Genomic DNA, 130753 nt, shown 5'->3' on the forward strand with positions numbered 1-130753 from the left:
TCCAGACTCTCACACCCCAATGCACCTGTTGAGGGGGTAAGGGAGGCAGTGAAGGTTTCATAGTTGGCCTGGAAGTAAAGTTCAACCTTTAAAAAATTGCTCTCCTGCTGGGCAGAAGAGCTGCCTTTCCTGTTTCCTGTGTCATGTGATCCAACATGCTACACCTGCTCTCCACAGCTTCATCCCCACTCAGTACAATGAGAAGTCTAGGATTTTGCTATTTAAAAATGTCTTGCCTGGAGGGGCGGGGGAAGGGGGGCTGGGAAAGAAAAAAAGAAAAAGAAAAAAAAATGTCTTGCCCAGTATGTGTGGTCTGTTTAGGCAATTTTTATAGATCGAACCATATGAAATTGGCAATATTTGACCTACAAAAATGGCAAATCCATATGATTCCAAACTAAAACCTCTATTCAAATACCACCTTCAAGTACAGTGAAATATACTGCTGGTTTAAAAAAAAAAAGTTCCTTTTCAGGTTATCAAATATTGTATTACCATTACATCTCCACAGTTCAATAATTAACCACATGTCATTCTTTTATTTTATACCTACATCATGACATGAAGACATTTAATTGGTATTTCAGACTATAATTTGAGGAGAGAATTTTCTAGCCAACTGTGGCTAATTTGCTTCTCTTTGTTATTATTCCTACCCATCTTGCATATTGCATTAGCATTAACTGTCTCAGGAAATAGACAAATAAATGGCAAGTATAAATCAAACTAATTTTCCTGGTAGTTTATAGGTTCAGGTAACTTTTTATTACAGACAAGGCTGAAATGAGGCTTAGAAATTAATCCACTGCCTATGTCCCCTTTCCTTGGAGAAAATTGAATGCCAATTGCAGATATAATGGTGAAATAGATATCTACATTAGCATCCATAAAATTTCCCAAACCTTCCAAAGTAATTTTCATCCAGTCGAATATAGGATATGTGATTATGTGAGGCCAGTAACACAAAACCAAGCAAAGTAATCCTCTAAAATACTTTTCAGAGGAAACTAGATATGCTGTGAATTCTCAAGAGCATTATGTTGCAGAATTAATACTATATACAAAAAGCACATTAGAGGCTGAAGGCATCTTGGGAAACAGGAAAAGTAGGCCATTACACTAAAAGGAAACTTATATTTGGATAATATTTCTTTCTTTATTGGGGCCTAGTAATTTGATGCATTCAGTAAATTACAGTATGGTTCTATTAAACACTTAAAAGATCTTAACCCTCTTAGAGATTATTTGTCTTACCTTTATTTGTCTTACCTAGACTACTAAGAAGTCTACACCTTTGAAAGGAATTCTTCTCTAAATACCTCCAATACTTGATGGGATGAGCACTGGGTGTTATACTAGAAGTTGGTAAATCGAACTCCAATAAAAAAAAAAAAAAACATACAAAAATAAAAATAAAAAATAAATACTTCCAGTGCTTTAATTTAATATATCTCTTGTTGATTGAACAAAAATAACAGAAACAGAATAAAACAGATTCTTTACATCTCTAATTTTAGAAGAATCTCTAACATCTCTGTGATATTCCTTGTAAATTGAGTATCTTCATTTGGCTTCCAAATATTTTTTTATTTTCCTTCCTAGTGACGTTACAGGAGGATGAAAAAATCTTATATAGTTTTTAAAGTTCTTTATGAGTACAGGAAACCATGAATTGACCAATATTCCACCAAATTTTTTCATCATAACCTTTGTGTTTTGAACCTTAAAATGTAACCTTAAAACCGTACATTTGTAGCACCCCTATAATTTCACCATTGTCAAAACGAACTTGCAGATATCAAATTTCATATGCTAGTTGTTAGCCGTTCGTATTTCTTTCTGTTTTAAGTGTCTGCTTTGCTTTGACCTGTTTTTAAAAATTCTTGTCTTCTTAAAAATTCCTGTGAATGAAATGATGAAGGATTTCAAAATCAAAATTAAAAGACAAGTTACACCTGGAAGAAAATACTTGCAACACAAGTAACAGGAAAAGTATTCATATCTGCGTATTAGAAGAAATTTAAAAGTCAGTGAGAAATACTTTCACATCTGGAAAGGTAAAATAAATGTGCTTTTCCCTATCCCTCTCACCAGAAACAACTGAAAACTAAAAAAGAGGGACGCCTGGGTAGCTCAGCTGTTGAGCATCTGCCTTTGGCTCAGGGCGTGATCCAGGTCCTGGGATCGAGTCCTGTATCGGGTTCCCTGCAAGGAGCCTACTTCTCCCTCTGTCTCTCTGCCTCTCTCTCCGTGTCTCTCATGAATAAATAAAAAAAATTAAATCTTCAAAAATAAATACATACATACATACATACATACATACTATAAAGGAAGGCAGATTGGCTAAGGACCATGGGACCCAAGGAACAACACACTGATACAAGCTTCCTGGGCTTTCTTTTTGCCTCAGATAGCTCAGACTTCCAGCTGAAGTAGCTGCCAACCCAGCAATACCAATAAGCACAAACCAAAGAAGTCTCAACAAAAATCTGTTTCTGGTCAAAGGAGAGGGGAAGCCCAGGAAAATGGAAACATTTTAGACAGTAATCACTCTCCTCCATCAAACACCCTAGAAAACACTGTGATTCCATTCCTATCCATGCCTGCAAAGAGCCAGAGAAAGGTGGTAACGAGGTATCCAGAAACTTTTCCACTGCGGTGGTATCACAGGAGGTCTAGGGGAGACTCAGAACTTTCCCTCCCACCCAGTAGTAATAAAACGACCCTGCTGTGGTGTCTGTGGGAACCATCTGGGGAGCAGGAATTTTCACCCTCACTCAGCAATAACAAAGAGGATTTGCTCTTACCTGTCAATGAAGGTCAGGCATGGAAATTGGACTTCTACCTCCACCTGGCAATAATAAGGCAGGGCTCCCTGTCCAGATCAGAATGGTGTCAGGAAAACCCAGGTAAAACAGAAGATTTAAATAAGATTCAAATCTTTTAACATAATATTATCTGTTTCTAGTGAAAATCACTTGTCATATTATGAATGAGGAAAACTGAATGAGAAAAAAAAGACCAATGGATGTCTACACCAAGATGACAAAGATGGTAAACGTGTCTGACAAAGACTTTAAAGTAGCCATGATAATAATGTTCCGATGAAAATTTTGGAATATGCTTGAAACAAATGAAAAAAAGAAGGCTCTGCAAATAATAGTTTTATCAAAGGAAGATAAAGATGATACAGCAAGATTCAAGTGGAAATTTTAGAACTGAAAAATACTAAAACCAATATAAAAAGCTCAGTGAATGAGATCAACAGCAGAATGGAGATGACAGAAAACAGACAGTGAATTGGAAGATAGAAAAATATAAATTATTCAATCTGGACAACAAAGAGAAAATAGACCAAAAAAAATGAATAGTGCTCCAGGCACCTGTGAGATTCTAAGAAAATATCTAATATTCATGTCATTGTAGTCCTGGAAGGACAAGAAAAAGAGGCTGAGGCTAAAAAGTCCTCAAAGAAACAATGAGTGAAAACATCTCCTTTAGTAAGAGACATAAACCTACAGAATCAAAACTCTGAACAAATCCCAAGATAAACCCCTCAAAAACCCAATCCAAAACACATCATAATTAAAATTCTGAAGACAAAAGACAAAGAGAAGATCTTGAAAGCAGCCAAAGGAAACAATACCTACCTACAGGAAAAAAAGAATTAGCTGATTTCTTATCTGAAATTGTGGAGATAATAAGGAAGGGGTGCCATGTTTTTCAGGTGCTGAAAAAAAAAAAAAAAAACCCTGTCAGTCCAGAATCCTATGCCCAGTGAAAATATTCTTCAAGGATGAAGGGGAAATCCTATGCCCAGTGAAAATATTCTTTAAGGATGAAGGGGAAACCATTCTCAGACAAAGGGGACACTAAGAGAATTTGTCAACAGCAGACCTACCCTAAAAAATGGCTAAATGAAGTCCTCTAAACAGAAAGTAAACAATAAAAGAAGGAACCTTAGTATATCACAAAGGAAGAAAGAGCATAGTAAGCAAACATACAAGTAAAAAGCAAACAGTCTAATTAAAGGATGGGTGAAAGATGGGAGGTGACACTTCACCAAAGGAGAGGTACAGATAGCAAACGCATACATGAAAAGATGTTCAACATCATTAGCCACTAGGGAAATGCAAATTAAAACCACAATGAGGGGCACCTGGGTGGCTCAGTTGGTTAACGATCTGCCTTCAGCTCAGGTCATGATCCCAGGGTCCTGGGATAGAGCCTCACATTGGGCTCCTTGCTCAGTGGGGACCCTGCTTCTCCCTCTCCCTCTGCTTGTGTGCGCTCTCCCTCTCTCTTTCTCTCAAATAAATAAAAAGTCTTAAAAAAAAAACCCCACAGTGAGATATCAATACACACTCATCAGATTAGTTAAATAATAGTGGAAATGCCAGTATTTGGAAAAAATGCAGGGAATCTGTTGGAGATGTAAAATATCACACCTCTTTGGAAAATAGTATGGCAGTTTCTTAAAAAGTGAAACATGCAACTACCTATGACTCAGCAATTGCACTCTTGGGCATTTACCCCAGAGAAGTAAAAATTTATGTTCACACAGAAACATGTCCACCAATGCTTATGTGGAAATATTATATTTTTTCATATAATTTGAATAGCTTTATTCATAGCCAAAAACTAAAAACAACCCAGATGTCCTTCAAGGAGGAAAAAGTTAAACAGATTGTGGCACATCCATACCCTGGAATACTACTCAGCAATAAAAAAGGAATAAACTGTTAATGCACACAACAACCCAGATGAACCCCCAGAGAGTTACATGGAGTTAAAAAAAATTACATTCTATATGATTCTATTTGCATAACATCCTCAAGATGAAAAATTATAGAAATGGAGAACAAATTAGTGGTTGCAAACTGTTAAGTAGAAGGTGGGGCTCAAAGGAAACTGAGTACGGTCCTAAAAGGTAAGTTAGAGGCTCTTTGTGATGGTGGAAATATTACATATCTTTTTTTTTTAAGATTTTATTTATTTATTCATGAGAGACATAGAGAAAGAGAGAGGCAGAGACATAGGCAGAGGGAGAAGCAGGCTCCATGCAGGGGACCTGACGTGGGACTCAATCCCTGGTCTCCAGGATCAGACCCTGGGCTGAAGGCAGGTGCTAAACCGCTGAGCTACCTGGGCTGCCCAGAAATATTACATATCTTGACTGCATGGATGTAAATATCCTGGCTGTGATATTGTACCACACTTTTACCTTTGGGGAAAATGGGGTGAAGCATACAGGGGCTCCCTTTGCATCATGTGTTGCAATTGCAAGTGAATCTACAATTATCTCAAAATGAAAAGTTTAATGAAAAAGAAAAAAATTAATGAGAAACTAATTTTTAGAGTCAGCTCTGCTAATTTTTTTCCTTATAACTCTGATGTTGTGTCTGCTTGGAAGACTTCTCCCCTCTTCCAGATTACAAAAGTATCCTTCTGCATCTAATACTTCAAGAGTTTTATTTTTAAAATGTAGACCGTTTCTCTGGATGTTTTAAAAATCTGGCAAGCCACCACACCCTTCACTTTGAATCATACCACAGGTTTCTTGATAAAATATTAGGTGTTCATATGCTCTGTTCACCACATCACCACCTTATCTACATTCTCTAAGAGACAAGGGGGCGACATTAGCATATCCGTATTGTCCCTTAAATTTGGTAAACCATGTTTTTGACAGCTAAGATGGATTTTACGAGTTCCCAAAAGAAACTGCTGTTAAAATACTTAATTTTTCCAGTGTGCTAGAGATGTGTTCACAAGCAAAACCTAAGCCCTTAATGAGGTAGTTGCCAACAACTAAAAGTAGGTCAGTAAATTTCAAGGTCAATTTCTGCTGCAGGGTTGCATTCTGGGTTAGGGTCACCCCATGCAGTGGTGCAGGTATGCACAACTCCAGATAGTGTGGTGAACGTGGACTCCAACCCAGCAGTCAGGTCATCCTCGGGCCCATCCACCCCCTACCCCCACCAATTTGCAACAGCCAAGTGCTCCAGACCATGACTTCCCAACAGAAGAAAAGCATTGGGTGAAGGGAGGGAGATTTAGTGGAAAGATAACAAGAAAGGCTCATCAGGAGAGAAAAGCAACTAAGCCTCCTACTCAACAGTCTGACCAGGCGCTTCACTGTACTGAGAGGTAGAAGGAAAGTCTCCTTTTCTCTACCACATCCCCCCATCTCCCAAGGTCTGGTCTCTGAATCCTGAGTGGGACCCCAAATGCAGAAAGAGAGGAAGGGACACACCCAGGAAATGGACCCAGGACAAAGAGGCAACCCAAGGGCTTGCCCTGCCTGAGGTCATGGGGCTTCCTCACATTTGGAACACAGTTTTTCTGACATCCTACAGCCTGCAGTTCAGAAGTGAAGCCTGGGGAGATCAAAGAAATTACAATAACCCCAGGCTTCTGGTAAGCACAGAAACACGTGATTGTCATGAGCAGACTAGTGACCACAGACTTGGAGTCCTGCTAAATGTATTACTTGGGTTTCCATAAGCACTGACCAAAAAAATCTGAACTCTCACTTTTCGCTTTCTTGTGAAAACAAGAAAATGACATCATACCAAGTATACACGGTCAAAGAGAATAAATGCCTTAATGTCCTCAAAATGTTGAGTCATGAAGCCTGATCATGATGGGGAGCTGCTGAGTGCTAGCTCCATCTCTGAAGAGAGACATAATCTTGTAGGTAGAATGTCCTTTATCAACTGCATTTGCTTCCTGCTAAAAATGAACAGGCATGTAATTTTAACAAAAATATAAATGTAAACGAAATACTAAATAGAAATCTAGCTTTATCACTCAGGTTATCAGAGAACTAACAAGAACTCTACATTTCTTTCTTTTTTTTTTTTTGTATATTTTTTTATTGGAGTTCAATTTGCCAACATATAGTATAACATCCAGTGCTCATCCCGTCAAGTGACCCCCCTTAGTGCCCATCACCCAGGCACCCCAAGAACTCTACATTTCTAAAGTAATCCAAACACATTTTTTCCCAGTAAATCAGACATTAAGAATCTTATGTGAATGTTTTGCAGATTTAAAACTACAAGATTGGGGCAGCCCCGGGGGTTGGGGTGGGGGGTGCTCAGGGGTTTAGCGCCATCTTCAGTCCAGGGCCTGATCCTGGAGACCCAGGATCGAGTCCCATGTCAGGGTCCCTGTATGGAGCCTGCTTCTCCTTCTGCCTCTCTCTCCCTCTCTCTCGCTCTCTCTCTCTCTGGGTCTCATGAATAAATAAATAAAATCTTAAAAAAAAAAAAAACTAGAAGATTGATTTAGGTAAGGAGAGAGCAACCCAGAAGCTGAATTTGTTTGAAATAACACCTGCATCTTCGATTTAAATGATTCGTTCAGAGTTCAAAGTGTCATTCTCGGGGAGATGTTTCACATGCCTGTAAATCCAGAGATTATCAAGATTCAAATGACTCCTCATGCTTGCAATCTGATTTATGTTATATGCTAGAAATTACTTGCAGCAAATGTTACTTGAAATAAGCAGAGAGTAGAAAAACCTTTTATTAATTTGTAGTGAGATTTTTGGGGGGCTTGGTTTTCTCATAATGGGATTATATCCAACAGCTATACGCTAGTCACAACATTAATTGCAAAGAACAAAAAAAAAAAAAAAAAGAACATAAAGAATTGCAAAGAACACACTCTTTATGTGCAATTTCTAAAAGTTTACCTCTAAAGTACAGAATCCTTGTCCAGTGCTCTTCTATGGCTTTAGTTACTGTTACTCGTAACAATACTAACAATGGCTACCTTTTTTGAGCATTTATGATATAAATAATCAGGTAATCTTCACTACCTGTGAAGCAGGTGCTATTATAATGCTATTATTAAATTATTAAATAATCAGGTAATCTTCACTACCTGTGAAGCAGGTGCTATTATAATGCTATTATTATCATATTGTTAGATATTATTGTTTCTTTTAAATATAAAGAAACTGAGCCTTGGAGAAATTGAACAACCTCCTAAAATCAGAGTTTATAAGTGAAAGAGACAAGATTAGATTCTCACCTCTTTGTCTCTAAAGTTAGCATGAATTGCTAAACTAGATGGTTATTCTCAATTCTGCCCCCAGATCTGTGTAATGCAGGAACTAGCTCCAGGCCATTAGGGATGCTTTCACATTCCCTGAAACATATTCCATTGCTGAGTTTTCTCTGGATTATAGTGGAAATATAACTCTTAACTGAATGTTCCCAAGAAACACTTCACCTACTACTTAGACAATGCTTTATCCATATGCAATTAATAACATGACAAGCATTTCTAAAGTACATGCTCTATGCCAGGCGCTCTAAACACTGTATTTATATTAATTCATATATCACCTAATAGTTGGTACTATTGTTGTCCCAACCTTACAGCTGAGGAAAAGAACTTTCCTAAGAGTGCATGGCTGGTAAGCAGCAGAGCCAACATCCACACTAGGTAGTTTGGCACTAAGTAGCACTATAGGATCCCCTAACATTTCTGAGCAGAAGCTGTACGCTCAATTCTGTCCTGAGCTCCAACAAGGCTGCTATGAACCAAGCAGACTGACCTCCTGGGGCTAACAATCTGACATGGGAGACAGAAATTAATCACATCAATACATATGCAATTACAAATTGTAATAAATACATGAAGGAAATAAAGAGGAAGTTGAGAGAGTATAATAGAAGGCTGCTTTAGGCTGAGCAGGCCTCTGTGGGAAGATATATCTAAGATAAACCCTGAAACGGAGGAGGAGTCAGGCACAGGAAAGCTTCAGGACCAGAAGAAGGCAGCATATGAGAGCAAGGCTGAAGCAGGGGACATCCTGACAACACCAATTCATTTCTTTATTATTTTAAAGTTATAAGAATATGCTAAACTGTGGCTTATTCTGTTTGTTCTCCCATAGGCTGACAACAAAATAGTAGATCCCACAGCACCCATAAGACTTTGCAAAGAGGATACGCAGACATCCACTTGTTAATTCCTAATCTATCACCAATCTTGAAGATAAAACAGGGTTCGAGTTGGAAAGGCTGAGAATAAGAATTGCTCTGGAAAATCTGTCATTTTGCTCTGCATCCACTCCCTTGCTCTGTCTCTCCCACAAGAGGGAAGAAAAAAAAACGTGTTTTATCTCACACTTTGAGACCTAGTAAGGGAGTTCCTAGTGAGGGAACCACTCAATGGACCAGTGCTGACTCAGCTGAAATATCTGAAGCCATGCTAAAGAGCAGCATTCAGAGGAAATGGTAGCACTGGACATGAACTGCACTTTTACACAGGCAAGGATATTGGAAAGGTTCATGTGAACCATATATGGGTCTTATGGGAACCAGGCTGGAGCCATCTTCAAAGAGATCTTGCTCAAGAGGTTTACCAGAGAGTCTTGTGAAGTGGAAGACCCAATGCCCAAGGGCTGAGTGTTTGTGCTGTTAAGTGGCCAGCCATACCCCATGTCACAGAAGTGGTCATTGGAGGGTCCCAGTGAGAGAGTTTCCTAGAAACCCGCAAAATGTATCCCAAAGATATATTTGCCAAGCCTCATGAACACTAGGGACAGATGGTGAAAATACCAATCTCTGAATACTTTGCCTTTCATTAATCCCTTTTCATTTTAGGAGGGAGCAGGCTGGACTAGCAAACAGGGGTTGGAAAAGCAAAACAAAACAAGATGGGGATGTGGAACAGAAGCATCCATGATGTCTTTTCCCATTACAGGATCCAGGAACTGGCAAGAAGGAAACAGGGTTTTGTTTGTTTGTTTGTTTGTTTGTTTTTAAGATTATTTATGTATTTATTTATTTATTTGGGAGAGAGAGCCAGTGAGGAGGAGGAGTAAAGGAGGAGGGAGAAAGACAAGCAGACTCCATGATGAGCCGAAGATCATGACCTGAGCTGAAATCAAGGTTGGATGCTTAACCAATTGAACTCCCAGGTGCCCTGACAAGAAGGAAACACTTTAAATTTGGCTGAAAGTCCAAATTACATGTATCACAAGGAACTAGCTCATTTACAGCATGGAAATAAGACTGTCCCCATGATAGAAAGTGTCCCACAGCCTTTCCATTATCTAACTAGAAAAGCTGTAAGACTGGATAATGAATTTATCTAGGAGCTGGGGGGACAAGTAGGTCTCGCTAAATAGGGTTGAAGACTCCTGGGTGGATTACAAAGAAAATTGTCTTTAATCATTCAGCAAGTATTTATTGAGTACCTACAATGTACCATGTATAGTTTCAATACTTGGGATGTATGAGTGAACAAACCGAATATTTGCCTTCATGTAGCTTACATTCCATTGGGGCGGGGGGGGGGCACTTTGGATGAGAAACACACAAAGAACATGATGAACGAGGAAATTACATATTATGATAAAAATGATTAGTGTTATGAGAAATTGATTGAGCTGAGGTCATTGAGAATGCCAAGGGGGGTAGCTTGTGATTCTATACTGCATCTCAATAAAAATGACATATAGCACTGTACTGTATGTTTAAGGTGTACAAAATAATAATATATTGTGTAATGATGACCACAGTAAATTTAGTTAACATTCATCATCTCATATAGATACAAAAAAAAAAAAAAAAGAAAGAAAGAAAGAAAAAAGAAGAAAAAAATGTTTCAGTTCTAAAAAGAGAGAGAAAAAGAGAAACAAATGTTTTTTCCTTGTAATGAGAACTCTCGGGATCTACTCTCTTAACAACTTTAAAATATATGGTACAGGGGATCCCTGGGTGGCTCAGTGGTTTAGCACCTGCCTTCGGCTCAGGGCGTGATCCTGGGATCCCGGGATTGAGTCTCACATTGGGCTCCCTGCATGGAGCCTGCTTCTCCCTCTCCCTGTGTCTCTGTGTGTGTGTGTCTCTCTCTATGTCTCTCATGAATAAATAAATAAAATTTAAAATAAAATAAAATATATCATACAGCAGTGTTAACTATAGTCATCATGCTGTACATTGCGTCCCTAGTATTTATTCATCCTATAACCAGGAGTTTGTACCTCTTGGTACAAACCTCATTCAATTTCCTTTCCCTTCCCCCTTCTTTCATAACCATAAAAATGTTCTCTTTTTCTGGGTTTCTTTTTAGTTTTAGCTTTTACACATAAGAGAGATCACACAGTATTCATCTTTGTCCAACTTACTGCACTTAGCACAATACCTTCAAGATCTACCCAAGCTGTTGCAAACGGCAGAATTTCTTCCTTTTTTTTTTATGACTGCATGATACGCTCTTGCATATACAGACCACATTTTCCTTATCCATTCATTTGTCAATGGACGCTTAGGTTGGCTCCACGTCTTGGTTAATGTAAATAATGCTGGTAGCTTGTCATTTAAATCGGGTGTTGACTGTAGGCCTTATTGAGTGAGTGACACTTAAGGAAGGAGATTGTTTAAAAACAGAAGTCAGATCTTGTCACTCTTCTGCTCAGAATTCTGCAATGGGGCCTACACTCAGGCTGCTAGTCAGGAAACTATAAATAGAAAGACTGGAAGCTGAGAAACTGCTCAGAGGCTACTGCAATCATCAAAGGGGGAGATCGTGGTGGCTGATGGCAAAAGTGGGGATGGTGGGATTCTGGAAATATTTTAAGAGAATCTCTTGATGGGGTAGATTCGGGGTGTGGAACAAAGAAGGTAAGGTTGACCTCAAAGATTTTGACCTAAGCAAATGGAAATTTGAAATTACCAGATACTGACAGGGGGAAGACTATCAGTGGAATAGATCTGGGGTTCAAAGGAAAGTTTTGGACACCACATCTGATACATCCATGAGACGGTCAATTTGGGAAGCTGCCCAGATGATTGGGTATGTGGGTCTGGAGTCCAAGAAAAAGATCCGGCCTGGAGTTACAAATTTGGGAGTAGAGACTGAAAATTGTCTATAACTTACAATAAGAACTTTGATACATAAGAAAAAGCAGCCCATTATAATCAGGCATGAGTGAATCATGAGGTGTCCAGAAACTAGGTGGAAAAGAAAAGAAATAATTAATTTGAATAAGACCAGTACAGCGATGTCTGCCAAACCTCATTATTCAAAGAAATCCTGTGTGTTTAGAAAAATAGCTAGTATTGAGGGAAAAAGTTCCAAATTACCAAAGAATATATTCTTTCTTTTTCTCAGTACTAGCTATTTTTCTAAAGATGTTCTGAGTTCTTTTGTCCAGATTTTTGTTTGTTGAATTTCTTTCTTTTTTTTCTTTTCTTTTAGAGCGAGGGAGAAGGAGGAGGGATAGAGTGAGAGGGAGAAAGGGAATCTTAAGCAGGCTCCACGCTTAGCACAGAGCCTGATGTGAGGCTCAACCTCATGACCCTGAGATCATGCTCTGAGCTGAAATCAAGTGTCGGACACAACCTACTGAACCACCCAGGTGCCCCTGTTTGTTGAATTTCTTAAAATAAGAAATGCCATGTATCTTCCATCCCCAGGAGAAGGACAGAAACCTGAATTGAAAATGTGGTAAGTAGAATCTCTCTACTCTCAACACAGAAAATTCTCAATTAAATTTCTCTCTTATTTTATCTACTCATCTCTGCTCTCAGCTGACATAATAATCTCTCAATCACGTATTCAGATGACTGGCCTCATTAAGGTTAGTCCTTCCCTGGCAATTTATTTCAAATACAGAGCGCCACATATCTCTTAAATACAGACCAAGTGATTTTTTTATAGAAGGGTGTTAATTTCTTAAAAAAAAAAAAAAAGAAGAAAAGAGTGTTAATTTCTTTAAGCCAACTAGTCAGCTAAGAATTTTTTGGAGTCTTCTCTGTCTGTAGAGTAATATTTAGTTATCCATAATTTAAGAATTCAGAGCCACATTCCAGCCATTGTTCCTTGGTGAACCCCTAACCACAATAAAAAGGGAAATTTAGCCTCTCTCTCCCTGTAGGCCAGACAAAGAAAATTGTAGCTGAGAGTTCAGAGGGGCAAATTTAATGTCACTCTGACCCAAAGGTTTGGAAAGAATGTAAAAATTCCATTATGAAAAATGAGGGGGCACAAGAAATCATGGTGGTAATGTCGAACTGCTGAGCATACTCGTGGGCTGATTACATTCACATGAAGGTTGGGACCTAGAACACACAAGATACAGACAGTCTGTTCCTTTGACTTCTGGACTGGAAGCAGAGACAAATTAGACAAACAGTCTTATGGCTCTGAGACGGTGAGTAATTAGGGTACAGAAAACAATGGAACAAACACTGACAAAGCATGGAAGTGAGCATATGCATAGCCAAACAAAGACAAATATTTGTAATATATTTAAACTCAGAGGATTTAGCTCTGATTTAGAAGGCATGGGAGAACTGGTTCCAAATCAGGCTGGGAGGGTTGTTTATTTTGTTTTGCTCAAGTCAGATCTAATGATCCTAATGACTTTAAATGTTTCTAAATTATTCCCCAGACTTGGTTAAATTTTGTATTTGGGCCATAGTTTAGACAGCAAATGCTGATTTATTTAACATTCAATCAACCCAACTCTCAATTTGCCGGCATTCTGGCCCTCTGTACAGTGAGTGTTGAAATTCATACTCCCACCTCTAAAATACTTCAAGATTAACAGCATCCCTTTTAGAACTAGCAGTCATGATCCCGGGGTCCTGGGATTGAGTCCAGCATCAGGCTCCCTGCAGGGAGCCTCCTTCTTCTGCCTATGTTTCTGCCTCTCTCTGTGTGTCTCTCATGAATAAATAAATAAAATCGTAAAAAAAAAAAAAAAAAAAAAAAAAAAAAAAAAAAAGAACCATCAGAGTACAGTTTCAGGATTCAGTTAACTGTATTGGCTTCTTTCTTCTTTTTTCTTTCTTTCTTTCCTTTTTTATTTTTATTTTTTAGGCATATGGTATCTGTTAACCAGAACATTCAACTGAGCAGTGCTGTTCAATAGACCCTCTGTAATGATGAACATGTTCTGCACCGTATTCTGCGCATATAGCTACTAGCTACATGACTACTGAGCACTTGATATATGGTTCCTGTGTCTAAGGAACTAAATTTTTAATTTAATTAATTTAATTAAAATTTGAGTTTATTTTTTTAAATTAAATTCAATTAATATATCATGCATTAATAGTTTCAGAGGCAGAATTAAGTGATTCATCAGCCTTATATAACACCCAGTGCTCATTACATCACATGCCCTCCTTAATGTCCATCATCCAGTTACCCCATCCCCCTACTCCCCTCAGTTGGTTTCCTATGATTAAGAGTCCCTTATGATTTGTCTCCCTTTCTGATTTCCTCTTATATTATTTTTCCCTCCCTTCCCCCATGCCCCCTCTGCTTTGTTCCTTAAACTCCACATATGAGTGAGATCATATGATAATTGTCCTTCTCTGATTGACTTATTTTGCTTAGCATAATACCCTCTCTGTAGTTCCATCCATGTTGTTGCAAATGGCAAGATTTCATGGTTTTTGATGGCTGGATAGTATTCCATAGTATATATACACCCATCTTCTTTATCCATTCATCTGTTGTTGGACATCTGGGCTCTTTCCATAGTTTGGCTATTGTAGACATTGCTGCTATAAACATTGGGGTGCAGGTGCCACCTTCGGATCACTACATTTCTATTTTTGGGATAAATACTTAGTAGTGCAATTGCTGGGGTGTAGAGTAGCTCTATTTTTAACTTTTTGAGGAGCTATTTCACAGAGTGCTGCACCAGCTTACATTCCCACCAACAGTGTAAGAGATTTCCCCTTTCTCTGCATCCTCGTCAACATCTGTCATTTCCTGACTTATTAATTTCAGCCACTCTTGACTGGTGTGAGGTGGTATCTCATCGTGGTTTTAATTTGTATTTCCCCGATGCCAAGTGATATTGAGCATTTTCCCATATGTCTGTTGGCCGTTTGTATGTCTTCTTTAGAAAAATGTCTGTTCGTGCCTTCTGCCCATTTCTTGATTGGATTATTTGTTCTTCGGATGTTGAGTTTGATAAGTTCTTTATAGATTTTGGATACTAGCCCTTTATCTAATAAGACACTTGCAAATATCTTCTCCCATTATGTAGACTAGTGGCTACTACATTATTGGACAGTGCTTTTCTAGAACAAAGAAGGTACTATATATTATTAGCTTATAGATAAACATTGCCTTTGCATGCAAATGTATCTGAAAAACATAGACATATTTTTTTCCATGATCTAAGCAGAAGAAAGTTGTCATTTTTTTTTTTTATGGCCTGTGGTAAGCCTTAGGCCAGTCTGCTGTGGCATTGCTGACAAACTAAGAAGAAGTATTCATTTTCTAGGCCTGTCATACCAAAAACTGGGTACTCTGAAACAGTAGAAATGCATTTCTTCACATTTTGGAGGCCACAAGTCCATAGCCAAGGTGTTAGCAGGACCATGCTCTCTCTGACGGCTTCTTTTAGCTCCAGGCATTTGCCAACAGTCCTTGGTGTTCCTTAGCATATAGATGCATTGCTTGAATCCTATGGCTGTCTTCTCCCTGTGTGTCTACATATTGCCTTCTCTCTGTGCACCTATCTCTATGTCCAAATTTCCCCTTTTTATGAGGACATTAGTCATATTGGATTAGGCCAATCCTAGTGACTTCATTTTAACTTGATTACCTCTGTAAAGATTCTAAATTAGTCACATTCTGAGAAACTGGGGGTTAGGGCTTCAACATATCTTTTTGGGGGTGGTGGAGACACAATTCAACACATAATATTCGATATAGCAATAATGTTCTTGTATGGAAGTAAGGCAGATCCCTGGAAGTTGACAGGAACCCTCTCCCACATGAATCCTTGAAAAGCAGCAGGGCCAGGTCAGTTGTCTTGGCAGGCTCCCATGTCCACATACACAGCCTTGACCATACAACTCTGAGCAGAAGATACTAAAAAGTCTCATCCACTCGTGTTTAATCTTCCCCAGTGTCTTCTCTGCTCAGCTGGGTGCAGGTTTGGTGGCAAACTGAGGAAACAGCAACTTTGAATGGGACCCAAGGCATCCAACCAGACCAGTCTCCATGGTCTGGCTTACACAGTGCTGATCTCAAAACTTACCACTCTTCACAGCCTCTTGGAAGTTTAGATGAGAGAGGTCTTTCCTTTAAAATAAAAGGGGGAGAGGGGTATCTGGATGGCTCAGTGGTTGAGCATCTGTCTTTGGCTGAGATTGTGACCCCAGGGTCCTAGGATCGAGTCCCACATCAGGTTCCCCATAGGGAACCTCCTTCTCCCTCTGCCTATGTCTCTGCCTCTCTATGTCTCTCATGAATAAATAAATAAAATATTTTTTAAAAAATAAAAATAAATAAATTTCTAAAGTGCACTAAAATAAATTTTTTTAAAGTGTACTTGTCTTTCTTTCCTTCCCATCTGCTCCCCAGTTCCATCTGCTAATTCAGTCGAATGTGTCTACTGCTCCTTTTTGTCAAGCAGCCTCCTTGTACCATACAAGTGATATTTTGCATTGCATCAAACTTCTAGGAAACTTGGTAACATTATGTAACACCATGGGCAAAGGGCACAGATATCCCCTAGATGAAGTATGATCTCAGCAGCAGCTCAAAGAAAGCCACACACCTTGATGAACTAGGGCTGCTGAAAGTCTTCCTGGTACCACTGGAGACCTGAGATGGTCATGAGGGCTCAGTAGGGTGGAGAGTCTAAAAAGCCACAAAAGGAAGGGAGAAGAGTGTGAAGAGAAGACACACCAGCGGAGATGTTGAGGAAACCACTAGGGTAGCATGAGGAGTAGGGGGTGAGAAAACAAAAAAGAGAGGAGGCCATTTAATCAGCATCGCTAAGGACTAAGATGATGTCAACCAGAATCTCAATAATACTTTGTCAGTGGGTTTAGACTGTAAGCTCCCCTTAAGGGTAATAAGAAAAGACTCTTATAAGCCTTTTATATCAGCACCTAGTATAGTGCCTGGTGCATGGGAGGTATCCAATAAATGTTCAATAGATAAGCAAAAAGCTAATGGATTTGGGGATTACCATAGGCTGTTTAAGTATAGAAAAAGAATAGGCTCAGGTACTATTCTGGGAGCTTAGTTGGGAGATGGAGATGGAGAGCCTAAGAAAGGTATCAGGAAAGAAGTGACAAAATTTGAAGAGCAAAAGAAATCTTCAGTAATGTTTAATAAATACATGAAGGAAAGGAGAAATGAATGAATGAAGAGGTCAAAAACAACTGAGTTTCTCACCTAAGACATTGATATTATAATGTGTCAGTTATTCAGATAAAAACCTGAATACAACATCCCCCATGAAGACAAATGCCCACGATCACCCTGTGCGTGTGTTTGGTTTCAGCCACACAGTGTTAAAGCATAGTTTCCAAAAAAGGAGATTCTGGGGCACCTGAGTGGCTGAGTGGTTCAGCATTTGCCTTTGGCTGAGGTCGTGACCCTGAGGTCCTGGGACCAAGTCTCGCATCAGGCTCCCCACAAGGAATCTGTTTCTCCCTCTGTCTACGACTCTGCCTCTCTCTGTGTCTCTCATGAATAAATAAATAAAATCTTTAACATAGTTTTGTTATAGCCCCAGTCTTACCAGCATCTATGCTCCACCTCTCAGTTTAATTCCCTTCCAATTCTCTGCACAACTGCTAGTCAATTTACATGATGTCTTCCCAGAAACCCCTCTCTGCATCCTTCTATAGGCCTCCACCCACACTGTGGTGACTGTTTATTACTGAATTTGAATACTAAAATTTCGGGTACTCTTTATTTAACTAAAATTTAGGCAACATAAAGCAAGAGGAGGAAAGTTCTATTACAGAAAAAGTTACATAGATTAAAAAGTTATTGTCACTCTACCTAATGAAACTTCAATAAAGCAGCAGATAAGACAGAAAATCAAGAACGTAATTTTTCTGTCCCAGTTCCTAAGTGCTTCTTAGATGTAAGCCAAGAAAATATCTAAAGTATTAAGAGCTCCATCTTAACACTGGACTCCTGTGGTGGCCAGAATCTGGCTGCATTTCAGAATAATAAGCATTTGGTTCAGAAGGCTGTTTAAAGGAAATAAAAAGGCATAAAATCTCAATCATCCAATATGGTTTGTGTTAGAATAAATTGATTACCCAAAGCCTAACGTGATCAGAGTGCTGCCAAGAGGCTGGCAAGCAATAACTGTTGACATAGTCCAAATCCTAATCAGTTATTTGTAACAAGTGATTATTTAATAACCATCCACATTCATCTTTGCTCCTTTGGCCAAATGGAGGAGAAAAAGAAAGAGAAGAAAGCTCAGAGGGAACAAAAAAGAGTTCCAGCCTTTTTTCTTTTGCTCATTGTGAATACAAGAAAATATATCCATATGCAAAGGAATATCCAACGTTTTCAGTCACACTCAGCTGAGTGAAATTTAAGTCCCTCTTTCCATTTCCGAAGCTCTTTTTTTTTTCATTGTTCTTTCTTGCCCTTTTTTTTTAATTAAGCTATTTTTTTAATTCTAGTGTAGTTAACCTACAGTGTTATGCTAGTTTCAGGTGTACAATATATAGTGATCCAACAATTCTGTACATTGCTCAATGCTTGTCATAAGTGTACTCTTAATCCCCTTCATCTGTTTCACCCATCCCCCCAACTACCTTCCCTCTGATATGCTTTATGTTAAACAAGTACCCTCAGTTAATTTTTTTCAACAAGAACATTTTTTACTTGAAGCATACTTCAGAATACATGGCTCTAAAAGATATATATAACACATGCCATCCAAGAAAAATAGAATACACATGTTCTTCAAGTACACACAGAAGAATCCCCTGGTGAAATCACATAAAAGAAGACATAACAGGGGATCCCTGGGTGGCTCAGCAGTTTAGCGCCTGCCTTCGGCCCAGGGCGTGATCCTGGAGTCACGGGATCGAGTCCCACGTCAGGCTCCCTGAATGGAGCCTGCTTCTCCCTCTCTCTCTCTCTCTCTCTTTCTCTGGGTCTCTCATGAATAAATAAATAAAATCTTTTAAAAAAGAAAAAAAAGAAGACATAACAAATCTTACAGATTTAAGAAGACTAAAGTTATACGAAGTGTATTTTCCAATCACCATGGTGCAAAACTAAAGATCAACAATAAAACAAAGCTGGAAAATCTACAATGTGTATATTAAATACCTAATCTGTAATTATTAAACAACACAATACTGCACAAGCAATGGGCCAATAAGAAATCAAATGACAAATCAAAATGTGTCTCAAAACAAGAGAGAAAGAAAATGCAAAGTCCAAAACCTATGGGCTTTGCAGCGAAATCAGATGTTCAGGTGAAATTTGTGCTATAAATGTGTATATTAAGAAAAAAACTTCAAATAACATAACGCCACAAGGAACTAGAAAAAGAAGAAACTTAGCTGAAGTTTAGTAGAGGAAGGAAATAACAAAGAAAAAAAGGAAAGAAATAAAATGGAGATCAGAATAAACAATTACATACCACTGTAAGTCATGACACTCTTAACGAGCAGTTGATTTTTTTGAAGGGATCCTAAAAGATTTGGTGTCTCCTAAGGAGATTTTTTTCTCTTGTAACATGTATAAAAGTCTAAAATTACAAAGCAAAGCATTAATTGTAAAAATATTCAATTCATTTTTTAAATTTAAATTCAATTAGCCAATATATAGTATATCATTAGTTTCAGATGTAGTTTTTAATAATTCATCAGTTGCATATAAGACCCAGTGCTCATCACATCAAATGCTTTCCTTAATGCCCATCACCCAGTTACCCCATTTCCCCACCTACCTCTGCTTCAACGATCCTCAGTTTGTTTCCCAGAGTTAAGAGTCTTTCATGTTTTGTCTCCTTCTCTGATTTTTTCTCGTTCAGTTTTCCCCTCTTCCTTATGGTCCTCTACACTATTTCTTATATTCCACATATGAGGTAAACTATATGATAATTGTTTTTCTTCTATTGACTTATTCCACTTAGCATAATACCCTCTAGTTCTATCCATGTCGATGTAAATGGTATGTATTCATCCTTTCTGATGGCTGAGTAATAGTCCAGTGTGTGTGTGTGTGTGTGTGTGTATATATATATATATATATCATATCTTCCTTATCCATTCACCTGTTGAAGGACATCTCAGCTCCTTCCACGGTTTGGTTATTTGCAAATGACATATCAGATAAAGAGCTAGTATCCAAGATCTACAAAAATGTTTTATTGTTTCTTAGTTGTATTTTATTGAATCATGCATCCAGTTCATCCACAAGTTTCTGAAACCCGAAAATCAAATTTTCAATCAAGTACACTGAATAGTGATAAGCATAGGAAATTTACAGAGAAAACTCAGAACATGTTTAAGACATATTGATGGTATACGGATAGACAATAAACAAAAAAAAAAAATGTTTTTACAGGAGTCTTGAACAACAACAACAACCACCACAACAAAGCAGCGTTTCTTACTCTGTAGGGGATCACAATAAAGAATGTCTCTCATTTCTTCCTAGACCAGTCTTGGTAAGAAGATTTGAAGTTCGTTGTCTGACTTTCTAACCTTTTACATTCCTCACATGACAGCCCTCAACTTTCCAAGTTCTATCCTGACATCCCGTGAGAAAAAAAATATCTTATGCAACTGTCTAAAAATGTGATAGAATTGTCAAAGCATATGGAATCAGTTATATAAGTCTTGAAATACAAATCGGTATTATTTGTTCTCTAATGGTAGAAGTTATCAGCAAAACAGTTCACACAAATAAGAAAAAGCTATAAATCCTATCTGATGGAGAGACTGGACATGCCCACCCCCCTTTATCTATATAAGCACCAACAAGGGCATCAGTGACATTATCCTAGCAGTTCAACAGCAACTTGCTCTTGAACCCAGGGTGAAGTATTGATGCAGATGGTTCCCATCCCCAGTACACACATCCCTATAATGGAGAGCAAGGAGTGCAGAGTCAGCTACATCTCATCCTTTTCTACTTTGTTCTGGAATGTTGCAATAGGGATCTCTGGCTGGAGTCCAGGAGACACCCTTGAGAAGGACTCTGAGAAGGATAGATTTCTTGAAGTAATCTCTTGTGCTCCCTGAGAGGAGCCCATGTCTGAGAAAATTGCTTCCTCATCTTGGGTACCTCAGGTGTTTCTAATCCTCCAGCATTTTCCTTTTGATGCAAATGTGAAAGAGGACCTTGCTGGGATGGGAAGTCCATTCAGCCCCTACCTACCGTGGCCTGTGCTAGCTAGTAAGCAAAGGTCACTTTAGCCACTTGTCAAGGCTGCTGTCAGGACCCTCTGGTGCATACTCCCGCATTAGAAGACATCTCAACCAAGATATGGGATTTGGAAGGGAGAACTCTTTTCTCCTCCTTTTAATTGAGGCTCCCTTCCTTCAAAATCCTACTAAGAAATATTCTAACACATGAAGCCTCTTCCTGGCTTCTAATCAATCCCCTTGACCCAATCAGTTCATCCTGCTTTAGAGATTATGGATTTACAATGGTGAAATGAAAATATATATAACCCTGTAGTCAAAATGCCACCTGTGGCTCTCCTGGGGTACATGATCTTAAGAAAGCATTTCAACTTTTGTACCTCAGTGTTCTCAACTACAGAGTAGCTATTCGAGTATATTGGTTTTTACATATTTATTAAGCATGTATTTCATGCCCAGGAATGAATCAATGGGAATTAGCAATGACTTCATAAACCTCTTTCCTTGAGAAGTTAATAGTTTACCTGGATTACCCCCAACGTGTCCCCATTTCTTTTCTATGGTTTCATTCCTTCAATCCATAAATATTTGACAAATTCATACCATATTCCAAGTATCATTCTGGGGATGATGGGGACGGGGGAAGAAGACAAGGAGGAAAGGAGAGGAGAGATAACATTCCCTAATCTCATGGAATTTACTTGGGAGAGACAGTTTAAAAAAAAAAAAAGTAGGAGGAGTTGGGGGAAGAGGAAGAAGAAGACGAAGGAAACAAAGATGACAAAGAAGAAGCAAACTACAAGCAGGCAATGAGCCCTGATCCTATAGATTGTATCAAGCTCTGAAGGAATTGGGAAGAGAAAGGAATGCAGCTATCTGACAAGATTATTTCGAGCAGGGAGCAAAGCTGATGCAAAGCCCTGAGAGTGCTTGGCACCTCAGGAATAGCAAGGAGGTCAGAGAGGCCAGAACAGAATGATGAGGTGAGAATAGGAGATGAGGGCAGAAGCCCTCGGAATCCAGTTCATGAAGGTGATGTGAAGACTTTGACTTTCACTCTAAGGTAGAAGGGAGATTTTGAGCAGAAGAATGACAGAATTTTCCTATGTTATAAAGGAAAGGCAAGGGGCACCTGGATGGCTCAGCTGGGTAAGCATCTGAATCCTGGTTTCAGCTCAGGTAGTGATCACAGGGTCATGAGATTGAGCCCCATGTAGAGCTCCACACAGCGCAGAGTCTGCCTGAGTTTCTCCCTCCCTCTCCCTCTGTCCCCCCACCCTATTGTACATGTGCACTCTCTCTCTCTATCAAATAAATAAATCTTTAAAAATAAATAAATAAAAAGGAAAGACAAGCACAGAATCAGACAACTTAGTTAGGAGAGGACTTTAAAAATCCAGGTAAAAGATGACAGTCTCTTGAACCCGAGAACCCGACTGGAAACTGTCATAATAGAGGTAGAAAAGACACTTGGATGCTTTATGGGCTTGTGTGCTGTGATCTCTTAGTACTCCAGGCATACATCCATTGTGTCATTTACCACACTCTATGCAAACAACTGTGTTGCTTATCAGGACTGAGAGCTACCTAAGAGCAGTGGCTTTTCTCTTTGTGCCTAAGCAGAATGCCCTCTCTAGAAGGTGTTTAATAAACAGTATCTGAAAAATGAATAAACCTGGATCAGAATAAAGAGCTCAGAAATAAGCCCACACAAATACAGTCAGCTAATATTTGAAAAAGGAGCAAAGGTAACTTAATAAAGAAGGGATAGTCTTTTCAACAAATGGTGCTGGAATAATTGCATGTTCATATGCAAAAAATCTCCAAATCTAGACACCTTACATCTTTCTCAAAAATTAACTCAAAATGGCTTATAGACCTAAGGATAAAACACAATACTATAAAACTTCTAGAAGAAAGCATAGAGAAAAATTCTATGTCTTTGGGTTTGGCAATGAGTTTTTAGATGCAACACCAAAAGCATGATCCATGAAATAAAAAAAATGTTAAACTCAACTTCAGTAAAATTAAAAACTTCTGCTCTGTTCTGTAATGACCCAAAAAATCTGATAGAAAAGCAGAAGTTAACTATTCAATGAATAATGGTAACAAGCACCACCTCTGAGCACAGTTCTCAAGGGAGAAATTTTCCTCTGACCTCAGAATAGCCAACTTCAAGCCAAAGCATCTGTCCCAAAACCCATTAGCACTCATGCTGAGCAATGTTGAAAAGGATATTTAAATCAATTCTGTTTTTCCCACTGGGGCTTCTCCTCCCCCCTACTAGGAGCAAGAAAGGTCCAGGATCTTCAGCATCCTGGGGCTGCTGATTCTTCTAGTGTCTTGTGTTGCCCCTTCCTGGGATTTGGAACGTGTCATAAGAGTGGGGCTGACTTGGATATTCCAGTTCCAAGTCATCCCCTCATTCTGAGGTGTAGGAGGACAGGGCAACACAGAACAGTATTAACTCACACTTTGAAAAATGAGGATTCATGAAAAAAAAAAAGGTTTTAAGTCTTGAAGACTTATGAAGACTATTTATCAAGACTGATAAATATATTATTATAGAAGGGGAAATATGGTTTCCAGAGCATGTCAGTAATTCAGACACCTTTGGTGGAAACTTTAAAAGGTGAAAAAATATGGATGAAAGAATTTACTTAAAATATTATTATTGCCTCCAAACACAGAAGACAATCTACATGATTTGTGTCAGCCAGGGTCCAAACAGGAGACAGAAATGACAGCAGTTGCTTAGAGGGAATTTAATAAAGAATTGTTAACTTGGTGTTGCAGAATTGAAAGAGGAAAAGAAAAAAAAAATACAAAGGACCACAGAGGTAATAGGCAATTACCATTCCTTCGGCCAGAGGGAAAAAGGGAAGAAGTGAAAATTATTAAAATGGAAAAACCTGAGAAGGGCCTCACTGGTGCTGGTTGTGAGGGAGTACAGTGAGGCTGATGAGTGCTGGGGAACTGTAAAATGAATCCAGATGCTGCTACTGAAGTGAACTGGCACTGCCAAACTCAAGAAGTAAGGCTAAGGGAGGTGCTGAGAGGGAGCGAGCAAGAAGAAGCGAGTTCCCTTCCTCCTCTAACTCTCCAGCACCCCCTACACCCATTCCCAGGAAGGCCTATCCGGGAGCCAGATGGCAAAGCAGAAATACAGTCCCCAGAGTGCCAGCTGCAGCATCACAAAGCAAATTTAGAAGGTGGGTTTGGAGCAGAGAGAAAATCGCTCTATAAATGGTACTTCTACAAAGTACCATTGATGAAAGGGAGGACATTTTTTGTAAGCAAAAAAAAAAAAAAAAGAATGTTAAAAAATAAACTTTAACATTTAAATAGATTATCCTTCTGAGAGCTTATATAGCTTTTAAAGTTCATTCGGGAAACCTGTTCTTTGATGATGCAAGCAGATGGCCATCTAAAGTATATAAGACACTTTCACAAATTTCAAATTTATGAGGAATGGAAACATTCAGTTCTACTGTACTTTGCAGAGTCATATAAGGTACTCTTATTAAAAGAGAAAAGACGAGCCTACCAATCTCCTGGGCCTCAGTTTCTTAACCTTTTTGTGATTAGATCCTTGAGCTAGATGCTTTGATTTCTCTCAAAGAAAGATTGACAATCAGCTGCACTGGACATAAATGGTTAGCAAACTAATGAGAGCAAAGTGCCTGTCTATGCACCATTCTCTTGAGGAATGGGGACAGCTCTGGGAATTCTGGGACAGAGAGTAATCATATGGGAATTTTGCATAAGATGTTCACCCCCCCCAGTCCATCAATTGAAATGACTACAGGCGATGATCTGCTTGCTTATTAAGAAGACTTTGGTCTAGCTTTATCAAAAATAAAACGGAGAAGATGACTTTTAATGCCACCAGGACTAAGGCTGAGAAGTCAGCACGTCACTGTCAATTTCTCATCCTTCTGTGCCCTGATTTAAAAAAAAGAGAGACAAAAAAAAGAGACAAAAAAATAAAAATAAAAAATAAAAAAAATAAATAAATAAAAGAGAGACAGAGAAGGTGATGGTCACTTAGGCAATAATTATCAATAAGTATTTATAGTCTGGGCCTTGTGTTTGAACCGGGAGTACAAAATTGTATAGGATACTCTACTGTCCCCACATAGTCATAGAATCCAGATGAGGAAATAGGACTGTACATAAAAGTATAGTATATGTTACATTGTTGTGATTGAAGCGCTTACCGAATGAGAGGCCACTGTCACTCCCAGGAGGAGATGATACCCAAGGTGAAGCTTGCATGGGAAAGATGAAGCTTACCTTGGCTTTGGAGAATTATATAGAACTAGGGATCAGGACTCCAAGGGATGATAAAAAAAAAAATAATAATTTGGAAGCAGGAATAGTAACGGATGAATTAGGACATCATTAACCATCTAATTTGGGTTGGAGTGAATGTTTGTTCTGAGGCATAGTGAAACAAAATGTTGAGAGGTGATAATGGCTATGACAGCCTTTTTTTTTTTTTTCCTGACAGCCTTCAAAATAAAATTCATTTAATTTAGACGTCTTTTACTGAAAACCCAAAAGACCACCATTCTTGAATCTCTGATTGGAAAAAAAAAAAATCTATAGTCAGACTCTGAGCAATTGTAGATCTGGCATCTTGTTTAGTTTTGTTCAAATTAATCATTCAGCCTTAAGTTGGTCAACCACTACTTATTGAAGCTTTTTCCATCTAGGACACTTGGCTAGATTCACCAAGTTTACAAAGAATTTTCTGGTACGTTCTATTTGGAGAGAGTAAACATGAAAAAGAGAAGCAGTAAAAAACAAAAAAAAAAAAAAAAAAAAAACATAAAGCGATGTACGAGAAACAGAAAGTGAGTGATTGAATTAATGATGCCTGCAGTGTTTTGGAGACTGAAACGCAGGTAAAACATTTTAAATAATGACAGCCAGAAACTGGAGTTCTGTAATAAAAAAGAGGAAAGGAATGAAGAAGAATGAATATAGGGGACAAAGGTCACTGACAGAAGCTGTTACACAAATTATCTCTTTAAACAGGTAAACAAGGAATCCTATGAAGAAGGAAAGGAGGGTGAAAGAGTGGAATCGAAGGTGATTCTGAGGAACTCTGCCCAGAAAGGCAGTGGAGGGGCGATGCAATGAACAGAAGTAGGAAGATGAGAGAGGAAACCATTGGAGGTAAAAGAGGGAAATAATACATTTTAGCTTAAGGTGACAAAGGTTACCTATCTCTGTCATTTGGGAATTATCTATGTCTCGTGACTTTCCTCTGAATTGTCTCCTAGCCTGGGAGAGATTGGACAGGGTAAAGATAACTGAAGGGGAACTTGAGGAACTTCTTTTAAAAGATTAAGTAGGATTAGAGGGGGAGGAGGTGAACCAGTCCCAGTCAATCCTGGAGGCATTGCTGGTCCAAAATGTGGTGGCAAAGCTAAAACTATTGATGAAGTCAGAGTTGGAGTTGGAATCCACTTTTAGTTCTCTACTGGCTTCTTCAAACAGGTGGAGGCTTTCTGACTGGGCCTGGACACTAGGTAGGCTTTGGTGAAAGAGCAGGGGAGACTTGGCAGGGCCTCGGGGACTTTGCAGTCCTGACATGAGGACCTTTGCTGGGAGAGTTGCCTGGCCAGAGCCAGGTCTTCTGGGGCCTGGGATTAGCAGTCCTCCCCAAATACCACTTCCAGTCTTCCAGCTAAAACTGCTTCCCTTTCTGTGGGATGTGACCCCGACCTTGCAATCCTTTCCCCCACCCCATCCAGGCCTCTCCCCACCTTCTGGCGGTTCCTTCTTCCCTCATTGTCCATCCCTCAGTGTTTCTTGACCCATCACCATCCATAGCATCAGTATGGTGAGATGAGGATGGTATCTAGGCCATAATCAATCTTAAAAAGCCCCAGCGTTCATGTACTTCAACAATTAAAAAAAATTATTTTGGAGTCTAGAACCCAGTTAGAGTGGGAATTTCATCTGTGATACCAGGAAACAAAAGTCTTTTAAAAATGTTTATCTTATTCTTTAACTGTAAAAAAAAAATAAAGTCCAAAGGAAATTCTAATAGATAACTGTCTAAATAGGCTGCCTATGCAGTTGATAACTCTCCTTTCCTGATGTCATGAAAAGTTACATAAGAAAAAAAAAATATTTTCTCCGACTCTCTCCTACAGATAAAAAGAATAATTTCTGAGTTAGGGTGGGTGTCTGAACAATATTTCTTTCTATTTTCCAAATCCTCCATCCTTATTACATTGACTAAAAGATATTTTGCATTTCCAGTGGGCACTGCAGATATTCTTCTGTCTTTCTACTTGATCTTCAGTGGGCGTGACCCTCTTAACCTTATGATTAAATTTGTCTCCAAAACTCAGTTTCTGTCAAGTGGCTCGTTTCTCTAATGTAATATGGCAGGGCTCCCATCCACTGTCATTTTAAGGAAATAGCTGGAAGTGATTTGAAAAAGTTGATATTCACCTTCTGATTTTGTTCTGGTTTCCGTAAGTGGATTCGAATTCAAGTAGGAGTCTGGGAGAAGAAAGGAGGAGATCTTCAAATACAACATGGTTGTACCTGACACGTTGTACCTGAATTTTTTTTTTTTCATGTGGAGACCAAATTGTGTCAAAGGCATACATGCACAGCTATGTTCAAGAACTACTTAAAGAGAAGCCCTAGGGTACATAAAGAGGCAGAGTTTTGAGTGGGCTTTGGCTTGCGGGAAGAGCCTGGTGAGGGAAGTGTTAAGGTTCTGTGGTTCTGCCACCAGAAACATTGGGCGTTCATGCCCTCTGTGTCTGTCCCAATGGCTATTCCATTAACATGCGCACACATACCTCGTTGTGCAGCTGGCAATCTAATCATAGTTTCCCTACTGGGTTCCCTTGTATCATGGCCTGGTCTTTAAGGCCACAGCAGAATGGAGGGAATATTCCATCTGCAGAGAATGCAAGATCTAATTTTCTTAATGTGATTCAAACTTGCTATTCCTTTCAGTGCCATGAATGAGCACTTTTAGAAAAAAAAAAAGAAACAAAAAACTGTAAATATCTATTCACATTGACTGGCCGCATGCTCAATTTTTGAAAAGCACCATCTGAGTAGTTAGAATCTAGGTTTTAGGACATAGTGTGGGTTGCAGAGAAAGAAAGAAAAAAACCTGTTTCTTCTTTGGGACCTCAATGTCTTCATCTTCAAAGAGATAAAGAAAATCCAGACAACAAAACCATGTTGTTATAATAGAAGTTATGGATACTCCACGATTCCTTTGATTTTGGGCTTCTAGCTATTATAGATCACCTGATGTTTAGGAAAACCACCTTAAGTAGAATAGTGAATAAAGATTTGCATCAAGAGGCATTAGAAAGTTATGCGGTTTCTTCACATCGTTTCATATATGACATAGGTTTCAAACGAGTGCCCTGGGCCAATTTAGCAGAATTGCTTTTCATGACAGGCCTGGTGAAAGGAAGACCATTAAGCGAATGGGCTTCAAAGGGCTGTCTCCTGCTCAGATAGAAGCAGGCCAAACTCAAAGAAAGTATGAGTGTAGAGGTTGACTAACCAAAAAATTAGAAAACAGGCTTTGCAATGATATCAGGTTGCTTGTGGGTGAAGTAAAAGAATTTCCTACTGGAAGTTGCTTTAAAGAGAAATGGTGGTTGTTTTTTTTTGTTTGTTTGTTTGTATGTTTGTTTTTCTGACACGACAAGAAGTCCAAGGTTTGTTGAGAGGCTTAACACAGTTATCAAGGACCCATCTTTCTGATCTGACATCTTGTGTTGTGGAAATGCTTTATTTCTGGCCTCAGGATTGGTTACTGCTGAGTGGTTATCATAACAGTCACTGGCAAAAGACTGTGGCAGGACCATAATTGACTTATGCTAATTACATTCCTTTCCTGGGAGCGGGGCCTCAGGTGAGCAAAGGCTGCCAAAACCTGAACAAGAGTGGGGTTCTCCAGGCAAGAAAGTAGAACTAACAGTTGGGTAAGCAAGCAACTGTCTCTGCCACAGCAACAAAAAATTTCTGTCTTGGGATTAAAAAAAAACTTGGCCGATGGTGGTCTAAAAAATAACTCTTCATTGACTACAACCTAAGCCACATTTGGGAAATCAGTGTGAGACTCTTCCAAACCAACATATTCTCTTCTTAAACGAGTTTATGACAACCTCAAGGGGGGAAAAATCTAATTTTGTTATACATGTTGGAACAAGATTTAGGTTGCTAATTTGGGCTTCTGGCTCTCATAACAACAGATTGGTAAGTGGAATCTGCAGTAAATCTCAATAAGAATACTTGTTTTAAATTCTAGGAATGAGGGATATCCTCCATTTATTAGTTCTGCCATTAAATATGATACTTGCAAGTCCGTGAACATGTGGTGTTTCCACATGGAGGGAGACCCTGATTGTCTCATAAATTGAATAATCAACTTCTGAAAAAACTAGTTGGGCAGAACCAAGATGGAACTCACCTCTTCGCTTTGAGCTGTGGCTGTTTCAGAAGGAAAATGGTCTGCACACTTAAGACACCTGTTTACAAACCAGAGCAGGGGCACTTGGTTCCTTCCCCACACGTCTATGATTCCAAGTGACCACCAGCCTGCTGTGCAGCCATAAGATGAAGGCTGCCCATAAATAGCACAAAAGGGACAAAGCGTTGTGGGGTAGCACAGGGCACCCTCGTGACCCTCTGCTGGCCTAGGTCCAAGAATATGGCCATTAAACTGACAAGCAGCTGGCATTCAGGACAAATAACACCCTCATGTGGACTGCCCAAGGTCTAGCGGGAAGGAGAGGGCATGAGCCCAGCAAATGCTCTGTGAGATAACGCAGCTGTGATTTCAACACCAAGAGAATCTGTTCACATTTAAAATTCAGGAATATCCTAGTGTTGCACTAAAAAGTCTGTAACTGTGGAAAGCTGCCATTTCCTACCTCCTTGCAAAAGCACCACTGGGGGAAAAGGAAAAGTGGAAGAAGAGAAATCCCCTATTATGACAACAGTGTAATTTTTGCTGGAAACCCCAATGCCAAGTCCCTGACTACCTCAAAGGGTTAAATGAAGTTAAAGAAAGCACACTCCTTAGGTGCTGAGTTGTCTGGAGCTGTAAAAGAAGGAAACCTCCCCCTATTGGGTTTCTGAATTGGATTCGAAAAAGAACTTGTCAGGCCAGCATCTGGCTTCTGGGCCTCCTGAAATCTACTTACTCTCCTTACTCTCTATCACACGCCTTGGACTGGGAATCAAGACCAGAGCCTCAGTTTTGTTTTGCCATAAACTTAATAACCTCTTTAGGTCTCTTCTTCAGTGGGTAAAATAGGACCTACTTCACTAGATTATTGACTATCAAAGGATATGAAGCATTTGAAACTGCAAGGATTCCATTTGGCAAATATGGTATTTTTATGCAGATAAACATTACCCTCTGAGCAACAAACATTACCCTCTAAGCAACGTCAAGGTGCCCTAGAGGAGAGGGGAATAAGAAAGTACAGTAATCTTATTCATTAGCCACGTTCTTTGCTTTGAGGGGATGGGGGCTGTGAGAATTTTGTGGGCTGGAATTCCCATCTGCAAGTGAACAAAAATGTATGAAGTCTGAGGATATGTCTCCTTGTGATTTTCCGAAACATCAATAGAACAAATCACTTATATTTACTCACATAAATACATCAGCATTACACAGGACGGACCTTGCCTGCAGCATCAGAGCCAACATAAAAGCCATCACTTTTCCTTTCATACCAGGAGCAGCTGCTGTTAGAAATGTGGTGGACAGGAATCTATGCACCCATTACTCTCTGCTGGGATCACTAGACAATTCCTGTCCAGCACCACAAATTTTGGGGGAAGAGAATGGGTCACACTGGACAATGGCTAATAGGTAGAAAAATGAGTTTTCTGGCCACCCAATGCTGAAAATATAAAAAAAACAAAAACAAAACCAAAAAAACAATGTTGAGAGTTGTAGGTTCTGCATAACTGAAACAAATCTAATTGCCATTTAACATACCATGAGCTCAGTGGACTACCTGAGCTTATATTTAGGCACAATCTGTAATGTTGTTCCGAGTTCCAGACAACTAATTTATATATAACCGTCAGCAATACAACTCTTTAATTGCAGTAATTGTTTTCTTTGGGTATTTTTAATGAGCCGAAGAAAAAACAAAACCAGTGGATGATTAATTTGCAAGACCAGTAATTGAATGATATGTACAAACCAATAGCGATTACATTCATTTGCAATATAAGCATTGGTGATATTGAAAATAGTGAGAATTTTGTAGGGCAGAACTTAATCTGAAATTAATGTGTAGATAAATCTAACAGATTTATCTAACAATTTTAAGCTGTATTATTTTTAAAAATCATCCGTGAAATTATCTGTATATAGAATAACCATTTTGTTATTTGCAAATCATATGTATAGTTAAATATCAACTAATTTAATCATCATGACAATTTCAAAAGGTATTATTATTCCAATTTTACCAGAGGAAACTGAGGCATAATATTATTTGCCAAAGGCCATATGCAGAGCCCAAGCATTCTGACACTTCTCACTAGTATAATGATTTATTTATTTATTTGAAGGAAAGAGAGAATGCAAGCAAGGGGAGGGGGAGGGACAAGCCAGCTCCACACTGAGCATAGAGCCCCATGTGGGGCTCGATCTCACAACCCTGAGATCATAACCTGATGCCATCATCTTAAGACTTAAGGACATCTTCATTGCCCAGAAAAGGTGGAAAGCTCCTTCTATCTCTTGAATATCTGTGCTGTCAGAATTACCCTGGCACAGCCTGCCTCTACACAAGCACAGTACACACAAGAGATTGGGCTCTACAGTTACGTAACTGAAGTTGAAATACCTCAACTCCCTGAGACTATTTCATCTTTTATCCAATGAGGATAATCCCCACTTTGCAAGGTTGTTGTGAGACTCATTGTCATTATTATAAACAAGATCTCCTCCAATGAAGGAGTCAGTAGTTCTACCCAGGTCTCTTAATCTCAGCCTATGGAGATCCTAATGTCTACCTCGCAAAGGTGTTAAGGTTTGAGCACACGTGTAAAAACACTGTAAAATGCATGTAATTTCCACATGATGTTCCAGTAGTTGAGCCATAGCTCATGTATCTAATCATAACATTAGATACATGGCGCCACCTGAAGGTGGGATTCTAGTTTTTGGTCCTTGGGCTTTTCCAAGTAGAATGGTCTGGTTCTTCTGAAGCACTCCAATTCTCTTCTGAGTATTCTCTCTTGTCAGTGAACCAAGATAAAGCCCCTTCCTCTAAAGGAAGTTCTGCTTATAGGACAGGAATGAGAGGGAGAGCACAGCTCGACTACACCAGTTGGTAACTACCAATTCCAGGCACTTAGTGTCCTCCTGAAGAAACAATTCTACACCCTCTGTCAACCACAAATGAATGAGAAATATAAAATATATGCCAATGATTAGTTCAACTTCTGACTGTGGTGTATTAAACCAATGAATCAAAAGAATTGGTCAGTTTATCTCCCATTTATGCTACTTTCAGAACATCCTGTCATAGCCCGAATGACTTTGGAAGAACTAACTTGTAAATCCTAAGACTGATGTGCTCAGTCACCCTAAGAGTAGATAGAAGTTTTTGCCCTGACTCAAACCAGTTGGGAAGTGGAACAGGGCTCCCACCTCTCCTAAAGTTAGGGGCCCCTGGGAAGAAGTGTTTCGACTTCTTTCCAGGTAAAGTTCATAGTTCCAACAAAATAAATAGAGTGAGGACAAATGAGAAAAACCACAAATAAATCTCAAAGGTTAATAAAGGGGTGGAGGGGTGATTCTTAGGAAATCAGGCTACAATTAAATGTTGGCTTTTATTCCCTTTTAATTAAAGATGAGGTCCCTTTGGAACTGTTGATAATTCCCAAAGGACTGAGTTTATACAGAATATTCAAGATTCAAAAATCCTCTCCGGAAAGCCCCTCACCATACAGACTGAGAAATGACTCCTGGATCTCTGAAATTGATCTATTTCTCCATATGATTTGTCATCTGGGATCTTATCTGTGACTTAACTGGCTTATCAAGTACCTCAGAGTTAGGACTGTGGAGTATTAACTTTCCATCCTATATGCAGCTTGGCTCATGGTATAAGGGGTATTGTTAGCTTGAGGAAAAGAATACTTAAGTGTCCTGGCTGCCCATTTATAACGACTGTGAACAATTACAAAAATGGAAGGCATGCCAAGTATTCTCTGTAACAAGGAGCAGCAGCTACGGTCCACCTAGGAAAAGATGAAGGACCCCATGGAACTACTCAGCGAGTCCTACTGAGTGGAATCTTCCAATAACTGGAGACAGCCAACAAAGCTGATGGCCTGACCCCAGCGATGTCTACTCCGGGCCGTGCCCTTGAGCACATGGCAGCCTTGGGATGATTTATGATAAGGATATTGCACCAGACCACAACCCGGAGCAACTGAAGAAAGAGGAAAGTCAGGATATCACTTTCAACAGATGAATACTAAGTAGCTTAATATTATTGAAGCATTATTCAACAATAGAGGCCACCTTACAAAGGCCAATTTTAAAATATAAATGACAGTATTTGTCAAGGTTTATACATCAGTCTGAACTGAAAGCCAAGAGCAAATTATCTTACTAGCTCATGGCCTGGAAAAGTTTTTTTACCCTGATTCAAGGACAAAAGGCCTTGTTCCAAAGTTTTGGGATTTGATATGGCTCATAATGCCTGCATATTTTCAAACCCTGTCATCAATAAACGAGCTGGAAAATACCACATATTTGTATCCTTGCTGATGCAATTTAATGGGTACACACAATGTGCCAGGCACTGGCTGGACATATTATTCCTGTCTAATTCCTATGTAGTCTTCATGACCCACATTCCAAATCACGTCTTCTAATATAACTTAATGTATTCACAAATATACTAGTATCATTTGTTAAAAAGTCTTTTACAAGAGCCTGTTGACGTTAGCAAGAAATCGTATCAATGCCCATAATGCATTTATATTTAGAAATCATTTTTACAGAACACAAAAGTGATTTATTTTATTAGGAAAAAAAATGCCCTATTTTAACACAAGTTCACTGTTTATGAGAACACATACTAAAAGAACAGTAACAAACTGGTCTTAGGAGGAAACAGTAAGAGGACAGAAAACTTGATATACTACATCTTCGAGGTGCCTGCAAGCAGGCCCACTGGAAATAAACACACAACTCCCATCACCCACACACACAAATCTGCACAGGTTCAATCGGCAAACATTTAGAAAACACACTGGAAGATAAGGATGAACTCAACCCCATATGTACATCCACATGTGTATATGTGTGCATGATTTTCCTTCATTTTACTCTCAGCTCAAAGAAATTCTTGATCTAAAATTATTTCATGCCTAGCTCTACACATAGGATACATCATAAAGCAGAAGTTTGTATCTTCCTGGGAGCTGCTCACTGGAAGTAGAGGATGTATTTTGGGTTGTCTCAGGGCAAAATCCACATACAAACACAAGTCGTTACACAGTGCCTGCCACGTAAGTGCAACATTACCAAAAAGCTTTATACAGCGCCATTTACACTAAGTGACGAGTTGTCGATCAGTGCTTCCAAACTTTTCCAATACTTAGACATGGGGGAGCTAAAGGGTACAATATATTTAGATTTATAAGGAAATGTTTTCTTCCCACTGATAACGTGCTCCCTGAGGAAACAACTGCCCCTGCAGGCACATGCTCTTCTGGTTAAATACTGCCACCTTCCAGGGTCCTGACACACAGGGTCGCTTCTATTGGACCCTACAATTCTCGCTGCTCTTGGACTCGGGGACAGCTTCTGGGCTGGGGGCGAGCCGGCTTCGCTTGGCCCTGAGGCCCTCCCTGGGGCTGTCGGCCGAACTCCTCTCAGGAAGGTTACTGACCCGCGTGGTGGGTTCTCGGAATGCAGCGCTTGAATCCGCTGGGCTTTGTTGAGCAACCTTGACCTGTAACAAAGCATCTTTGTTAGAGGTTTGAATCACACATCTCTACAATGTGAAAATAAAGTCCTTATATGGCCAAATTTTAGGTTAAGTCCTTCTTCTGCAGATGTTGTACAGTTTTACCATTTCCTCTTCACTCCTAACAGAAGCTAGGAGGGTGTCAGACCTGAACTCTGATGTGTCAAGCTTTCCTCAACACCTCTGATGGCCAAAAAAAGGCGAGTATGACATTCTCAGATCAGAAGATAGGCTTTTTTGAGGGCAAAGATGATGTCCTCTTTATCATTACATTCCTAGTGCCCAAAATATGCTTGACTACCCGGTAAATGTTCAAGATATGCCTGAGTGAGAACCCAAGCCAGCCTTCATTTGGCCTAAGTGGGTCCTTGCTGTCACCCAAATGAATGTAATTCAGATGCCTAAGACTTCCTTTTTAGGGTGGAAACATTACTCACAACGTTTAAAAGACCTAGAACCTATTCCTCCTACAGTGTCATGTTAAACATCCCAGTTACATTTTTGTTTCCATACTGAACTTAGATTATAGCAGGATAAACAATAAAAGTCCAAAAAAGAGTAAATCCCCTTTCTGATGCCCTGCCTTTCAAGAGAAAGAGGGATTTCAGAAAATGTGAGACATTAAGAAGCAGGCATGAGGGCAGGGTAGCTGGTAGAGAGTCAAGATTTCTTGAGGTTTCCACAGTCGTGACAAAGAATACGGGATCAGGAAAGAAAAAGAGGAGCAAGATGGATGAAGGCTACAAAAGCTTCATTTAATCCAAGTTAAAGGCCGGAGTGGAGGATTCCAGCAGGAAGATCTTTAAAAGGTAAAGAGGAAGGACATTCCTCACAAGGGCGACTCGTAGTCTGTCCCAACAGTGGGGAGGGGCTATGTGACAGTGGAGGACTCTGGTGACCTCCTGGAGCAGCAGGAGAAGGGAATGGAAATGACTTCCCCATTTATATTCTCTCCATAGGAAGTATGCGGTTGTAAAAGGCAGCTAAATACTTTTCGTTACAGAAAACATGGTCAATCTGGCCAACAGATCAAATCCCTGGAAAGCCTGCCTCTAACTCAGATTATGTGCAGGACGCTTAAAAAGAGCAGCCTCTAAGGATCGGGACTTAGTGGAAAATTACCATCCATGGAAAGTTGAAGGAAAAAAAAACAGAGTTTTACTGGCATTCTTTTTTTTTTTTTTTTTTTTTTTAAGTAGAAAGTGAGACAAAAGACAGGCATTTCCCGTGAACCCATCGGATGCAGGAATGTCAGATCTCTGGGTTCACTATTTTAAAAAAGACATGGAGATAGAGATCATTCACGTTGGGAAAAGAATATTTGAGCCAGTAAAACTCTTTCTTAATTCCAATTAAATAGCCAAAGCCCACCGGTTGGCTTCTGCCTCTAGACCCTAATTTCTCTGATACTGAACTGAGGAAATTATAGTTTGTGATCAGTTTAAACTGAATTTGACCATCATGTGGGTTAGTAGGCCTCAGACTTGTCTATATAAGTAGATGAGGTCACCAAGTATTTAAACTATTAAGTGTACCCTACCCTGACTGTCTCACAAACTCTGTCTGCAGCCACAGCGGCCAGGGCACGAGCACATGGATGGCTCAGTGAAAATGAACCCCATTCATAGTAAGAAACACAAGGCCCCCCAGACTGCTGACCGATGCTGTGGTGACGGCATCACCATCATCCTCCACAATTTAGTGGCAGGTCCTCTGGCACTGACCACCAACCCAAGGTTCAGATCAAGTCTACAATCATGACTTGCTTGTCCCCACCAAACCATGAGCTCCTGGGCTTATTCATTCTGGAGACATAACAGAGAATGATCCTCACCTACTTTGCATCTCCCCCCCTTGAATCTGACAGATGTCACTAAAGGTCCTGCTAAATGACGGAGGGAAATGTCTCTCTCAGACCTCAGCCAGTCACTTCAGGCGAGGGCTCATAATCCTGAGTTTCTAAGCAACTGCTTTAGGAAAGAAACAATACCTTGGCTCTGTATTTTTCAAACTGAATGAGGAAATTTGCTTAACCAATGAGGCAAGCATTTTATAAGGCGACTCAGAAAATGCTGAATTAAATTAAAAATCAATAGGCTGGGTTTTGAAGAGTTTGCATCTAACCATGAAGTCTCCCGTGACCCCCTCTCAAGAGGAACCACCCCCATTCATTTGCACAAGTGCACAAAAACTGCTTAGCAATTCATAACTGCGGGTGCCGGCTGCAGTCTGTAGCCGAAGCACGGAACACAAATCTGCAGGAAACCATGGTTACGACTCTGTACTCGACAGACTCCACAGCAGCGTGGAAAGCAGGCCACCTAGTGTGCAAAGCTCTTGTTCCTAGCTACTAAGTCTGAGCACCACATGGAGACTGCTATTCCATTGAGTCCTCATAAAAGAAGAAAAAGAAATGACCCATGTGGCGATTTCATGAGATGACTGCCTAAGATGCCTTTAAACACCTATTATTGTAATCACTTTAAGGACAACATTAGCAGCTTCGGTTATTCGACAAACAATCGGTTGAATTATCTGACATTGTATGAGACATGAAGCATAATCAGAACCTTAGAGTACTCACACTGCAACTCAGGAGGCAGGTATCTAAGCAAGGAATTACAATAAGTGAGCCACCTGAACAGGACGGAGGCACAGAGTACTATGTATGCGTCAGGATTTTGTTTGAAGAGAGCTAAACAAGGCGCCTGGGTGGCTCAGTTAGGCTTCTGCCTTCGGCTCAGGTCATGAGCTCAGGGTCCTGGGATTGAGCCCCACACTGGGTTCCGTGCTCAGCAGGGAGTCGGCCTCTCCCTCTGCTCCTCCCCCTGCTTGTGCTCCCTCTCTCTCCCCCAAATAAATAAAAACAACTTTAAAAAAAAGAGAGAGAACCAAACAAATACTTCGTTTGATCCCCCAAAGTGTGAGACAAGCGGGAACAGGTATTAGCATGTATCAAGGAGTGAGGAGTGGGTCCAAGTCAGTTACCCATCCAAGGGCACGGCGGCCTCCACCAGAACCTGAACCTGTACTACAGGTCAGGACTTATCTGGTGGTTGATAGCTCTGGTCAAGCTTGGAAGCTTCCCTCTTTAGGAACACTGGTTGCTTTATGGAAAAGCAGCTGTTCTTATGGCCATTGGAAAGTCAAGGACTCGTCCAAGACACTCTTCAGTGTTTTGTTGTTACCAGCATTCAAAAGGTAGATCCAAATGTGAATGACTGAGAAAAAGAAAGGGAGAAAGGGGAGGTGACAGGGAGGATTTGCACAAAATGGTCAATATTTCTAATACGAGTAATGGATGGGCCCATTTTAAGGAGTGAAAGAAAACCTCAGACCCTTCTTTACCCCTGAATTAATAAAAATTTTCATTCCTTAATGCTTACAGCTCTCTCAGACAACAATATTACAAACATTTATAGATATATTCTTGTTTTGATGCAGCTACTCACGAATGTCTTTGTATTTCGGCATCTAAACTCCTAATGAGGACCACACCCACTCACTCAAAGAATTATTCCGTTACACAAATAGTGGTTACTACACTTTCAAAGCTTTGTCTGCTGGGTCAAGCCACTCACATTGCATTGTTACGCAAACTCTAACAAGTAAGCAATCAAAATAAAAATCACAAGACTTTTAGAATTCTTAAACTTATTCCAGCAACTTCCAACAATGTTCCTGTGACCCTTTGAGAAACACTGGACAGAAGAGTGGAGGTGAGAGACAGTAAGTGTTAACTCTGGGCAGGTTAGAGCTCTATAAACCTTACTTTCTTCTCTAATACTACCTACCACGAGGGTAGGCATAAACTTCGCATACATAACGCTCATATGCCTCATAGTATAACGGAACAAAGATCTGTAAAGCAAACATTCTGTATGATTTTTTTTTTAATTTTTATTTATTTATGGTAGTCACACAGAGAGAGAGAGAGAGAGAGAGAGAGAGAGAGAGAGGCAGAGACACAGGCAGAGGGAGAAGCAGGCTCCATGCACCGGGAGCCTGACGCGGGACTCGATCCCAGGCCTCCAGGATCGCACCCTGGGCCAAAGGCAGGTGCTAAACTGCTGCGCCACCCAGGGATCCCTCTGTATGCTTTAAATAACATTTGCTGAGCCATTTGCATGGTGCATAGAGGTCACTGAGATCATAGCCCTGCCATCAACAATCAAGACAGAGAAATGTGTCAACAGAGCTCCTTTCTTTGGATCTGTACAGAAATATTTGCTTTCTGTAAAGTAAAGGAGTAAAAAAGAAAGAAAGAAGAAAAAAAGAATTAGCAGCTGTTGGGGGGCAGTGGGGAGAGGGCAACAGGATAGAGGGAAAAGCATGGAACAAGCAATGCAGTGAGCAAGGCCCGTGGTCAGAAGAAAGACGACCTCTTCAGCTCCTTCAACATACTGCTTAAAACGTGCTTACAAACCCTTTGAGTTCTGATCTACAATTTCTCCTCTTTTAACATTTTCCATCAAACCCTACGTGGCCTGTTGGATCAAGGAGGAGATTGTTGCTGCAGGGTAAAGTTTATCCTCAGGTCTGCTCACTACTGTCCTCGGGACTGGCTCACTTATGCTGCATGGAGAAGGGCGCAGTGTCAAACCCTTGCCCAGGTAGCACTGTCATTTCCTGGACTTGGAACGGCAGGTACAGGTTCATAGGAGTTACCTTCTGTGATCTGCTGCCACCAGCTGTTGGTTGGGAGGTCTCAGCATGATTTTCTTTGTTGAGACTTAGGGGGGACTGTGCTAACTTCTGTGCAGCCAGGCGGGGGCTGGTCCGAGTCGGCATGGTTGTTCTCCGCAGGACATACGGGCTTGTCTTTCCTGTTGGGATATCAGCAAACCCTCGGGGCAAAAAAACACTCACTGTCAACATTGCTAGGTCCGATTTTATCCACAGTGGAAACAAGATGTAGCAGGTAAAGTTTCCGAAAATATGAGAGTAACCCCAGGAACATTTTCTGCTAGCCACAGCAGACGAGGGATTAACTTCACAGTTGACAAATCAAACAACTAACCAGTGGGTTTTCTCTTACCAGACACACAAGAAAACACAATGGCAAAAGACGGGAAAATAACATTAAACAGAAATTTTTTTCCCTGCTTCTTCTTCTACATGGATGTCTTAATTCTCATTTTTCTAAGATCTGAAGGACATACCAGCAAGATTTCGCATCAAATTTGGATGGGAGCTATATAAAACAGGATCAAATGGGAAGGGAAAACACACACACACAAAGGCCAGCTCTCATTTAAAACAAGAAAAGGTAAAACGGTAACAGCCTTTGCCACTCAGGTGAGCACTCTCAGGCAGAGACAAGATGGGGGCAGACAGCTGACCCCATAAAAGAGAAATTTCACCTTCTGCTCACACAGTCTCCCTCCACAGTGGAAATGAACATGATGCACATAAGAGGAGAGAATCAATCCCAATGATGCTAACAGTGGGCATGTCACACACCCTCTAGAGTCGCGTTGGGTGGCTAACTAAAGTAGCACTTGTTTTTGTGATTAACCCTTTAATTATAAAGTAATAAATATACTTTATTATAAATAAAGCAACGAGAAAGAGATAACTATTTGGGGGTTTCTAAGGGCCAGAGTTACTCAGAACAAGGCTCCTCAAATCATCTATTGCAAAGAAAAAGTGTTGATATTTTTTTGAGCAAAAGGGGGAGGCGAGGGGGTGAGTTCCAACCGGCTGTGGAGTGATACTTCTGTATAACACAACAGGAATGAACCAAATGAAAACTCAGGACGTGCTTGCATGCTGCTACAATGTCAAATCACTATGAAAATTTCTCAACCTTTACTCTTGATTTCTGAACATGACTTTTTTTTTTTTTGTCGCAAACCAGTAATAAACTGTACCTAGACCAGGCCCAGTCCCTGGGCCACACTCTAAGGATCACTGGAATCAAATTAAAAAAAACAAAAAGTGGTAAGTGGCTCCAGCCAAGGGGACCCATCCCCTAGCTCACCTCCTACCCCAGTGAGATTTGGACTAAAGGTGAAAAAGCTTAAAGAGTGTCCTTGATCACTTGGGGATTTTTCAGCACAGAAACATCATATTCCAAACAGGTCTTGAAATCTCCTAGCACGTTTTGTGCTGTAACATGAGTAACAAGATCCTTTTCCTTTTCTCATGCAGAAAGCTAAATAGAAATACCAATTTAAAGGTTGACTTAGGACTTAGGACTCACTTAGTGCTGTTGCACAATCGCCTAAAATATAAATGCTCCCGTCTCTTTGTATGTGGCTTTTTATAGGGAATTTCAAAAGAACACAAATAATTCTGCTTTTAAATGATGCATACCTTTCTTTACAACTTCTGGAAGTCCCTCTGGCTCAAACTCAGTGTCTTTGGCCTCCTCTGCAGGGTGAATACCACTTTTGACTGCTTTCCTACTCTTTTTAGAAAATGTCTCTGGGGTAGAAGACGCTGTGCCTCCCCCATCTTCCCGAATTCCAGTGGACCTTTGTCTTTTGCCTGAAGATGTATTTTGGCCGGATGATAACTTCTTTTCAGTAGCAGAAGGGGCTAGAGATTCTTCTGGAACCACTGAATTTAGCAAAGGAGAATTCTGGAGGTGAGGTTTAGACCGTGAACTCAAACGAGTAACCTGTGTCTCCAACATTTCTTTAGCTTTCTCTAATTTCTCATGGCTTATAAGCAGGGAACAGTACTTGTCCAGGTATTCATCTGCCTCCTTGGTTTTTTCCTCCAGAGTTTCTTTCAGTTCTTTCATCTCAGCCATTAATTCCTCTGCATTAGAATCCACAACAGTACCTGTCAAGAATAGAGTGGCACGCTGTATGTCACTTGACATTTCTCTAACACCAGGCATTGTAAAGCAGAAAACCTTAGTTTTTTTCTTTGAGGGCAGCCTGGGTGGCTCAGCGGTTTAGCGCCACCTTCAGCCCAGGGCGTGATGCTGGAGACCCGGGATCGAGTCCCACATGGGGTTCCCTGCTTGGAGCCTGCTTTTCCCTCTGCCTATGTCTCTGCCTCTCTCTTTCTCTGTGTCTCTCATGAATAAATAAATAAAATATTACAAAAAAAAAAAAAAAAGAAGATTTGTTCTTTGATTTTCTCTTAGAGACGTGAGGGAGATATATCTCTATGTATTCTTATAGATTAAACAACTCCTGTTTGGGAGGGATCCTATCAAGGCACATACCCTAGTAGATTACATGACTTTCATTAAGATCGCTTAAATAAAATCCATCAAAATCTCAAATTATATTCCAGCTAACCCATCAAACTTCCTTGCAGTTCATATGAGATCGGATGAATTAATCAATTACATCCCCAATTTCCCCTGTCCATTCTTTCCATTGTAAGTGAATGAACAATAAAATTTGGTAAAGAACATGAAGTCTATTGGAATAGCTTTGGGAAACGGAAGAGGGCTAATCACAAGTCAAAAACAGCTCTGAAAACCATTTTTAAGCAATGGAAGAGCTGATGGACAAGTCCTCGGGGGATGCTTCAAAGGTGGGAGTCTTGGTCAACTTGTCACTGCCATGTTTGGCAATGAATCTACTGGAAAAACTCCCTTGATCCACAAAATACTCCAAGTACTCTTCTCAGCAGGGAAGATCCCTGCCCCACAGTGTGAAGCTGTGATCCAGAAGAGCCCCTCATCCTATACTTGCCATCAGCTTTCCACACAGTAAGAGCATTCTATTCCAAAGATGTAAGTGGAAAAAAGTGTGAAGGACAGATGCTATTTCTTTTTTATTTTACCTCCATATCCAAACATACGGCCCCTAAGCCTTCCATTTAGTTGACCCACGAGGTTGGGCCAAGGACAACCAGAATCAGTTGCTGATAAATTACCAATGCCAGCTCAGAACGTCAATCTGCCTTTGACGTAGGAACTATGTAAGTGGACATCCACACGAAAAACTCTTCTTGGAATAGCTCATTAGCAAAAAGTGCTGCCAGTTTTTTGTATGTTTTATAGAACAGAAGATGCAATAATTTTATTTTCAAAATGCAGACCTCATTCTGAATCCTATTAATCCTATGACCCCAAGCGGAGCATAAAATTTAAAACTGGAAAATGGAGAACCGCTGGAAATCAACACACAGCAGCAGAACAGAGCACTAAAAACGTTTCTGGGCCTCCACACCATTTGTGTGTGACTTCACTAGTGGAAAAGAGCTTTGGCTCATGGCTGTGCCCAGTTAGTCCTACCTGTTTTCTGGTTCTCCTGTGTAGCTTCAAGGTGAGACAGCTCTTTCTGCAACATCTCCTTTTCCTCTTCCAGCTGTTTACAAGATTTGATCAACAGTTTTATTTTCCCTTGGGCACGTTCATTTTCCTTCTTCAACTGATTGGTATATTTTACGTGGTCTGCCTACAAGACAAAACCCTGAATTTAAGACACTGAATTTCTTTATATGAGCATGTGGGAAAATAACCATGAGGTGTCATTAAGAATCATATATTATAAATTTAAGAATTATGACATTCAAAATAAAACAATTCATCTTCTCTACTTGGTTTCCTACATCTTCCCGGCAGACACTGTGGTTTTGTCACTTTCTGAATCTCAGCAAGCATAAATCTTGGTTCCTAAGATAGTGTTCTGTTAAGGAGCCCACCGTGTCTGGGTTTGTCCAATGGGAATCACACTTGGGGAGTTAGGGCAGGAGATACATGGCCATATTCTTGGTGGGTCAAAACTTCTCGATTATAGGGGTGCTGGGGTGGTGCAGTCAGTTGAGCATCAGACTCATGGTTTCTGCTTGGGTCCTGATTTCCGGGTCGTAAGATGGGAGTCTTAAGGTGAGCTCCCTACTCAATGCAGAGTCTGCTGGAGACTGTCTCCCTCTGCCCCTCCCCTCTACATGCTCACTCTCTCTCAAATAAATAAGTAAATCTTAAGGAAAAAAAAAAAAAAAAAACCTTCTCGATGATAGAATTGTGTTTCCATTTTCCATTTATAGTCTGTGCTGTTGCATAATTTCAATACCCAAGATAGCATTTGTTTTGGTGACACCAAGTGAAGGCCAAATAATATTATGGCTTACAATACAAACTTCAATTCTGCAGTTGCTCAAATAGAAAGTGGATAGAATGATGGGAGAATGATAGCATCATACACTTCTCAGGAATACAAGTTCACGATTCCTTATCCACATCTGCAAATTCCAAAAACAGCTCAGACGATGATTTAGAGGAAAAACCTGACCTGAACAGATACAGAGGTATTTATATATAGTCCTAATTTATTCCGCCTTGTGAGGATAGTCATACATTTTGTTGCAGAAATATGAATTTGATTATGAAGTATTACCCCATACCTTGCTGGGATATTATGTAATATATGGCACATGCATTTTATTATGCAATATCTAAAAAATGCAGACTTCTAAAATAAGCTAGCTCTAAGAGTTTCCAATAAGAGATCATGAACATACAAAGGCAGACCAAAATATTAAAAAAAAAAATAAAAAAAAGAAAAAAGAACCTGAGCATCACATTCATGTCGCAAGAAGATTTCATTCTTTGTACATAATTTCATCTTGAAATAATATTAGCAGTGTTGTGGTAAATCTACACTTTCAGAATTTTTATTTCTGACTCCAACCATAATTGGATTAGAGATCCATTTAATTCCATTTCAACAGTGCTTATTAACTGGACCTCATTAAAATTATATGCAATCTGAATAGGCTCAACTAACAATGAGCTGTTTTGTACACTATATATATATATACACACACACACACACACACACACACACATATATATATACGTACAGACATTCTCCATGGTAGAATTGTCAAAGACCAGACAAGCAGAAAAGCACACCTAAAACTAAAATATCATTATATACCAATTTTATATCAATTTTTTTAAAAGGCAAAAAGTGAATAAATAAAAAAGTAGACCTAGAGCTCTCCTTTCTGTTATTAAACCTAGTGTGTCTCATTTTGTAGCAGCAGAACATTATTGATCATGAATGTTATTTTGACCTTCCTTAGTTTGTATTTTTTTTATCAGTATATTTCCTTCATCTTGAGAATTATTTAAAAGCTACAGACAAAAGTTTAACCCTACTTTTCTGTTTGAATGTATCGGATAAATGGCATCATAACGTTTACAGTTTAAACCACCTTTAAGTAAAGACCTTTGTAGATATTTATCCTCCAGGTTCATTATTATACAACCAGGATGGTATTCATCTTATGAAAAATATCTGTAGGGATCAAAAAGCCTCCCTTTCTAAGAAGTAGAATTACTACAGCATCACCTTTAACTGAACAATCCTAAGACTACTGTTCACCTCTTTTTTTTTTTTTTTTGGAAAAGAGAACGTTTATGAATCTTGCATGGAGAGAAAGATGGAGAGAAAGGAGAATGTACACGACCAAGTGCTCTGGCACAGCCTGACCTCTCCATGACCCATGGGAAAAGTGGGTTTGGCAGTGAACCTGGAGACCAATCAAGCAAGACTTTGGAATTACCCACAAAATTATTATCTACAGCTGGAGAGGCCTGCCTTAATCTGCTATCACTTTGATCTTCATATCCCTCTCAAAAAAGTCTTTTACCATCGTCTAATTTGAGAAGATTCACTGAGCAATGCATAAGGTTTATCCTAGCTGTGAGACCGCAGATCATCCATTGATTTTTAAAAATAACTCAGCAGAGAACTGTTGCTTTTATTTGTGACTACCCCCCAAAAAAATCTACATAACAATTTGGATGAAAGCATTAAGTCCACATGAAAAAACCACCATTACCTGTATGAATCATTCTAAGTTATGAAGTAATGAAAAATGAACATACCTTGGTTTTCTTCAATTCTTCTAAAAGCTGAGTGGTAGCTTTCAAAGAATTATTGAGTTCTTCTTTACTGGACTTTAAGAGATCAATCTCTGCCTTCTGTGAGCTGAGACATTCTTCTTTAGAAGACAGTTTCTCTTGGTATGTCTGGATTTCCATTTCGTACTAGGGTGGAAAAACATTACCTTAGCCAGGAAGCTCAACTAAAAAAATTGCAAGGAAAACAAACAAGAAAATAAACTGCTGTCCCAAGGACCATTTCAAATAGTCTTCAGGATTCTGCTATTATTCCCTTCCAAGATGGAAATAATATTTTAAAAGCTCACATCATAAAATAAGACCTGTGTGGTAACTGGCAAAGACAGGGCAGGTAATACGATGGGACCCTTCAGAATTATTGTATTGTGTAATAATGTAGAACGTTGACCTTCTTACAAAAACTGCCTCATTAGGTCAACACACCACTTTCTGGCTCCTCCAGGAACCAAACCCCATGTTTTTACCTGTTTGTTTGTATCCAGAAGCAAAGCCTGGTGTTTCTTTTCAGCTTCCTGAAGTTGTAGCTGATAGTTAGCTATTTCTTCTCGAACTTTCTCTTCCTTTTCCAGCTGGTCCTTGTGTATGCAATCCAAACTATTCTTCAACTCACTATTTTCTAGCATGAGCTCCTTCAATTGACCCTAATGAGAAAGGAAAAACAATTATGGGAAAATAATTAGGAACCCGGATATATAGCTTTAGGAAATACTGAGTACTGAAATGAGAAAAAGAAGAAAAAAGAATTACAGGTAAGACAAAAACCTATCTAGAATAGTGCTTAACCCTTAGTGATGCACTCATCTGAAACTGTGACTTCACCTCCAATGACAATTTCTTCTGCTCCAGCCCAATCACCCCCAAGGTCACATCCACTGGGACCACATACTCCGAGAAATCTTTAGCCAAACTGCTCTGGATCATACCCTCGTAGGCTTCCAGGCTCACTTATTAAAGTGCTTGCACTGCAGTAATTCCTTGACCGCGTCCACAGCACTCCTACCATCCCCACCTTCAAACTCAAGCCCCTCCAGACTTATGTTTTCTTCCTTGACCAGTTTCGGTTCCATGTTCTATCACCGTGAGAGTTTTCCTCCAAATGCCCTCACCTCTTTTGCCAGTCTCTTGCTCTTCACTGTGTGACCGAGGTAAAACCAGTGGCGGAGGCACCTGTGTTCTCCAGGCCTGGTCCCAAAGGATGGTTTGTACATGTGTTTCTACACACACTGTATCCACTTTCTCATCTCCGCTGACTCAACCCCTCCAACCTGGCTTTAGCCCACATCCTCTTCAGATAGTTTTCCACGGCCTCAGCAACCTCCACATTGCAAATCCAAGGAGCACCCTTCACCCTGTCCAAGCTCTGACTGGTATGTGAGGCTGCTGACCACTGCTCCTTCCCTGAGACAGCCTCCACTCCTGGCTCAGAGGACGCGACACTGCTGGCTAGCCACTCGCACCTTCTCGTTCTCTTTGCTGGCTCCTCCCCGCTCCATCTTACCTTGCATGCTGAGGTCTCTGCACCGAACTACCTTCTCTTCTCCAACTGTATTTTCGACCATTCCCCTCATTTCTAACTACTACCTATATTCCAAACCAGCCACCCTAAGTCTTCCCTTTAAACTCCAGCCTCATGTATTTTGGCATCCCTTTAGATTTTATCATGACCCTCCTTCCTCTCCAATCTTTTCTCATGTCATTTTCTTTCTCACCATGGCTTCCTTTCAACTTCAAAAAAAAATTAAAATTAAAAAATATTTTAAAAACTAAGATTTTTCAAATCTCAGAGATATTGCCACACTGCTCTCTAGACCTAGAAGCTTCCTTTCTCTGCGCTGTTCCTTGCATGGCTGACTGCTCATCCTGCGTGTGACATTCTCTGACCTCCCTACCTAAATTAGGTTGGTCTCCACCCCTACACAGCCTACTTCCCAATTAGTCTGCAGTTAAGAATCTGGTCTGATTCATTTATAGCACTTGATAGAGTCTGATCATCTTATACATCTCCTATTTAATGATTTATTGTGTGTCTAGACTGCAAGCTCTATGACTACAGGAACTACAGCACAGCTCTATGGACTTGAGGCCAAACACCTAGCGTTTCCTTTTAGTAGAGCCTATAAACCAGATTCAAGTAACAGTAGAGTTGGGATACTCCCAAGCTACTCGGTACCAAAGGAAACTCCAGCAGGTGCAGGACTCAAATACCATTCGTACAAACTCCTTCCCCATGCGGCGTTGCCAGAAAATTCCTCAAGTCAACTGCCGAGATTAGATGCCAAATCTTTTCGATTTTCCTAAGATTAAATACCGCATTTAAAGTACAGATTTCCCCAACTCCTTACACAGGCTATTACAAATAGCATTTCAACCTTCCGTGATTGTTCGGGGTCACCATCACAACTCCGTCTCGTTACGCTTTCCTAAGTGCTACCCGGGGATGAACGTGCACAAGGATGTCAAGGATATACGAGTGTTCACTGCTTAACTAGGCTTGGCAAACAGGTTTCGCTGCACCTGCCAGCCCTGCGTGCATGGTAGCTGCTATGCGGGACTCAGTGTGAAGAGATTTGGGAGGAACGGAGGGCATGAATCAGCAATGTCTGCTCTGGAAACAGCATGGGGGGTGGCAGCCCAGATGCTGTAGATCGGCCACATGAACCCTGTCCTAAAATAACATCCCAAGACTGCTCCAATTTTACATTTCTCTGTGACTTCCCGTTACTTTCCAGTTCTTAGCGAGATCAGGGCATCTGTCTCTGGCAGCGTTCTGGCTCCTAATCCGAGGCAGGCTAGAAAAGCAGATAAACCTGTTGGAAACTGCACAAAATCCATCTCTGATGTGAGGTACTGTAGTACCAGACTCGCCTGTTATGAAAAAAATATTTGGGCTCCATAATAGGAATTCTCTCAGGGCTGCTTCTGGGCTCCCAACAGGGCTGGAGGGTGAAGATAGGTGCAGGTCTCATCACGCCCTAAGTGCGGGGCTACTTTTTTCAAAAGCTAAAAAGAAGTTTGGCACGTTCCAGGTCTGACGAGAACAAACAGGGGGAGTGTGCACACTGCATCATCAGGGGGTCATGAGCGCCTCTCAGTTCAGGAACTTACCCTGCTGCTATTTATTTCCTCCGACATTGTATTTAATTGTTCAGTTAGCCTATTTTTCTCTCCAGTAAATTCTTCTTTCAGCTCCGATGTCTTCTGTGCCATCTCGTGCATTTCCCTCTGTAGCTCAGTCTCCTTCCCGGTCATCGTGTTTACCTGAAATTTCATCTTTCGTTAGGATCTGCCTTGGGTCGCCTGTTTTGTGCAAATTAATCACTTTGATACAGCCCACTCCACTTCCCTTTCACCTTCAGTCATAAGGTGGGACCGGGCTAATCCTGTACTCATCTACTCAACTACCATCCTCAAAACCTACTGGCAAGCTCATCTTTTCTTCACAGCCAAGATTTAATAAAAGACAGCAATGAGGAAAGCAATGACAAGGAACGATAGTATTACTAAGTCTTAGGATCCTTCATAAAGGTATTAATTTATATTAAATATAAACACCATAGACTATTGTCTGAGGTGGCATCTTATACTTTTTATCAATTCTGGGATCTCTACTAATCCTCTGATGCCATGTTAATCTGCAAGAGACATGCCTAGGATTAGTTAAAACCAGCTAAAGCCCTATCGTTTGCATTTGCCCCTGATGTTGAAAGAGCTTGCCAGAAGTTGCCAAGTTATCTCTATCCTACCTGCCATCTCTTGCAAGCTGTGTCAAAACTTGAAATTCCTGGAAAATATTACAGAGCATGATTGATCCCGTTTTCTGGACGTTCTTTTTTTTAGTATTTGTCCAGTAAAAACTGAATTCGAAGCAATCCTTTCCCGAGATCAATATGTAGGCCCGGAAAGCAAAACCTTAACTTCTCATTAATAACCGAGCCCCTTGATGGCAGGTTTTCCCTTTAACCTCCAGCTAATAAAACAAAGTTGCACAAAGAGAAGGTTTAAGATGGGCTGAAAGCAGAAAATCCCCAAGACATACCCTGGGGGGCATGAGGGTTCTGTTGGTCACTATTATATCAGGACCTTTGAAAGTACTTTCTCCTAAAGGCAAAAGGGCAGGGCAGGGGCAGTGGGGTCCCCTCCTGATCCTCACTCGTATCTGTTATAGTCTCCTTGGCAGCAGCTCCCAAATGGGTATTGGGAAGCTGCTACTCTAATGTACTATAAGACAGAGAACTATAATTAGAACCAAGAACTATGCCTAACCCAAAGCTTCTCCCGCGTCCAGATGCCATACCAAAAACTCGGGCTAATCCACAGAAGTGTCTCATGTGTGCCAAAGCCAAGAGTCACTGGTGTTGGAGCCAACTCAAATGTCCACAAAGTTCAAGGCCCACAAACCTAAAACCTTTACAGGGTTTGGTCCCATACTGCAAACACCATCCAGAAGCAAATAAAATCGACACAGGGGTTTCCCTCCCTAAAGACTACCTATTCAAGTGCAGAGAGTAAGCCACTTACTTTTTCAATGAAGGATACGTTTTCCATTTTTGTCAATTCGAGCTCTTTCTCCAGGTCCTTGTGGGATTTCTGCAGTGCTTCCAAGGTGGCCTGCAATGTGTCATTTTTGGATTGCAGCACTTGGATCTTCTGCTCCAATTCCACCATCAGATTTTCCAGTTCTACTTTTTGCTTCTTCCAAAGTTGCTGCTCTCCTTCCACCTGGGACAGTTTGGAGGCAAGCTGCTCTCGGTCGTGAATTTGACTCTTCAGCATGCTGATTTCTTCATCCTTCTTCTTTAGCTTCTGTTTGTCATCTTCTACTTGTTGATGGAGGCTGTTTGCGGAAGACTGCACGTTAATGTAATTATTCTTGGCCTCATCAAGGCCTTGTAGCAACTGAGCCTTCTCGTGTTCAAGAGCATCCACCTGACTACGCAGATTCTGTTCCTGGGCCTTCCAGGTGTCTTGGTCATGACACAAGGCTGCCATTTCCTCATTTAGCTCCTTTAATTGTGTCTGAAGCATCTCCACTGCAGTTTTAGATTCTTCACTCATCTGTACTTTTTCTTGCTCTTTTTCTTGCAAGAGATTTTCCAAGGAAGAATTTAACGTTTCTAACTCAGATACCCGTTCTTGCTCTTTTTGTAATTCTTTTATCGCATTCTCTTTTTCTGACCTTATGTGGACAAGATCTAATTCCAAATCTCTAAGATTTTGGGCCATCTCTTCTATTTTTACTTTTAGAGTCCCCACCTCTGCTTTGGAATTCTCGGCCTCAAGAACCACGCACTCTTGGTTTTTCCCTGATATCTCTAGTTCTCTTTCAAGGCTCTCCACTCTATCCTTAAGGAAGTTGGCCTGATGTTCAGTTTCCTTCAGTTTTCCTAAGACCTGGAGCTGCTCCTTTTCATCAGCTTCTAGGCGGGCTTTCAGCTTTTCAGTGTTGTTTCTCAGCTGATGTATTTCCTGCACCAAGGGGTCCAGACTCTGTTCCTTGACCTTCTGGATTTCTTGGTCATGACACAATGCTGCTATTTCCTCATTTAACTCTTTCAACTGTGTTCGGAGCAACTCCAAGGCAGCTCTAGATTCTTCTTTCATCTCTATTTTTTCTCTCTCCTTTTCTTCTAACAGACCTTTGAACGAAGAGACCAATGTATCTAATTCAGACACTTGACCTTGTTTGTCTTGTAGCTGTTTTATCAGATTTTCTTTTTCGAACCTTACTGTGACAAGGTCGGATTCTAAATCTTTCAGGCTTTTGGTAGTCAATTCCATTTGTGTTTTTAGGGTCTCCACCTCTGCTTTGGAATTCTCAGCATCAAGAATGACCAGCTCTTGGTTCTCCTCTGACATCTGCAGTTCTCGTTCAAGGTTCTCAACTTTATCCTGAAGCGCATCCGCCTTTCGCTCGCTCTCCCTCAGTTTCTCTAAAACGTGGAGCTGCTTCTTTTCATCAGCCTCAATGCGGATCCTCAGCTTCTCAATGCCTTTTCTTAGCTGATGCACTTCCTCCTGAGTGGAGCTCAGCCTCACTGCCACCTCACCCTTCTCCATCAGCGCGCCCTCCAAAGCCTTGGCGACGGTCAGCTTCTCATGTTCTGATTCATGCAGTCTGGCCTGTAGGCTTTCAGATTCCCTTGAAAGTGATTCTTTCTCTTTATTCAACTGTTCAATTTGGATCTCCAACTCACTTTTTACCAAAGACAGGGCCTGTGAGTCCTTTTCCAAACTCTGTAGCTGCTCCTGGAGCCGAGTGTTATCTTCCAAGAGCTGGGTTACATCAGAGGACAATCTCTGAACGAGCTGCATTTTGTCCTTTACCTCAGCTCCAGCCATGTCACTGGGATGTAGACATTCATCTTCACGAGATTCGAGCTCTTGTATTTTCTGCTTCATCTTTTCAGACATCAGATCCAGTTCTTTCTTTTCTTTTGACAAAGTATCTAATTGTCCATGAAGCTGGTTTCTCTCACTGGTGACCACAGAGAGCTCTTCTTCAAGGCAAGTTATAGCTTTCTGCTTATTTTCATTATCTTTTACTAAGTACAGCTTCTCGGTCTGAACTGTCTCTAACTCTGCTTCCACAGAGAGGGCATGATGCTCGATGCTACCTTTCTCAGATTTGATCCTCTTTAGCTCATTTTCCACATCAAGAAACCGCTCTCTCCAGTTGTCATTCACCTTGGCCACATTATCTTCAATAACTGCATGTGACAATTTATCTGCACCTATTTCTAAATGAGAACTGAGGCCCTCCAAACTTTCTGTTCTCTGGTGTAACTCCTGGTTGTCATGAAAAGAGGATTCCAATCTTTCACTTAAATTTGATTTTTCTTTCTTGAGTTCCTCAACTATTTTTTCTAATTCTACACATGCTTCCATTTTGGTGGTTATTCGTGCTTCCTGTAAAACCAGTTTTGAGTCCAACTCTCTTATTTCATCTAGTAAACTTTCAATTTTTTTGTCACGTTCCTCTATGACGTGGAGTAACCTCAAATTCTCATTTGATGACTCTTTTACCTGCAATTGAAGATTCTCAATGGTGACTTGAGTCTCCAGAAAATCAATAGGTACTAGAGCATTAGGACCAGAAAGTGACAATTCAGAAATGTCTAAACAGCCCTGTGTTTTGTCTTGCACTAGGGTCTCGTAACTGGTTTCTGGGGACTGTTTGCTAGACCATTCTCCTGTGAATCTGACTGGACTGGTCTTGGTTATTTTTTCCATCTCTAGATTGAGGTCCTGCTGCACACCTTCTTCACAGATCTGATGAGTGTCACGCTTTGGTGTTCTCTCTTTAGTTTCCAAAGTATATTCTTCTGATTCTTTTACATCACAGCTAGTGTTTCCACCCCGAAGAGCCTGTAGTTGTAATATATGAGAATTCATTTTATTTTTCAAAAGTAATCAAAACAGAATAAGTAGGCTTAATTATTACTGTATAGTAACTGGCTTCTTGCCTCTGCTAAACACATATCTTTAAATGGCTTATTTCCCACCCCGTCTCCTCTCTCCATCCAAATATCCAACACAAGTAAATAAACGTTCGGTAAGTGTTCTCCACAGGCAAGGCACTGGGTAAGGTATTTATTATGAAGACAAACCCTTCAGATCAGTTATTTGATCATCTGAATTGTAACATATTTAAATTGCATAATTTTTTCTTGCTAGAAATATTCTTGGTAGCCTAAATATAAAGTTTATTTAAGGGATCAAGTAAGAAGCTAAGAAAGTCCACATAAAATGTTCAGACTGCATCTTCAGCATTTACGACATTCTTCACTCAGAGAAGGTTTCATGGCCAGATCCCCAGTCCAAGGACTTAATCACAGAACCAGCACTATCTCTATCCTTGGATAAATTACACATCTGGACCTCACCTTCTTCTCATCTGTAAAATGGGGATCTACTGCTGTGACTACAACGACTGTCCAGTCACCACCTAACCCACCTACCTTACTGAGGCAGACAGAGGGAATCAAGTGAAGTCATCGACTATATAGCCCTATTACTTTAGCTGGTAGACTAGAAAGGACAAAGTTATGACTAAACAATTTTATAGTCCATAAAGAAAGAGATGTCTCTTTAAATGACTGGTAACAAATCATAGATTTGTATCAGAGCAAATTGGTAAAAAAATTATTCAGTTATATGTAATAAACTCCTCCATTTAGTTTCATGACTTTAACTCTGTAATATTAAAATGGTCTGAAAAGAGCAAGGATACTTAAAATTTGATCACATTGTCATCCATAAGCTCTAATTTAATACTTAACTGTGGAGTTTTTTAATTCACAAAGAGTGAAAACAAATACAGGTCCTGAAAATGACTTTCAGACTCTATAATCTTCTCCAGGAGACTTTAAAAAACACCTTTTAGTAATTTCCCATATAATAAAGTATGAGTGGAATCATTAAAGAAATTTACAACCCGCCTTCCCCCCCCCCCCCCCCCCCCCCCCGCCAATCTGAATCAGGTTTACTCATTTTTCTAAAGTTGTGCTTTGTTTAGAAAACAACAGCAACAAAAAACTTTGGTGTATTTTGTTTTTACACCTTTGAATTCTCTGTAGATTTCAACTCAAACATTTATCAAGTGCCTCCCGGGAATGTAACTAGAGAAACAGCATGTAAATCCCATATACTTACATCTTCTAGGTCAGTGCCAAGCAAAGACCGAGAACTTAAGTCCAGACCTTGTAGCTGGAGGCGTGCTACTTCGAGCTCAAATGACAGGTGTTCAGTCTGTTTCTTTTCTGCTGCCAGCTTGGACTCCATCTCCATGGTCACACTTGTCAGCTTCTGTTGCCACTGTTCATTTTCTGACAAATACTGCTTTCGGAGAGAGTCGAGCTCTTCCCTTTCAGAACTTAATAACTGTTCGAGCTCTTTAATCTCCTTATTTTTCAGAATCTCCTGACTTTCGATTTTGTCTTCTAGTTTTTTGAGGGACTGCAGGTACATCTGACATTGGGTCTCAAGGTCTTCCACGCTCCTCCCTGGCGCAGATAGAATTTCTCTCTTGGTCAGACTCTCTTCCTCCGGACTACAGCAAGACCCTTCTTCTATATTAGACTGGTTTGCTGCAATAGTCCCATCTAAATTATTCAAAAGCGAGGTTTCCCCCGTCTGGTCCAAGAGGTCTTTGCAAAAAGAAGATTCTCCCAAACTTCTAAGACTAGGGCTGTCAGTCACACAAGAGAATGACAAGGACAGAAAATGCCCTGCCTGAGGTTCTGGCATCTCCTCCTTTACCAAGTCACCTTGGAAGTTTCTCAGACTTGTTGACAACATGGAATTTTCAGCCTTTAATGCATCCACATAAGACTGTAGCTCTGACATCTTAGAGCTCACTTGACAGTGCTGATCATGTAAAATTTTGTGTTCACTTTGTAAAGACAAGAATTTCTCCTGTAATTCAGCAAAGTGCATTTGGACTTCTTTGTTTGACAATGTCAAGTGCTCATAGCAATTACGGTCATCCAAAGGATTTAAGGACGCACCTTTCTGCTCATTCTGTTGTTCGCCAGATTCGCCTTCTGCCATTTCTTTCTCTAACTCACCTTGGAGAAGGCCACTTTCATCATTTAGTATTTTAACTTCATTTACTAGTTTCTCCATCCCCTCTGTCATTTTACTAGTTGCCGTGATACATTCTGATCTTGAATCATTCAGCTCCGACATTAGCTCAAGCTTTTCGACCTGCAGCATCTCACACATCTTCTCTAGCTCACTCAGCTTGCTCATTGCTGCCTGTAGAGAGCACTGCAGATGTGCATTGTCATTTTGACTTGTTGACAACTCATGAAGCACTGAAATATATTTTTCTTCTGTACCTATGTCACAATCTTTAGGGCTACTAAGTTCTTGTGACTGAGCGTCTTGTTGCAAATTTCCAGTTTCTAAATCCATCGGAAGTTGAACATGACATTTATTTATCTCACTCTCCCCTTTCACAGAGTCACTAACTGGTTCTGATTCTAGAATTTGATGCTCTTGTTTCGTCTCCATTAACATCATCAAGTGCTCCTTCTCTTGTATTAAGGAATTAAGTTCTTTTTGTATATTACCTTGTTCTTCCTTTAAGGTCATGATTTGTTTTAGACCATCCACCTCACTCTTGGAATTGTTATGGATATCTGCCATCTCCGATCTCAGATCTTGCTGCATTGCCCCCAATTCTAGAACTAGATTCTGGTTTGTTTCCTCAGCTAATGCTAATTTTGTTACAAGTGCTTGGTGCTCCCTTGCAAATGTTTCCTTTAAATGTTCCAGTTCCTTTTGCCTATTTTCACAAGCACTAGTGCATTCATTTAACAAGCATTCTAACTCAGAGTTCTTTTCTTGAGCTGCTTTATACTTTTCACTAAGATCCTCAAATGCACGTCCTGTTTCTTCACATCTTTGTTGTAAAAGAAGTCTTTCTTCCTTATACTGATTGGATAACTCTAAAATGCTTTTGTCTCTTTCATCTATACAGTTTGAAAAACTCTCACTTTTTTGGAGTAAGGTAATCTTCTCTTGATTTAAGGTTGCATTAATTTCCTTGAGGGTCTCATTCTCTTGGGCCAGATCTTCAATTTCCTTCCTGTTTAAAGAAATAGTTGAACTCATTTCCTTTTTCTCTGAGCTCAGGGTTTCAGACAAAAGTTGTAGCTCCTTTAGAGATTCTTGAAGTAAATGGTTGCTCTTTTTTAATTCCTGAATCTCTGCTTGCTCAGTTTCTAATTTTTCATTCAAAAGCTGGAACTCTCTTTCCTTGTTCTCCAGGGCAACTAAAGTTTCAGCAAAAGCATTCTGATGAATGGAAGAGTCTTCTTGTAGCTTACTAATGCGTTGACTGGTTTCGGCCACAAAGCTTTGATGCATCTGCTCTGCCTTAATGAGATTTTCTTCTATTTCTCCTCTAATTTGCACCAACTCTTGACACTGCTTTTGTAGATCAGAGTTCATCTGCTTTTGAGACTCTAATGAAAATTCAAGAGATGTGACTCGATTTTGTAGGACGGCTGAACTTCTTGGACTTTGGTCTGCTTCTCGATGGCATTTGCTCCTTTCTGAAGGCATGCTTCCTTGTTCTCCAATTATATTTGCAAAGGAATTATTCATTGCAGATGGCTGTTCAAAAGCCAAGAGACTTCTGTGATGAGCCTCATTTGTCACGAGAGAAGAATCTTTGGGTTTTAGCAGATCCTGGAGACTCTCATACTCAGCTTGTAAGTCTTGGTAACGATGGTCTTTGTCAATTACTTCATTTGACAGTAACTGAAGCTTCTGTTCTAGATCTTCGACTTGCCCAGTAAGCTCAGAAATCTTCAAGCACATATTCTCCATCTCCTTCTTATGTTTCTGATCGGAGAACTCGGCTTTCTGTTGTAGATCTACGTAAGCTTGCTTCTGTGTCTCTACCTCCACAGTCTTGCTGTCTATCACATTGTGAAGGTTTCTGATCTCAACATTCAGATTTTCACTTTCTATCTCCAGGGTTCTTACTTTCTCATTGTATTCGTGACTTTTTATTTGTTGTGTCTTGAGGCAAGTTTCCAAGTGATTCACTTTACTCTGCAAACTCCCCTTTTCTGATTCTAGCTGACGTAGAAGTTGTTCGTTTTCACTTTTCCAATGAGCAAAGAGAGTTTTCTCTTCTTTCAATTCTTCATATTCTTTCTTTTTTAACTCCAAAGCAATCAGTAAAGCTTCGGATTCTTTCTCTAGTTTGCTTAGCTTATCATTCAGTTGTTCAATGTGATGCTCCCTTTTCTTCAAAAGGTCTTGAGAGCAATCTCGCTGCTTTTCCAGGTCAGCCAAGGCAAGCTTTAGCTTTTCTAAAGTCAAGGAATTCTCTTGCTGATTAATTTTGTCTTGAAGATCTCTTAACATGGTTTCCTGAGAGGCATTCTTAGCTACCAAAAAAAAAAAAAAAAAAAAAAAAAAGTTTAGTTATCATGGTTTTAACAAATACTTATTCTACAAGAATTCTTAACTCTTAAAAAAAAATCCAAACAATCTAACAGCTTCTCAGGCCCTATAGGAATCAGGCATGATTGCCTGGGTACCTCCTGGAAAGTAGATCACCCAATAATCATCTCAGCTTACATAAAGACAATGAGGAAATGGTCCTTATAAGGATGGTAAGACATTTGTTCATCTTCTTTCTAAGTAGCTAATAAAGTGTTGCTGCATAGAACAGCAAGGAGTTAGTTATTTTCCTAAGCACTTGAAACTTTTTTCTTTTATATGTTCACAGATATGTGTATTTTTCCCCTTCTGAAATACTTATTCAGAGAAAGAAAACTGTGAGAAGAACAGCATTGAGATGGAAATATTCTATTTCACTACAAAGTAATTCTGATTTCCCAGAAAAGTGAGCAACCATTCTACCATTTCAGCCAAAAATCCACAGGATTGGGCTTAAGTACAAAAGAGGAAATGATGCTGTGTCTGAGGAACGCTAGGCCTATATGTACTATTAAGGAACAATGTCGCCCACATCCCGGCCTCTCACATAAATGCCTATGTGAGTGTCTATGAATCAGAGAATCAAAAGGAAGATTTTCCAGACTCCACTGCCACCTTATTTTCTGCCTCATGTCTACCCACGGGCCTCTCCTGGTTGGAAATAACAGCAGTGCTTTCATTCAACAGTGATGGGAAATGTTCCTCAAGTAGGTTGGGGGAAGAATAAATGTTGAGAATCTCAAGAGAAAATGCAAACGCTAGCATGTATGATAGACTCAGTTGTTACACTAAAGGGAAAACAATTCCTAGCTTTAACCTGTTAATCTCAGTCTACCTACTTCAAGTTGATGGCCCTGGTGGTGCTGTCTTCACATACTATCATTCCACTTCACTTGTGAGGACCTCACACAAGAAACTGGTAATCAACACCAAAAAAAAAAAAAAAAAACAACAAAAAAAAACGCCCTTACCCTTCCTTTTCTTACAGTTTTCTTTCAGGAAAGCTGAAGATTAACATTTTTACCCACTGCTTGTAGAAGAACTGAAAGCCGTCTTAGGAAGATCAGGATTTAAGAGAAAGGAGTCACAGAGAAGTGTGGCACATATTCCACAGGGCAGGTTAAAAGAAGTGTTAGAGGTGCAAATACTCTGAGAAGATTAATGTAAGTAAAGACATCTGGTACACACAAATAAATGTGAAATGGTGGGCTCGTGTGGTGCAAGCAGCATAATCCAGTGTCTGTATGGAAAGTAAGGAAATAAAATCACTCAGTCAAGGAAGTCATCAAAATACAATGGTCATTAAGGGCTGGGAAAATATGCATTTAATACAGGGTTTTTCCATCATCCCAGGAAATGATAACAAGCAAGGAGATGAGCTGTCTGGATAAAGCGAACAAACACACTTGAGACACAGAGAATGGCCATCTAGGGTAAGAGCACCGACAATTTACTTTCGTGTGGAGAATATTTACCCTTCTGGTTTCAAAGGCAGTTTGGGACTCAGTGTGTTCCAATTAAAAAAAAAATGTCCAACTATCACTCTGAAACTAAAAAGCGGAAGAGAGAAAACTTTCTCCACGTCAACTGCAGACATCTTTCTGGGAGGATATACAGGAAAACTGAAAAACATCTCTAAGGCCATCTATCTGCCCTCATGGGACATCAGCTTAGAAAAATAACTCCAAACACTACTTACCCCTCATTTCTTCTGCAAAATTCTGGCTCTGACTCAAACTCTGTTTGGCCTTCCTCAGTTCTTCCTCCAGGTGGCAGACTTCTCTGGCCTGTTGCTCAGACCGACTCTTAAGGAGGCTGTATTCCTTCTTCGCTTCCTAAAGCAAACATTTAATAGGTTATATTCAAAAATCACTCAAGCTAGTTATGACTTCTTGCCTGATAAGGGTCCCTAATGGGATTATTTGTATATCTCACTAGTAAAGGAAGGGAGGAATCTCACTTTGTTTGAGCACTTCATGAAGTTAGACATTCTTACTTCTATCAGATGATTTTATGGAGAGAGCTCAAAATAAAAGCACAAAACCCCAAAATGACAATAATCTTTTTCCTTCAAGAAACAGACTTCTTTGAACTTTCTGGATGTCCTTATGCTTGTTAAAGAGCTAACTCATAAATCTTAAAAAAAAAAAAAAAAAAAAAAGGCAGGGGGATGACTAAGTGGCTCAGCAGTGGAGCATCTGTCTTCAGCTCAGGGTGTGATCCTTAGTCCAGGGATCAAGTCCTGCATCAGGGAGCCTGCTTGTCCCTCTGCCTATGTCTTTGCCTCTCTCTTTGTGTCTCTCATGAATACATAAATAAAATCTTAAAAAAAAAATAAAAATAAAAAATAAAAGAGTTAACTCATAAGAAAAATCCTATTTATAAGATCCTCAAAGACATAGGCTCCAAGGTCCTATCACATCTGAATGATCAACTCTATCTTTGCAAAGATCTGATGTGCTAATAAACCAACTCACTACTAATTTTTTTTTTTTTTTTTTTACTTTTCATTGTAAAACCATTTTAAAGCTCACTGTAATGAGGATGTCTTTAGGAGTATGAAGTCTTTATTAAGAAAATCTACAGGACAGCCCGGGTGGCTTAGTGGTTTAGTGCCGCCTTCAGCTCAGGGCATGATCCTGGAGACCCAGGATCGAGTCCCAAGTTGGGCTCCCTCATGGAACCTGCCCGTGTCTGTCTGTCTGTCTGTCTCTCTCTCTCTGTGTCTCTCATGAATAAATAAATAAAAATCTTTTTAAAAAAAACTATATCGTGCAAGATGGTTGGAAGGGTGTTATGAAAGATGCAAATACAAATAAGACTAGAATCTTCTGTTCTTGGACCAGGTCTCCCATTCCAGTGGGGGAGGATTTGATACTAATCACTTAGTTCACACCAGGATGTGCTAAATACTAGAGAGGTGGAGTATGCTATGGGAAACCAGAGGGCAGATACATAGAAGGAAGAATTCATTCTAGATGGGGGAATCTGAGCTTTCACAGTGAAAACAGGTTCTTTAGGTACCTGATTAGGTGAAGTAGCATTTTGTGTGGCTACACAAAAAAGCACCAGAGACTCCTATGCTTGTCCATTCTATGACTATGGAGACGAGCCTCTTTTTGAATCTTAAAAACCAAGCAATGTTTATTTATATGTCAAATAAAAACGCTATTGCCTCTCAACCACATAAGACTTGCATAATAAAGAAATCCTCCATATTCCTCAGTCTGTTTTTCAACCTTCAATGACAGTATAGGTGAAAAGTATCTCGAACTATATTATATGCCACTCTCTGGACCATAGGGGATTGGCATATAGTTATAAATTGGCAGAACCAAGCTTCTCACATCCTTAGGGGGAGAATATTTCATAAGGCCAACTTTTTTTAAAACTGCACTTCAAAAAACGCCCCCTGAGAAGAGGAAATTTTTGAATCTTAAAGAAACAATTAAGACCCGTCCTCCAAAACCCTACAGCACCGTTAGAAAACAGATGGCCCTGGCAAAGCTGTGCTGGAAGGTTGCCTTCAATTATCAGTCTGGTTACTACCAGCAGATGGGTACCCACGCAGCAAAGCCAAATTCAAGAAGACGGAGGATCTGGCTTAGGAGAAAGGACTTGAAAACTTACTAGCAGCTGCTGTGTTCATGCATATATGTTCATTTCATCTTCAGAATCAGACAGAGCCTGTTATAGTTAGACTCCTCTGGCTCCTTTGTCCCAATCCCGCCTCTCTTCCCTGAGCTAATGGACAGTCTATCAAATTAAGAGATCGCTCAGGACTGACCTGCCTCTCTGACTAATCTCAAGACTGAGAGGCAGACATTCATGCCAGTCGTGTTAAATGCTGCAAAAAGTGACCATCAAGGTGCATGGATGCTGCCGATTTGAACAGGCATCATTAAACTATGGAAACTATGATCGCTTGTTTGCTCTCCGGGCTCAGAATGATCACCACTCAAATGAGATCACAGATGTGAAAGGCAAACTACCCTACAGCACTTTAACAAGAGTAATGGAGCATCATTATTAGCATTTCTTCTCAAAATTGGACAGCAGCCAAGACTGCATGACTCATGCTAGATAGGATCAGCTGAAGGAGTTCAATATAAAACAATAACTGTCATTTAACCACCTGGGTTGACTCCCCATTTTTATTGTGCAACGTATGACATTTTCGTACCCTAAAAAAGTAATCAAATCGAGTGGCATCTGCATCTGGGAAAGGGGCAACAGAGCTGAGAAGACACTGTGTTCAAAGCTGGATGCATCCCAACAGAAAGGAAGCAAGGTAAAAAGGAAGAGAAGAGAGGGAAAGGGGCAACTTCTGTTTGTTTGTACGTCTGTTGGTCTCTATCCATCTCTGTCCATAACTGGGGGCATTTAAATGAATAGTAAGCTCAATGGAAAGATTAACATGTATTTCTCTATTCTGGCATTAGCTCCGTAAATATTTGTTTCTAACAAAATGTTCAGCCAATCCTGGGACCCAGCAGGCTTATAATACTATGGCTACGACCAACCCAAGAATTTTACAAGGCCAAAATTTGGAAAACGAACATCTGAAAATGGATCTGTAGGCTGCCATCCATCAGCAATTAGTTTTCTGTGAGGCCACGGCCACTTAAGATTTGATTGGGTAGCTCATTAGCGGCAATGAGTTAAGCATACAAGGATGTATTCTCCTAGGCATCTCATGTATCCTCAAATGATATGCAAAATTGGACACTAGTCTAGAAAAACACAACAAAAATCCCTATCACCACAAGCCAGCATGAGGGCTTAGCAAGCAATTCCACCCAGATCAACTTCAGTTTAGGAGCAGCAAGGGAAGCATCATTTTCTAGGGCCAGACAAAACAAATTTCGGTTACTGTGTGGCATTTCATGATCCCATCCATGAATGGAGCATCATACGTCCCCTGCCGGGACAAAGTCTATACCATGAACAAGGGATGGATGCAGAGGGTGTATGGGCCCCCTTCCACCTCATCGTTCTTGCCTGCGAGGCCAAGCTCCTTAGAGAACCTAACCTGGTATACTACAGATCCCCACGCTCAGAAAGGTCCCCAGGCAAGTGTTCCCTCATACTGGCTATCAAATGATGGTATTTTATTGCCTGCCCTCAATGCTAGGAGGCTGGCACTGGTTGTGGGGTGAGCAGCTTACCTACAGCCTCCCTTTACTTTGATACTGCATGTCAGTTTTACCATCAATTGGGCCATTAAATCACATTTCTGGTACTGATATTTTCTCATTGTGAGCAGCATATCTGTTTACTAAATGCAGACAAGGAAAATTTTCAGTCCAACTGTCGCATTATTTCAGCATCCAAAACCTATAAGCGTGCCAGGCTTGTTTGTACTTAGAATTCGATACAGAAAGATACCAGAGTGAGAGAAGAGTGGAACAGGCAAAATTGTTAATGTGAAAAATCTCAAACGCACTGTCCCCTGCTCATCACGTTCTGTGCCTACAGGGGATAGCAAGTGGTGAGACCATTGTGGAGACCAGGACAATGAGCAGGGAGCCTGCAATACTTTACTAATAAACAAACACTCATGTGCTGGGCACTGGTCTAAGCACGTTACATACAGTATTTAATTTAATCATCAATATGGCTTGGAAAAGGGAAGGGTTTTATTGGTGCCTAGATACAGATAAGTCGAGTCAGACTCAGAAAGGCTAGGTCATTGTCCTAAGGTCACACAGCAGGGAGGTGGCAAAAAAAAGTTGCAATCTCAGGTCTCTCTTACTCTAAAGCTACCATTCTGCTACTGAGCTATACCACCACTCTAACCAAGTAAATCACTTTTCTAATGCCAATCTCAATTCAAAATGCAAGAGCCAGCTAAACCCTTTGAGCTCTTGATATCCTCCAAAGAAGACACATTACCCATAAACATCAACTAAGGCAAACGATACATGAATTCCTTAGCCCTGTGAGAGGCTCTTTCACAGGACATAGAAATCAATGAAATCTAAGTGCAACATGATACGCACTTAATGTACAGGCTAGAGTTCATGGTGGACAAGCTCTACAGCTGGCAAAGCAGACCCTGTGGGGGTGCATAAGTCTCCAGAAACACCTGCAAAACAATGTCCAGCCCACCACTGTGACTTGGCCAAGCAAACAGTGTTTGGACCCTCTTAACCAGACGATTGCTTCTACAAAATGTTTCCACCAGGCAGCCAGTGGAGTCGCAGGAGAGTTTTCTGGCTGGAAGGAAAGCTCACAGGGGGAAGAGTTTGGTGCCAGTCTGCCTGTGGAAATGTTAGCAGAAGCATCTGTTGGTTGGTCCCCACTGGCCAAAAGGCAAACATTTGTTTTGCTGAAACAAACACTCCCATTTGAAAACGTTCGCTGATGAAACCATCATCTGACATGAAGTTTGCTTCCACTTGGGTTGTTGGAGCTGTGGCCTCCCATCCCCAGCAGCATTACCCCTTTGAGGCCTGCTGCTTTAGTGATCACCTCCTTGCTACCGACAGATGTTCTGATTTTACAATCATGATACACTCTTCAAAGCTGTGGGGATAAATACATTTAGACTTTCCTCATCTGATAAATAACTGTTCCTTATACAGAATTCTTTTTTTAAAAAAAGAATCTTTAGTCTAAAAAGTGATTGCAAAAGGTTTAAAGAAGTGGGAAAAATTCTTTCCTGTAACATTTGATAGAAAAAAAAAAAAAAACAACTACCGTTCTGCTGTGCTTCTTTGTAAAATTACAGTGCTGATTTATGGTTCTAGTCAAGCTGTTTCAATCTACCAAATGTCCCTAAATGGTTCTCAAATAAGCCTTTTAAGATAAACTCCAGGCCAGGGCCCCTGGGTGGCTCAGTTATGCATCCAACTCCTGATTTCAGCTCAGGTCATGATTTGGGGTCGTGGGATTGAGCCCTAAGTCGAGCTCCATGATGGGCATGGAGTCTGCTTAAGATTCTCTCTCCCCCCACCAAAAAAAAGATTCTCTCTCTCCCTCTGCCCCCCAATGTCTCCTCTCCTCTCTTAAAAAATAAATAAACAAACAAACTCCAGGCCATTAAATAAAGAGAGAAGCCAAATTAAATAACGTATAGATAAAAATCCCATAACATCAAGACACTCTCCTCATATCCAAGCCACTGGAGAAACTTCATTCACCATTTTGTGTAAAAAGCATGAATCTCAAAAAAAAAAAGTAATCAACCTTGCTCATGCCAACATGACTTTGGATGTTAGGGCAACAAATGACATTGACTTCTTGTTTGTTTTTTTTTTTTGTTTTTTGTTTTTTTTTGAGAGAGAGAGCATGCACAAGCACACGACTGGGGATGGAGCAGAGGGGAGAGAAGCTCAAACAGACTCCATGCCCACTGCAGAGCCCAATGTGGGGCTCAATCTCAACTTGAGACCTGAGCTGAAATCAAGAGTCTGAGGCTTACCAAACTGAGCCACCCAGGAGCCCCTTATAGGAATTTTAAATCTAAAAATCCTTCAACTGTCCTTGCTTTTGTTTATTCAAATCTATGACTTTCCACAAGGTTTCTAATATGTGTTGACTCAAAAGCCAGCCTTAGAAAGGGGATTTAAATTATACTTCCTATCCCTAATTTTGTTTCTTTCCACTTCTTTCCATCTCTCAGGTAATCTAAAATAATAGTTTTTTTTTAATTTTATTTATTTATTCATGAGAGACACAGACAGGCAGAGACATAGGCAAAGAGAGACATAGGCAAAGGTAGAAGCAAACTCTGAGGGAAGCCCAATGCAGGACTCGATCCCAGGACCCCAGGATCACAACCTGAGCTGAAGGCAGACACTGAACCACTGAGCCACCCAGATGCTCCTAAAATAACCTTTAAAAAATAAAAAACAATTACTACATGGTCTTAATACAAGCCATGTTTACCTATAACTGCTAGATGCATATTCATAATCATAAACAAATGGAAAGTAAAAAAAAGCATAGATGTTCTATGTCATAGATTATATACAAATGCTTTGTAATAACTGTGACAAATAAAAAGGAAAATTATGTACAGTCATGATAAACTATGAAGAAATAGTGTTTGAGTGCTCCCTCCCACTTCATCCTACACAGAAGTTGAAAAATTCTCATCTCTGTTCCTCACTTACTTCATTGCTTTTCCTCAGCTCGCTTTCCTTGACCTGACTGGCCTGTAATGCCTGTTCAGCTCTGCAGAACTTTTGCTTAAACTCTTCCAATGTCTTTTCTAGCTGGTACTTTCCTGATGTGACCTGCAAAGAGAAAACCAGGCAAAGTTTCATATTTATGTTACTTTTTAAATAGATTATTTATTCTTAAATAAAACAGTCATAGAATATAAGAACTATGCCATCTATTTTGGGTGAGACGATATACCTCACAGCTAAATACAGCATTATAGGTTTAACTAAGATACCATCAGAACAGTTTGGGTGACAGCAGATAGGAGATGAAAAAGGGCTGGGTTTGCAGGAGAAGCCACAGAGAAAAAAACAAATTTCACAAAAAATTAAACCATGAAACAGTAATGAACCAAAACAAAAAGTTAAGAAACAGAAAGAATATATTTGCTAAACGACAGATTAAAAATTATATACCCGTGATATGACCAACAAAGCACATCTATGGCTCAATTTAGAAAAAGGTAAACAGGGACGCCTGGGTGGCTCAGTGATTGGGCATCTGCCTTCAGCCCAGGGCATGATCCTGGAGTCCGGGGGATCGAGTCCCACATTGGGCTCCCTGCCTGGAGTGTGCTTCTCCCTCTGCCTAACGTCTCTGCCTCTCGCTCTCGCTCTCCCTCTGTCTCTCTCACGAATAAATAAATAAAATCTAAAAAAAAAAAAAAAAGAAAGAAAAAAGAAAAAGGTAAACAGATTTTTTAAGAAAAAAAAATATAAACAATTTTATACAAAAAAATACAATCTGCAAATCAACTTCTGAAAGAAACATCCTCAGTGGAAATCAAGGAAGAAATGAAATGAAACAAGAATAAGATGCTTTTTCGCTCCTCAGCTGGCAAAATTTATAAAACAAAAACTATCTCCTATTAACAATGATGGGCAAAAACAGGAAACAGGAAAACACCTGGTCTTACACTGACCAGGTGAGGAGATACATTACAATTTTTTGGAGACCAATTTGTCAGAATCAATCACAAGGGAGAATGCACATGCCCTTGAGACTGCCCATTGCACATGTGGAAACCTGTCCTGCAAAAACACCAACACAGATACACGCATGATGTTGCCACCGGGGCTACAATGAACAAGAAAATGTTGAGAACCTAAACCTCCACCCATAGAATAATTAAGTAAACTACAAAACATCTAATAAAAGCTAGGCTCAGAAAACAAAACCAAAACAGGCCTTTTTTTAAAAGGCCTTGGAGGAAGCCCGCCCATTAAACAGTAACAATTTACCCTGGGAAGGGAGGTTTTTTTGTTTAACTAACCTTGGATAGCCAGATAGAGAGGACTCCTAGCACATAACAAATGTCAGGGAGTCACTTCTCCCATTTCGCCTGTATCCCCATCTCTGGTTCCTCTAAGAGAGGTCAACATGTCCCACTTGGTTATATCCTGAATTTGAGAATTAACCTCTATTTTCCATTAAAGGAGACTCTACCTAAGAGGTAGAGCCTTAATTTTAGAAAATAAAGAAGCAAGCACTAAGAAAATGGATGGCAGGCACTCTGACAACAGATGAGTACCTGATATATTCAGAGTAAACTCTAGAATGTGTCACCCTGTCAAGCCACAGGGGTCAAGTCAAGAAAAGAATGAACAACTACAATCCACCCGCCATTTTCGAGCTGGGGTATTCAGTGCTTGAGTGTTGCAGGTAGAGCTGGGAACTAAACAGACAAAAGCCCCTCCTCAAAGAAAGACTTAAGTGATTGGAAGGAAAACATAAAAAAACAAATAACTGTATCATACATCACATGATATGCCCTATGTAGAAAAATTAAGCAAGGTAAAGGAAACAGAAAGTATTTGAGAGTAAGAGTCTACGGGGTGACCAGAGTAGATGTCATTGATAAAGTGACACTAGAAGAGAGAAAGCTCAAGCAACTGAAGGTGTATGCCCTACAGAACTTTCTGGACACAGCACATCCCCAAAGAGCATAAGCGGAGTGTGTTCAACCAACAGCGAGGTGGTGGGAGGGCCGTCAGGGTCTTATAGGCCTTGGGAAGGACATGGCTCCTACTATGAGAGAGAGGAGAAGTGATTGCAGTTGTGAGTAAAGGAGTGACATAATCTGGACTTCTACTTTAAAAAGACTTACACTCGGGCTGATGGTTGAAAATAGATTTTAAGGAGCAAGTCCAGAAGGACAGAGGGCAGTAAGGAGGCTCATACAGTAACCCAGGTGAGAAATGACAGTGTCTCACACCACACAGAGGAGCACAGATAGTTAGAAGTAGCCATATTCAGTATAAGATACAAAGTTAAGACAACAACTTTCATTAGACAGAAATTCAGGGAGGGAACAGAATCAGAGGGAAGGGATGTTAGAGCTTACTACCAATTTCCTAAAATACGAGTCTTAACATTTCAGTTGTTGCTGGCAATTTAATATGCATTTTATCTATAAAGCATATTACATAGGAGCACTTGGAAAAATTAATAATAGGCAAAAGCCAAAATAAAACAAAATTGCCTAACTGTATAGTCCAGAGAGAAGCAAACTCATGTTTGGTATAGCTTTTGTAAAACTATGTATTGGACATAATCATGTGTTCATAATTATGCAGTGCCATTGTTTAAAATGATTATAGTAGTAATCTAAATGCATGACAAAAAACAACAGTATAGAACGGTAGGAAATAAAAAACCGATTTCTATCCAACACTACCCCTTTTTATGTATAGTTTCTCGCCATTTCTATTTTTATTCCTTTGATGGTTACTTTCATTATTCTAAATAATAATCTTATAACATTATGGATTTATCAGTGGATTCCCACATACAGTAAGACCTATCTCCCTTCCAATTTACAAATTTTAGTAAAAAGTATTATTGACTTCTTCCATTGCCTTAACATTATAATTTTAAATAATAAACTTAAGTCTTGGGCAGCCCACATGGCTCAGCAGTTTAGCGCCACCCTCGGCCCAGGGCCTGATCCTGGAGACCTGGGAGCGAGTCGCATGTCAGGCTCCCTGCATGGAGCCTGCTTCTCCCTCTGCCTGGGTCTCTGCCTCTCTTTCTCTCTGTGTCTTTCATGAATAAATGAACAAAATCTTTAAAAAAATAAAAATAAAAAATAAACTTAAGTCTCTTTTTCTTGATCCAATAACTTTAAATATGTGTCTGACTCCCTATTAGGTAAAATGTATAAACGTGCATTTCTAGCCATATTTTTCTCTCCTCTCTATTCTTCAAGTTGTGTGTTCCTTTACCCAGGGCCTGAGTTTATGGTTCTGCAGGCAACTCGAAGGGGCACCATTCATTCATAGTCCTCATAGGTTTGTATGGTTATCAGTGTCTTGAGGTGGGGGCAGGGCACCTTTTTGTAATTCACACAAATATACCAATTGGCTTAGAATCGACAAGATTGGTAAATTCTGTGCATTATATCCCATAATATATATATTATATTCTGTAACTATGATTAAGTGTTTTGTTCATACCTCTACTCTAAAACCTAAAAACCAGGGATGCCTCTGTGGCTCAGTGGCTCAGCATTTGCCCTTGGCTCAGGGCATGATCCTGGAGTCCTGGGATCGAGTTCCATATCGAGTTCCCCACAGGGAACCTGCTTCTCCCTCTGCCTATGTCTTTGTCTCTCTCTGTGGGTCTCTCATGAATGAATAAATAAGATCTTAAAAATAAGTAAATAAATAAATATTATTTTTTATTATCAGGTTTTATTTAACCTGGAAACCAGTAAAACATAACTTATATTTACTTACTTTTTAAAAAGTCAAACAAGTCAGGCTTATTCTTAGCAGGGAAGTCGGAAGCACGTGGGAGGGTTTCTGGGGTAGGTGACAAGATTCTATGCCCCGACAGAGATAATGGTCCTAAGAGAGCATTCCTAATAATAATTTATTGAATTGTAAATCTGTTCTATATAGATTTTGTCTATTAACTCGAAAAGGTTTAAATGTAGTTATAATATCAATGCATATGCAAATATAGGCACATACAGACACACACAAATAGAGACACATGTGTGTAAATAAAGGTAGAGTCAGAAGAATCCTAATGGAAGACTCTGAGCTGTGAGAGAAAAAACAGAGTTGAAGATGACACAGTGATTTGGCCTCAGTGATGTCAAGACTGGAACTGCTATTTACTGGGATAAGGAAGATTATGGGAGGAGCACATGTGAAACAAATAGCTGGAGTTCAGCTATTACCATGCTAAGTGTGAGGTGCCTGTTGGACAGGCAAGTGGAAATATCAGGTGCACACCCACCAGCCTGGAATTCAGAACATGCATCCTGGCTAAAGATTATATAGGGTTGTCATCATATAGATGAGAGGCAAGCCCATAAGACTGGGTGAGATCATTTTTGGAATAAGTGTTAAATAAGTAAACTGACTATAGGTTTCAGCACTTTGGCTATTTGCCGGAGGCATAAATTACTCGGGATGGCTCCCACCTGCTGACGCGGCGGAGAACCACCGGACTATCACACCCTTCCACCCACCTTCAGATCTGAGATCCTAACTCACTCCTCTCTTTCTGTAAATCAGCAAACCCAGACTCAGAAAGATCCCATTTGCTCTCTCCTTTGATAAATAAGGAAAGGGAGGTTAGAGCAGCTCTTTAGAAGCATCACAAGGCCAGCTGTGGTTAGAGAAAATGCATGAATTAGGAAAAGGGGGACTAAATGAGGAGAGAGAACTAAGCCAGCTCCCTACTTTATCCAGGTCAGCCTGCAGGATATTGTGAGTGTTCTTGGCTTGCTGTAACTCCTGCGTGAGTCTGCCTTTCATCTGTGTGCTCTCCTGGTCCAGGGCTTGGAAGGCACGCTGTTGACGGGAGAGCTCCTGAAACAGCAAAGGCACAGACGTCAGTGGGGCCAGGGACGGTTAACGAGGAGACTCCAGGGTGAGCGGCAACCCTCCTGCGGGCGGGCCATGCCATGCTCAAAGAGCAGGAGGCGCTGGGAAGCCAGGCTGACCACTCACTTAATGATCAACATAAACCATCCTTAGCTCTAGTCGTGGGGATCAAACGCAGGCCTTTAAGGGGAAGGGGAAGGAGTCTGCCCATTGACCTCATGGAAACCAGACAGCTTCCATCCCATCCCCAATCTTAAAATGTTCATGTCCCTTTCGACAAGTCCAGGGGCAAAAGGGAGGAGAGCTGAGCTGCCAGGGTCACAACTCGACTAGGAAATCAAAGATTCTCAAAAATAGGGTTTAAGATATCAAACATCCTGGGGAACCTGGGTGGCTCAGTGGTTGAGCATCTGCCTTTGGCTCAGGTCATGATCCCAGGGTCCTGGGATTGAGTGTCCCATTGGGCTCCCTGCATGGAGCCTACTTCTCCCTCTGCCTATGTCTCTGCTTCTGTGTCTCTCGTGAATAAATAAAATCTTAAAAAAAAAAAAAAGACCTCAAACATCCTAACACCACTTACAATTTTGAATGACAGCAGGATATGCCACCATTCAACTTTTGATAACCATACCAGGATACCAGATTTCCATTTCCAGGCACCCTTACTGAAAGACCAGAGTCTCCCTGCACACGACACACTCAGCCAGGCTAAGTCACTGGCACCAGCAGCAATGCTTCTGGAAGGGCATCTTCAGGCCTAATTCACCTGCCAGCCTCGTGCCCCATTGCAACAATCACCTTTATAATATATCTGCCAACCAGAGGTTTTCAAAATAGGGAGAGAACAGGATACAACTTCCTTCACAACTGAGAGTTGTTTCAAAGAAGAGATACGATTCTTTCCAACTCAGTATCAGACCTCAAAGATATCAGAGGACACAGATAAAAAAGAACATTCTGGCTATCAGTCGCTTCTCCAATCGAAAACTGAAAGATGGAAGTGTGGTGGAAAACACGGGAAACCTCTTCCTCACAAAGTAGTTCCCCTATCAAAGGACACCCCAAGAGATAACATACAGCAGCTCTTCTCAAATGACAAAACCATGAAATGCCCGACAAGAGCCTTCAGGGCAAACTCCTCATGAATCTATTTACCTTACCTCTTGAAATTCCTTTTCTTTCTGCTTGATTTTCTGTTCCAGAGAACTTTTGGCACTTTCTGCATTTTGTCGCTGACAACTCAAATCTTCAGACAATCTTTTCAGTTTTTGTTCCAACGCAGTACACTAAACAAATAAAAAGGGTCAATACAAAATTATCTGAGATGAGAAGCAAATTATTTTGAATTTTAGAAAAATTAGTCTTGAGACTTTCAAGTTCATCTTTATATTTTGATATTTTTGTTTCATTAAAAGTTGGATTTTAGGGGCACCTGGGTAGCTCAGTGGTTGAGCATCTGTCTTTGGCTCAGGTCATGATCCTGGGATCTGGGATTGAGACCCACATCAGTCTCCCTGCGAGGAGCCTGCTTCTCCCTCTGCCTGTGTCTCTGCCTCTGTCTCTCTGTATCTCATGAATAAATAAATAAAATCTTAAAAAAAAAAAAAAGTTGGATTTTAAATGATCAGTGGGGGCACCTCACTGGCTCAGCCAATAGAGTGTGTGACTATTGGGGTTGTGAGTTCAAATCCCAGTTTGGGCGTAGAGATTATTTACATAAAACTTCAAAAAAATAAACTAATACGTAAATAGAATAAAACGATCAACAAATACTAAAACCACTATAATTATTTTAGCATACATAAAGGTTGTATTTGGGAAATATTAGAAGAGATGTAAACTATTAAGACCATTTAGATGAATACTTCATAATTTGCACTAGGAAAAAAGAAATCAGCATTTCTGATAAAGATTCATCTAATATTTTGTTGCATGGAAATGAGAGGTTCAAATACAGTGATGCTGACCTGTGTAACTTAGAAGCTGTGAAATAATCAGTGGGTACCCATTACCCTCATATGATAGTTTGTTTCAAGCATAATCTATTTTGTGGTAAATTTTAAATATTAAAATGCCTCTTTCCACAATGCTCCCACTGCACCATTTTAAATTTCTGAAGGCCAACAGGCACATGAAATGCTGCTCTATATCACTTGTCATCAGGAAAATACAAATCAAAATCACAATAAGATATCATTTTACATTGATGAGAATGGCTAAAATTAATAAGACAGGAAACAACAAATGTTGGTGAGGATGTGGAGAGAGGGGAAACTTCTTGCACTGTTGATGGGAATGCAAGCTGGTGCAGCTACTCTCGAAAACAGTGTGGAGTTTCCTCAAGAAGTTAAAAATAGAGCTACCCTACAATCCTGCAACTGCACTACTGGGTATTTATCCCAGATACACATGAAGTGAAACAACAGGACACCTGCACCCCAATGTTCATAGCAGCAATGTCCACAATAGCCAAACTGTGGAAGGAGCCATGATGTCCTTCGACAGATGAATGGATAAAGAAGATGTGGTCTATATATACAATGGAGTATTACTCAGCCATCAGAAAGGACAAATACCCACCATTTACATCGACATGGATGGGACTGGAGGGTATTATGCTGAGTGAAATAAGTCAATCGGAGAAAGACAATTATATGGTCTCACTCATGTGAAACATAAGAAATAGGAAAAGGACCATAAGGCAGGGAAGGGAAACTGAGTGGGGAAAAATCGGAGAGGAAGACAAACCATGAGAGACTCTTAATCTTAAAAAACAGAGGGTTGCTGAAGGGAAGGGGGGTAGGGAGATGGGGTAACTGGGTGATGGGTATTAAGGAAGGCATGGATGTCATGAGCATGGAGTGTTATACTATATGCTGGCAAATTGAATTTAAATAAAAATAAATAGGGATGCCTGGGTGGCTCAGGGGTTGAGCATCTGCCTTAGGCTCAGGACATGATCCTGACATCCAGGGATCAAGTACTACATCGGGTTCCATACGTGAGGAGCCTACTTCTCCCTCTGCCTGGTCTCTGCCTCTCTCAGTATCGCTCATGAATAAGTAAAAATAGAATATTTTTTTAATTTAAAAAATAAATAAATAAATAAATAAATAAATAAATAAATAAATAAATTTAACCAGAAAAAAAAAAATTCTGAAGGTTCACAGCACCCCAGAGATTATCATAACTGGTTTTTAACCAAGCTGCCCTAAGCAACAGAAAGAACATTGTTTTGCCTTTGTACCTCGCCAATACCTTAAAATAAGTTTTAAAATATGAAATAATCATAACGTAGGATGCCATTCTAAAATTAAATTGGAGCAAAATTGTCTTAAATCATCAAGGGCTAAAAAAAAAAAAAAAATCAAGTGCTGAAACCCATTCCTCTGAATCTTCCCTATGTAGGATACGAATTTTCAAATCCTTAAAATGCCCTACAAAACAACTCTCAAGTTTCCAGGGAAGAATAAGAACACTTTGTATCCATGGGGGAGTATCCCTGATCTAAAAGAAATGTGCCCCAATTTGGCAAACCTCTCTTCTAAAGTATTTCTCTGAGACTCACTATAGTCTCATTTTGAACTATTAGAAATACTAGAAATTTAATAGAAAAATTGGAGGAAAATAAAATACTACGTAATACTTTGCCAGAAGACCAGTCAGAGACCAATGATTAACTAACCAAAGACAAGAAAAACAAAGCTGGTCATTAATGACTAAATGATTTTCCAACTATCAGAACTTTATATATACCAAATTCAAAAAGAAAAATAATTGAGCCAGTGGTCAAATTAATCCATGGCCTTGGACATTAAGATACCTTTTTGTTATCTTTACTCTTCTTAAATTTTTAAATCCCCAAGATAAAGCATTACAGAAATTGTTTATAATAATAATCAATATGAATCTAACAAATATTTATCGAGAGCCTGCTATGTGTCAAGCACTGTGCCAGGCACCTGGGATGCAGCGTAAACAACCCAGATAAAAAAAATCACCGCCCAAATGATGGTCCAAATTTCGGTGGTTGACAATTCTCAGGGAAAAAAAACCCCATGCCACACAGAGACAAATGAACCCTTGGTGCCCTCTGCTGGTCCTCCTTCAAACTGCAACATATTCCACTAATGACTCAGAATCCACAATTCTTTGTTAGTACAAAATAGGTTTAAAAAGAGCCTTTAGAAAACATCTACCTTTTATTTAAATTTTTTACAATGACATTCTGATACTGATGATGCATAATCCATGTAAGAGTAGATGACCAGTAGGTGTCATGAATGTTCCATAATATTCTAAAAATAGTGTCCAGAGCTGAAATCCTTGAAAATATGTAGAATGACTCTGGGCATTCACTTAGCACTGTGGGCCTGAGTTTTCATCTGTGAAACGTGGGTGCTGAACTCTAGGTGTGCTGCCAGACTCAATGCTTCTACATGAGTTCAAATTTTGTATCCCACACAGTTTGTAAATACTTAGAAAAGAAGTATATTAGAAACAGCATATGTTCACAAAAGAACATGGTAGGGCACCTGGGTGGCTCAGTGGTTGAGTGTCTGCCTTTGGCTCAGGTCATGATCCCAGGGTCCTAGGATCAAGTCCCACATTTGGTTCCCCGCAGGGAGCCTGCTTCTCCCTCTGCCTATGTCTCTGCCTCTCTGTGTCTCTCATGAATAAATAAATAAAATCTTGGGGGGGGGGGGGGGGTAGAAACATGGTATTGATTTTGATTGAATTAGTTCCATTTTACTTAATGGGTAATTCTAATGGTAGGTCAGGGAGCAGCATAAACAAGGCATAATTTGATTTCAGCAACACATTTGACCAGGTCCTATTATCCTAAGAGGCAAGAGGGAGAAAGACAGACTGAATTTTCAGTTAGGTAGATTTGTAGCTCTCTGGAAAAAAAGGAATCCAGAAAGCATTGAACAAATGAGTCTTAAGAACCTGGGGCGGGGGATCCCTGGGTGGCGCAGCGGTTCGGCCCGTGCCTTTGGCCCAGGGCGCGATCCTGGAGACCCTGGATCGAATCCCACATCAGGCTCCCGGTGCATGGAGCCTGCTTCTCCCTCCGCCTGTGTCTCTGGCTCTCTCTCTCTCTCTCTGTGACTATCATAAATAAATAAATAAAAAATTAAAAAAAAAAAAAAAAAAAAAAGAACCTGGGGCGGGGGATGGTTTCTAATAGAAACCCAGAGCTGTCTTCTCAGCACTGTTCTAGTCAAAAGTTTTCATTCATGATATGGTAAGAAGAGACCTTATCAAATATGTTAGATAAAACAAAGATTCAGTGATCCTTTCACACCAAAACCAGTAAGATAAAATATAATAGGATAAGTTAATTCTTATATATAAGAAGGCTTGAGTTCGCAGAAATGCAACTGAAAATAAACTTGAATAACAAGGAACTCAACACAATAATAATATATTATTATAAATTCACCATGTGCCAGGCACTATGCTAAAGCCTTTACAAAAGTTATCTTTATCTTTACAACAAACTTATGACAAAGACACTATTAACACCGTTTTATTGATTAGGCAGTGGAGGCTCAGAATTCAAAAACAAAACAATTGAGATGTGTCAGAACCAGGGCTCAAATCCAAGTCTTTTTAACTTAGAAAAACAACCTACAAACTCAGACTGCACAAATATATATGTCAAGGTAGGTCATGGTCCCATTGACCCTCCACTGCACCCTCATACACTGAATCAGTATTTATCAACAGATCTCTATGCAAAGCATTGCACTAGGAGAATGTCTGAAAAATAAACCTAGACTAACACTTCCAGGAAGATAGAATAAACATACATTTCCCTATTCCTGCCATCAAGAACAATTCAAAACCTGCACAAATGTTAAGAAAGCTCTGAAAGGAGAAGAAGACTGAGTGACTAGGGACTTTGGGACTCAAGGTAAATACATGATAGTGCTGAAAGAAGAGAAGAGTCAGCCTATAATCCCTGTATCCTGAGGAAATACCTGGCAGGATAAAGTATCAAGAAAAATGAAAACTAAGGGAGTATGTGGCCAGTAGATCAACCCTTAAAAAAAAAAAAAATGGCTAAAAGAAGTTCTCTAAACAAAAAGGAAATGATGAAAGAAGGAACCTTGGAAGAGATTGGGAAAGAAGAAAACAAAGTAAGCAACGATATTGGTATAAATGATAGAAAAATGGAGAAGAGAAAGAAAGTCTAAGTTATGTTTGACAGCTAAAGCAAAAATTCTAACACTGTCTGATGTAGTTCTAAATGTAGGTAGGGAAAACACTTAAGAAAATGGGATTATAAATAGGGGAAAGTAAAAGGATGAAAAGAATAGTAAGTTTTCTGTAATCCATTAGAGCTGCTTACATGACAACCAGCAGACAGATAAATGGTATGTATATATAATGTATTATCTAGACCACTCACTATAAAAAGCTCTACAAGGAAATACATCCAGAAACACTAGATAAATTAAAATGAAATTCTATAAAATGTTTGAGTAACCCACAGGAAACAACAAAATGAAAAACAAAAAGAAATAGAAAACAATAAATAAGATAGCAGTTTTAAGCCATGCCCTATCAGTGATTACATTAAATGTAAATGGCCTAAATATGCTAATTAAAAGACAGATGGTGGAAGAGTAGATTAAAAAAACAAATCTAACTATATATTGTCTATGCAAAACTCACTTCAAATATAATAATAAAAGGATAGGCTGAAAGCTAAAAGACAGAAAGAAATACATCATGCAAACATTAAAGGAAACGTGGAGTGGCTATGTTAATATCAGAATGAGTAGACTTCAGAATGAAGAAAATTTCCAGAGACAATGAAGGCTATAATACAATGAGAAAGGTCAATCAGCCAATAAGACATAGCAATCCTAAATGCATATGCTACAGAGCTATAAAATATGTGAAGCGAGAGCAGCCTGGGTAGCTCAGCGGTTTGAAGGTGCCGCCTTCAGCCCTGGTCCTGGAGACCCAGATTGAGTCCCACATCCGGCTCCCTGCATGGAGCCTGCTTCTCCCTCTTCCTGTGTCTCTGCCTCTCTCTCTCTCTCTCTCTCTGTGTGTCTCTCATGAATAAATAAATAAAATCTTTAAAAAAAATATGTGAAGCAAAAACTGCAGATAAGAGAAATAGATAAATCAACAATTACAGAAGACTCTCACCATCCTTCTTTCAACCCTGATAGACAGGAAACCAGTAAATATATAAGAGAATTCAACAACACCAACAACCAATCAATAATTTGGGGCTAAGGATAATTTTAGAACACTCCATTCAACAAGAGAATACTTTTTTCCCCCAAGTGCCCACAAAATATACCAAGATAGACCATTGTCAGGCCATAAAACAAGCCTCAACAAACTTAGAATTGAAATCATTAAGTATGTTCTCTGAACACAATGGAAATCAATAAGAGAAAGAAGAAAACCTCCAAACACATGGAAATGTAACAAGGTATTTCTATGTAATCCATGAGGCAAAGAGGAAGTCTCAAGAAAAATGTTTTAAAAATACATTGAATGGAATAAAAAATACAATATATCAAAATTTGTAGGACACAGTTAAAGCAGTACTGAGGGAAATTTATACCTTGAAATGCCTACACTGGAAAAGAAAAGTTTCAAATCAATTATTTAAGCTCCCCATCTAAATAACCTAGAAAAAAAGAGCAGAATAAGCCCAAAGAAAGCAGAGGAAAATAAGAGAGCAAAAACAGATAAAGTTGGAAAAAGAAAATAATAGAGAATAAACGAACAAAAGAGCTGATTCTTTGGAAAGAATAACAAATTGACAAATTTTATTGTTATTACTGACAAAAATTGACCTATCTCTAGCAAGACTGACAAAAAAAAAACAAGACAGAAATATCAAAAACAGAGAATATTATCTAACAATATCAAAAGAATAAGAATTACTACAAATGACTACATTTTTAAGTTTAAAAATTTGGATAAAACGGACCACTTCCTCTAAAAACACAAGGTATCCCAACTCATTCAGTATGAAATACTTTTTTTTTTTAAGATTTTATTTATTTATTCATGAGAGACACAGAATGAGAGAGAGAGGCAGAGATACAGGCAGAGCGAGAAGCAAGCTCCATGCAAGGAGCCTGACGTGGGACTTGATCCGGGGTCTCCAGGATCAGGCCCTGGGCTGAAGGTGGCGCTGAACCGCTGAGCCACCCGGGCTGCCCATGAAATAATTTTAATAGCCCTATATCTATTTTAAAAGTTAAATTTGCAATTTTTTAAAAGGTCTATTCATTTTAGAGAGAGAGAAAGAGAGAGCACAAGTGGGAGGGGCAGAGGGAGAGGGAGAAAATCTCAAGCAGACTCCACACTGAGTACAAAGCCCATCATGGAGCTTGATCTCATAACCCATAAAATCATGACCTGAGCTGAAACCAAGAGTCAGACACTCAACTGACTGTGCCACCCGGTGCCCCTTAAATTGGTTATTTTAAAACTCCCACAAAAGAAACCTCCAGGCCCAGACTGTTTCATGGAGAATTCTATCAAACATAAAGAAGAAATAACACCAATTCTACACAATGTCTTCCAAAAATAGAATAGGAGAGAACACTTCCCAATTCATTTTATGAAACTAGTATGACTTCTGATACAAATACCAAAGACAAAACAAAAATAGAAAACAGCTGACTAATATCCCTCATAAATATAGACACAAAAATCCTCAACAAATGGTTAGCAAATAAAATTCAGAAATATATAAAAAGAATTACATATCATGGCTATGTTGGGCTTATTCCAAGGACATAAGGCTTGTTCAAATATTTGAAAAGCCATCAATGTAACACACCATATTAAAAGCTATTATTTTGTACAACTACATGTGAATCTACAATTATCTTAAAATAATTTTTAAAGAAAGAAAAGAGATAAGAGTGAACGAACGAACCTGCCTTCAGGAGGCAAACAGAAGATAGAGGTCTACCTACTACAGTGGTTCTTATCTACTGCCTTGGAAATATCTAGAGTTGATTAAAAGTAAATTCCTTAAGCCCACATCAGACATAGGTCTAACAGGATTAGTTTTGCCAGGTTCTCAGTGATTCTGACAATTAGCCAAGTGTGGGAACCCACGGGGCCAGGACACAAGTGATGACAATAAAAAGATCATTAAGAGAGATGCCAGGAGAAAAGATCTCACTGCATAAGAGATGAAGGAGCTCACAGGTTGAGGAAAATATCAAGAGTATTCCAAGAAGAGAGTATGCCATGCAGAAAGGCAAATGTGAGCAAAACACTGGACCCAGATCGGGGCACCTGCGTGACTCAGTTGGTTGAGCATTCAACTTCTGATTTTGGCTCAAGTCATTTCAGGGTCATGAGATCGAGCCCCACATCAGGCTCCTCATTCAGCAGGGGGTCTGAGTGAGATTCTCTCTCACCCTCTGCCCCCCACTGCATGTACACATGCTATCTCTAAAATAAATAATTAAAAAAGAATTAGAAGAAGAAAGAAACACTGGACCCAGATGAAGGCTGGGTTCAGGAAACACCAAATAATCAGTTGGTCCTAGAAGATAATTCACCTTTCTCCACACTTGTAACCATACACCATATTATCTACACAACTATATATTTATGCTACATCCACCATTACGATGAAGCTCTCCAACAGCAATAGTTTTTGTCTATTTTCTCACTGCTTCACCCCAGGTCTAGAACAGTGCCTGACAAACAGTAGACAGTCAACAAATATTTGTCAAATGAGTCTGAATAAATGAATAGAAAAAAAGGAATAAAACATTAGAGGTAGGTTGGGGGCCAAGCAACAACAAAACACCCTCAAACACGCTATGAAGCTTGGCCTTAATTGGAGCATTAAGCTTAAATTTTGGGGGTACACACATTGGATCCAAAAGTCGATCAATTAAATTTTATCTTAAGTCCTAAACCGCTTTGAAAGTTCCATCACTTAGTCACCTCTTGCATATGTCAAGTGCAATATATACATAATCTTAATCTTCCCCACCCTCTTGGATGGACAAGACATCAGTGACTTGCCCAAGTCACTTTGCTGGGAAAACATGCAATCTGGATTTGACCCCACATCTACCCAATTCTAAAAGAACTTACTAGTTTAATTGTACCAATTCTGCCTAGTGTGTATTAATGAAGTTCGTTACTAACATTTATTTCATAACTTTAAGTGTTAAAATTTTGTATGAAAAGAATTTCCAAAGAACTCGATGACAAAATGTAGGTTTTCAACAACGCACGAAAAGTCCAGTACCTTTGATGATGCCTGGTCATACTGTGCTGTCGTTCTCATGAGTTCATCCCTACTTTTATTCAAAATTTTCTCTTTTTCAATTAATTCCGCTTTGGCTTTCTCCAGGTGGAGTTGGAGTTCGTGACATTTATTCACTTGGCCTTTCATTTCTTTTTCTTGTCCTTGCAGATGTAGTTCCAAATCACTTATCTTGTTCCTTAACTCTTAAATCACAAACAAACCCCACACTTTAGTTAATATCTATTTTTCACAAAAAATTTACAACTAAAGGCAGAATCATTTATGTTATTACCCTGCTCTGAAGTCCTTGGTGGGGCAGATATAAGTCAATTGGCACTAAACATGGAAACTACTTTAATTGGATTTAATTTCAATGGTTAGTCTATCACTTATATTCAAATACCCCATAGGAAGCAGAAGAAACAAATTTTCTAATGCTTTCAGAGAAAGTTGGGAAAGAAAATGGTTTTCTAAAATCACGAAGAGTATTTTATTGTGGCCGCAAAAAGCGCATCCCATATGATACCCTACGTTAAAATTATCACTTGGTTTGATACACTGGCAAACTAATATTTGTTCTGTGCCCATATCAACACAAATGAGCTCAAAGCAGTACAAAATTCACCCTCCCATATCCTCTGGTAGCTTTACCTCCAGGAAAGATCAAGACAGTGTGAACCTCCTATACTGCCAAAATTAACAATAATTTTTAAATTTTTTTTCCTACATACACACAACAGTGGTTCCAATGGCATTGGCAGTGTGACAATTCTCACCAGTGAACATTGATGGTGATTTTCAATATATCATACCACTGGAAATTATCATAGTCTGCAGAGTAGATTCCAAAACACCACCTGGTCCCCTTGGCTGTCAGCTGCAGTGTGGTACCCTGGCCAAGGTTACAGGTTTGTTCCCATATGGACAACCTGGCAGTGCAGAGCAAAGATGCTCTGTAGGCACATGCCACACCCCTGGCCAAAGATGTACAGACCACAGGTTTATTCCATGGGCCACAATATTAGCCAGGGGAGAAGTATAAGGAGTGCCAACTATAACTGACCTGTACTCCCTACTTCTAGAAAGAGAAAGCCACTCATCCTACTTTTGAAGGCTTCAGGGCACCAGCTTTTTAGTACAAAAAAAAAGTACATCCCAAAACCGTGGTATTTTCTCTCCCCAAACACTATTTCCTATCACCAGATTGAGATGTTGACCTCTGATGTGTCTAACAAAATACACGAGCATCTCATAGGGCTAAAAACATCTAGGATTACCTCTGAAATTACTTCAGGAAAAATTTAATTTCAATTCAATTTAGCTCAAAAAGTTACCTTGATTCTGGGCTTTTAATTGGTCCAAAAGATGAGAATTGCTCGAATTATCACAGAAACTGCCATTAGCATCTCTTTTCCCTCTTTGCAAAGTTGATCTACTTGGAGTCACCTCTTGTTCCCCAGATAAGTGAGCTGCAGACAAATCTCTTCTCATGGGAGTTTTTAGTGCACTCGATGAAAGCCGACTTGGGGTCTTTTCTTGTTGCCATGAGAACACAGATGAAGAGGCCTGATGCCGTGCAATGTCCCGGTGATTCATTGTGCTTTGGGGAATAGCCTGACTCACTTTCTGTAAAGATAGAAACTCTTTAGAACCCGTTACACATCTCAATATTCAAGGCTATTTATTTTCAGACAGAACATAAAGACATAATGCCAAGAAGTTAACACTTCTGCTGTGTGCCAAGAATGAATGTTCAAGTTAAGGGAACCATTAGGTCCCAATATCCAGGGCGAGAACATTCTAATGGTTAGACTTTAGCATTGAAGGGTTAAGCCAATACCATCTGAGTACCATCTATTAACATGGGTTCAGTTTTTATATTTATTCTGCAGCCCTCATATAATCCATTAAATATAAGAGTATTCACCACCATTTTGAATTCTGAAATTTGGTTTTCCTTTGCCTGTCCTTGGTGGCCTCCCCTCTTAACTTTGCACATAGAGAATCAAAACTAAATATTAACCTAAAGAACTCTTTCAGAATCTCACTTGCCACCATACCACTCCCAAAAGATGTCATATAAGGTGTTTTATGTTATATAATACACATTTGTGGATTTGCTACTACCTTGAATTCTCTCTCTTTTTTTTAATTCAAGTATAGTTAACATACAGTATCATATTAGTTTCAGGTGTACAATGATTCAACAATTCTATATATTTCTCAGGGCTCATCAAATAAATCCCCTTTATCTCTTTCTTTTGTTCTTCTCTTTCTCTTTTTTTTTTAAGATTTTATTTATTTATTTGAGAGAGAGTATGAGTGGGAGGATGGGGGGTGGGGGCAGAGGGAGAGGGAGAAGCTCAGAACCTCTTGCTGAGAAGGGAGCCTGACACAGGACTCGATCCCAGGACCCCAGGATCAAGACCTCAGCCGAAGAAAGGCACTTAACTGAGCCACCCAGGCTTCTCTTTTGTTCTTCTCTCTACCTCCAGTCTGGCAAATATCAAGACATGGCTATAGATACTGCATTGAATTTTTTATAGCAAAAGCTATTCTTGCCAAAGGTTTCATGTTCATAAAGATTCAAACTCCTCCAGAAAAAAAAAAAAAAAAAACAAAAAACTCTAGGAATCAATGTCAAGAGCACCAATGGTGGGATGCCTGGGTGGCTCAGCGGTTGAGCATCTGCCTTCAGCTCAGGGCGTGATCCTGGAGTTCCAGGATCGAGTCCCACATCGGGCTCTCTGTGAGGAGCCTGCTTCTCCCTCTGCCTATGTCTCTGCCTTCTGTGTCTCTCATGAATAAATAAATAAAATCCTAAAAAAAAAAAAAAAAAAAAAAAAAAAAACCACCAATGGGCACCAATGACTGAACTGGATCACAAAGCACATGATATTTCTAAGACAAATCAGAGAACAACTGTTTAATTTTTATGCACCATGAGAAGCGATACCTTTGCTACGTATCAGAATCCTGGTGACCTCCAAACAAGGGTTAAAGCATGCAAATAATTTCAAGTGTTAAAGCTCTAACAGGTACTTTGTGATGCTCAGTATTTAAAGTATCTACTTCTATATCCAGCCTTAAACTGTTTGCTGAATTGTCCCATCTCACCCAGTTCTTATGGTTGTCAGAAATACAACATTAAGTGCAAAACTGGGAATTCTGTTGTTTCTTTTTCTTCTTTTTCTTTCTTTTCTGTTCCTTTTTTTTTTCTAGCAAATAACATCACACAAACAGAAATGGCAAAGGGAAATTCTATAGATATCACATATATTTAGGGTCAGTCCCTAAACTAAAAGCAGGGGTTTTTCTGAAACCCGCATTTTGCTTCTTTTGTTGGTATTAAACAAACATCTTCGCCCAGATCTCTCCTCATTTACCCACACCAAAATGAAGTTTAAAACCCTATCCAGCAACTTATTTAACATAAATGAGGAGCTTATCTTGATTGCATTCTCCTCTAAATAAGCATTTCAGGGACACCTGGATGGCTCAGCAGTTAAGCACCTGCCTTCAGCTCAGGGTGTGATCCTCGAGTCCCAGGATCGAGTCCCACATCAGGCTCCCTGTATGAGGCTTACTTCTCCCTCTGCCTATGTGCCCCTCTCCCTCTCTCTCATGAATAAATAAATTTAAAAAAATTTAAAATAAAAAATATAAGTACTTCATATAAATAATGACCCTCAAACTCCATGTCCCTGGCAGCAATCAGCACATCCCATAAGGATTGAATGGGAAGTGATCGATGGCCTCTAGGTGATAAAGCCAGCCAGTGAGTGTCTGCAATGGCCCTGGTCCTACCCTTTCCTTACCATTAGATCTCAATGGGTAAATAATTATATGGCTACACCTTCTGTAGAATTTGATGAACATCTAGTATCTAGGGATAAATTGATCTCCCCACACTTTTTTTTACTCCAACTTATTTTGTTTTTTTTTTAAAGATTTTATTTATTTATTCATGATAGTCACACACACAGAGAGAGAGAGAGAGAGAGGCAGAGACACAGGCAGAGGGAGAAGCATGCTCCATGCAGGGAGCCTGATGTGGGATTCGATCCCGGGTCTCCAGGATCGTGCCCTGGGCCAAAGGCAGGCGCTAAACCGCTGCGCCACCCAGGGATCCCCCCAACTTGTTTTTAAAACCAAAAATGTGGGATCCCTGGGTGGCTCAGCAGTTGAGTGCCTGCCTTCGGCCCGGGGCCTGATTCTGGAGTCCCAGGATCGATTCCCACATCAGGCTCCCTGCATGGAGCCTGCTTCTCACTCTGCCTGTGTCTCTGCGTCTCTCATGAATAAATAAATAAAATATTTAAAAATAATTAATTAATTAATTGATTAAAATAAAACCAAAAAAGTAATTATAACTAACGTAATCGGCCAGGAACTTTCTATTCTCAATGTAAGAAAAATGTGTCAAGCTCTCCATGAACCAGGTTTCTTCTCCAACCTTGTACTCCTAATATCAAGGGACTTCAACTGCATGCTCTATCATTAGGCCCACAATTAACTTACTGTAGTAGCCTGCAAAGCTTTAACCTCTGCCTCTAATCTTTTTCGTTCTTCAACTTCTTTATTATATTTTTCTTTTAAATCTTCATACTTGGAACCTAAACAAAGATAATGATATACAGTTTTACTTTGGTCACTGATCTCATAAAGGAGTTCACAGATCAACAATCATTACAATAGTCTAGGAACGAATATCATGGTACCCTACGTAAACAGATGCTGGGTTTGGATATTCCAAACCAGAATTATTTTTAAAATACACTACAGGATAAAATGAAAAGTTTAAAGGCTTAATTAACCTGGTAGCTTAACAGATACACAAATGGATATAGAGCCCATTTAATGCCCAAACTAAAAGGGTTCCTTTTTTAATGCCCAAGTTAAAAGTTAAATTCAAAGATGAATTAATTGATTTCTTTGGCCACATTAAAATCCCAGTAAAAGAGCTATGAAGGAAAAAAATCCTTACCACTATAATATTGACTTGGTGTTAGTGAAGTTGCAAAAATTTTTTGTGGTGTCGTGCATGAATGCAGAGAGACATCTGCAGCCTGTGCGGTTTGTTGGCTTCTTTCAAGTTCAGATTTACACCTGGTAGAAAAAGGACCCAAGAGGACACCAAATCAGAGCAAACGCTACAGAACGCCAGCACCACATGTTCCCTAAGGGTAATAAACTGACAAAAACCCCACCCTCTAAGAATTCTTATCATTTCATCCATCCAACAGATTTTTAATAAGAATTAACTTATGTGACAGACCTAAACTCAGTACCCCCCGTCTTCAAAGGAACTCAGTCTGGTTAGAGAAACAGAAATATAAACCAATAATTACAATGTTATAAAGGTTACAGTGAAGATCTGAAATGACCACACTGTAGTAGAGTTGAGAGGCTGGGGATTTATTCTGAGCAAATTGTATACTCTAAGCCTAAGGAAATATTTAAAGAGAATATTTAAAGACAGGAATATTTAAAACAAACAAATAAACAAAACCCCCAGAACTTCAGAAACATAGAAACTGGGCAGCCCGGTTGGCTCAGCGGTTTAGTGCCGCCTTCAGCCCAGGGCCTGATCTTAGAGACCCGGGATCGAGTCCCACGTCGGGCTCCCTGCATGGAGCCTGCTTCTCCCTCTGCCTGTGTCTCTGCCTGTGTCTCTCCCTTTCTCTCTCTCTCTCTCGGATAAATAAACAAAATCTTAAAAAAAAAAAAAAAAAAGGAAAGAAAGAAACCTAGAAAGTGGTATCCCTGAAGCATGGGCTCAAATCACAAAACTGAGTATCACTTGTGATATTAAATAATTACAAAAACATAGACCTGTCATGCATTTTGACATTTTAAAAACACAGACACAAACATCAAGTTAACATAGTGCATGTAGAGAAGACAGGACTGGCAACAGTCCCAATTGGATGGGAAACGTAAGCTATATACTGTATATATGTACAGAATATACATGTATGTATATATGCACAGAATATTCCCATACATATATACAAAAAAGCTTTCAGACTCAAACTACCTAAGTTAAGAGGACTCAATTCTCACAAGTCTACAATGTCTCTGATTTTAGCTCAACACAAGAAATGAAATGAACATCTACAGAACAGCTAATAATGGGCAGCAGTCTCTTTCTCATGGACATGTTGCTCAAAACGAGTAAAGACGATGCCTGGGTAGCTCAGTTGGTTAAGCCTCTGCCTTCGGCTCAGGTCATGATCTCAGAGTCCTGGGATCAGGTCCCACACTGGTGAGGAGGGAAGGGGTTCCCTACTCAGCATGGAGCGTGCTCCTTCCCTCTCCCTCTGCAGCCCCCCAGCTTATGCTCTCTTCCTCTCTCAGTCACTCTCTCATCAATAAAATCTTTAATTTAAACACAAAACAAGGGCAGCCCGGGTGGCTCAGCAGTTTAGTGCCACCTTCAGCCCAGGGCATGATCCTGGAGTCCCGGGATCAAGTCCCACATCAGGCTCCCTGCTTGGAGCCTGCTTCTCCCTCTGCCTGTGTCTCTGCCTCTCTCTCTCTCTCTCTCTCTCTCTCTCTCTGTGTGTCTCTCATGAATAAATAAATAAAATCTTTAAAAAAACAAATAGTGAATAAAGTGTCCCAGTGCCCTAGTTCCACTCAGATCCAAATTCAATCTGGGAAGGAAAAAAAGCAATGTTTGGGCTGAAAAGAACTGCTCTGCAAATCAAAACATCACATTCAAGTTTATGGTAGGTAACAGTACTGTCCAAGAGAAAGGTTCTACTAATATGTAAAGAGTAACAAGAAACAACTGAATTTAATCTTAGTATTTTTTAACTCGATATTTTCAAAATACTATCATTTCAACTTATAGTCAATACTAAAATTATTGAAATAGTTATTTTTTGTATAGAACCTTCAGAATTTGGTATGCATTGCAAACTTACAGCACATTTCAATTTGTAATAGCCACATTTCAAGCAATTAATAGGCATATGTAGCCAGTAGCTACCATGATGAATAGGTCAGGTCTACAGTCTAGCAAAGGTGTAGTAAGTTTGGTGACTCTAGAGATGAATTTTAAAGAACCTTATAAAATCAGTGTTTCTTTTGCCTCTCAAATCCACATGTCATCATCCCCCTCTGCCTACTCTTTCATTAGAAAACAGTTTATTCGTTTTAAACTATACCCTATTTTTTCTATAAATCTTTACTTCTCCTAGTTCCTATGAAGAAAAACACAAAGTGCCACCAAAAAACAGCACTAATTTCAGCTGTTCTCTACTAGGTTTAACTCTGAGATTGTCAATACTCAAACGTTTTTGACCAACATTTCAAATAGTTCAACCTAATTTGTTGGAGACCTTCCAGAAACCTAATCAGAGCCCACTGATGGGCTGTACTTGAAGGTTACTGGTGTGAATTTGAATATACTCAATAGTTTCTGTAGTTTATAGTTTTTATATTCTAGAAAACTGTACTCTTAATAGTTTTTACAGTCTGAGGTTTATACCATTTATAAATATCTATATCTACATCATAGGTAATAAGAATACTTTTAAACTAAGTGTACTATCCTAATCCCAACTATAACAACCGATAATAATGATGCTAACACTTTCCAAATTGCTAAGTATCACACACAACTCAGCACTTTATATCTGCAAGTGTTGCTACCAAATGTCACTTTGCAATAAAATACAGATATGTATACAAAAGTATGTTTGCCTAAAATGTTAAAAATACAAACATTTGTTTAAATTATTAAAACCAGTATCTCTGGGGTGCCTACATGGCTCAGCCGGTTAAGTAACCGAGTCTTGGTTTCCGCTCAGGTCATGATCCCAGGGTCATGGGACCCATGCCTGCAAGGGGCTCCATACTCAGTAGGGAGTCGGCTTGGGATTCTTTCTTTCTCCCTCCCCTTTTGCCCTTCCCTCAACTTGTGCCCTCTCTCTCTCTGTCTCAAATAAATAAATAACATCTTTAAAAATAAAAACAAAACCAGTATTTCTATAACCAGCAGCCAAAATGTGCTTTCAAAGAAAACTATTCTGGCATTCTGAAAGTAAGTTTCCACTTCCCTAGTTTCTGTTTTCCAAAAACAACTGCCTATCTTTCATTTATTCATTCGACAAATATGTGAAGGCCTACAACTGGCAGTTGCACGGGTATACCAATAAGACAGACAAGGTCCCTGCTCTCATGGAGTCTGGTATGGCATAAAATAAACAAGACAACCAAAAAAACTCGATGAGATAGAAGTTATTTTTCATTCTAACATGCAACTTATAGATAGCCACTTTCCTCCATGGATAGGAAACAAAATTAGGAAAAGATTTCTGTGTACCTAAATTATCTTCACAGGAAGATAAGTAAGAGTACTTTTAAAGTGTCTTAACTTTGAAAAATATGTTTGATAGGTTGAATTAAGATTATTTGAGCTAGGGACGCCTGGGTGGCTCAGAGGTTGAGCATCTGCCTTTGGCTCAGGGTGTGATCCCGGGGTTCCAGGATAGAGTCCCACACCCGGCTCCCTGAAGGGAGCCTGCTTCTCCCTCTGCCTGTGTCTCTGCCTCTCTTTCTCTGTCTCTCATGAATAAATAAAATCTTAAAAAAAAAAAAAAAGATTACTAGAGTTATGTTAAGAAAAAAAAATTTCTTGGTTTCAAGATACTCATTAATTACAAAGGGAAAAATAGTAACTTCACAATGGAGAAACCCAGACAACACCTTAACCAGGCCATCAAGGTAAAAGTCATATTAGGTCATGTACCCTCTGATAGGAGACACTGAGAAAGGCACAGCACTACTACTGTGTATTCTCACCCAAAATTTATAACCTCAATCTGTCTCAGTGGTTCTCAATCCACGATGATTCTACACTCCCCAAAAAACATTTGGCAATGCCTAGCGACATTTTTGACTATCAAAACTTGCAACTGGGGTAGGTGCTACTGGCACGTAGTGGGTAGAGGCCAGAAATGTTGGGTAAGTATCCTACAACGACAGGACGGCCTTCTACGACAAACAACCATCTAGTCCAAAATGTGAACTGTGCCACTTTGAAAAACCCTGATCTAATCATTAAAAAAAAAAAAAACAGCAGACGAACTGAAATTGAGGACTATTCTACACAAGAGTGACTAGTACTCTTCAACAATTTCAAGGACACAAGAAACAAGAAACTGTCACAGCTTAGAAAGAGACTAAGAAAATAACCAAATGTACTGTGGAATCCTGGATCAGATCCTGGAATGGAGAAAGCACATGACCAGAAAAACTGGTGAAATTCTAATAAGGTCCATAGTTTAGTTCATAGTATTGAATCAGTGTTTATTTCTGGTTTGGTCATTGCACTTTCATTATATAAAATGTTAACAACTCTCTCTGTTAATTTAAAGTTATTTCAAAAAAATTTTTTTTTAATTTCTGGGTATAGATTAGTAGAATCCCCATGGGCAATCTGCTATAGTCCACTTTGCTTTCTGCCTGTATTTACTCATTATTTTGACCAAACTCCACTATTAGAACAAGAAGATACCATCTATAAGCTAGCAATTTTGCTCCCACTAGATTTATTTTGACTAATGTCTCAAGTTGTTTGGGGATTTTTTTTTTTTTTAATGGAAAAGAAGTCATAAACACCGTTTTTTATTGCTTAAACTGGCAAATTGGTTATGTAATGCTGAAGATGTGGATCTCAGTAGGAACCTCTTCTTAAATATGCTTCCTTCCTTCCCCAGCTTAGACTCCACAGCACACAGTTTTAACCACTCTTTCCCCAGCATCCTCAATTATGCCACTGTCTTCCATCCCATTACCCTGGCCAAAAACAACCCTAGTCAATCCTCCTGTTCACATGCTCACCATTTATATTCCAGATGCTAAAAGGAAAAAATGGGAGGGGAAAAAAAAACAAAAACAAGAAAACATACAACTCTGTAGATGGGTCCCAGTATAAATTCCTGGTCTCCAACCTCAACTGGGCCCTCAGTGCTCCTAGGTACTTTTGAAATTCCCTAGTTCTCTTCCAATGGAAGGAAACCTAAGCCATCAGTATTAGCATGCTCAGCTCACCTCCATCTTCTGGTAACCACTGTTGAGAGATTTGGTATTATTTACCATTACATCATCCAGTAACAAATACAACATCTGCCCCATGAAGCAGCTTAATGAATACATCTTGAATGAATAAATGAGTAAGCCATTTAATGAACTGATGAAGTACTGAGCCATGCAATGATAAGACTGAAGCACAGAAGAATTAATTTTCCTCAAGTCACTGTCTCTTTCACTGGGAAAATGACTGCAACGTTTAATTACATCATTAAAGGAAAAGACAAAAGCATCCAATGCACACACATAAAGGACATTCATAGAAATACCATTCAAAAAAAAAAATTACCTTTTCAGTTCCTGTTCCAGTTTTTCTATTTGTTTTTTGCTGGAGTTCAGTTGCCCTTCTTGGAAATTCACCTGTGACTCCTTGACTTGAAGTTCATGGGACATTTTCTGCTTGGTCTTCTCCAGATTCTCACATATTTCCATCAAGCTTTGGTTCTCCCTTTTTAGGTTTGCACCCTCCGTTTTCTCATTCTCAACCTAATGGAGATCATGCAGAAAGAAGGAGGCCTCTTACTTCATGAATTTACCACAAATTGTAAATCTGAGTGTTAACACTGATGACTAATTACTGAGATGTGGTTGCTGTGATCCACATGTCAATGCTTCATGAACACAGAATTTTTTTTTTTTAATTTGAGAGAGAGAGAGAGCAAGAGAGAGCAAGAGAGAGAGAGAGAGAGCAGGAGCACAGGGTGGAAGGGCAGAGGGAGAGGGAGAGAAAGTCCAAGTGGACTCCATGGTGAGCTTGGAACCTGACCTGGGCTCAATCTCATAACTCGAGGTTACGACCTGAGCCAAACCCAAGAGTCAGATGCTTAACCGACTGCATCATCCAGGTGCCCCCAGGCACACAGCAATTTTACATGATCTCACTCTGAAGCTGGTAGATAGAAAAGTTCTACGAAGTCATGGATTACATGGTCTTTGGTCAGGGCTATACATACCCTTCCTGGAAAAGGAGGCTTTAATGTCCTTTCAAGTACAACAAAGTCAAAAATAAACCCTCTAAATCTCCCTTAGCAATTCATTTTAAAGTCTCGCTACTGGGACACCTAGATGACTCAGTCGGTAAGCATCTGACTTTGGCTCAGGTCATGATCTCAGGGTCCTAGGACAGAGCCCCAGGTCGGGCTCCCTGCTCAGCAGGGAGTTTGCTTGTCCCTCTATTCCTCCCCCACTCATGCTCTTTCTCCCTCCTCTCTCAAATAAATAAAATCTTAAAGAAAGTCTGGCCGTTGAAGCCAATTATCGTAAAATTCTCCCACTAGCAAAGCCATGTTAAAAGCAGTGACTGTACCACTACCTTGTTGGCTAATGAAGAAGGAAGGAAGAAGCACTGTTTTAGTTTTTCATTTCCTAGCCCAGAAGAGAAGAAGTCTGGGAATACCAAGGTGAAAAGCCCACCCTCAGAGAGCAATATCCATTTGGACTGCAAAGCGCCCTAATACTGGCTCCAAGCCAGAGAATTCTGGCCATGTTGGTACAGAATATAAAAGTAATTTCCAATGTGTGGTCCCAAACAGAATTAAAATAGAAGTCAGGAGGGGCGCCTGGGTGGCTCAGTCAGTTAAGTGTCTGCCTTCAGCTCAGGTCACGATCCCAGGGTCCTGGAATCGAGTCTCACATTGGGCTCAGCAGAAAGCCTGCTTCTCCTTCTCCCTCTGCCATTCCTCCTGCTTCTGCTCCCTGGCTCTATCTCTCTGTCAAATAAATTAATTAAAAACTTTAAAAACAAAAAATAAAAAAATAAAAATAAATAAATACATAAATACATAAATAAATAAATAAGTAAAATGGAACTCAGCAGCCTTCAATATTAGCAGGTAAGCAGAAATGAGGGGCAAAGGAGCAGATAACCACCTGAAGATAGCATAATCATTTTTCTCAAAATTTCAGACCAAGATCAATTCATCCAAATACTGAATTAACAGTTTTAAATGGCAGCGTTTCAGCGATACCTTCTGTTTCTGCTTCTGCAGGGCAGCCTCCAGAGTTTCCAGCTGGAACTGCCTTTGTTGCCTTTCTTTCTTCAGTTTGTCCAGCTGGCCTTCCAGCTCCTGAATTTTCTGAAGAGCTCTCGTAGGCAGGCCCTCTTTCCATTCTTCCAAAGCCCAGCTCATCTTGCTCTCCTTCTTTACTATTCACACATTTATAAATCAACTGGAAGGAATAAGCAGATTGTCAGTCTTACTATGGTAAAAAGAGACCTAAACTTTGAAGAGACAAAGGAGTCTCCAAGGAGTTTCAAAGCCTCACATTTTGAAAGATAAGGAAGCACACCGTCTTGCTTCTCCAGCCCCTGAAAGGTGACTACCAATAGCTCTGGTTGTGAGGTACACAAGATGAGTGGCTTCCCTGGCTCTCAGTTTTTCCTATTTCTCAGGTTTGACTTCTTGGCTACTTGCTTTCTACAGCTCATTTTGTTTTCATTATACAAAACATGAGCACTTTGCTCTGAGGTTTCAGGTGAAAAGCAGATCCTATAAACAAACAAAACTCAACATAAGTCATTTTGCAAATGCTCTTCTTTTCATCTTCACATCATTGCCACTCTGTCCCTCTTTCTCTGGGAAGCCTCCCTGGTGAGATCCCTAACCTGGCTGTAACTCCTGGTCATAGTCTGTCATGGCACAGGTACTCCCTCTCTCCTTTCAAGCAGTTCTCATGTGTTGAATTAATGCATGGATGAACAAAGATTGAACGCCAGATTAGTGCTAAAATCATTGCAAAATGCAGTAAAGCCATGCTCCAGATAGACCTGGTCAGGCAACTAGCATATAGCCTCAGTGATTCAAATCCCAGCTCACTCACCTACAAGACGTGTGACCTTGGGCATGTTATTTAACTGCTCTGTGCCTCAGTTTCCTCATTTGTAAAGTGGGGAAAATAGTAGTGGTGACTTCCCAAAGCCTTAGAACAGTACTATATTTCCTGATAAGCATTCTGTACTTATTAGTTATAATATTAGTCCTGGAAAACACTTCATTTGTGTATTTCAGCCTATGGTACCAAGAGGGAAGTGGCCTACCTCATTCTCAGGCATATCTGAGGAAATTTAAATCATCTGGGAGAAAAGTATGGAAATTATTCTGTATTCATTACCCTCTGGAACTTAAATGAAAGGAAAGCATTCATTTTCCAGTATTTGGGCAAGGTGAGAATCTGTTTTACTAAATGAAGTCCATAAACATTTTAGTATCTTGTTTCAATTGGCTGTATCAAATTAAACTTTTTATCAGAGCAACTAATTAGCAGTTGATAAAAGTACTAAGGATAAACAAGATTAAAAGAGAGAGCAGGGCAGCCCAGGTGGCTCAGCGGTTTAGTGCCACCACCTTCAGCTCAGGGTGTGATGCTGGAGACCCGGGATCGAGTCCCACGTTGGGCTCCCTGCATGGAGCCTGCTTCTCCCTCTGCCTGTGTCTCCACCTCTCTCTCTAATAAATAAATAAAATCTTTAAAAAAAAAAAAAGAGAGAGAGAGCGCAAAGTTCTTGGAAAACACAGTTCAGATATTAAGCTTTGGAAAGCCATGGTTTCTCTGAAAGTTTAATCTTCTTTTTCCAGATCTCAGATCTTTGAACACAGCATCTCAAAGTCCATTTGCCCAAAAACTGCTGAAAGAAATCTCCTGCCTCTCCACCAACAAAGGACAATTTACACTGTCCCAACAGGCTTCTCTTTCTGTTCCAATCTAGCTTGCTCACTTAGGGGTGGGCGTACAGTACCAGTGGCACACAAAGATTAACAGTCCTAAACAGTTCTTCCAGCCACTGAAATCATTACATCAGAGACGCAATCACCAACAAAACATTACAAGGAGCAATTTAGAAAGATGATATAGATGAGGAAAATAAACGGAAGGAAAACTGGCAAGTTGAATGCTTTTCCATTTCAAAGTCTAAGATACAACTGTAAGGAAGTGGTTAAAACAATCACCAGACCCAAGGGCACTTTGATTAGAGCATACTTTGAAAGGTTCAGGCATCAACAGTTTGCATGGAGCCACTGAGGCAAAACACACAGAAAAAATGTAAATTTCCAGATGGAGGTGTAAGGAGCAACAGATGTAAGGGAGGGTGGGGAGCTGAAGAAAAGCCCTGAATATCAAGGTTCCTGCTAGGAGGATTTTGCAGAAAAAGTTCTTTTTGTCCTAAATATGAAGAGAGAACTCCTTAGGCCTGAATCACCCACCCCCAGCACTGGAGGACCACCTACCTGCACGTTTTCCGTTTTTGTTGTTGTTGTTTGTATGTATCTTTTTTATTGGAGTTCGATTTGCCAACATATAGCATATCATCACCCAGTGGTCATCAAGTGCCCCCCTCAGGGCCCATCCCCAGTCACCCCATCCCCCCACCCACCTCCCTTTCCATCACCCCTTGTCCGGTTTCCCAGAGTTAGGAGTCTCTCATGTACTTTTAAAAAGATTCCCCACCTCTCATGCTTTGTCACCCTCACTTATATTTTCACTCATTTTCTCTCCTTTCCCTTTACAAAACATGAGAGACTCCTAACTCTGGGAAATGAACGAGGAGTAGTGGAAGGGGAGGTGGGCGGGGGGTGGAGGTGACCGGGTGATGGGCACTGGGGGGGGAGGGGTACTTGGCGGGATGAGCACTGGGTGTTATGCTATATGTTGGCAAACTGAACTCCAATAAAAAAAAAATTAAAAAAAAAAAAAGATCCCCCACCTCCACCAAGCCCCCCGAGTCCCCGGCTGGAGCGCCACGCTGAGCGTTAAGAGTGAAAACTTGCCTGCTCCTCTAGACCTGGCTCAAGGAGCAGACGCAGATCATGTGTTTATTTACTTCTGGGTCTTCATAACACGGCAGAGCCCGGCCCCCAAGGGTGCCCAAATAAATGTGGAGGGCGGGAGAAATGCTCTCGCAGCTGACAAGGGGCACACCGACGCGCAGCACACATCAAACCCCAAGCTTGCATCCCCTCCATGCAACGAGGGACCCATGTTCAAAGGTCGAAACGGAGCCGCTGGCCCTGGCCCTAGACGGCCGCCAGAAAAGTACCTGCTCATCTCCAATTCACGTGTCTTACAAAGGGGGGAAACTGAGGCTCCAAAGCGCGAGCTCGTGCCCGAGCGGGGTCTGCGGACGCCGGTGCCAGCGCAGCTCCCCCAGGAGCAGGGGGGCCGCCGACAGCCCTAAGAACCGCCCCCGGGGGGGTCTCCCAGCCCCATCGGGTGGCCGGGGGCGGGCCGCTGCAGCCACCCGGCCCGGGAGCGCCATCCCACGGGCGTCCCCGCCGAGGACCCGCGGCAGAAAGCCGGCCGCCCCACCCCACGCCACCCCACCCCACCCCACGCCCGCCGCGAAGCCACGGCCCACGCGGGACCCTCACCTGCCTAGCCGGGAGGGAAAGCCGAGCCCTGCGGGGTCGGGCGCCGGCGCAGCCTCCGCGGGCTTCGGCCCAGAATCCAATTCAAACTGCCCGCGGCCGGCAGCGGTTTCGGATTCGCCCGCTTCCGGGACGGGCCAAACTCACCCTCCAAGCCTATTGGTCGCCGCGAGTGGCTGTGGACCAATCGGCTCCCGCGCCCTCACGCTGCCGGCTCTGATTGGCTCTTTCGGATCGATTTAAAAATCAAGCCCTCACCGGGTGGGGCAGGCGGAGAGTTACGGGGTTTTTTGTTGTTGTTGTTGTGGGAGGGCGGGGACCACGTGCTTCTCCCGCGGCTGCAGGCCCCGCGCACCTGCTCCTGCCGCCGCGCAGCCGGCCCCGCCCGCGGGTTAGGGCCGCGGGGTCCGTCGCCCTCCGCCCGCCGCGCTGTGCTGCCGGCCGGGCCCTCCAGGTATCCCCTTACTAAGACCCAGCACCCAGGGCGTAGATGCGAGGTACTGAGTACGCCCCGCACTCATCAGCCCGTGTCATTCTTAACGAGTCTTGAGGAAGGCGTTTCCGTTGTATCTAGGAGTTAACCGAGGCACATAGTAGCTCCCTAATTTGAAATTGAATCTAGGACACAGAGGATCTCACTCTTATTGACCATATTCTAAAGAAGGATCCTGAACACTTGTTAGCTGCATTCAAGGGTGTTAGGCCGAGTGAAACAAGTCAATCGGACAAGGACACACATTATACGGTCTCATTCATTTGGAGAATATAAATAATAGTGAAAGGGAATAAAGGGGAAAGGAGAGAAAATGAGTGGGAAATATCAGAGAGGGAGACAGAACATGAGAGACTCCGAACTCTGGGAAACGAACTAGGGGTGGTGGAAGGGGAGGTGGGCGGGACGTTGGGGTGACGGGGTGACGGGCACTGAGGGGGGCACTTTATGGGATGAGCACTGGGTGTTATATGTTGGCAAATTGAACACCAATAAAAATAAATTTATATTTTAAAAAAGGGGGGGATGACATCGCGGCGGGAAGAATCGCCAAAACTGGATGTAATCTCTCCTTTCTATGAAGCCCACTGTTTTTTTGTGTGTATTTATGTACCTGTTCTCTTTCCCTATTCAATTAAAAATAAGCTTCTAAAGACAGGAGCAAAACAATGAATTGTTAACTTACTGTATCTGTTAATATGTCTCTGATGCTCTTGTCCTCCCTCTGTATACCTTTCCTTAGGTTACCGCATTCTAGACGGTCCCTTACTTTTTTTCTGCTCATCCTTCAAGACCCAATCCAAATGCTACTTTCTTCATAAAACCTCCCTATTCTCACTCACTCCTTAGAAATAAGTATTTTCTACAGCTTTCCTAGAAAAGGGTATACATTATATTTATGTCTGTCTGTCTCTCCTATGAGTCTCGAAAACTCCTGTGGCGTAAAATCTGTTTTAATTCACTTTTGTAGCTCTAGTGACTCCCTAGTAACTTTGCACATAAAAAAATAAGACCGCCTTGAGACTTAAAACTACCATCCGGAGAAAGGCTTCGTTCCCCCAGTATGTTTGAATCCCCCCCCAAAACGGGGAGGGAGCCAGTAGGTCAGTAGAACTTTTACTGGGCATTGCCATGATCAGTTTAGCATCTGTTTGTTCTGGGATTTCAACCAAATTCTGACTCCAAGACTAATCACAACTCCATTGCTTCCCAGGGGTAATTATTCAACTATTAGCTGCCTAAGGAAAACAGAACTAGAAAGACCTGTAACAGGACTTTCAAGAATTGCATTTGCTATTCATTCATTCATTCATTCATTCATTTCTCTTTTTTTAAGATAGATTTATTTATTTATTTATTTATTTATTTATTTATTTATTTGGGGGTGGGAGAGCACGAGCAGGGGAAGCAGCAGGCAGAGGGAAAGGGAGAAAGAAGCAGGCTGAGCGGGGAGCCTGACATAGGCCTCAGTCCCAGGACCCTGGGATCATGACCTGAGCCCAAGGCAGCCACTTAACCAACTGAGCCACCCAGGCACTCCCATTTATTCATTTCTTAATAGTTATCTATTGAGTGATCACTATATAGCCAAGCCTTGTAGTACATTTATCTATAATAATCAGTAAAGACATATATTGATTTCTTGAACAGGGGAATCATGTGATGGAGACTATTCTATGACTTCAATCATGATTTCCTTCCCCTACCTGTATGTTTAGGGGCTGAAGGAGGTGAATCCCACCTAACCAAACGTAGATGTCTTCTGAGAGTCACTTTCAATTCCCTCACTTTTCTTTTTAAAGCCACTGCCTCATTGATCCTGTCTACTCTCTCTGGACTATTCATCTACCATCTCTCCTTTCTGCCTGTGAATATTTTGCCTACATTTTTATTGAGTTGTTGGTCTTCTTCCTATGATTTCTCATATATTCTGGACACAAAGCGTCTGTCAGATACCTGTTTTGCAAACATTTTCTCAAATGTGCTCTCTTTTCAGCTTCTTAATGATTCCTTTCAAAAAAGCAGACATTTTTTATTTTAAAATTAATTTTAATTTTCTCTTTCATAGGTCATGGTTTTTTTAATCTTATCTAAGAAATGTTCACATATCTTCTAGAAATTTTATAATTTGAGCTTTTACACTTAAGTCTATGATCTGTTTTGAATTTATTTTTTGGATAGCATGAAATAAGGGTTGAGGTGTACATTTTTCCATATAAAGATCCAGTTGCTCTAACACCATTTGTTGTCCTTTTCTATTATTACCTTAGTACTTTTGTTGAAAATTAATTGAACATACAAACATGGATATATTTCTGCCTCTTTGTTCTACTGATCTATATGTCTATCTTTACCACTGTATCATAGTGTTTTAATGATTGTAGCTTTATAATAAGTCATGAAATTAAGTACTGTACATCCTCTAGCTAGTATCTTTTTATATTGTCTATTCTAGGGACTTTATTTTCCATAAACATTTTGGATAAGAATATTAATTTTTCCAAAATCCTCCTGGAATTTTGACTGGGATTACATTGAACCTATAGATTAATTTGAAGAATTTAAGGATGTTCTGGTTCATAAGCATTGTGTATCTCTTCAATGATTTGGCTTTTCTTTTTTTTTTTTTTTTCAGCTCTATGTTTATTTATTTATTTTTTTAATTAATTTTTATTGGTGTTCAATTTACCAACATACAGAAAAACACCCAGTGCTCATCCCGTCAAGTGTCCACCTCAGTGCCCGTCACCCATTCCCCTCTAACACCCGCCCTCCTCCCCTTCCACCACCCCTAGTTCGTTTCCCCGAGTTAGGAGTCTTTATGTTCTGTCTCCCTTCCTGATATTTCCCAACATTTCTTTTCCCTTCCTTTATATTCCCTTTCACTATTATTTATATTCCCCAAATGAATGAGAACATACACTGTTTGTCCTTCTCCGATTGACTTATTTCACTCAGCATAATACCCTCCAGTTCCATCCACGTTGAAGCAAATGGTGGGTATTTGTCGTGTCTAATTGCTGAGTAATATTCCATTGTATACATAAACCACATCTTCTTTATCCATTCATCTTTCGATGGACACCGAGGCTCCTTCCACAGTTTGGCTATTGTGGCCATTGCTGATAGAAACATCGGGGTGCAGTGATTTGGCTTTTCTAAATGACACTTCTCTTAGCAGTATTTTATAATTTTCAGGGTACATATGAATTTGTTATATTCATCCATGAGTATTTCCTCTTCTGTATGCTGTTGTAACTGGATTTTTAAAATGCTTAGCTTCTAGTATTTTGTTGCTTGTATAAAGAATTCAATCTATTTTTATAAAATGACCTTGTATCTTGCAGACTTGCTAACCTGTCTTGTGTCTTGTGTTGGCCAGGACTGCTAGAACAAAATATCATGAACTGGAGAGCTTAAACAACAGACACTTCTTGAAGGCCAGAAGTCCAAAATCAATGTGTTGTCTGGATTAATTCCCTCTAAAGGCTCTAAGGGAAGGATCTGTTCCAAGCCTTTCTCTTTGGCTTGTCTTCATGCTCACATGGCATTCTCCCTATATGTGTGGCAACTCCAGATTCTCCCTTTCTGTGAAGACTTTAGTCAGATTAGGACCTGCCTTACTTCAGGTTGCTGTAATAAATTACCATAGACTGGGTGGCTTAAATGACAAATTCATTCCTCACAATTCTGAAGCCTAGGCAATCTAGAATGAGACGTACCAGCATGTTTGGGTTCTAGTGAGAGCCCTCTTCCTCACCAGATGGCCTTCTTCTTGCCATGTCCTTACAAAGCAGAGCACAGAGAGAAAGAGGAAGTTTTCAGTGTCTCTTTGTATAGGGGCACTAATACCATTCATGAAGCTTCCACCCTCATGACCTAATTAGCTCCCCAAATCCGCACCTCCTGATACCATCACACTGAAGGGTTAGGATGTCAACATATGAATTTGGGAGGACATAAACATTCAGGCTTTAACAGGGTCCAACCTGATGACCCCATTTTAACTCTGTAAAAACCATGTCTCCAAATAAAGTCACATCCTGAGATACTAGGAATTAGGATTTCAACATATAAATTGGAGAGTGGGGTACAAGTTCACTCATAACTTAATAGTTCTAGTAGCTTTTTTGTACATTACTATTTTCTACATGTACTTTCTGTAATTCAACATGGTTTTACTTCTTCATTTCCAAACTATATGCTTTCTATTTATTTTTCTTCCCTTCCTTATTCCACTGGTTAGGACATCAAGTATGATGTCGAATGGATATGAAAGTGGACATCTTTTCTGTCTTTCTTTCCTCAGGGAAAAACATTCAGTCTTTTACTATTAAGTATGACAGCCATACATTTTTATAGATGCCCTCTATCAGACTGACAAAGTTTCTTTCTGTTTCAGTTTGTGGACTGTTTTTATCATGGTTAGGTGTTAGATTTTATCAAATTCTTTTGCTGCACTTATTGAGATGATCCTTTGGTAATTCTCTGTTATTCAAGTATCATGGGGATTGCATTGTTTGGTTTTCAAATGTTAAAGCAACCTTGTTTTTCTGTTACATGTGCCACTTGGTTGTAGTATATTATCCTTTTTATATATTGATGATGAATATTGCTAATATTTCTCAAAGATTTTTGCATCTATGTCTAGGAGAGATATTGGTTCATAGTTTTCCATCTTGTTATATCATTTTTTTAAGATTTTATTTTTAAGTAATTTCTACACCCTGTGTGGGACCTGAACTATATTATAACCTCAAGATCAAGAGCATCACCTGAGCCAGCCAGGTGCCCCTAACTTGTCATATCATTTAAGTATGATTAAACCTGGCTTGGCTTTGGTAACAGGTTCAAACTGTCCTCGTAAAATTAGTTAAGAAGCATTTCCTCCTCATCTCTTTCAGGAAAAGTTTACATAGAATTGGTGTCATTTATTCCTAAATGCTTGGGCCTGGAGTTTTCTCTATGCTGGTCTCTAATCAGGAATTTTAAAAAAGGTTTTTAAAGTGTTCCATTTTTACTTTATTCAATTTCAGTAGTTTGTGTCTTTCAAGGAATTTTTCTGTTTCATCTAGGTTATCAAAAGTATTAGAACATAGTTTTTCAAAAATTCCTATTATCATCCTTTTAGAGGCCTTATTGTATGTAATTATCTGTTTTCCTTTCATTTCAGATGCTAATAATTTGTGTTCTCTCCACCACCCTCTCATCAATCCAGCTCGAATTTTATTAACATTATTGATCTTTTCAAAGAAGCAGCTTTTGATTTTATTGACTTTTTTCCTCTACTATTTGTCCATTTTCTGTTTCATCTATTTCTGCTCTTTATACTTAAGTTTAATTTTCTTTTATAAGCTGCTTAAAGCGGAAGTTTAGATAACTGATTTTAGAGCTTTGTTCTTTTGCTAACATAAGCATTTAAACTTTATATTGGGGATCCCCGGGGGGCTCAGCGGTTTGGCGCCTGCCTTTGGCCCACGGCGCGATCCTGGAGTCCTGGGATCGAGTCCCACGTCAGGCTCCTGGCATGGAGCCTGCTTCTCCCTCTGCCTGTGTCTCTGCCTCTCTCTCTCTCTATGTCTATCATGGATAAGTAAATAAATCTTTAAAAATAATAATAATAAAAAAATAAACTTTATATTAACTTTACCTGATGGCACAAATTTTTAATTTAAATTCAGTAATTAACATATAGTGTATTATTAGTTTCAGAGGTAGAGTTCAGTGATTCATCAGTCTTATATAAATCTCAGTGCTCATTATATCATGTGCCCTCCTTAATGCCCATCACCCAGTTACTTCATCCCCTAACCCCTCCCCTCCAGCAACCCTCAGTTTGTTTCCTATGATTAAGACTCTCTCATTGTTTGTCTCCCTCTCTGATCTTGTCTTGTATTATTTTCCCCTCCTTTCCGCTATGATCCTGTTTTGTTTCTTCAGTTCCACATATGAGTGAAATCATATGATAATTGTCTTTCTCTGATTGACTTATTTCACTTAGCATAATACCCTCTAGTTCCATCCACATCATTGCTAGTGGCAAGATTTTATTTTTGATGGCTGAGTAATATTCCGTTGTATCTATATCCCACATTTTTTTTTAATTTTTATTTATTTACAATAGTCACAGAGAGAGAGAGGCAGAGACACAGGCAGAGGGAGAAGCAGGCTCCATGCACCAGGAGCCCTATGTGGGATTCGATCCCGGGTCTCCGGGATCGCGCCCCGGGCCAAAGGCAGGCGCCAAACCGTTGCGCCACCCAGGGATCCCTATATACCACATTTTTATCCATTCATCAGTCAATGGACATCTGGGCTCTTCCCAGAGTTTGGCTATTGTGGGCATTGCTGCTATAAACATTGGGGTGCAGGTGCCCCTTTGGATCACTACATTTGTATCTTTGGAGTAAATACCTAGTAGTGCAATTGCTGGGGTGTAGGATAGCTCTATTTTCAACATTTTGAGGAACCTCCATACTGTTTTCCAGAGCGGCTATACCAGCTTACATTCCCAATAGCAGTGTAAAAGGGTTCCCCTTTCTCCACATTTTTGCCAACATTTGTTGTTTCCTGACTTGTTCATTTTAGCCACCTAACTGGTGTAAGATAGTATCTCACTGTGGTTTTGATTTGTTTTGCCTGGTGCCAAGTGATGTCGAGCATTTTTTCACATGTCTGTTGGCCATTTGTATGTCTTCTTTGGAGAAATGGATGACACAAATTTTGTCTTTCCATTTTCACTCAGTTCAAGTATTTTCTAATTTCCTTTATGATTTTGTGTTTCATTTGTGGGTTATTTAGAAGTATATTGTTTATTGAATATTTGTAGATTTTCTAGATATCTTTCCATTACAGATATGGAAACAACCAGCCTCTTGGGTGGCAAGTCAATTTTGCTTTGGATCTTTTCCACCTCCACTCTGAAGGAATCAATACCTACACCAGATGTGGGTTTTTCTTTTCTCTCTACAGAGCCTCTGCCAACTTTCCTTTCTGAGGGCTTACAGAATACCAGACTTACAGTTATGGGATCTTGCCTAAAATTGTCTTAGACCAGAGGACCCATTGAGAAACATGTGCATGACCATAGGATTACTGGTTCTACCATATATCCTGCCTATTTCCTGGAAATGGCTGGCCTGATGGTGCTATAAGTTGAATAGCATCCCCCATAATTTCACATGTTGAAGTCCTATCCCCTAGCATCTCAGGATGCAATATTGATTGGAAACAGAGTTGTTTCAGATATAATCAATTAACACGAGGTTGTTAGGGTAAGCTCTCACCCAATAGGACAATGTCCTTATAAAAGGGGGATATTTGGACACAGAAAAGAGATACAAGGGAATGCCAAGAAAAGAATGCAGTTGCTACAAGCCAAGGGACACCAAGGAGTGCTGGCCAGCTACCTGAAGCTGAGAGAGAGGAAGAGAACAAGTTCTCCCTCACAACCCTCAGAAGGAACCAATCCTGTCAACACTGTGATCTCAGACTGCTAGCCTCCAGAGCTGAGAGAAATGGCTATTGTGTGAAGCCACTTGGTTTTGGTACTTAGTTACAGCATCCTTAACTAACACAGATATCACTTTGGAATAGCCTATTAAGGTGCTAGTTATGGCATAACCTCCGATGGGGTTAGGGAAACATCCTCCATGATGCACCATCTGTATTGTGCCAGTATATAGCAAGTTGTGTCCTCAGTACCTAGAATATCCAGGTCCAGCTTCTAAGAAATGGAACAAAAATTAGCCCTTCTCATTACCACTCCCAATAACCCATATGTGCTTCCCATTCTACTTTGGGCTCTACTGATAAAGTGGGAGTGGGGAACACTACTCCTAGTGACACGAAAGGCTCCCACAAACCCTAAGGCTACAAATGGTCTTTGGTTTTGTTATGCAATTGAACCAGCAGGCAAAGAAAGGAGTTATAATACTGATGAGGCTAATCAACCCAGATTATGGTGAGAAACTAGGGTTGCTGTTGTTACATAAAAGGGGCAGAAAGAATATGTCTGGAACTCAGGAATCACTGGAGGTACTCCTCTGTGCCTTTATGTCTGGTAATAACAGTGAACAAGTAATTGCAGCCACCACAGTCCAATAAGGGCAAGGCAGTCAAAGGCCTGACCACTCTGAGATGAATTCTCAGAATTCATCTCAGAGTGGTATTCTGGAATACCCCACCAGGCAAAAAAATACCCCATCTCAGGGTATTCTGGAATACCCCACCAGGCAAAAAAATTAGGTCAGTTGATGCTGACCAATGATGGAGAGATCTAGAATGGATGGTAGAGCACAGAGTTGATGAATATGTCATAGCCTTGGGACCAGCTGTAATAGCAGGAACCACCGTGGCTTATTCTACTAATTCCTCTATACTAATACTTGTAGAAAAGTCTTTAGAGATCGTGGCCACCATTTTGAAGGCACAATGACAGAGTAAACTTCATATGAGGACAAGTGGATCTCAGCAGGGTAAGGTGTGGTCATAGCAAGTGCTATTAGGACATCCCCTTGGCCCACGTGTCACGGGTAGAACTGTAGTAGACTGTTCTGTGTATGCTCAGACTCATTCCACCTCAAGTGCAAGCCACAGGTCACTCCATTTCTCTGATCCAGGGATTTTTCTGGAGCTAAGAAAGCCTGATAACCCACCACAAAGGCACAGCCTGGAAATACAGGAATAATTATAGTTTCCACGGACAATCTTCAATGAATGTGGTTGGAGCCAGTGGATAGATGTCTCAGCATTGCATCTTTCATGTGTGCAATTCTGAGAGATGGCAGAAAAATTAAGCCCTTGCTGCCTGTAGGGACAACTGGGAAATAGCACCCTTCCCCTGGTTTTTCCTCTTTCCCTGTCTCACTTCCCCTGGTCCCCACTTTGCTTCCTGGAATTAGCACCCAAATAAACTCCTTCCATCCTAGTTTGTATCTTAGTCTCTGCTTTGGGGAGAACCCAAACTAAATGGAAGGTGTCATATACATATGATTTATTATCTTCGACAAGTGAAAAATCCATCTCAGCTTCTCAAATGTTTCAAAAAGCTTCCCTTATGTAGATGGAACCTCAGCTACCTCATCTGTGAAATTAGAAGTGTAAATCATAATAGATTTGCCTGGTCCTGATAGTTTTAGACCAGGCATTTCTAGGAGATAAGGGTCATGCTTTTATGCTTGTTTTGTGCATATCTAGATTTCTTTTGACTACAGAACCATGAATTTAACACATTCATTGAGATAAGAATTAATTTTCAAGGCTTGCTATGAGGGGATTTTTCCATCCCTCTAGGAAAGAAAGACTTGAGGGTAAATACTACATATTCAACATAATATTTTAAAAGTTGATTTTAAAAGTTGATTACAAAAAAATATTGAATATCTTGGAATGCTTTAAGTACATGGATTACCTATCATAGGGGCACTGTGCAGTGCTCTGAACTGAATTAAAGTGCAAGAAAAGGGATCCTAAACTTTTAAAAGGCACTTTCTATTTTCACCACTAGGTGATTCCCTATACCTTAGAAAATCTTTAACAGTAACTACTGTCCCACATACCCTGACTATGTTCTCTTTTCTAATTCCATTCCCTCAATGTATCTAATGTTCTTGCTTACTACTCCCTTTTTAAGCTAACATTTGCTTGTTTAAAGTAGAGGAAAGTAACAAAAAATAATGGCCCATAATTTACAGAATGATCAAGTGATAACACATGCACATGATATGAAATTCCAAACACTCAAAAAAAGTTGTGAAAGATGAATTTAAGAAACTAGAATGAACATTGGACATCCACTAGACTAAAATCTCATTTCGTAGCTGAAGACAGTGAGATAAGATGGTTCTAAAAATTCACACAAGTTACTGGCAAAAAAATTACAAATACAGAAAATAGTTTAAACAGGTAAACCTTCATCATTCTGGAATCAATTATCTTACAGAAATTAGAAACACATTATTACGGCTCTTGCAATAGCAATTATTATAAAAGAAGTGAAATAATCTACATATTTTTAAAAATTTCAGTGGCATTTCATTAAAAAAATGCTTACCTGGTGCTTATTTCTTTCAAACATTGATTAAAATCAATGTTCACTATATTTTCTATTCCTTGGCTGGAAACTTGATCCTCAAAGAAAAAAATGTGGCTGTTACTACAAGTCCAAGTTTCCAAAAAGACAATGATACAGCCAAAAATAAATCTCCCAACTTGCAAGTCAAGTTTGCTGAAGGAGATGACAGTATTTATCATCACGTGACTGAATTTAAGTTCAATTTGTCTCTAGCTCACTTTCAATAACAGTTTTGATCCAGGTGTTAGGTTAACCATGTAGTAAAGTGCATGATTCTCCTGATCTCTGTAATCATTGGGTTTGACACCTTGAAATAAAAGGTGAAGGCATTTTCTAAACCAGAAATAAAACTTTAGTGCCCCTAAGAAGATCACGGAAATCTCTTCTAAAGCGCAAATTTGGAAGCTATATCTAGTTCTGAATTAGTAGGTTTAAGAGGCAGTACAGAAATTCATTTTATGAAGCACTCCTGTGGTCAAAAGATAAAGTGAATATACTTCATGGTTTACTTCTATTGTGCCGGCATCCCTCTGGTTTAACATGTGTCTCAGAGTTGTTGTTGTTATTTTTGCTGCTTTTAACAAAATATTATTAACAGTTGTTTTAGAATAAACCAACCTGAGTTGGGTAGGTCAGTTTGTACTACCATATTCTATCATGCTCTTCTCTAGGAGTGTGTGATGTATATGTGCAATAAACAGGGTTCAACATGTAACTACAGGTTAAATCTGAACTATCAGTTATAACTCCTCTCACTTTTTCGAAAACCTTCTTGACGCAGTTAATCAACTCCACCGCTTTAAAGGATGGGGCTGACGAAGAGTGATTGCATACAGGTGGCATTGGCTGGCTTTGGGGTTGGGCGACTGGAAGAAGTGTTTGTTGCTGCTGCCCCTAGTGGCCATCTGGGGTATGAGTCAGTTGTGCCTTAGTTGGGAGTCAGGCCTGGGAGATGATGAAGCCTTTAGGCTGCATAGGCCAGTGGGTGGGATCCCTGTGAAATGTGAGATAGATGTGGAGGTGGGGGTTAAGCATGCCCGCCAAAGGGCTTATATATAGTGGTGTGAACAATCCTGCTAAAATGATTTTGTCATTTACTAGATGGCGTAAATCTACGAGTCTTTATTTACTTTTTGTTTGGTAACGCTTCTTAAAGATTTTGCGATGAACCCTCACAGCAGCAGTGAACTCAAGAAACAAGACAAAGCAAATGCGTATTTAGTGGAAAAAATTAAGTACAGAATTCTCATTTCTCAGTGACATTGGTGAAGAATATATCATGTACCTAAAAATGTTTGTCCATTTACTATCCACCATGAGAGCTGTAGTAATGAAAACTAGAAAAAAATGAATGTGCTTTGGAGGTCCCGGGATTTACTTTAAACATGAGACATTATTTTAAGATTTTCCTGGACAAGTATGAAATATGAAGCAATAGCTGTTAATATGTTTGGTTTAATTAGAACTCTGCAGACAGCTAAATGACTCCTTTCTTATTGTGTCAACAGATGCTTCAAATTACAAATTGATTGATTTCAGTAAGTGTTCGATATTTTTCATAAAATCATGGAATCAAAGTAAAAAAAAGTTCATCTGGCCATATTGTAAATACTACTGTAAATTCAATTAAAAAGTTGAACTTTGAAGATAAAAGTATTTGTATTATGAGTTTCATAAATACAAATTCTACATCAACTCTAACTTTTATCAATAAATTTCATGTTAAATAGGATGTCGATAGAGCAGAAATGTTCCGTGAAGCTTTTAGAGAATTGCAGTTATTAAAAACAAAATTTGGAAACAAGGAAATATTGAAATTTATCCTATAAAAGCAAGGAAAGAATTGAATAAACAATGACAGCCTCATCAATTTACAAGATTTAATTTTGAAGTTCTACAATTGTGCCTTGGAATACCAAGACTTGTGGAATAATCTTTTGATGGAGTTTCTTGTTTTATTTCATAAATGTATATTCTGTGCTAGAATGGAATGAAATCATAAACGTTAACAATTTTGAAGCATTGGCATTATATAAAATGTTTTAAAGTACAAATAGAACTTACAAGTTTTGTCTTATAAAAGTACTTGTTAAATCTAGTGTGAAAAGAAGCAAACAGAAATCATCTGTGAAAATATCTTGGCTGAAATACCTACAAATTTCAGAATAAAAAGAATAGAACTGAGAATTTCCTCCATTTAGCAGAATTTGTTCTGAGTTTACTATGACCCTCACCACTGGGGGAATAATTTATCAGTTAAAAATACTGTGGACTATAGAGAGGAGTCAACTGACAAGGAATGTGGCAAATTTATTTTTAAAATACATATATAATAAGATCATACTGAAAAAATACATTCTTCAGAAATACACCAATAACAGAGTATTAACAAATGATAAAGCTAAGAAACTGGATAAAGTATATGAATATATACCAACAACAGTTATTCTGCTTAGACTATTTTTAATATTCAGATAATCAACATGTTTCACATGTTTTATTTTAATATACATGGGTATATATATTTTTAAGAATCATTTTTTTAAGATTTTATTCTATTTATTTATTTGAGAGAGAGACAGAGATAGTGACAGAGAGCAGGAACGAGGAGGAAAGGGAGAAGCAGGCTCCCCGATGAGCAGGGAGCCCGACATGGGGCTGGATCCCAGGACCCCAGGACTATGACCTGAGCCAAAGGCAGATGCTTAACTGGCTGAGCTACCCAGGCACCCCTGAAAGAATTCTTTTTTTGAAAGTGGTTTTTATTGGCACTATTTTATAGATCCAACAATATAAAAAAAAACAATTTGTTGATAAATAAATATATTATGATTATACATTTTAAATATTTTTTTAAAAATTTATTCATGAGAGACACAGAGACCTAGGCAGAGGGAGAAAGAGATTCCTTGTGGGGAGCTCCATGCGGGACTCGATCCCAAGACCCTGGGATCACTACCTGAGCCGAATGCAGTCGCTCAACCACTGAGCCACCCAAGTACCCCCATTTTATTTTATTTTATTTATTTATTTTTGGTACCCCCATTTTAAATAATTTTAATCTCCCTTTTGCTCTCAAAATATCTTAATTGGGCAGCTAAATTGTATAGTCACTGTATTTTAAGCCTAAACTGGAGAACAGTTAAATCATTCATGCCCTAAATTGGTGAGAATATTTCTAAATGAATTTGGATGGAGGTTCTTTTGTTTTTATTTTAAGGTATAGGACATTGAAAAAAATACCTGATGATATAATATTTTTAAATTGTCCCAGTTGATTTTCTGCAAAATATAACCCTGCATATGAAGGTCACATAGGTTTAGCTTGCTGAATTTCAAGGAGCAGTAAGGATGACAGCATGACCTAGGAGGGAAGGGTTTCGGGGCGGTGTGACTTTCAGCGCTAAAACCATGGGAGTCTCAGCCAAACCTACCGTGGTGGTCTCCCAACAGCTATTACATGAATTCAAACCCCTGTGTGTTTAGGTGAGGCCTGGTGGCATGGAGAGAAGGGAAATCATCAATACTGAGCCTCTAAGCTATAGTGTTAGAAAATATATCTTTATTTATCACAAAATAAATAGCACAGAATAATATATCACAAAATAAAGAGACAGCAACTTTTGTGGCTCCATTATCTATCACAGAATAAATAGACAACAATTTTTGTGGCCTCCTTATATTCCAATCCTCCCTTCTCAAACCAGAAAAGCCCTAGATAAATACCTTATGATAATTCCCTTTCACTTTCTCCCCAGGGGAGCCCTGACTTCTTCACCCTCCCTAATTCCGAATGCCTTCCACACTTCACAACCCTAAAACTACTACTACTTTTGAGAGTGAAGGCAATATTTGAACAGCATCTGAGGTCTGCCTGACTTTAACAGAATCCAGTTCCCTCAGTAGCCAGAAAAAAAAAAAAAAAAAAAAAAAAAAGCTGAGTACTGAACGCATTCATGCCTACTTCCTTGCTGGGTGCATAGTAAGTTTTCAATAAAAAATGTAGAATTTGTGAATGATAGATCCAAGGGCCCCTGTTCAAATACTGGAAACTCCTCAAACTCTACTCTCCCAGCTGTCTGGTGAAAGAAAGACATCAGGAGAAGAGGGAAGAGAAACAGCTGGAGAGTAACCACCTTGCTTTGCTTCATCTAAAAGCTCAGTGCATGAGGCAGAGTGCCAGCGAAGCACAAGCAAACGGAGTAAAACTGTTCATTCCTGTCTCCTTTGCCTCCTAGAAGTTGCAGAAGGAGTAGCTGCTGAAGAGACCTAACTTTTTTCCCTCTTGTCTAGTATTGGCTAAGCAGATACTTGAGAGACAAAGTGTATCTAAAATTACCCTTATGGGGCACCTGAGTGGCTCAGTGGTTGAACGTCTGCATTTGGCTCAGGTTGTGATCCCAGGGTCCTGGGATCGAGTCCCGCATCAGACTCCCCACAGGGAGCCTGCTTCTTCCTCTGCCTGTGTCTCTGCCTGTCTCTCTCTCTCTCTCTCTCTCTCTCTCTCTGTCTCTCATGAATAAAGAAATAAAATCTTTAAATATAAATAAATAAATAACCCTTATATTTTCCCTTCCAGGAGAATTTACTTCTGAGATCTTAGAACCAGAAAAATGGGAACACTTGACTATTAAAAAAAAAAAACAAAAACAGGTAACACTTTTCAGATTTGCATCTGGTTCTTTAATTACCAAGAGAAAGGGTATTATTTCATGAAAAAAAAATTGACAGAATACGTATTCTGCATGACCCATTGACCTCAGCAACTGGAGAGTGTGATCCTTGTCGTCTGGATCCCTCTGCAGTGTGATATCAAGGAGATAGCCCAGTGCAGAGGTGTACGTGGCAGATGGAAGAACACGTCCAGGCCTCACCACTAGGGCTGTGAGACATTGGGCAAATTTCTCTCTTCACCCTTATCCACCTACTAGGGTTCTTATGAGAATTAAGTGAATCATCTGTGTAAAGCTCTTAGCAGCATGCCACATGGTGAGTTTTCAAAAGATAGCCATTGGTGCGGCACCTGGGTGGCTCAGAGGTTAAGCATCTGCCTTTGGCTCAGGTCATGATCTCAGGGTCCAGGGATTAAGCCCCTGAGTCAGGCTCCCTGCTCAGTGGGGAGTCTGCTTCTCCCTCTCTCTGCCCCTCCTCACCCCACTCATGTTCTCTCTCCTCAAATAAACCAATAAAGTCTTTTTTTTTTTAAAAAAAGATAATTATTGACACCCACTATTCTGAATAGGTTGTCACCTAATCATCTTTAATTTCTACAGGAAGAATGAAGGTGATTTTTACACCCAATACTATGTTTATAAGGTGTACTAATCACAAAATCACAAAGTTATCTGTGTATGGCTCTTAAGCCAGGAAATATAGTATTAAATTGAGTTGAGAGGCTTTTTATCTCCCAAGCCCGTCTGAATGAAAGCATTTAAAAACCCAGAACACCCCAATTCTTTGGTTGAATTTGATAGACAATTTATGCTTGTGGATGGCTACACAGGATCAGAGCTCATGACTTCATTTGTGTCAGGGAAGGCTGTGCTGCGGAAGATGCATTTGATGGGAATGTTGAGGATGACTAGGAACACCCAAGGTGGTCTTCCTACTAAGACGAGCTAATCTAAAGAATTGCTTTAATCGGCTTCTAAGGTGCTAATGATCATGCAGTCCTAAGGTAGTGTGATCTAACGACAAAGGTGAATCGCCTATGTCATTACCACTAAGTGGCATTACTTTAACAAAACTGGCAGATCTTCACTTTCCCAGTGTTCTCCTTGGTGCAAGAAACCGGGTGCTGGCTTACTAACCTGAGGCCATAAAGTACTATAACATGTTAGCTCATGCTGGGTGGCAACAGGTTTGTTTTTCATGATTATGTAATCTGAATTCCTTTTCCAAGAAAGGATTTGGAAATGAGCTATTAAATTGGATTGCCAGCGAACATAGAGTCTAAATGCACATATATGTGAACCACGACAAACTCAGATCCTGCTCAAACAGCCCTCTCACCCCATACAAATCTGTAAACTATAACTCAAGGATGACCCATGAAAAAGGTTGTCCAATAGCTAGCTGAGGTTTCCATAAGGCATTAAAATGCCTACTAAGGATTTTTAGGGAGGGCATTTGATCTGCTCGGTCTTAAATAGCAACCTAATCAGGCAGGCAGTCTGGGTACTTGGTACATGAGTACCCATATTAAATTTGCTTTAAAGACTAATACGGTGTTGAAATATCATGTAAAGAGTGACTTCTAGAATAGGTTCAAAGACTTTAGGTGCTAGTTGGGTATTTATTGACTACAATGTTATTTAGAAGAGCACTCACATTGTTCTTAACTTTCAGGACAAAGCTTAAAACCACAGCAAGTAACTGCTTGGGGTTTTGCATTCCACAGTCTTGGACTCACAGCAAGCTTCCTGTTCCCTCTTGGCTGGCAGACCCGAAGGCCAGACGATGAATGGTTTGATTCTTATAGCTGGAGAATCTGCTCTGGCTTTTGGCCCTTAAGGTTTTGGGTGCCAGACCAGGTGTTATTTATTTATTTTTTTTAAGTTCCTCCTAGAGATTTGGATTTCACTTGAAGATAATAGCAAGAAAACAGACTGAGTTAGGCATTTGGGCAAAGACCATATCTAATAAAGATCCACACATCTGTGTATATCCCAAAAAGAAGTGTTTCGGAATAACCAAGAACCAAACTTGGAAACTCTATTCATTCCCTGGGATCTTCATGGTAGGTTTCAGGAATTAAGAGAAAAAGAAGAAGAAGAAGAATACAAAATTCTTGGGCCAAATGTTTTTTTCTTCCTGGAGGAAATGGCTATTTTTTTTTTCAAGTAGTATGATAATTCTGTGTTTTCCTACAGAACTTGCATGTATAGCTGTATGTTTATGATGCGCTGAATGTCAAATGCTAAGATTTCCTTTACTGTCTTCACCACTTAAAAGGTGAAGGGCACCAGGTCAGAATGTATTAGAAACTGAAGGAGGGGGCAGCCCAGGTGGCTCAGCGGTTTAGCGCCACCTTCAGCCGGGGGCCTGATCTTGGAGACCCGGAATCATGCTCCCTGGATGGAGGCTGCTTCTCCCTCTGCCTGCCTGTGTCTCTGCCTCTGTCTCTCTCTCTCTCTCTCTCTCTCTGTGTGTGTGTGTCATGAATAAATAAATAAAATCTTTAAGAAAAAAAAAACTGAAGGAGGGAGATGAATTGTAACTCTGGAGTGTGTATGTGTGTGTGTATAACTATATAATTTATCTGTAGAGGTGACAGGAAACTCCAGAACTTGTTCTCATATGGAGTAGTTATGAGTCTGCTTTGAATTTTAAGTGGAAAGCAAAATAAGAGGATACTAGAACATTAGTTATTCAAATAGCAGGCCCAAATTAATTGCTTAGGGAAAACCATTAATCTTTTCTTCTCTGCCCCATTATTCCAGCAATTTTAAAGGTCTTATGGTCAATTTTAAAGGATCTGGAAGGAGTGGGGCTGGAGGTGAAGGGTTGAATTTTAACTTGGCTGAACGGGGGCCTAATTTCCTTGGCAGTTGAGAAACTCTTAATGAAGGCTTTCTGCCAGAAAGAAACAGCACAGGCCACTACTCAGTCACACTGCCTGTCCCTGACCCTTCTTCAGAGAAAAGGAGGCTTATATCCTTCTCCTGTGGGGCAGCCCCTCCCTTGGGTAGGACAGACAATGTTCCTCAGAGCCTATTCCCATCACATCACTGTCCTCATTCTGACCTTTGTACCCCTGTCAGATTCTGACTGGAATCTTGCCCCTCACTTCTCTTTACCTCAAACATTACCTCCTTGCAGGCCACTCCAGGTCCTCCAAAAATACCCAACAACGGACCTCAAACCAATGGCACTCTCCATCTTGTAAGCCATCATTAAATTGCTGCAATTTTTACTGTTTCTGATAGAATCTCTGGGCTAGCTGGTCAACCAGAGACATAGCCCTTCTCTTTTCTTTCCTAGCTATACTCTTTCTTTTCCTTAAAAAAAAAAAAAAAGAAAAAGAAAAGAAAAAAAAAGGAACTTTATGATCTCCCTGCCTGGTTTATCATTATTTACTGTACCCACAGAGAAAGAACATAATTGACTTTTCACTGCTTTTGTATGCAAGCATTATGTTATTTCAACTTCTCAATCCGCTGTACATCAAGCCCATATCTGGTTTTTGCAGAAGTTCTCTGATATTAGAACTTGAAAGCAGTCTTAAAGAATGAAAGCTATGTTTCCAACAAGGACATGAGGAACTGAGGAAGAAAATAGTATATAGAGGGTATGTTATGTTACTTACATTCCTCTAGTCTGGGGAACATATGCAGGGAAGTGACATGGAAAAGCTTTTCAGAAATATGGTCCAAAGACACTAGGGGAAACCCTTTGTTGACAAAAATGCCTTCAAGGCTTCCTATAACAAAAAGTAAAAATGGTTTTCTACTTAGGCCTCATTAAGCTTTTTAAACCGCCCTTTAAAACAATAGAGGTAGATACAGGGAATAGAGTTCCTATGAAAAAGAAGTATTTCTTTCTCATGAGTCTAGACTTCTCTAGCTAGGGAAGTCTAAAGGAAATTGAGTGCAGTCAACCTGCAACGGTGAGCAGAGATAATTGAAATGCACTGATAATTCAGAATCTCATTTCCACCTCATTAATTTCAACCTCTGTTCCCTTCTTTTGGTACCTCTAAAGAAAAGCAACGTAGACCAAATGGAAGATATTATCCTGTCCCTACTCCTGCCTTCCCCCACCCTCTGAGGTGCTCAGTTGGTTGGGTGGAAGATCATTATCACAAGGAGGAGGCAAACAAGTGGCCCACATGATTCACAATCCAGCTAGCCTTCTACACCGCACCCCCCTCCACCTTGTAACTGAGCAAAGACTGCAGGTGGGTGTCATTTACTTGATACTGGTGAGAATATGAAAATCATTTTTGGTCTTGATGTGTTTCCCATTTGCTAATACCCTAGATTTTGCCAAGTTTGGGAACCTTAGCATAATTATGGCTAAAGAAGTTAACTATTTGACTACAGTTAGTGAACTATGTATTTTTACCCTCCCTTCCATTCTTTGAGAAGGAGGGGTGGATTTTGCATTGTTTTCAGTAGGACAAGCTTATTAATTAATTACTGGAAAATGATTGAGGCTCTGTCTCTCCCACATATTTTCCCTGTCATCTTATAATGTGTATTCTTCCTCTTAGGGTATAAAGAGAAAGGTGTTTTTTATATTAAAAAAAAAAAAGACACTATTTTCTTGCAAGGAAAATTTCAGGATTCTCAAATACTAAGTAACACATCTGGGTGCTAATCTGTGGAGCATCAGACATTAAGTATTTCCTAAATAATCACTCTTAAGTACAAAAGAAGAATACTTAGAGTCATAGGAAGCTATAGTGAAGAGAGAGAACAAAATCAAAACCAGCTTAGAATGTCCAGCAATGGGATTATTACTACCACTTATGGAGTTTACTTTTTGACAATGTTTGACGCTTAAGTATTAACTCTAATTGGCAAAATGTTTGACTGGAAAAATACAAGTAAGGGGGGATTTGTGGAAGCAATCAATTCCTTAGCCCAGAAATTCTATTGCATGTCAAAAGTGCCTCAGTCCAGCCTTGGGAATAGTAATGAGGAAAAAATTCTAGGCCCTTATCAAGGTACCTGGCATGAGGAAATGAAATGCATATGTTAATGGCATAGAAATAAAGATTGAAGAGTCAAATCCTAGCCAGGTATGGCAGTTGATTTTATGTGTCAACGTGGCGAGGCTATAGTACTATTTTTCAACAAAATACTAAGGCTAAGTGTTGCTGTGGAGATATTTTGTGTATGTGGTTAATATCTAAAATCAGTTGACTTTAAATAAAGGAGATGATTCTAGATAATGAGGGTGGACCTCATCCAATCAGCTGAAAGGCTTTAAGAGCAAAACAGATTTCCCTGAGGAAAATAAGAAAAAAATTCTCCTGACTACAGCATCAGCTTCTGAGAGCTTCCAGCTTTCTGGGCTGACCTGCAGATTTCAGCTTTGTTACCCCAACAATGTATGTATGTATGTATGTATGTATGTATATGTGGGGGGGGGGTATGTGTGTGTATCTATCTATCTACCATCTATCTTACTGGTTCATCTCTGGAGAACCTTGATACAGAGCATAATCAGAGAAGACTTGGGGAAGGAATATTTGAACTAAGGCTGATTGAGCAAGGAGCCAACTGTGTGGAAAGTAAAGGTTCATTATGTTCCTTGCAGGGGAAAGAGCATACCCAAGGCCCTGAGATAGGAAGGGGCCTGGCATAAATAAGCAAGTGAAAAGGAAATCAGGATGTCTTAGACACAATGAGCAAAAAGAAATGGCCCAATATGAGGCTGGAGAGGCTTGCAGAGGTCATCATGCAGGATTCTTAGTAAAATATTTGGACTTCTTTTTTCAAACTACTATAGGAGGCCATCCAAAGTTTTTAACCTAGAGAAAAATGGCTGCCTCGTGGAGAAGGGAATGTAGGCAAACCCTTGGATTACTGTAGTGGTCCAGGTTGGAAATGATGATAGCTTGGCCTAGTGTGCTAGGAGAGGTGATGAGAAGACGTGGCCTGATTTAAGGTTATATGATAGCATGTGTGAAGAAGGTGGGAAGTTAGGACATAAGGATGCTCCTAGGTTTCCAACTGGTACAGTTGGGTAGATGGTAATGATACCAAATACAGTAGGGTAGACTGAAAGAGGAACAGGATTTTTTAAATGTGAATTAAGAATTTAGTTTTGGGAGCACCTGGGTGACTCAGTTGGTTAAGTGTCTGCCTTCAGCTCAGGTCATGATCACTGTCAAATGTAGCTCCACAGTGGCGGGGGGGGCGGGGGACGGGCACTGCTCTGCAGGAAGCCTGCTTCTCCCTCTCCCTCTGCCCTTCCCCACCAACTCGTGTTCTCACTTGCTCTGCTCTCTCTCTCAAATAAATTAATTAAAAATCTTTATTAAAAAAAAAAAGAAAAGAATATAGTCTGGGGGCACCTGCCTGGCTCAATTGGTAGAGCATGCAACTCTTGATCCCAGGGTCATAAGCTTGAGCCCTGTATTGGGTATAGAACTTACTTAAAAAAAGAAAAAAAGAGGGATGCCTGGGTTGCTCAGGGGTTGAGCATCTGCTTTTGGCTCAGGCTGGGATCCCGGGGTCTGGGGATTGAGTCCCATGTATGGCTCCATGCAGGGAGCCTGCTTCTCCCTCTGCCTATGTCTCTGCCTCTCTGTGTCTCATGAATAAATAAATAAAATCTTAAAAATAATTAATTTTTAAATAAGAACTTAGTTTTTTCAGCATGCAACACACATTTGCGAATCATCATTCACACATGACATTTGAAGCCATGTGAATAGACATGATTAATCAAGGAGAGAAGGAGATTCATCAGGGACAGAGGACCCAGGACTGACACCTGAGAAACTCCAACATTTAGAGATGGGGGAGGAAGAGGTGTTTAGAGAAATGGGGAAGGTTGTGGGGAGAGTATACCAAGAGGGGTTACATTTCAAGCAAGAGGTAGTAGCCAACTGTGTGAAATGCTGCCGAGAAACCAAGGAAAACGAAGACAGAAAAATGAACATGGGATTTAGGGCCTGGCCTACCACTCTGAGCTCTGATGTCTGGTGTGTCTGCTTCTTTACTTCATGCAATTCACACACATTTATAACAGAGAGACCACTTACCGTGGCTCATTCCCAGGAGAGTACTGGACTTCCTAGGCATTGGTTTTCATAACTGGATGGACATGAGGGCCTGTCTGTTTGTCCTGAAGGAGGAGGAAGGAAAGAAGTTAGTACGTGAGCACCTGGGGATGAGGAGGGAAAAGAGAGATAGGGAACAGAGAGACAGGATGTTCTGCATTCCCCAGCCTGGCCTTCGATATGGTATCTGATCTACAGGAGACACCTTATATAAAAGATGGCTTGTTTTGAAGATTCAAGTATTCCAAATTCTAGGCTGAGAAACTTATTCTGTCTCTTGATACTGTTTTCTTCTCCTTCATTACATTTAGCACAGTTTGTAATGACAAATATATTTGGTATAATTTATCTAATATTTAGGTCTGCATTAGTGGTAACTTTCATGGGGCACAGAGCCTGTGTGGCTGTAATATCTTGAATCTAGCGTCCAGCAGAAGACCTGGAACATAGTAAACTTCAAGATACAGTTGTTGAATTAATGCGTAATGATTGTTTATGTAGGAATGGAAAATTGCAGCCTTACGTTTGTAGGCATAAATAAACCAGTGACCTAAAAGTCAGTGATCTTCTGTTCTTCCAGATACGTTAATGTACTGCCCATTTATACTGTCTCCTCCTTCCATAGACAAGTGGTGGCGGACACCGCAAATCTACAAAACTATATGGGAAAAAACACAAGAAATTGAGAAACTTTTATGTACTCACTTTTTGGGGAGATTTTAGAAGAGACAAACCATTATATTTTGTATTTGTAAACCGTTTTAATGCAATAAAAGTTGCATTTTACCCGTAGAAAATGTTAATACTTACATAGACTTCTGTACTGGTGTTTGGGGATTGAAAGATAATTTATGACTGACATGTCCATAGAAATCCAGATGTGTGGATTTCTAACCCTAGTTCCAGAACCACAGGAAGTCTACTACTTGTATGGTTCCTAGAGCATTGGCCCAAATCACTATTCTTCAAAATAGGAGGTTTGTGGAAAGGAAGATATGAGGGAACTATGAACTTCTAAAGCCATTGATGTAGCAGAAGACTTGTCTCAGAAAAATCAAGGTATCATACGATTTTAGAGTTAAAAGAAACTTTAGGCCAATTCCCCTTATTGTGTAATCAGGGAAACAAAGACCTATAAGTGAATTGTAGAATCAAATGGCCAGTTTTCAACTTGTAATAATGTCACTCATGTCTGAGTGGATCAAGCTCCAATCCTAAATTATATGTGTGTGTAAATTTGTGTAAATATTGAATTCATACTTACAATCAATACTGATGCACATAATATAAACAAGGCAATGGTCTATAGCCTTGGTGATTTACCTTGAATAAGAAATAATCCCCCAATATATTTATTTCATAAGTTTGGAATTTTTATATTAGGTTTTCTCCAAAGTGAGGCCCTGCTGAACTACTCTGATGAAATCCCACTTTTAGTACAAAAAATGTCACTTTCTCCCCTTACAAGCTCTTGCTGAGACATTGGTGAGCTCACCATGTGTCACACAGTGAGACCAGAGCCATGTGTTCCAACAGCCCAGGCACAGCTATCAACAGCTGGAGTGGAGGGTCTCTTGTACATGAATCATAAATCCCCACCCTGCCAATATTTTATAACTTACTGATTTCTCTGCATTTTTGAGGAAATTGATAGTTTTATGTAGCCATATCTTAATATTTACTTTCTTGGTAACAGATTTTGGTTAAGAAATAACTAGTTAAACATAAATATAGGGCTTTTTCTCAAATTACTTTTTTCTTTTAAGATTTTATTTATTTATTCATGAGAGACACAGAAAGAGAGGAAGAGGCAGAAGCAGGCTCCCTATGAGGAGCCCCATGTGGGACTCAATTCCGGGACTCCAGGATCACCACTTGAGCTAAAAGCAGACGCTCAACCACTGAGCCACTCAGGTGCCCCTCAAATTATTTTTCTAGAGCACTTGCTTCCTACAAATCAGTAGCAATGGTTTTGCTGGTTGCAAGTCAATAAAAGTGAGTATTCAGTCATATATATAGAATATGCATAAAGATGTAAATAACTTTATGGAATAGCTATTATATAGATTAAACTTTTTATTTTTTATTATAATTTTTTTCCTTTGCATGATTTTTCAAATACTAGGAATTCTGTAGTTAGAATCCTTCTATGGCCTTCATTTACAGTTTCTACAGCGAAGTGCTATTTTAGCCAGAAATGGTGTTTCCATGCTCCTACTAAGGATTTTCTTAAATCCCAACCCTGTTTTCATTATTTGATTATGCCATAATGTTTTTTGAGGTTTTATGCCAAGTCTCATTTAATTTGAACTATTCTCTTTTAAATTAAAAACTACGGAAAAATGTGGTAATAATGCTCTTCCAAAAAAACAAGCTATTGAACATTCTCCCCATATTCTATCATTTAAAAAACCTGCACCATCCATCTTTATCAAAAAGTATGTATTCATTCAAAATGCTGTTATTAGGTATAGGAAGTGTTGATTGATGATAACGAAGACCTGTTTCTGTCTAAATATAGTACATGTCTTATTCAACTGGGTATTATCAGCACTTAGTAGGGGATTATTAAATATTTCTGAAATAATGTTGAGATGAACTATGTACACAAAAAATTAACATAGTTAACCTGTATATAGTCGATAAGAAATAGATTAAATCTAACATAAATACAGACATATAAATGTTTATAAGGAGTTTGTAGAAAAACTGGGTAGAAAAGATGCTCTCTTTAATTGGGAAAAATGTCACAGAAAAGATTCCATTGACTTTATAGAACATATGGAGCTGGCTTGGCAGATGGGTGGGAGTAGGTGGTTCCTGGCGTGCAGAAGGACCTCACAAGTCCATCTTCCTGCTTCTTGTCAGAAAAGAGATAATAAGATGTACACACTAAATGTTTCTCTCTGTTTTTAAATAAGGTTCATGTAGTTATGATACTTGGTCTCTATTTATATTTGTACGCTTGCTGAGCTTTCTTTTTTCCTTTTTCCTGGACAAGTTTACTCTGATGAACTTATCAGCTATTTTAATGGGATAATTGTAGCTGAAACAAATAATTTTAAAAACTGAATCGATAGGCTTGACCAGTTGTTTTGGTGCCCTATACAGAGGTTCCCTAAAGAGTCAGGTCTCCTGACTTTCTCCAAATCATGGACCACGGGGTGTGTGCATTTAAAAAGTTATGTATAAATCACTTCTTGGTCTTTTGGCTAAGATCAAGTGTGAAAAGTTATGTATAAATTTAATAAAATGTACACATTAAAATCAACAGTCGTGTTCACATTTTATTTTATTATTTTTTTTAAGATTTATTTATTTATTCATGAGAGATACAGAGAGAGAGAGAGGAAGAGAAAGAGGCAGAGACACAGGCAGAGGGAGAAGCAGGTTCCTCGCAGGGAGCCCCAGTGCGGAACTCGATCCCGGATCCTGGGATCACGTCCTGAGCCTAAGGCAGATGCTCAACCATTGAGGCACCCAGGTATCCCGTGTTCACATTTTAAAGGTGCCTTTGGTTATACTTATAGTTACTAGTTTTTGGTGAAAATTCCTTCCACCCAATCTAAAATTTGTTCCCTAAGTTTGAAGTTTTTATATTGTCTTTTCTCCAAAGTAAGGAACCTTTGAACTTAGTCTGATAAGTCCAAATTTCAAATTTTGTGCAAATGAAAATTTCATTTTCTCTCCTATGTCGTTCACAGTTTCGGAAATGTTCTTCTAAACTTAAAAAAGAAAACCTTGTGTATGTCTCACCCAAAATGTAGGATGACTCACAGTCAGCATTTTGTAGTAGCTAATGCTTAACCTTGGCTTTTTCTTGCACTTAAGGGGGAAAAAGAAAAAGAAAAAAGTACATTCAGAACATAAAACCTTTGTATCAGTATAGAATTAAAGTGATTATCTCCAGGGAATATTAAGATGAAAATGTGATGTGAAAACAGATAATCCACCTTTTAATTATTTCAAAATTGTTTGAAATGAGAACATATTTTTTATAATATATACTTATAACTTTTAATTATTATTAGGTTTTTAACTTCATTATTTCATATTTATATAAAATTAACCAGAATTCTGTGACAAATTCCCATATAGCCATTACTCAGCTTCCATAATCATCAACTCATTGACAATCTTATTTTATAGATATTCCTCCTACCTCCGGGAACAAAGGTTATACCTGGAAACAAAATCCAGATACAACATTTCAACTATAGATATTTCAATATAGGGATCCCTGGGTGGCGCAGCGGTTTAGCGCCTGCCTTTGGCCCAGGGCGCGATCCTGGAGACCCGGGATCGAATCCCATGTCGGGCTCCCGGTGCATGGAGCCTGCTTCTCCCTCTGCCTGTGTCTCTGCTTCTCTCTCTCTCACTGTGTGCCTATCATAAATAAATAAAATTAAAAAAAAAATTTAAAAAAAGATATTTCAATATATATTTCTAAAAGAAGGGGATAAAGATAATAGCAGTTATCATATCTCAAACATTTTACAATCATTCCTTAATATCTATTCAGTGTTCAAATGTCCTCATAAAAGGCATGAACAGCTTTTTTAAGAGTTTATTTAAGTTAGGATACAAATAGGGTCACAGGTTGTGATAGTTGATACATCTTTTAAGTCTCTTTTAATCTTTAGTTTACTCCTATTTCTTTCCCTTATCGCTGAACTGTATTTGTTTTTATTTTTTTATTTTTTAAATTTTTTATTTATTATTTATGATGGTCACAGAGAGAGAGAGAGAGAGAGAGAGGCAGAGACATAGGCAGAGGGAGAAGCAGGCTCCATGCACCGGGAGCCTGATGTGGGATTCGATCCCGGGTCTCCAGGATCGCGCCCTGGGCCAAAGGCAGGCGCCAAATCGCTGCGCCACCCAGGGATCCCTGTATTTGTTTTTAAAAAATGTTTTCTAGGGGTGCCTGAGTGGCTCAGTCCGTTAAGCTACCAACTCCTGATTTGGGCTCAGGTCTCTATCACAGGATCGTGAGATCAAGCCCTGCATCAGGCTCTATACTGAGCATGGAGCCTGCTCAAGATTCTCTCTCTTCCTCTGCCACCACTAGCTTCTGGGGTTTTCTACATCTGACATTTCGCTGATTGCATTTCTGAGATCTGTTCAAACATATTCCTGGGCTCTTGTATTTTTTTTTTTAATTGGCAGTTGATAGCTGGATCTATTCTAGGGGTTTGGTCACATTCAGGTTATTTTTCTCAAAGCCAAAATAGTGATAGTTTAATATCCCTTTTTGTGATGTTAGCAGCCAATGACGCATGTGCCTAGATTTTTACTTTATCCAAGGCAGCAAAATAATGATACTCTCATTTTATTATCCCTTCTATTTATTATCTAGGATATTTCTATAATGGAAAAAAAAAAAAAACCTTCTCATCTGGTACTTAATTACCAGTGGTATCATTTCCTAGGAAAAACAAGATGGTTTGGTTCTATCCCCTCATTTATTATTTTTCAAAACAATGAGTTGGTTCTAGTGGTAACTAATTCATTTTTTTTCTTGGATCATTTGACAAACTTTTGGAAATAAACACATTTGAAATGTTACACATAATTACCATTATTATCCTTATTGACCTTAAAATTTGCCCATCTCTAGCCAATGAGAATCTCTTCAAGGTAGTTCCTGAGTCCTTTGGTTATGACCTAGGTGTTCTTTTTTTGTTTTGTTTTGTTTTTTTAAGATTTATTATTTATTTGAAAAAGATCAGGGGGAGGGACTGAGGGAAAGAGAAGGGAACCTCAGCAGATCCCTGCCTAGCATGTAACAGCTGAGCCACCTAGGCCCTCATGTTCTTTTGATAGCTTTCTTGTATATATGTTTCTTGCATATTCTTTCCTCAGACCTGGAGTCCACCACTTCTCTAAGGATCCAGCTTCCATTTAGTGGGAAATATCTGGAATGAAATGATGTTTTTAGTTGGATGAATACTTTGATCCAATCATCTTTCAGCAACCCCTGAGGATTGGGATTAAAACACAAGATTTGGAATAAAAAAAGACTAGGGTTTGAATATCATCACTTACCACCTTGGTGATCTTGGAAAATTTACAGGGTTCTAATGTGTAGTAAGACAGCAAAGCAGCACAGGCCAGAAGCACAGCAGCACCGGTATTCTCTCCTGAAGACACGCCACAGAAAACGATGGACCTGAGAGCTGTTCTCAGAGACTAGTCCCAGAAATTTTTGGGATGGGTAGACATAGATTCTGTCCACAGGCAGGGAAAGGAGGAGGGCCTAGAGTCACAAATAGGTACCAGGTTTGGGGAAAAATGTTTTAGTTCTGCCCTCATCCCCCTATTGCCCTAGGCAGATTTCCCCCTTCGTTTTGGTACTTACTGCAGGGACAACGATATCAGAGTTTAGGCCAGAAGCAGTGGGTAACTGCAAGGCAGTGCTCTGACCTGGTATGGTTATGAGCAGAAGACCATAAGTATAGCCGGTCGGACCAGTCCCTGGGAACCACCCCCCCACACACACACACGGCCTTGCTCTTGCACTCCTGTGGGCATCTGCTTGTAACGGACAGACTGCCTTCAAAAAAAGATTATTCAGGGATCCCTGGGTGGCTCAGCCGTCTAGCGCCTGCCTTCGGCCCAGGGCATGATCCTGGAGTCCCAGGATGGAGTCTCATGTCGATCTCTCTGCATGGAGCCTGCTTCTCCCTCTGCCTGTGTCTCTGCCTCTCTCTCTCTGTCTCTCCTGAATAAATAAATAAAATCTTTGAAAAAAAAAAAAGATTATTCAGATGTCCCCTGGAGAACAGGTGAGGACAATACCATGTGTCTCCCACAAAGGCCTGTGACAACAATTATATACTCCAATTCACCTGAAGAAGCACGATCTTGCTAGACGTCTGCCCCTGTCCATGGGTGCATTTTACCGATCAGGGCAGCTAAATGCCCTGAAGGGTCAAGGATGAGCTCAGAGGGCAGATTCTGAGAACTCTAAGTTTGGAGAATGTCAAGCTGAACAACCAATACCAGAGAAAGCAGAACTCATGGAGAACAGAAAAGGAAGTTAAAGCCAGTGTGATAAATATACTTGAAAAGATGAGAGAATTTCCTGGGAACAGAAAGTGAAAATAAGCAGTTGAATAAAAGAATTAGAATCATTAAGAAAGAATGCTTCCAGGGAATGACAGTACTGCACAATATCATTTACTTGTGGAATCTAAAAAAAATAAAATAAACTCTTAGAAACAGAGAGTAAAATATTGGTTGCCAGGGGCCGGGAGCTGAGAAACAGGGAGAGTTTGGTAAAAGGGTGCAAACTTTCAGTTATAAGATGAACAGCTTGAGGCTCTAATGTATAAAACAGTGACAGTAGTTGATAACGCTGTTTTGTATAATTGGAATCTGCTGAGAGTAGAACTTAAAATGTTCTTATGTGCACAAAAAGTAAATGTGTGAGACGACAGATGTGTTAGCTGGATGCACATTTGTATCAGATCATCACACTGTACCCTTGAAATATCTTACAATTTTACTTGTCAATTATACCTTGAGAAAGCTGAAAAAATAAAGTGAAACTTAAAAAAACATTTAAAGAATCCTATAGTTCTGGAATAAAGGACTCAATGGATTGTTCAAATAATGAAAGTATCTGGTAAATACGTGAGCTGGGGAAGTTGGTCACAGAGTTTTCCCAGGACGCATCAGGGAAAAGATAGGTTCGAGAATGGAAAAGAAAGAGAAAAGAAATTTGGGTAATCAGACAAGTGCCCAAGTCCATTTGTTAGGGACACCAAAAGAACGAAAGGAAATGGGAGGAGGCCAACAGTTCAAGCAATAATGACCAAGAATTTCCTAATGTCACACGGCTAGTGAATGGCAAAGCCAGGAGGTCAGCCCAGGCAAGCTAGCTGGACTACATACCCCGCCTTGGATCTACTACATCAGATGCCAGTGTGGAGGAGGAGGAGAATGAGGTTAGGAATAGGGCATAGAGAGGGGACAACTACAAAATAAGTAGAAGAGAACCCGCGCGTGAATCGAGGGAGGCAGTGCGACAGGCGCGGGGGATAAGTCTAGATGTCTCAACTCAATGCGACTGAGGTCTTTAAAAATAAACACTGAAACCCCCAAAACTCAGAAACCACAATCTAAAAATAACAACAAAAACAGACAAGTCACTTCCTCTCCCTACTCCTGATTTTCTTCATCTATAAATGGCAGATGGTAACCCCTACCTCCTGCGTTGTTGTAATAAAGAATAAATCATATGACATCGGTAAGATGCTAAGCATAGGAAAATAACTGCACATACTTATGTAAAAATAATTGTTTATTTACTTAAAAATTCAATAATTGTTGAGGATTTTCTCTGCACCCGGCAGTGGAATACAAAACACACAAAAATCTTGAAAGTGATGGATTTCCTGGGGTAGAAGGTGGGTGGTGGGAGGGGGGGGGGAAGGCAATAAATAAATATTAATAGATCATATGATGCGAGGCAGTGTGAGTGCCACTGATGAAATTAGAACAGGGTCAAGGAATAGAGAATGGGGTGGTGAAGAGGTACTATTTTGACAGGATGACTGGGAAAGGTCTATGTGAGGAATGAAGTGAGTGAACAAGCCAGGAAACGTCTGGAGTAGATTCTTGGGGGGAGGTGGAGGGGGATGGACAACAAGTGCAAAGATCCTGAGGTAGGAGAGTCCTCGCCAGGTTCATGTTCAAGGAACAGCAGAATGCCAGTGTCTTGTGTGGGAGCAGAGTGAGCCAGGGAAGAGTAGTGGGAAGTTAGATCAGAGAGGTAGCCAATGGCTAGATCGTTTGGATCTTCATCCGTTGCTAAAAATTCAGCTTCTCTTTCACCATTTGAAAACTTGCTCTTTGTGTACTCTGCTAAATCAGGGGTGCCAACCGTGGAGGGAAGCCCAGCTCGTGCCTCTCTTATGTTAGTAAATTCTTTCCAGCCCCTACGAATGAGTATGTTAGAAGACACCTCTGCCTTCTAGTTGAGCAGAAGACACCTCAAAATTGAGCTTCCTAGGCAATTGCCTTCTGCCTGCTGGCCACAGGAAGTATCTTTTGATCCACAGTGGTCATTCCAAACCAGTCCTCTAACTGCCCTTGTCCAGATCCATGGGAATTACTCAGAAATGTTTGAAGTCCCAGAGCCAGGCACACTCTGAGTCACCCCTTGGTCTAGGGGAGGCGGCCAGAAAGCAGCCAGGTCTTAGGAGAGGTTTTGATTTAGTGCTGTTGGATTCTCTTACACAGCCCTGTCCATACACACAGGTAACCCTATCTCACCCCTGCAGGCTGGGGTGCCCATGTTCTTTAGAAAGGCATCCTAAACATGACCTGATCCTTCCCTCCCCCAACGAAGGTTGTTCCTTTTCGCTAATCACAGCCGAAGATTCCTTTCATGTCCCATACCTCTCGGAGGGGTGCTCTGGCTACAGCTGCCGATGTCCGAAACAAATGCACCCTGTTCTTGTTTTACTTTCCAGTCATTTCTGGATTTGTACTCGGTCCAGAAGGCTGTCCATTTTTCACCTCTCTCAATCTGCTAGAGCAGTTTGCTTTATTACTTGCTCACAACTTCATCTGGGTGTTTAAATTACATTTAAACAATATGCCCAAAACTAAGGAGATGAGAGGGCGAGGAATAAACTAATGAACTGCCACCTATGGGGGTTTATTTAAAATTGTCATTTAGGACTCCCAGAAGGAGAAGACTCAGTGGCCCATAAGAGGGTAGCCCAGCTTTCTCCCATTGGATACAGTTTCGGAGGTTTTGGGCAGCTAGAAATACTGGCAAACATAGACAATGTCAGAAAAAGAGCCATATCTGGGCTGGCCCCTGTATGCCAAACACCATAATTATGAGAAGGTCAAGATAGACCTCCTAACTCCAAATATTTTTCTTCTGAGGTTGGTGGGAAAGGACTAGAAAATGTGCATAATGAAGAGGGGAGTCTATCGACTTTTTTACTCAGAAATGTCCTGGCTGACTTGACTTCCTATAATAGTGTGCCTAACCAACACTTTCTTTATCTGCTGTCAACAATAATTTTAAGATTGCTCTCAGGATTTTTGCATCCCAGTTATTCTTAGCAACCTGGCACCTATTCCCACTATCATGCCACTAAATGGCAACAGGCAGCTATTTCGGAGAAGATTAAATGAGGATAATTATAGCTATCATGTACCTGCCCTCATGCAGCTCAGGAAGGGTGTTGATGGCTCCTTGGCCAGCCATGGCAAATTCTATAGCTGGGTACCTTCCTAAGAGCTGGGCCAGGTAGGGATATACACAGGATGGAAAACCATTCAGCTTAGTTCATGGATGGGAGATGCATAACTTAGAATTTAGGGTATTTATGACCTTTGGAGATTGCTGTCATGAACAGAGGTGACTCCACACTCCCAGAAAGTGTGACCTCATGTCAGTCAAAAGCAGCCTCTTGTGTGCTAGAAGGACCATGGATCCAACTTGCCACTTCCTGGACCCCATGCAACTAGGAGCCAATGAAAGAAACAGTAGCAAGATATTAAGGTGTTTTGAGAGGATCTGTTGTCTGATCTAACAGCAGCTTCCCTTCCCCTTATGCTGTGCATGCTCAGGTAAACGTGGGAAAAGAACGACTTGAGAAAATTGGGAGACATGGCCTTTGTATATGTGTCTTCTCATTAGCACAATTTATAATCAGCCAGGTAGAGCTGTCTCCTGGTAAACCACCGTCATGGGAACTTAGAACACACCCGATTTCCCCTGTTTTTACTATCCTATCCAATTTTGGCCACCTTCTAACTCTAGTCCTGACGTATGGTGGTACTTGATAAACTTTGCAGCAACATGATGGATGAAAATGAACGTGAACTTTAGAATGAGAAATGAGAAAGCTGTGAATCCTGGCTCTACGATTCACTTAGGCACCTACTATCTTCGTTACATGTCTGAGTATAAAGTACATAATGTTGTGAGGTCTCAATTTATTTTGCAGTGAAGCAACAACACTAACCTAAGTGCATTAGCCTGCCCAGGCCACCGTAACAACATACTACAGACTGTGGAGCTTAAACAATAAATGCTGATTTTCTCACAATTCTGGAGGCTGGACACCCAAGGTGAAGGCGCCTTTAGGGTTAATTTCTGGTGAGACCTCTCTCCTTTCTCTCTTTCTTGCTATGTCCTCACATGGCCCTTCCTCTGTGCACACATAGAGAGAGGAGCTCTGGTGTGTCTTCCTCCTGTTAGAAGGATACTGGTCCTATTGGATTAGGGCCTCACCCTCATGATCTCATTTAACCTTAAATACTTCCATAAAGGTCTTATTTACAAATATGGTCGTATTGGGGGTTAGGACTTCAACATATGAATTTTGGAGGAACAGTCAGTTTATAACACTCAAATGCTGTCCCCAGGATTGCCTCAAATTATACATACACAGGACCTAATCTCCTTCCTAGAGCACAAGTGGATATTGGTTCCCTTACCTTCCACCCGAGGTCATTTCCCTCCCTAGTGGGTCACTTTCATCTCTCCACATGAGAAGTCAGGTTTGGTCCTTTGCATAGATGGTGGAGATAGTTACAGAGTGAACAGAGGGATTCCTAAGACTTCAGTTTGGTAAAAAATTTCTCCTTTCCCTTTCTGGCGTGGTTTCACTGTTGTGTCCCCCACCCCAGGGCCTTCCGGCCACTTTCTCCTTTCTGGGAACTGTCCTTCCCACGCAAAGGGCTGAGTCCAGC

At 40.0% G+C, this 130753-nt stretch overlaps 1 protein-coding gene across 1 annotated transcript; it reads right to left on the reverse strand.

The window, feature by feature from the left end:
* Positions 1–34190: 34190 nt before the first annotated feature.
* Positions 34191–119110, reverse strand: CENPF (centromere protein F). The gene is made up of 21 exons (XM_026001115.2): positions 119012–119110; positions 107272–107348; positions 93329–93530; positions 91651–91847; positions 86245–86366; positions 85779–85873; positions 82592–82883; positions 81258–81460; positions 72148–72273; positions 70844–70972; positions 66098–66220; positions 59677–59812; positions 54669–57922; positions 50535–53381; positions 49122–49274; positions 46481–46657; positions 45981–46142; positions 43377–43539; positions 41489–41962; positions 39839–40017; positions 34191–35155 (listed from the first exon to the last, which is right to left on the reverse strand). Exons 3-21 carry the CDS (start codon positions 93488–93490, stop codon positions 34961–34963), a joined length of 9189 nt encoding a protein of 3062 aa, XP_025856900.2. The 5' UTR covers positions 93491–93530; positions 107272–107348; positions 119012–119110; the 3' UTR covers positions 34191–34960.
* Between the last annotated feature and the right edge of the window lie 11643 nt (positions 119111–130753).

The sequence above is a fragment of the Vulpes vulpes genome, chromosome 13 (assembly GCF_048418805.1).
Source record: "Vulpes vulpes isolate BD-2025 chromosome 13, VulVul3, whole genome shotgun sequence".
Taxonomy (NCBI): Eukaryota; Metazoa; Chordata; class Mammalia; order Carnivora; family Canidae; genus Vulpes; species Vulpes vulpes.

What these genes read in the sequence shown, in the direction of transcription:
- CENPF (XM_026001115.2), bottom strand. Translation starts at nt 93,490, where the DNA reads ATGAGCTGGGCTTTGGAAGAATGGAAAGAGGGCCTGCCTACGAGAGCT. An exon ending in ACCAAGTCAATATTATAGTG is followed by an intron (nt 85,874 to 86,244) that starts GTAAGGATTTTT and finishes ATCTTTGTTTAG; the next exon opens with GTTCCAAGTATGAAGATTTA. An exon ending in ATGACCAGGCATCATCAAAG is followed by an intron (nt 72,274 to 81,257) that starts GTACTGGACTTT and finishes TTATTTGTTTAG; the next exon opens with TGTACTGCGTTGGAACAAAA.